Here is a 144,179-nt window from a genome sequence, read left to right as displayed (position 1 = left end):
CCAAAGGGGCACAACACCATTTCAATATTATGGCCAATTTATGCATTTATGTGATAATAGTTCAGTCGAGGATAAAGCCAAGCTAGCATAATTTTACCTTCACAACATGGCACTTCCTAACATGAATTTATGGGATCCAAATGATGCATTGGGAGACCTATAGCTCATGGCTATGGTTTCTTGGTTCAACCATGAAGAAAAGAGGGTAGTGGAAATTCAGAAAATCATGGCAAAGGAGCTAAGTGAGCCCTTGATGATAAGGGCAAAACCAACAGAACCATTGGATCTCATCTATGCCCACCAACACCTTGCAGTCAATCCTCAAGTTTCCCCTAGCTATGTTGATAGGTGAGCACAGGCTGTTGCTCACTTTGAAGATATGAAGAGATTGTTTGGTGATGACTGCCTTCATGCCTGCATGAGAAGGTGGAATACATTATCACATAGCCTAAAGATCAAGGAGTATCACTCCCTAATCAGAATGAGGGAATCCATGAGGAGAGTGCCCCTATATAAACAATCAATGCAACACTTGGAAGCCAACTGGATTGGTCTTAAATTCCGTCCTCCACTGCTGCTAGGACTGTTGGAAGGAGTTAAGGAGGAGGAAGAACAAAAAAATGGGAGGAAGTGAACAGGAAAGCAAGTTTCCATGACAGTGAGAAAGACATCACATCAAAGGCTTGGGATATTAGGGAATCTGTTAGAGCTATTAAAGATGAAGAGCTAGATTAGTTGCTCATAGGATGAGCAACCCATTCAACAGGGGGGTGATGATGAGCCCTAAAAATGGGTAACTATATGGGCTCATTCTACCCATTATTTTTATTTAATCCACCATTATCAATAGTTTTGTGCATGTTTTTGAATATATTTATTTCAATAGAGTGAATTGGGATAGTCACTTTGCCATGTATTCTAATGAGTGTTTATTGCAGATTTTTTGGACAATTTTGGACAAGGACCATAAATTTATGAGCAAAATGGCAGCAAAACTCGAGGAAACATCGATGAGGACTTGTAGAAGGGGTGTATCCTTCATTAATGACCCCTTCCTCGAATTCTCCATAAACAACTGAGAGTAAAAAGGCCCACATTGATAATTCCAAGGGGCAGCCGAGCAAGTCAAGTAGGGTTGTTGTTATCTTCAGTTCTAGACACCCGCGTTCCTTAAGTTTAGAAGGACTGTTGTGAGTCCCCACTTGTATAAATAAGAAGGCTTCAAGCCTCAGTAGGTTAGCCAGTTCTTATTATATTTTCACACGTTTGTGCAGCATTGTATTCAACTCATTTTCGAGCTCTTTTTGAAGACAATTTTGTGATGTAACTGCTATTTTTTGATAAATGAAGATGAACCAAGTTTTGAACCAGCACTGATCTTTTCTAAAGGGCTAAAGCTCCTGGGTTAGGGCTAAACCCAAGTTTCCTAGCACCTCCTTCATATGTTTATATGCTTTTTCTATCATTCATGAGATAATTTATGTTGTTTAGGTTCATTTTGCTTCATTAGATTAGCTTGCTTTTGATGGTTAGAATAGTTGTTTTTGCTTCAAATTGATTACGTAGTTTGCTGCACTAATAGAAAAAGATCCAAAAGGTCAAAAAAAGGTCTTGATCTCCATTCTCCCTCCTTGGGACATGATTTGAGGTCAAAGCACTATTGCTGCCACCAAAAGCACAGATTTTTCTCTTCCAATGCAATTGCTAGTATGATATTTCGAGTTGGAGAAGTTGACATTAGTTCAGATTCACTTGCTTAGATCATTTCCTATTTATTTACCATGGTTTTCTTGCATGCTTTCATTTTCGTAAGATATTGTTCAACATTTTTCTGGTTTTAGGTCAAAAATTAGGTTATGTTAGACAAAACTGTGTTTTTTTGTTCTTGTTATAGTCGGTTTTGATAAGTGAATGTGCAGATATATTGTAGGAAATCTCATCTCACTATCCCTCCATCAAACAGCCAGTACCAACTCACTTCTCAAAAATTTCCCCACTCATTCACCAAATTTCACCAATCTGCCCTAATTTCTGTGGTTTTTCACAAAGTTTCTTCCTTACCCTTTGAACAAATCCAACCATCTCTTTCATTCCCGATCTTCCTTGACAAGTTCTAGACACCTCAAAACCTTCATCCAGCCTTCATTTCCATTTTCCCATCATTTTTTCCACCTTCAAAACTCCAAAAAACATTATTTGGCCTCCTCCTGTAGATCCTCCTGTCCTCTAGATCCCCTGCAGCCTCTTGTAGAAATTCCTATAAGTGATTTTTTGAAGTCTGATCGCAATGGAAGTCTTCAGAAGGGTACTAGGGGCTTCTTAGGACCCCTCCACACCTTCTTCATCTTCTGCAAAAGGCAAATCCATCTTCCTTTTCCACCAAACCTCTGCAGCGACAACCAGTCAAATCACAAGCATAATAATTCCACATAGAAATGCTCAAAAGTAAAAAATATGATTTCTTCTCATTTCTCTTTAGGAGTAGCTTGAATAAATGTAATTTACCTTTCCGATAGTTAATGGCACCCATTTCAGTGGTTTCCATCTCTTTTCTTGCAAAAGTAGGGTTGGTGGGTAAACTAGGGTTTACATTGCATTTCAATTTTCCTTCTCTTTCTGGAGGTAGAATAGCCCCTATAGAGTTAGATTTCTTCCATCATAGTAAAAGCTTCTTTTGAGAACTTATAGAAGTTGGCTTGATCTCCTAGCGAACTTGCGCCAGCTGATCAAGTGACAGCCTGCAGTAAGAGCTAGTACTTGTGCATACAACACCGTCACTTCCAAGTTTGTTACGAACTACCGGGTTGATAAAATTAAAGAGGGAAGCCCCAGGAGTTGGAGCATTATTGTTGCAATACTAGAGCTCACCACTTGGGATAAGCTATAACATATCGATTCACTAGGAAGTTGACTTATATCACACTTACTATAGTAGAGGAAGAGTATATCACAAACTTTCTTGCAAGTTGTCAAGTAGTATGACTTCAGAAGCTTCTTGCATGACTCTTTAATTGAGTCACTCCATTTGAGACATGCTTAAAATAAGATCAGTGGAGCTCTTGTACATATATAGAGGTCATCATATCGTAGACATTTTCACCAAACCTATGTCAAGAGTGAAGTTAGTATACTTTAGAGATAAACTTGACGTGATGTAGAATGTTTCCCTCATGTAGAGGGAAGGTTGTTTTATTTGAAGAATTAGAGAGTACCATCTCCTAAATCCATAAAGGAATTTGGTTAGGTCATAAATGACATTAATAAGGGAGATGGAGACATTCATGTTAGAAGCTAGAAGGACATAACTAGGTCATAAAGGACATTGGCTAGAAAGGTGAATGATCCATGTTGATATCGGTGACCAGCCAATTCCACTTGGACCCCCACCACTATTTCTTTCAGTTTTTCACTTTCCTTATTTGTAGCACAATTTACTATTTTTGGTAGTTTTTTGGGTCCTAAACTTCCAGATCCATTTTGAGGCCCTAAACGATGTTTTTTGGGAACAATTGGAGCAACATGTGTCCCTGGGTTGATGTTTCTCATCAACAAGTTGCAGTCCTTGAATAGATCTTTCTAACGAGGTATTGTGCATGTCAAACGGAGATCATATGCCAAAGTTACGACCTTGAGAAGTTGATGTACCAATTTACCCAAAACAGGGCCCATAGTTTGGCACTTCATCTCCTAAGGTTAGCGTTTTGGATGTTTACAATTTTCCATTATTTCTCAACAATAAATAGACCTTCGGGCCTCATTGTAACGTAGTTCAGATGCATGTAGGTGCTACATCTCTCCTCAAAGATAAGCTACCATAACCCGAGCTAGTATATTTCCATTTCTGTTTGTAAGCATATTTCAATATTTTACATTAATGAAATGAAGTATTATTTCTACTGCATATCTGTATTTATGGTTGTCTCTGTAATTTGTTGCATTCCTATTTAAATCTAGATCAGTGGTATTAGAGCAGTCTGCTCTTTTCTTGTTTTCCTTTGCATGTCCCCAACGAGGTCCAAATATAAAGAGTTAGGTCTTGAACTGGTTGAACCTTTGCAAGACTAGCATCACAAATCCTGACAACCTCCCATGGAAGCTGAAAAGAAAGATGAGGGGACAGGAGATCCTATCAAAGATAAGCTACCATCACCTGAGCTAGTTTATTCCATTTCTGTTTGTAAGCATATTTCAGTATTTTACATTAATGAAATGAAGTATTATTTCTACTGCATATCTGTATTTATGGTCATCTCTATAATTTGTTGCATTCTTGTTTAAATCTAGATTAGTGGTATTAGAGAAGTCTGCTCTTTTTCTATTTTCTTTTGCATGTCCCCAACGAGGTAGGGATGTAAGTAGTTACGACTTGAACTGGTCGAACCTTTGCAAGACCAGCCTCAAAAATCCTCACGTCCTCCCATGGTAGATGAAAAGAAACATGAGGGGGCAAGAGATCCTATCAAAGATAAGCTACCATTGCCCAAGCTAGTTTATTTCCATTTCTATTTGTAAACATATATCATTATTTTACATTAATGAAATGAAGTATTATTTCTATTGCATATCTATATTTATGGTTCTCTCTGTAATTTGTTGCATTCCTGTTTAAATCTGGATCAATGGTATCAGAGCAGTTGGCTCTTTTTCTATTTTCCTTGGCATGTCCCCAATGAGGTCAAGATATAAGGAGTTAGGGCTTGAACTGGTTGAACCTTTGCAAGACCAACCTTGCAAATCTTGATGACCTCCCATGGCGGATGAAAAGGAAGGCGAGGGGCAGGAGATCCTATCAAAATCTTGCTTGAAGAGGCCCTTGAGCGACAAAGGAATGCGATGATGGAAAACTTTGCCCAAATCCTTCAATGGCTACCCAGCGCCAACACATCTACTTCCAGCAACTACTTTAGAGGCACCAAAACCTTTAAGGTACAGGTTAACTTTGACATTTCCATATTTGAGGGTTAGATACATGTAAACACTGTAGATAAATGGTTAAATATGCAAGAAGGGTATTTTTATTTTCATGATTTTTCCGGCTGGGAAAAGATTACTTTCACTCTTCTCAAAGCCGCCCCCCCACATCAAGGACTCGTGGGAAACCTACTGTGAGCAGAAGGATGGAAGCACGGCCTCATGCTTTTCAGTCGCTCCCACTTGGAATTCATTATGGAATGCCATCAAGGAGCAGTACTGCCATGTGAAGGTCTATGAGGATAAATACATAAAGTGGACCAAGCTGCGGTAGGGAAGGGACCAAGGTGTGCCAAAGTTTACCAATATTTTTCATACCCTTTGCACAAAGTTGGGTATCAAGGATTATGAGTTACATTTGGTACTCAAATATGATGGTTGCCTACACAGGTACATCCAGGATGAGATGGAGTTACTGGACATCTCCTCGCTCAGCATGGCGTATCGACGTGCTGTTAAGATCAAGCAGAAGTTTAAACAAAAGAAGCATGAATTTGTATTTGCAAATCCGAAGCAAGGGAATGGTGCCCACAAACTCCTAAACAAAGGACAAAGCCAAGGTAGGGTGGTCGAGGGCAACCTACCGAAGCCGCAAGTAAAGAACAACAATGCGAAGCTGAAAAAGGACATGGGAAAGTGCTGTAAGTTCCATGAGAGCTTCACTCACAACACAAGTGAGTGTCGGGCCAAGCAGTCACTAGTGGTGGAGCTAAAGTCCTCGGAATCAGATGCTTGTTCAGACTCTGAGTTAGAAACCGATAATGAAAATGACAAAGGGAAGGAGATTATTGATGCGGAGCACAATGCCACTGTTGCCACCACAAAGATCGAGAAGGAGGAACCCAAAGATCCAGACGAGGAGGAGCACCTATTCCACTCCTAGATGTGGGTAAAGGGCTCCTTGCTATAGTTCATTGTCGACGACAGGAGCCAAAAGAACCTCATTTTGCCAGAGGTTATGAAGCGGTTGGGCTTACCAACCACAACACATCTACAACTGTACACCATCAGGTGGCCTCACCAACGATGGGATCTTTGCATGAGCCATCAGTGTCACCTTCCATACAACATCAAGCCCTTCGCGGATGAGGTATTATGTGACATTTCTCTCATTGATTTTTTTGATGTATTATTAAGCCAACCATACTTTTGGAAGTGACATGCTATATATGAGTCAAGGCCTCGTGCTATTATTGTTACTTTCGGAAATAAGTTGTACAGGATATCGAAGGTAGCACTACGTACTGCCATATCTTTGTTTACTGCAAAACAATGCACTAAACTCATTTCCAAAACCAGGAAATTTGTTTTCCTAATGATATACCCTCAAGGAAAGAAGAAGATGGTGGCCACGACCTCCAAAAAAGGCCCCTATGCATCACAAAAATAGATGGACAGGGTTGTGGAGGAGTATGAGGACATCTTCACCTCCACCACAGGGGTTCCTCATCACTATCAGGTCAAGCACTCCATCGATTTGACCCCAGGTGCTCTGCTGCCCAATGGACCAATCTATCAGCCCTCCATTTTGAAGAGTGATGAAATCAAGTGGTAGATTCAGTAGCTGCTACAGAAAGGTCACATCCGATCGATTTCATCACCTTGTAGGAGCTCGATCATGTTGGTAGAAAGGAAGGATGGGACTTGGAGACTCTGTATTGACTATCGGGTGCTGAACAAGATGACTATCTAGAATAAGTACTCGATCCCATGGATTGATGACCTTCTGGACCAACTTAAGGGGGTAAAATATTTCAGCAAGATCGATTTGAAGTTAGGATATCACCAAGTACAAATCAAACCCTCTAATGTGTGGAAGACTACCTTCAAAGCCAGGGAGGGCCTTTTCGAATGGTTGGTTATGCCTTTCAGGTTGACGAATGCTCTTGAAACCTTCATGAGGCTAATGGTTGAAATCCTACGGCCATTCACCATCTCATTTGTAGTCGTATACTTGGATGAAATTTTGATCTTCAGCTGGATTTGGGAAGAGCACCTCCACCACATCCGACAGGTTGTCTAAACATTGCAGCAACGCAAGTTATGTGCCAATTTCGATAAGTGTACTTTTGGCATGACCCAAGTTCAGTATTTGGGATACGTTATTGATGAACAGGGGGTGCATGTGGATCCAGCCAAGATCTAAGTAATTCGAGATTGGCTATCTCCAACCACTTTGATAGAGCTCCACAACTTTTTGTGTCTTTCCAACTTCTACCACAGGTTCGTGTTGGGATTTTCTCATATCACTTGGCCATTGAGTCAAGTCACCAAGGGAGGAGCAAAAGTAAAATTATTTTGCTCTGAATCTCAAAAGAAGGCATTCACAGAGTTGAAACATCACCTCTACTCAACACCATTTCTCGCATTACCAGACTTGCAATAGGCATTTGAGATCAAGATATATGCCTCTGACTATGCTATTGGGGCAGTCCTTACTTAACACGGGCATCTAGTAGCATATTGCAGTGAGACACTTTCAGAAATAGTCTGGAAGTATCCCACTTATGAAAAAGAGACGCATTCCATTATGCAGGCCTGTCGACAATGGAAGCATTACATTTCAGGGAAGGAAACAGTCATCCACACAGACCACCAGCCCTTGCAGTTCATACAAATGTAAGGGAAGTTGCAAAATGATCGTGATCAGAAGTGGTCCACATACCTGAAATAGTCTCATTTGAATATAAAGTATAAGAAGGGAAACACCAATAATGTTTCAGATTGCCTCAATCGACAACCGATCATGGCGTTAACCACCGTGCTAGACTCTTGTGGGCACAAGACTTCTGATTGACAACTTCACTACAAAAGTGACCCAAAATTCGGCCACACATACTAGACACTCTTGGAGGGTTAGCATGTTCCATATTTTCACCTCCAGGATTCTTTGTTATGCCACCTAGGTCACTTTGTATTCCTTCAAGTGAGTGTGCCAAGATTTTTTGTGAAGCACACTACAGTCAGGTTGCTAAGCATTTTGGGGTGGAGAAAATGGTGGCAGTATTGTAGAAGTATTTCTATTGGCCAAATCTTTGACAAGATGTCAGGAAGTACATCAAATCCTGCACTACATGCGCCATTGCCAAACCGACCATCAAGAAGCAAGGACTCTATACTCTGTTGCCTACCCCTTTTCGACCTTGGGAATCCATCTTCATGGATTACATGTCGGGGCTTCCTTCTACTAAGCAGGGAAATGACTGTGTTTCTGTGGTCGTTGACAGGTTCTCAAAGATGGCCATTATGGCGGCCTGCAAGAAGAATATCACATCAGAAACCACTGCTAAACTCTTCTTTGAATGACTATGGGTGTGGAGTACTAAAAAGGTATGTTTTTGATGATCATTTCAGTGACTTTTCAGTAGAACTTGTAAACCTTTTTACATCATGAACTTGGAAAATGATAAAGAATTATAACAAAACATGTGAGATTAATATGCAAGACTAAAACACTGACAATTGGCATTTCCTCATGCAGGAAGGGGTGAAAACGAGGAGTTGCTGTTCTGAAGGAAAGGACAAGGACGAGACAACTGCTGTCCCTTTGACGGGAGACTGTATGCAAACAAGGCTAAGAATATCAAAGAAAATCGACCTTGAAAAGGAGGTGAAGGCACCAGCTCGACGCAGGAGGGAAAAGAGATGATTAAGGATTAACGGTTCGGTGAATCCCTCAGGATCCTTGATCCTGAGGGATCGCTGCTTTATCTATTTTTATACTTAGACAACTATGCCATCACCCTTATAAAAGGGACAACATTGTTAGCTCGGAGAGAGTTAGACAGGAATTATGCTTTTATGTAATTTCTATTAGGATCACAACTTTGATCATAAAGTCTCGATAAGAATTAGTTTACTGTAACTTTACCTCATACATTAATACAAACTTGGTGATTACTTCATCTCTGAGTCTGAATTGACCTAAAGCGGTGTACCCCTGGAGGCTAAGGGCCCGACCCTTGAGGACACTTGCTCCTGTATTATTACGATTTGATTTCTGTGTGGTTTGCTTATCGTCATTATTTGGTAATCTGATATGCTTTATAAGTTTACTCACATGCTCTGTTAAGTTTAATTCATTAAGATTTCTACAGACAAAACTATTGTATTGACTCTGCATCATATTATTGTTCCTTTCAGAGTTGATTGAATATTACTAGTCTTAACAAAATACTGTTCCTATCCCATTACAGAGCTTTTGTGTTGTGCATCTGTTCATTCACGTTACAGAATTTATCTTGGGAGTTATGTTCTTTACGATTGTTGAATTGATGAACGATGTTGTTCTATTTTGAAATGCAGTCATATTCCCTCTAACTAAGATTGATATTTGGATCAATCTTCAAGCACTATTCCATAACTTATCAGTCATCAGTGTTGTTCCATTGGTGTGTGCTGTTCGATCTGCCTTAAGAGTGAAAGATTGCTGTTTGATTATGATTAATGCATTTGATTCGGTAGATTAAGTTTGCTACTGCTCACGAGACTTAGTTGCTGATTCTATTTCATAGTTGTTGTTCCATTTAAGAATTGTTGTTCCATTACAGATTTGCTATTCATTTTCTTATTTGCTGTTCCATTTTCTAGTGTTTTTTACTTTGGTGTGGGAGATGATCTAAGGCTGTAGTGGGCCTTGGCATTCACTGTCTGGCTCCCAGATCCACGGTCTATTCTCTAATTTCCTTTCCATCAGTTTCCAAAGGGATGGGTTATTGCTACCGAACCCTTGACTGATAAGTTGCCTAGTCTTCTAAGTGTGTGATTTACTCTTTTGGAGTAGCTTAGTTGTAGACAAGCATCCATTTACTGTTGTATTTTTGAACACTGTACTACTAGCATTACTCTGGCAAATGATAGCCTCACACTAAGACACTCTTTGAAATAAAAAAATGCTCCCGGATTGACATATTAATGTGAGGTAATTAGAGGTGAAAGAGACCCTTTTTGTAGCTCTACATTTTGGCGTCGTTGCTGGGGAAAGAGTGTAGCCATTTGCCCTTTTTTTTTCAGAGTAGTGTACGAACCTGCTAGGGAAGAGTTGTATTTTAAAAACGGAAGGTAAGAACCTACGTACGGAGCATGTAAAATCCCTACCCCTCTATCTGCTTTCCTAATAGATTTATCGTTGCTTTGTTTGAATAGAATTTATTAGTTCATTTGAGTGCATGACTAAGCAAAAAAAACTAGAAAAAAATTAGCAAACCTCCACCCAAGCCAGAAAAAGCTAAGGCGCCAGTGACCCTTGGCCAAATGACCTTCATAGACGAAATCTACAAGAAAGCAGAATCTCAGCCATCAGTAAGACCCGGGAAAATCCTTTCTAAACAGCCTACTAGTTCCCTTCAGGCCACAGAATCACCATCTATAGCCTTTGTTGTGGTGCATAGTCAAACTTAAGAGCAGGAATTTCAAGAAATTGAAAATTCTACTCCAGAACTATTGCAGGAAGGGAATTTTAGCAATCTTTGTGAAGGAGAAGGAGAAATAGGTGAAATCGAGGAACCATTATCTCATATTGTAACGAATCAGCCATTAAACAACCCAGACAAGGGGAGTGCTGCAAAAATCATTGTTGAAGGTTCCCAATCTCCTCAGACATCAGGCATTCTCATTATCCCAGATAGAGGAAGTGCTATTAAAACTATTCATGTCAAAGCCATTCCCTCTCAACCTAGGAGTACCCTCCTAGATATCCTAGAAGGTTATTGGCATATATTCAACCCTATGGCTTAAAATCAGCCAAACACTCAAACCTCTACATTACAATACCCTATAGTGGATTCTGCAGCAAATGCGCCTATGAAAGAAATCCCTCTTCAGCATATCCCTACATTTCACGGTCTCACATCAAAAGATCTGGATGCATTTTTATTTGAATTTGATGTGTTGTGCAGGGGATATGATTACAACACCGACCCCAGAAACTGAAACTATTTTCCTCTACATTAAAAAGGGCTGCTTTAAAATGGTTTATGGGATTAGGTGGCGGGGTTATAAATAACTGGGATCAAATGAAAGAATCTTTCCTAAAAAAATATCAGGATTATTGCAGGTCTAAAGAACTAAAGGACGAAATATTCCAGATGACAACTAGACCGAATGAAACATTAGAGGAGTATGTGGAACGTTTCCAGTACAATCTACAAAGATCTCCTTATGCATCACTACCTTTACCTGATAATGTGTTAAAAACTGCATTGATAAGGGGCATGAAGGAACAATGGATCGAAACATTAAACATCATGGGAAAAGGGGATATTTATCAAGAGAATTTTGCTGACATTATTGATTTGTGTATCAGGAGCTCGAGAGGCAGCACAAGAGTAAAACCGACAGAACATGATCAGTTTGTAAGAGATAATAAAATTTCAACAGGAGGAGTAACACGGGTAGAAATTTGAAATTTATTGGAAAATTTTAAAACTGATATACTGGGGACACTAACTACACAACTTGATATTATGCAGGCTAAACAGAAGAAAATGGAGGTAGAACAGGATTTGGCGATCTTCTGCCCTTGATGCAGGAAAAAGCATAGTCACAAAGAGTGTCCACTGGATACAGTCCAAACATGCGCCATCTGTACAAACGATCACCTTACGAAGAGCTACCCCTCACTTTCTGGATTGAAGGCGGTAAATAAAGAAGCGGAAGAAGAACCAGAATCAGTGTATTTGACCAACCAGCGCCGTCAGTGGCAGCCAAGACAATCTGGTATGTTTTCAGACCCAACTTCTTCTTTTCAGCCTCAACAATATAATATGTGGCAAAGTAAATCCCAACCTCCGTTTCCAAATTGGTCACCACAGTCGTTTCCTTCTTCAAACGCATGGCTGAATTAGGCAAGCCAATCTAGTTGGCCAAATTTCCCTTATACTCCACCATATTGGGAAGGTAACCCATATTCTCCACAATGGACTCCCCCTACTTCACAAAGTTCAGCCTGGCAGACAAACTGGCAGAGACCGATGCATCAGCCAGTAGGAACTATTCCACTCCCTCAACCTACACTGCCAGCCTTAGAACATAATCCAAGTCTAATCTGAGACCGCAACTCCCAGCCCAACCCAACCCCAATCCAAATAACAGACTGGTCCAATCTCTCCAAATTATAGAAACACCAGAAATAGGAGCTGATCTAAGGGAGTGCAATGATCTTCAGTTAAGATCTGGGTGTATTATTGAAACCGAGGGAGATAGGGCAATTCAGATTGAAGATTAGTTACCGAGAGAACATCTGTCAGAACAAGAGGATGTGAATAAACAACAAACTCATAATCAAGCAACCACATCCTCTCCTCCGTTCCCAGAACGATTAGTCATACCTCGACCTATACAATATCCTGAATTTGACATTCTGGGAGAATTACAAAACCTGTACATAAAAATTCCATTCCTCCAATCCATTCAAGACATTCCCATATACACAAAAACTATCAAAGAATTGTGCACAAAGAAACCGAGGAATATAACAAATAATCCAAGAGTCCAAGTAGTCAGCACTTTATCTGACTTATTATCAGGGAAAGAAACACCCATTAAATATGAATACCCAGGAAATCCAATTATAACTATTCAAATTTATGGTCAGACCCTGTCTAATGCCTTAGTTGATCTAGGAGCTGAAATTAATATCTTAACAACCACTACTTGCGAATGCTGGGCATTACATCGGTAGAACCCACCTCTACCTTGCTAGAATTAGCCGACTGATCTGTGGTTAGGCCGGAGGGTACTCTACATGATTTCATGGTCTCTGTTGATTCGTGGGAATATCCAACCGATTTCCTGATAATAAACCCCAAAACCCAACTTGATGGACACCCGTTGATTTTAGGTAGACCTTGGCTTGCTACTGCCGATGCTTACATTGGCTGCTGGCAAGGAAATATGACCATAACGAAAGGACCAAATATCAAAAATTTAGTTCTATATCCTCCAGCGCAGCCAAGTGTCACAATAATCAAAACTAATAAGCACCCTGTATCATACCTTACTGATAACATTAGATCTCCTTTAACTATACAAGAGGCACTTGATTTTAAAGACCAAACAGAAGATGATGCCACTAATAATTTTATTAGTCAAACTAGGTCCTGCACATAGGTTCACATGATAGAAACAACATTTGATAATGAATTAGAAGAAGATCCTCTGAAAGATACACATGATCAAACAATACCTGTTACTTCTGTTGCAAATAGTAAAATTGTGGAAATTGAACCGAGAAAAACCTTAAATATTAATGCCAACCTCACACCTGAACAAGACATGAAGGTCATCCGGTTGCTAACAAAATATAAGGAAGCATTTGCATGGGATTACCCTGATATGAAAGGAATTGACCGCCAATTATGTACACACCACATTTATATAGAAAAGGATGCCAGAGCTGTTCGTCAAACTCAAAGGAGACTTAATCATCATCTAAAAATTGTGGTAAAAGCTGAACTTCAAAAGATTTTAGATGTCAATTTTATTTATCCTATCTCTAATAGTAAATGGGTCTCTCCACTTGTGGTGGTACCAAAAAAGAATGGGAAATGGAGAATCTGTGTGGATTACAGGGAGTTAAATAAAGCAACACAAAAAGACCACTTCCCTCTCCCATTCTTAGACCAAGTATTAGATACTTTAGTAGGAAAGAAATTCTTTTCTTTCCTGGATGGCTTTAGTGGAGACAATCAGATTCAGATTGCCTTTGAAGACCAAGAGAAAACTACTTTTACTTGTCCCTGGAGAACATTTGCCTATCGAGTTCTACCTTTTGGCTTATGCAATGCTCCTGCCACATTCCAACGGGTTATCCTTAGTATTTTTGCAGATTTAATAAATGATCGACTTGAAGTATACATGGACAAATTTACACCATATGGAGATGATTTTGATCTAGCATCGGACATCCTAGACAAAGTCCTACAACGCTGCATTGCCACCAGGCTCTACTTAAGCCACGAAAAATGTTATATGATGATGACCGAAGGACTTATCCTAGGACACTATGTTTCAGCAGCTGGCATTCAGGTAGACCCGGCCAAAATCCATTTACTTTTGCTTATTCCCACCCCTACTACTCAAACAGAGGTACGCAGTTTTCTTGGATTTTCTGGTTATTATAGGCGATTTATAGAACATTACTCGCACATTGCTGCACCTCTATATGCACTGACTGGTAACGTTGATTTTCTTTGGACAGAAAATGTGAACGTGCTTTCAAGGATCTGAAGAAGCTCATATCCACAGCCCCAGTCCTTCGAGGACCAAATTTGGATTTGCTATTCCAGAAACACAATAAAGCAGAAATAATTTATCTTTAATGACAGGTGATCCTCTCTCTCTTGAGCTAACCTTCAAGAGCCATCATTGTCTATTATCCAATGACAACATTGCCTTCACTATTTCAATCAAATTTATTAATAACCAGGTCTACTAGAGACTATCCCATATAGGGCTTCATCAAATTTGACTCATGTTCTTGAACATATCCACATTGACCATGTTAGATTTCATATCTCAAATATTTTCCATAAATCGAGGTTTCTCTCAAAACGTAACCTCATGATATCCATCAAACCCTAATACATAGGTTGCCTAAGGTAATTTTCAAACCCTTTAATTCTTTTAGGTCTCCACTATCATCTCTTGCATCCATTAATGGTGTCAGCAAAGGGGTGATATCCATGACTTTTATTCAATCTAGCTCTGAACCCATGCTAATTTTTCTTAGGGATATATTTTTCTTTGCTTTGATAATTGCATTTGTTCATTAACACATTAAGTTCACCCCATAACATCATAACGTTATTTATATTTACATCATTATTCAACATCATATGCAACTATATAGAAAGGAAAATATAATCATCATCAATACATCAGATCATAAAGGAATAATAGAAGAAAATAATTCACACATAGAGACATCGGGATGGGTCGGAGACCAAGGAAAAACACACTATGGAAAAATCCATTTCAAGTTATTCTTCTTCTTAGATTGTCGTGAAATGATTTAATAAAAGAGAGTACAATGATCCATATCTTAACCAATGCAGCTAACCAGCAAAAAAAACTACAACATCCAAAAATGAAACCAACAATGCTTATACTCAAAAATTAGATTCTGAAGTCTGTAATGAACTGTCATTGTCTGTAGTCAATTGTCGAAGCTTGCAGTTACTGAGAGAATATTTAGAAAACCAAGATTCCATCATTTAAGTCTTGGTTACATGGAGGAGTCATGCAAGTGACTATAGAAGCCCAATCAGACCCTTAAACCTAACATGCCAGCAACTAGGGTCAGATGTGAGATGAGGGAAGAGAGTGACTGTGATGCTAAAACCCTAACTCCCAGTCACATGGATGGTTGTCTGTGTGACTAGAATGCTCTAGACACACACATGAGCTTCTGTGAAAGTGACTCTAGTCATCTTTGTCATATATTGTGCCTATCACTCTGGCCTAAAACTCTAAAATGGAAATGCAAGCCTTGAACACTGCAATTTCACCTCAGAGAAAACCTATTCCTCCATGGATGAGCCTCATGCCTATGCAAGCCAAAAACCAAGATAGAAGAGTGTCTCATGGTGGTGTGAAAATGAGGTAGATGTCAATTTTATTTATAGGCTTCCAAGGGTGTCTACCTTTCTTTAGGGTTGACCTTGTCAAATGTGCACATGTGGGATTTTCATCATAAGTACACTTTCACTTATCTATTTTGAGAAATCATTAGCTCAATTAGGGTCCTCTCGAAAAGAGGAATTCAATGCAATCATTATCTCCATTAGGTGATATATTAAAAGTGTAATTCGATATTTTTTCTTATTTTAACATCAGTGGCAAGCTCCTTCACATTCACATGTCTTCTTGGCACTGGTATAAATGTTGGAAAAAAATTGATGCTTTTGTTTGCACTAGTATATTGCTTGTATTTATAATTTTTGAAGTCCGTTGTGTGACAGATTTGATAAGTCATACAAAAGGTTATATTATTAGTCTGCATGGCAACATATGCTGCAAAATATGATTATATTATGTATTCGGGATTTCAGACTGATGGCCTTAAATCCAAAGTAAGGTAGGAAACTAAACAATTTCCTCGAAGAAGCAACTTGTCAAGTTCTTTTTACTCAACGATAGATTAGAAAGGCTAAGATTTTGTTTGGCACACAGGTTAGACTAGATGGGAACTTGATGATCAAAGGTACAAAATATGATAATTTCAACTAGATGAGATATGAGGATGACATTTGATCAAACTTTAGCTTATGAGAATATAAACGGTGTTATTTATGACCATGATATTACTTTCTACCGAGACATGGATGTTGATGGTACAAACAATTCCTTTGTTCAGGTCAAGATGGCCAAGCAAACGGTGAAGAATGGACAAACTCCAAGGTTTTTTTTGGAAAGCAGAGAGACACATAGCCCAAATAGAGAAGGATTCCCAAATTAACCTGAGGCTTTATAATCCATCATAGCTTCAAGTGATCAATCCATCAAGAAGACAAGAATTATCAATCTAGTGGGATATAAAGTTGTCCATGGGCACTATTTCAAGCTTGCACAATCACAATGATCCTCCTTAACTCTGAGACACCTTCACTAGCAATAAAGTTTGGATTTTTATGTCTTCAAATTTTGACTATTTTATGTTGTTGAAACTCACACTAAATAATAAAATAGATTTAGCACACATGTCAGTTAACTAAAATCCACTTCAAAAGATTACTATACCCATTTTATGTCGTCTTAGAATTTACTAGCTCGTTGCTTTGTCTGATGATTAGAAATCATGTTTTCTTGGTTCGTGGCCTTGCCATATGCTACTCACTCTTCTATCTCTATTATGTCAGGGGTTATCATGGCTCTCTTTGATCTCGCTAATCTGGTCTATCATGGATTGGTTCAAATGTTCAATAACTCAATTTCTCCTTTGCTGCTACTATCATATTTTTATGCTAATCACCTCGTGAATTGAGTTTGATGTTCTGCATGATTTCTAATGCCCTCATATTCTCCTTCAGATGCCCAATTAACCTGGGTAACATTGTATTGTTTTCCACTAGTTTTCCTGTCTTCCCTCTCTATTCTGAGATGTCATATTTCACCCACCGCACTTCTCTGTATGTAGCTGAGCAATTGGGGTAGTTGTTGCTCATTCTAGAGTACTTTGGAGACACTAAGATAGTCTTGAGGTTCATAATATTTGATGACGTTTTATTTTTCCCCTGCAGAATAAGAAATGAAAATACTCCAAATATTTCTTGGAGGTGTTAAAATCATAACCTTAGTTTTGCAAAGGTTGACCACCATTTTCTTAAGATCTCAAAAAATGGTCAAAGCAATCAACTACCTCTAAAATCAGTCACGGGAGGGACATAGAGGGAGGAATTTGTCCAAGAACATGAATAGTAGAATCAAGATGTGGTGTGGGATGTAGTCATAAATTACATGAGTTTTCTTCCTAAGAAATTTCTCTAGCTCATCAATGTAGATCCCAAACAATGTGGGAGACAAGGGGAACCCTGTTTGACCAAAATGATGCTCTTGGTGAAGTCAAAAAATCCATTTTGTGCACATTGTTGACCTACATGTCTCAGAAGGCCTTGGTAATGTGACAGTGAGGAACTCAACTTCGTCTTGAACTATCTCATTGAATAAAATTTTAGGGCACAATCACTTTGTCAGAAAATGTTTCATTAAAGCCCTAGCCATATGTGATCTTACTCATTAAATTAATAGATACATCATTAAAATTGAAATGAGTGAACCTTCTCCTTTTAAATTGAAATTTTTCCTTTTAACATTTCCGCGTAAACTACTGAAACACTAAGGACTTGGTTCTCACCGTAGACATTTTACCCTAAACAACTTTTTTAGAACATCACCTTGATGCATATAACTAGTATTGCCATAAACACCCATTGACCAACATGCCTGAAACAATGTGGTGGATAATTCCCATGAAGATGATTTCTTTGGTTCTACACTAAATCTCCATACACCTCACTATCACTCGAAGTTGAAATATGTTTGGCCTAGATACACAGTTTCAAATGGACAATATTTTTTGTTGGGATTGTTATGAGAATTCTGAACCCACTTTTTCCTTTAATCTTACAAGAATATACTTGTAATGTGATGGAAAGAATATTTTTCCTCACATAGACTTATGAGTTATGATAATGGAAAATAGTTCCTCAAGATTTTTTCTTGACCTGTCATTGTCACAATATTCAGAGGCAAAATCCTTTTGAGAAATATTTAGTCACGACTTGAATTTTTTGTTCATTGCAAGACATCTGAGATATTTTTTTAGTATCCCTATTTTTTGACCATAATCTTGCACTCATTTACACTTTTTTTAACCTAAGTTGAGAACAACTACTTAGATTGATGCTATGTGGAGATGTTAACATGAATGATCATGTGTATAGGTGAGAAATTCCTAGCACTGGTCTTTGTGTATAATGGTGTATCATTTGTTCTTTTAGTAACACTCTACAAAACCTAGAGTTTTGCAATTGATTCTTTCTTTACTTTATGAGGCTTGAAAAGTATGATCATTTTTGTATAATTTAGGATCTTAGTTTAGTAGTTTTCACTAAAATTTTTGTATATTTAAGGATTTGAGTTAGTTGTTTGCATGTCTTATCACTCTATTTTGTAATTATGATTATGATAATATTTTGGCATATTTTTCTAAAAAATGCAAGTGGAGATGAATTAAAGAAAGTTAAATTTGTTGTTCAGTATGCAGTTTTTGCAGCTTATCATTTAGCTCTTGAGGCTTTATTTGTAGAAGATGAATTTGATGCCCTTCCTAGCACTCCCTTTAGCTGTGGAGTAAATGTTACCATGCCAAACAGACAAGTGAAATTGGAGACATCTATTTGTAGAATAATAGATCCCATGGCTCTTATTCCAGGAAAAATGCACATAAGAGAACTCCAAATACAGAATAGAGCTAATAAAATTATGACCAATTCTCTTCTAACAAGTGATTCTTTGAATGAAATTAAGGGGGATTCTAAACCCACTATAAGTGCTACTGGCACTTCTGAGACAACCAAATCTTTCAGCATGTCTACTACAAGGGATATATCTATTGCTAGTGAAGGTGTGCATCAGAAAGATGTGTATTCAACTTGTGAGAGATTTTCACCACCATATTTTTCTTTTGGTCATTCAATATCTGGGTTATTTGTTTCTTTTAAAAAAACATTAGGGGAATCTCTTCCACTTATAGGTACAGGTCCTTATGTAGTAATCACTTCTTATTTTAGTAATAAGGATAAAGAATTTAAATATTTGACTCTAGTTGATATATCAATAATTAATGTTTCATTTAGATATAAGCATTGTGAAATGGCATTAGAGAAAACTCCTAGTACAATTCACTTAAAGAATGAAGTAATAACTGATAATAAGGTTGATTCTATTTTATCACAGTCTCAATCCACATTTGAACACAAGCAAGAAGGTATTCATTATGAAGAACAAGGATTCTCTAAAGTAGGAGTCATGCCTTCCTGTTATGATTATCCAAGTATTTTGGTTTCATTATCCCGCTGATGTATTTTGAAGGGGACAATAGTGAGACAAACCAGATCTCTCATATGAAGTAATATGGAGGCTTTGACATGTCCCTTGGAATGTTCTTAAAACATAAATTATTTAACTAGGTAATGTTGTTGATTTACGAGTTTGTTTTTAGTTACTATAAAATTCATTTATGAGTAGCTTATGTGGTTGTATTTATGCACCCAAATGAATTTCAAACCATGTATGCATGTGTCTTTTGGTGTTTTATTGTGAGATAGGGAATGGTGAGTGATTTCTATGAACCTTGAATACACTCAATATATCCTAGTAACAACAACAACAAATGCAGCCTAAGAGTTGAGAAAAAGTCAAAACAGATCATGAAACTTAACTCAATTTCACTCAATCATAATTTAAGCTATTATCCTCATAGTCACTAGGTTCAATGAATTTCAAGGTTGAAATTTGAAATTCACCAAAATTCAAGCTAGGATGAACACTTTCATTGCAATTTAAATAATTTCAAGGAAAATTTAAGGCTGACTTCAAATTCAAATAAATTCTTCGTTAAATATTCCATTATTCATCTAAGCTCATTGGAATACAATTTGAATTTTTTTCTCTTGAACTTTGAGAAGAAAAGTACAAACCATAATTATGTCTTCCAGCTGCATAGCAATACACTGCCCTCTATATACCTTTCCTCCCACCCAGCATTGTATATCATTCCTTCTACACTCTAGTCTCCATACCACTAATCATTTTGGAATACAATCTTGACTCCTTCTAGACCAATAACTATTACATAATGAACATGTTTCATTTTATTATATATATTTTTTATTTTCAAATTTTATAATCTGTTTAACTTAATGGTGAGTTTATGGTTGATTTCACAAAATGTACAAATGGGGAATTAACTACATATGGAGGCAACACCAATGAAGCATCTAGATTTTAGCAAGATATGGATGATCCTCATCCACCAGATCTAGTTCGGAGTGAATCCTATAGAGTTTTTGCAACTCTTCGTACAATATTTGAGCAAGGAAAAGTATCAGGCTTTACCTTCAGAGAAGAAATTGTTCAAGATGACAAGCACTGTTTGGGAAAAATATATCACTTTGAAGACAAAATTCTAGCTAGATAAATATTGAGATACTTAAGTATTCTCTATCCAACATTAAAACCACCATTTTATGTTACTTATTCCTCCAGAAGCTAGGAACTAGAGGTACTATAACACAAACAATGTGGATTGTTGAAACCATGTGTAATGTGAATTTTGGACTAATTTGTCAAATTAAATATTGGGGGTAAATTCCTGTAGGAGCATGATGATCTTCAAGCGACCCTATTGACATATTATATAGGACCACAAGGAGGTCTGAATGTGCTTCCTATAATTCCATGGGAATAATCCCATCAATAGGTATGGGTATATACTACATGTTCTTCCAAAGTTGCAAATGGGGACTTATATTTCTTTGAATGTTTTGATGATGCACTCTTACCTCGCAATGCCTTTCAACAAAATATTAGCACAAAAACTATACAATCAGGTGAAGGAACTTCTCTATAGTAGTATAGAAACCGTTCAGTCATTTTTCAACTACATTCTAGGGTAGGTGGTAGCACTGCTGCAAATGGAGCTACAAGGCCATGTGTCAGAGCACATTAAGGTCAATATACCGATCCACATAGTATTTTTGATCAGGTCAAGATATGTTCCTATTTGAAGCATTGTAACATAACGCACATAATGTGTACTTACATGGGCTTATTTTTGAAATGGTTGTTTCCGCTAACTCAACCATGTGGTCCCTCTCACAGTTGTCACCATGAAGGATTGCGATTATTTGAAACTAATATGAATTTTAAAATCATCTTAATTGTACCTTCATTAATCTTATCAACCTGGGATTCGTCTCTTATTTCAAGGCTACCAGCACAATATATGCAATAATAGATTCTTAGATTATGAAAGAGTGTAAAATGATTGCTACATAAAACTTACATTAAACATTATCCTAATTCAATCATTGCAGAGAAAATGATGATACCAAATAATTACTCCTATAATTACAATCTTATCAAAGAATACTATGTTAATTCATAAATTGTTCTATCTATCCTTCAATAAACCAGCCGAATAAGGAATACTTTTAAATCACATGTATGATTAAAAGTCTTACTTCTTAAAGATAACCTACAAAATTCACAAACTCAAACCATACATTCATGTAACAAAATCCAATAAAAAATTTCAAGAGATGCATAACATAATTACAAGATATAGAATTCAATCGATTATCTACCACGAAGGAAAAGTCATGTGAATAGAAACATAAATAGAGCAAATGTGGAAAAGTAACTAACTAATAATAATACATAACACAGAGTAGAACCTCTAGTGACTGAGCCCACGGTCTCTAGAAGTACTATCTTAGGTAAATTCGATACTGAAGACTAATGTAAGACCTTGTGTAAATTCATTAACTTCAAAGAGATTTACACAATGACTTTGAGAAAGCTCAAATTCAGATTGTTGTATGCAATATAAAGTGATAAAGTAATAATAATAAAAAAAATGTTTTATATTTTCAGTTGTTGTCTTATATATCACATTAAAAACTGAATATGGAGTTATCCTGAGAATTGACATATTCTGAAGATTGCTCTTTTAACCATAAGATCCTCGAATAGTAATGATAAGTTTCCTTTGACTTCATTCTTGAATCACACTTAGGAGGCAAGCTATAATTTTCCACAAATAAGGGATTGGTTGATCCAAAATATTGCTCCAATATCTCAAGGGAATAACAATCATTCAATTGGACTGATCTGCATAACAATTTACTCAAATTATAACCTTCTCGATATATACAAAAAGTCAAACTAACTATACCATCTTCAAGTCACTTTCATTATCATTTTTCTCTTAAATCATTGCAAATTAATGGAAAATGGCTTAAAAACATAACTTTTATTTAAGGAAATAGCGAGAAGAATTATACCATTTTCATGGCCCAACATTCCCCACAACTTACATTATTGCATGTCCCCATGCAAAAATATGATTAACATGTACTAAGGTCAATGAATAAGATGGGTAATAATGTTCACCATACATCTGAAATCCATTTATGTTTTGAAGAACATTGAAAGCTTCATTTTCTCCTCTTTTAGAAAGTTCATATTCAACATTGTAACCATCTGGAGGATACAAGATAACAGGGCATTTGTATTGACACCCAACACAAGCAGGTCCTTTAGATAGAACCATATGACTATAATGTCGCATTTAATTGGCCGCTGCCTAAAAATTTCTATAATGAAAAGGCTCTCTATTTTTGACCTAATTAAAAGATTCTTTCCATCAGTGTTGTGTTGCCCATAGGGCCTCCTCTTTAATGTCTTTGAAATACTCCATACCTTCTATAAGAACATCTTTATGCATGGGGGCTAAAGAAGAGACAACCCTAGGTCATTCCATGAACCTTTTATGCTTTATAAAAGTTCACATTGGACTGTTATGTTCTCCTTTGACCCAAAGGTCTAAACCCTTATGTTTTCTCTAGAATATGCTATAGGCCTTATACCATTTGATTTGATTCCTAGAAAAGGATATGAAATCTTGGAATTGTACATCCCTAATAAAAGGACTAGGGTTATCATTCCTTTGTTCTTCCAGAAGAAAGCTATGCATGTAAACGTTAGATAAGAAATACATGACATTATCCTTCTGCTCTGAAAAACACTTAAGAAAACTAGAAATAGTAGTGAACTCAAAAGGTTGGCCAAACTGTATAGCTTGTACTTTCAACAATAAATATCGTTTAAGTAAAAATACATAATAGTTTTTAGGTGGAGTTTCCTTGGTTTGTTCCAAAGCTTTTTTGAGTTTCCCTCATAGTTTCCCTATTTTCTTTTTCTCCATTCTAAGTTCACAATGGGTTTCATATTTAGTAATGACCAGTGCTTTGTACTTCCGTTTCGATTCTTGGTGTTCTGCTCGAGGTATTACTTGCTCTCCATATTGTGTCAAAAATTGTTTATGCCTTTCTAATTCTTGTTTAATACTTGGATAGTGATATCCTTAATCAAGTGAGAATAGGGAAGCACTACTTCAGTTTGTGTAACCCTGTTAATAGTCCTCAATGAGTCTATGTGGCTTGTTGCTTCCAATGTAACCACATAAAGGTTGATATCTATTTGAACTCCCACAGAATTAGTGGGAATATCCTAAGATGAAATTTATGCATGGTTGATAGGAATTCCTTCATTCTGAGTTTCTGTTAATGAGAGTTCCCTCAATCTCCGTTTCTGCATGATTCAAGAAACTCTCACTTTGGACTCCAACTATCAAAATTTGTATTTTATTCCTACAACATCCTCTAGAATTTCTTAGCCATTTTTTGAGTTGTTCCTGTTAAGGCCTAAATCTACCTCAGGCTGAGAAAGGCAGGTTTAGGGTAACATCAAACCATGTTTAACCTAGTAGCTAGCCCTACCAAGTCGGGAGAGGGCTCTCTCCTTGTCAATCTCAGGAAAATATGGCTAATAAAGCTTGAGATGATTGATATAAAGACTAATTTTAAGCTAGGTATATGCTTAGAGGAGTTCAATTGAATTTTATATTGGTTTGTTGGCTCAAATGTGAGAGGCAGATTTGGGTACGGGGAATGGACTCAGTCTTATAGAGATTTTTATGGGGCGAGGTAGTAAAATGGTTTTGTACTTTAAATTGACTGAGATGGAGAGTCTTAAGATTGTTGAGGAGTTGGAGAGGGCACGAAAGTCTCAAGGATCCTCTTCAAAAAGTTGAAAACATGAAAAACTAAACAAACCCTAGGTAGAGCACTGCAACATCAATGATTTCTACCTTTATCCTTGATTAATTTAGTTCAGCTGAAAAGAGAGAGATGATGGCATACATAAACACATGTAAACTTGAATTATAGAAGGAAGAAAACAATACCAAACGTACAATAATGCTCAAAGCATTCACAAGAGTCCAACTTTACAAATGACTGAAAAAGTACTAGATATATGCAACAGACAACTCATGCTAGGCTTTAGGGGTTGAATTCATGAGTTTGGGAGTTGTTTCAACAAGATCTAAACTAAGAACTGAAAATTAGGCAGTGGAACAACTTGCTTCTAAAACCTACGGAATTAATTCATTCAGTTCAAAACCACCTAAACATGATGTATCTACCTCCATGAGTGAATTTTCAACATTTTTACATCAAATTCCATAAAGTTACATCAATTTATATCATGAGTTTGACCATGTGAGAGAAAAAAGTTAAGCTAACAAAAAAACTAGGTGAAAAACAGAGTTTTTTTTGGCAAAAATAGCAATTTTCCATCCTGTGTGCCGCGACATTTTCTTTGTCTGTAACACCTTTTTGCAGCTGATTTTGGAAGCCTTATCATGCACCAAATTTATTGCAAGTGGGCTTGTTGGAAATTTCTATCTGTCTAATTTCCCGAACAAGTGAAATTTCTAAATTTTGTGTCCATTTGGCCCTCCAAAAGTGAGTTCTCCCAACATTTCTTCCTTTGTGGCCAAAAAGTGGCAGAAAGGGCATTTTTGAGGTGTTTTTGACCCTTTTGGAAGCTCAAGACCTGACAGAAATTTCTAGTAATTTTTGGTTATTCATAATTTTTCATGAGGAATGCAAAAATGTAGAGTTTTCTTCCAGAGGAGGTCCCTAGCAAAAGCGAGTGCTGGGTGGTGCTACGCACCAGGGAGAAAAACTTGTTTTTTCCTTCAAAATTTCAAAATTGTCAAAAAGTGTGCCAAATTTGTTGAAATTTGGGATAAGTGACCTTCATCAAGTACTATGTTGGGCCAGGGAAGCCTCAGCCAAGATCTTGAGCTTATCTTGCTCTTTCTTCCTCCTCAAAGTTTTCCTCAACTTGGCCTTCAAGGTCCTTATCCTTGCTCTACAAATCTTGTTTCTTGCCAGATAGTGATAGTCCATGTGCCTCAACATATTTTTCTCCTTATTTTATTTCTCAAGTAGCTTCTCCAAGTTCATGTTTTCCCTCTCCAGCCAAGATTCCTGATTAGCTTCAATCTCTTGCTCAAGCAGTGTCAACTTGAATTTCATCCTCTTTGTTGCTTGCCTATTTTCTCTTATGTTTTGCAGCTCCATCATAGTTTTCTAGTCCTCCAACTTCTTGTTCCTTTTCTCAAGGTAGTTTTTGATCCACTTAGCTCTTTCAAGGTAAAGAGTTAAATCATGAATGTCAGCTTCTTGTTCCTTGATGACCTCCTTGAGTTTTGAGCTTTGGGAGCCCAAATCAGAGTCCTCATACTGAATCAAAATGAACTCCCTCTCTTGACCTTCAGAAGACCCCTCATCATGCACTGGTTATTTACCTTTATCCTACATTTGCTTTGTTGCTGAAGGAAACGAGACCCCTTCCACCCCGGGTGGAGATAGTACTTGTTTGGATGCTGCAAATAATATCCTTGTGCCCTTTCGGTAAGTGACGAATACTGGCACACTGGTGGTTTTAGTCTCATGCACTTATTGTTGATGTGAAGGCCCTCTTGCCTCTTGAAAAACTGATGGGGTCACTTGAGGGCTTTTGAAAACCTCATGTGAAATAAAATCATCCCATGAAACATTCAACAAACTTAGCTAGTGCAAGACCACAATCTTGATCAGTGCAAAGTGATAAATATTGTTATACTACTGATGAGGAGGTTTCCTTTGCACCAATGTGATCATTTTCTCAATATTCCAGCATATGAAATAGGGGATGTTCATCATCATCATTCTAGTGAAATGCATCATTAATCTGACATGATAAGTGTACAAGCGAGAAAATCTGCCTTCACAACTGAAGTATTTGATTATGAGCTTCATGAGTGGAGCATATGTGTCCTATAGGTATCTGAAAGGGAAGACCCTACTGATTTTCTTCTGATAGCCAACCTTGATATAAGGGTCATAATTTTATTTGTCCACCAGTTGTCCCTTGTTCCACTGTTCACCCACATTCGAAATACTTGTTGCTTTCGCTCTAGTTTCAGGTGTCAAAGTGAATGTAACACCTGCCAAATTGACCTGGCCATTTTGAAGATGGAGGAAAAATAATCTAGCCAGCTCATGATGGTATTTGACTCTTTCCACCATCTCACAAAACTGGTAGGAAGACTGATGTTTGAAACAAGCTACTGCAAGAGGACAAGCCAATAGCTCTGTAAGTGTAGTGGGATCCTCTTGAATGTGTTTTCCTCCCTTGTGTGGTTTCCTTGGTGCATGAATTTCTTGGGAGGAATCACTTACTCTTTCCTCATCCCTTTCATAAGGTGAATTTGTTTCCATGTTTGCCACTGTGTGGTGTTTCAATGATGAGTATGAAGATATTTTAAATGAAGAATAGTTTTTTGTTGTTAAATGAATGAGATTGATGATGGGGATAATGAATGAGGGATTGTGATGCCAGTTGTAGGGTTTTTTGGGAGTGGCAGGGTTTTGGGAATGCCAATTAGGGTTTAGGAATAGTGGGAATTTGTTGTTAGGGTTTATGATTTTAGGAATAGGTGGGTAGGAGGAATGTGAATGAGAGAGGGGTAAGGGATATGAAATGAGGGGAGTGTAGTGGAGGAATGTGAGAATGATTGCAGGGAGAAAACAACAACAATGACAATTTTTGAAAACCTTAGATAGCTTTTTCAATGAAACTATGGAGAAGTTAGGGTTTTATCTTTCACCAATTTAGATAGTATGAAAGAGGAGAAAATCTCTTGCAAAGGCACTTTAGGATGTTTCACTTACTTGTTGAATGAAGTTTGCAAGGTTTGGAGGCTAGATGAGGTCAATTGGACAAAATTTGGGCTTGAAAGGTAGGTTAGCCGCGTCCACTAACAGGTGCACGGCACCCCACTAGTGCATCGCGCCCGTTCACTTTCCAGTGTTAAATCTACACTCCCTGCACCATGTTGGGACTCACAATTGACCTATTTTTGACCTTATCTTTTGCCGTATTATTACCCTTTTGCAGTCATAAGTTGAAAGCTTTTATTTTATAATGACATATTAACCCCAAGGTATGAAGTAACCTTTCGCATATCTATGTTTAATTGTTTATTTCATATTCGTGAATATCTTTATACTTATCCTTGGAAACGCTGACTAAATTGTCAAATAATCGTCTTAAGCTTGCAGGAGTTATAATGTATAGTTGCTGTAACACCAAAAACAACAACTACGCAGTTGCTGCAACACCAGAAACAACAACTACGCAGTTGCTGCAACACCAGAAGCAGCAACTCCGTAGTTGCTACAGTCAGCAACAACAATTACCTAAAGCAAGCTATTTTGTAACAGCCACGAACAACAGATGGCAGCTATCTAAAGAATCTTGACGTGGCATAATCAAGCAGAAGTCTAAAGAAAGAAGAACATAGTTAGCATGAACAAGCATGGGGAAATGGCGAATGAATATGAAGATCTCGAGAAGACGGTCAAAGTCAGTTACCCGCTGTGTAACAACTAAAGCTCAAGAAAAGAATGTATTATCATACTGTTGTAACAGCACTCTGAATTGCTTATTTTTTACAAGATGGGTTAACTGAATAGGCTGTAATACTCTATTGTAATAGATGTCTCCTCTATAAAGAGGAGACATCTACATGAAACAAGAGTTAGTCGGTGTCTACGGTCAGTTTGTAATCGAGATTCTGAGGACATCAACAAGTCTGAACTCTATTGTATTTAATCTTCTTGGCAGATGAATATAATACTGTTTTGAGCACCTAATCCCGTCTTCATTTTCCTGGGGAATCTTGTGAGAGGGACTGGGCCCACCTTCCTCACAAGATTCACCCATTTACTTTCTTGTCAAGTGTGTAAGTGTGCAATAATTTATTTCTGGTACTCTGTTTGGATTTGATAGCATTACCTTTGGTATTCCTTGTTTTGCTAGTACTCTGTTTCATTAATCACTTGAGTTTGTTTCTCACCGGTGAATGAGAGTGCAGTGTGCGTTAGTAAATCTGATTACAGGGGCAGGTGCTGAACGTCCCCATCTGGAGGATAGGGTCCTGATCCTCTACCAACAGAGCATCCATTATTTTGCTTTCCAGATTCATAGTTTTAATTTATTGCTTTCATCTTAACAAGTACTGTAATGACATAGCGTAAGAATTACATATACTATAGCTTTTCGATGCTTTTAGACTTTAAGTACATACAGTACGCAGTAGCCTTTGAAATAAAAAGACTTTCCCTCGTTGACAATTAATGTGGTACTTGAATGTTTAATTCATAAACAATTCAACTAGCCAACATTTTGGCGCCGTTGCCGGGGAAGGCAACTAAAGAATTCTAAAAGCATTAATGGTTTCTTTGTGAAAATAACAGGTGTATGAGAGGATGCAAGAAACCTAATTTTACAGGCGGCAAAGGAGGAAGGAAGACTTACATCGACAAAATCATCTCTAAGGCCGAAGCGTCACAGAGGACGAGTTCCCGGAGACCCCAGATCCAATACTCCTCACAAACAGACCAACAGACGGAGGAAGTGATAGGACCTGAGAGGAAGCTGGAAGCACCAGAGTACACCGAGGAACCGGTAGAGGAACCTGAAGAAACAAAAGACACAGAAGACAAAGCGAGTGATTCAGGGAAAATACCGATGGAAGATAACAGAACAGAAGGGAGAGGGGAAAACTCGCTCTCTACCCTGGAATTCCCTATTGGGGAACTTCCGAGAGGAACAACCCCCATGAAGAATATTCCACTCTCGGCATTACCCAATTTCCATGGGTTGTCCTCCGAAGATCCGGACGAATTCCTCTTCGAATTCGACATACTGTGTAGAAGCTATGATTACATAAGTCCTAATCAGAAGCTGAAATTGTTTCCAGCAACACTAAAAGGGAATGCACTGAGGTGGTTTATGAGCTTGGGAGCTCAGGCAATCACCACCTGGGACCAAATGAAAGAGGGATTTCTGGCTAAGTATCAAGACTACTGCCGGACAAGAGAAAGAAAGGAAGAATTGTTTAAAATGGTCCAGAAAGAGGACGAGAATTTGGAAGATTTCGTGGAAAGATTACAGTATAATCTGCAGCGGTCTGATCATCCTAATATGAGCAAAGACATTTTGAAGACCATACTGCTGAAAGGGGTAAGAGATGATTGCCTGGACATGCTGAACATGCTTGGGAAAGGGGACATTTCTAAAGAACCCTTTGATGAAATTATTAACCTCTGTATGCGGTGTTCAAGGGGAGCGGCAGGCAGATCGAAAAGCAGAGATAATGTGTATTCAAGGGTTCAGAGGTCAGCCAGTGGAGGAGCAACAAGAGCTGAGATAGGTAACTTATTAGAAGAATTTAAAACTGAAATGCTAAGTTCTTTTGCTTCACAGATTGATGCTCTGCAGGTCAAGAAGAAAAAGGCAGAAGTAGAAGTTGCTCTGGCAATTTTCTGTTCAAAATGCAGAGAAAAACATCCACTTAGAGAATGCCCACTGGATAGGATGCCTATATGCACAATCTGCGAAAAGGATCATGAAACACAGCAATGCCCCTCTCTGCCTGGAATCAAAGCAGCACTGCAGACAACTGAAGAAGAAGCTGAAGCGGTGTACCTAATGACTCAGAGGAGGCAATGGCCGCAGAGACAAGGTACGAGCTCTAATACAACATTCAATCGTTGGAATAATAATTCTCCTTTTTACCCACCCGTGAATCAAATGCAATACCCACCCTTCAACACAATGAACTTTCCACTTTTGCAGCAACCAAATATCCCTTTTCCTGACCCTACTATGTGGAATCCTTGGGCCCCCCAGCAACCATACTTTAATCAATGGAACCCAAACTGGGCAGCCCAACAGATACCCTTTCCTCAACAACAACAATCTCTTTCCTTACCATCTAATAATCCTCCGAATAATCAGGCAATGAGACCACAGTTGCCTGTACAACCTAACCCCAATCCGAATAATAATAAGGCCTTGCAAGTTATTGACATTCAAAATCAGTCTATTTCTCCCTTGCAATGTAATGATATCCATCTTCGCTCAGGGAGAATAGTTGAACCTATTATAGATGATATCACGGACTCTGACAAAGAAGAGACTAGAAAAGAGAAACCAGCTAACCATAGTACTGAAACAGTAGAAACAACACCTAACAATAACAACCAAACGATAGATCCACCATTCCCTGAAAGACTGGCTCTCACTAAAACACCTGAACAACCTACCTTCAATCTTTTAGGAGAGTTACAGAACTTGTATGTCAAAATCCCATTATTGCAAGCACTAAGGGATGTTCCTATATACGCTAGAACTATTAGAGACATCTGTGTAAAGAAACCTGGAAGGAGGGCTAAGGACCCCCTCACAGTTCATGTGATGGGGGAATTAACCGCCTTAATGACTGAAAAAGATTACCTTGTCAAGTATGGTGACCCTGGTCACCCTACAGTAACAGTCCAGGTCGGAAAAACCTTTATCTCTGAAGTCTTAGTAGACTTAGGAGCTGCAATAAATATCATGACTCTCGAAACATCTCAATTGCTCCAGCTGAAAAATTTTATTAGGGAAACTCCTACTATCTTAGAATTAGCTGACCATTCTACTATCAAACCTGAAGGGGTCATTGAAGACCTTATAATCTCTGTAGAAGCCTGGAACTACCCGGTTGACTTTGTGGTTTTACAAACCAAAACAAAGTTGGGGGGTCATCCGTTGATTCTAGGGAGACCTTGGTTGGCTACAGCAGATGCTTTTATCAGCTGTAGATCTGGATCAATGACCATCTCCAATGGACAAGAAACTAAACAGCTGACCCTCTATCCCCATGCCACTCCCATGATTAACAATGACAATTCTATATGGGTAGACTATGAGGATGAGGAAACCCAACCGATATTAACTATTGGGCAAGCTTTGACCTTTAAAGATTCCACCGAAGATGAACTAATTAGCAGTTTTATTTCTGAACCCTCTTCGGTTAATCCAGAAACATCTAATCACTTCGCTGCAATCCTAGAACCTGAATCCCAGCAGAATATGAATGATGAAAACTTATGCCAGACAGCATTAGGCAACTCTTCCAAGAGCACAACAGTTGAAATTGAGCCTGGTAAAACGCTGAATATAAATCCTGATTTGACTGATGATGAAAGGCAGAAATTAATAAAGTTACTCCAAGCAAACAAAGAGGCATTCGCATGGGACTACACAGACATGAAAGGAATCTCCCCTGAATTATGTACTCATCGTATATACATTAAGGAGGGATCCAGACCAGTCTGTCAACCCCAACGAAGAATGAACCCTAACCTCAGAGAAATTGTAAAGGAGGAACTCCAAAAACTTTTAAATGCAGGATTCATATATCCAATATCTGACAGCGAGTGGGTTTCTCCACTCGTAATTATACCAAAGAAGAATGGGAAATGGCGAGTATGTGTAGACTATAGAGCATTAAATAAAGCAACCCAAAAAGATCATTTCCCTTTACCTTTTATTGATCAAGTATTGGATAACTTAGCAGGTAAGAAATTCTTCTCATTCTTGGATGGGTTTAGTGGATACAACCAAATCAGGATTGCACCCCAGAATCAGGACAAAACCACATTTACCAGCCCATGGGGAACCTTTGCCTATAGAGTACTGCCATTTGGGTTGTGTAATGCTCCAGCGACATTTCAGAGAGCGGTGATAGGAATCTTTTCTGATATGTTAAACGATTCATTAGAAATATTCATGGACGACTTCACTCCTTATGGAGTGACCTTTGAAGATGCCCTGCAAAACCTTGAAAAAGTACTCAAGAGGTGTATTGAAGCACACCTCGCTTTAAGCACTGAAAAGTGCCACATGATGATGAACCAGGGCATTGTATTAGGTCATTTCATTTCATTTTTAGGAATCCAAGTCGACCCAGCTAAGATTTAGGTGATTCAGAACCTTCCTATCCCCAAAACACAAACAGAGGTGAGAAGTTTTTTAGGACATGCCGGATATTACAGAAGATTTATTAAGGATTTTTCTAAAATAGCTTCTCCTTTGTTTGTGTTATTAATGAAAAATGCTGAATTCAAGTGGACTGATGACTGTGAGACTGCATTCAATAAACTTAAGCATCAGTTGTCCACAGCTCCTATTTTGAGAGGACCCGACTGGACATTACCCTTTCACATTTCCTCTGATGCCTCAGACATGGCAATTGGAGCTGTCCTGGGTCAGGAAGAAAACAATCTCCCCTATGCTATCTATTTCATTAGCAAAAACATGACACTAGCTGAGTAAAATTATACAGTAACTGAGAAAGAATTTTTAGCAGTTATTTATGCTATTAATAAATTTCGGCATTATATTACTGGCTATACTACCTTTGTGCATACAGACCACTCGGCCATCAAGTATTTAATGAATAAATCAATTACTAATGCTCGAGTCACCAGGTGGTTATTACTATTACAGGAATTTGATATCACAATCGTAGATAGGCCAGGAAAAGAAAATGTAGTTGCTGATTTTCTTTCTCGTTTAAAAACCAATGAAAATGTTCCAGTAGATGATTCTTTTCCTGATGAGTATCTATTTGCAGTATCTGCTCACTCACCTTGGTATGCAGACATTGCCAATTACCTAGTTGCAGGAAAATTACCATCACACCTATCACATAGGGAAAGAAGGAAGATCATTCAGCAAAGTGCTAGGTACAGCTGGATAAGCGGGTGTCTGTTCCATACAGAAATAGATCAAGAAATCAGGAGATGCGTTGGGGAAGATGAGATTTATGACATATTGAAAGCTTGTCATGATGGTCCTTGTGGAGGACATTTTGCAGATAAAAGAACAGCTCACAAGGTACTTAGAATGGGTTATTACTGGCCATCACTTTTTAAAGATGCAAAAAAATATGTGAAGGCTTGTGATAGCTGCCAAAGAATGGGCCAACCCAACCATAGGGATGAAATGCCACTCAACCCTCAGGTAACTCTCGAACCCTTTGAGAAATGGGCATTAGATTTTGTAGGTCCCATTAATCCTCCATCCAATCAAAGAGTTTACATTTTAGTATGCACAGATTACATGACTAAATGGGTAGAGTCCAAAGCACTCATTAAAGCTAATGAAGAAGCAGTACTAACATTCCTATTTGAAGAAATCTTTGTTAGATTTGGACTACCCAGAGAATTAGTCACTAATGGAGGACCTCCTTTTAATTCTCACGGTTTCAAAGATACGCTTCAGAAATATCATATCAAGCATAAGATGACCACACCGTACCACCCCCAAGCAAATGGGCAGGTGGAAAGCACAAATAAGGTCATAGAAGCTATCTTAACAAAAACAATAAAGGAGAATAGAAGGGACTGGTTTCAGCGTTTGCCCGAGGCTCTTTGGGCCTACAGAACCACTTGGAGGAACACAACAGGATTTTCACCCTATGAATTGGTTTTTGGAAAGAATGCTATTTTTCCTGTAGAATTTGAAATTAAAACCTTAAGAACTGCCTTAGCTGTTAACCTTGATTTAACTGATGCACAGACAGCCAGGTTGCAGCAGTTGCAGGAACTGAACGAGAAAATACTGGATGCCGTTCACCAAACAACTATGATACAGCAACAAAGGAGCAGATGGCATGACAGAACCATTAAGCAAAAGCAGTTCCAGAAAGGTAACTGGGCTCTTCTTTATGACTCACGTTTCGAGAACTTTCAAGGGAAGCTGAGAACAAGATGGCTGGGACCGTACGAAGTGGATACTGTTTTCCCAAATGGAACAGTTAGACTATTAACAATCGATGGAAGCAGAACACCACTGTTAGTGAATGGCTACCGACTTCGGTTGTATCAGCGGCCGGTTTCCAAAGAGGACTTTAAAGCCACTTGCATGGCAATAAAACAGTATTCTTTTCCAGGGGAACTTGCTGTCCCTCAGAGCACTTGAATTTCTATTATTTATGTAATTTTTAGGATTAGACATTTTTTTTTAGGAACTAATAAATCCTGCCAAGGATTGCAATATTATATTTTGAGATTTTGCAGATGTAGCATGGGAAGTAGCTGAGAGCAAAGGCTTCAAAAGGAATTACTGGGTGGACTCCGAATTCCTGTTGCTGCAACATCATTTCCTGTTGCTGCAACACCATTTCCTGTTGCTGCAACACCATTTCCTGTTGCTGCAACACCATTTCCTGTTGATGCAACATCATTTCCTGTTGCTGCAACACCATTTCCTGTTGCTGCAACACCATTTCCTGTTGCTGCAACACCATTTCCTGTTGATGCAACACCATTTCCTGTTGCTGCAACACCATTTCCTGTTGCTGCAACACCATTTCCCGTGGCTGCAACACCATGTCGCTGCGGCATTATCCCCGTTGCTGCAACACCACTTCCCGTTGTCTCAACATTATTCCTGTTGCTGTAACACTAGTTCCATTATTCCAGCACATTCCCCGTCTTTACAAACGTTTCCCCCTAATCCCGGTTGCCTCAACGGTAATTCTCTGTTGCTGCAACACCAATCTCGGTGCCACGACAGTGCTTCCTGATCCGAAATATCCTTTCCACACGAAATATACCACCTTTCGTGATGATTACAGTACCTCACCGTCACTTCCCGTCATTATCATTATAAATCACCCATATTCCCGTGCTTTCAGATCCGCGGTAATGATTATAATTTGACAGCAGACGAGAAAAGACTTTTTGACGCAGCGATCCAAAAAGGTAAAGGACGAAGGTACGCACGTTTATGAATAAGCATTAAATAATAGATAAGCGGAAAAAGGCTGATAGGTCCACCAAATGATTGCATTTCCCAATCATATCATTCACACGTAGGAAGGGGGGGGGTTACCAAAGCAATTTCCATAATGGAAAACCACGCCAACCACTACCACCCTTAATTCTCTCGGTTGTATGTAAAAACTACAACATGTTACCATTTGTGATGTATACTCTGAGTTGAAATCGGTAGCTCGGCCCCGAATTCTGAAGATTTACCGAGACAACAGCCATGGGAGGAACCCTTATCACTCATGAACCAGGCACGACAGCAGTTCTGGAGCTCTTTCCGGAAATTTACCAAATTTTCCTGCAAACTGGATGGATAGAATATTTCAGGAGACTTCCGGACTTTGACGAATAGCAAGTCCTGGAATTCACATGCAATTTGACAGAAGGACTCTCTGTCGTCCAAGCAATTCAAGTTCCGGTTATGGAAGAATTCATCGCCGAAGTCACCAGAATCCCAACCACTGGTACAAGGTGGTTCAGCAGGAAGCACTTGATTCTGAACGTGCAGCAAGACTTTCTCCGTCCGGGCGAGGAAGTAGAAACCAAGGGCAGAGGTGTAGCATTGCGGTCGTTACCTCAACCATGGCCAAGAGTCGCTGAATTCGTCAAGCAGTATCTGACATGTGAAGGTTGTTACCAGGTAATCTACCAGCACGACTTCGTTCTGTTAAATCACTTAAGAAATGGTCAATTATTGAACATGCCATATTATTTGCTGGGTTGTCTTAAAAATATGGCACGATATGCCATGAAAGCGAAGAATCCAACCCTCTCCCTAAAACACCATCGCCTAATCCAACTTCTGATTAACAGAGCTCTTCCTCTGAACATCCCTCCACCCCCCATTAATCCCCATCCGGAGGAAAGAATTCCACAGCCTGTGCAGGGTAGTCCTCATCAAGAAGAGGAAACTCCTCGTCAAGTTGAGGACACACCTCAGCGAGACCAGGAGCCTCCTCAACAAACGGACGACACCCCTGAGCAAACCCCTTCGGAAAACCCTCAGCAGACAGAGCATATTCCCGAACAACCCCAGCAAACACCTCTGCATGTTACAGAAAATGAACAAGCAGCAGCGGAATTAACTGTGTCTCCCAAAAGAACCAATTCTCCCGCCCCCATACTCAGTATCTCTACTGATAATTCCGACGATAATATCCCAATTACGCAGCTTAAAAGAAAAATGCAGCAGGCAAAGAAAACCCCAGTAAAAAGAAGAAGAACGAGGGTTTCAACCAAAGCACCCACCACCCCGACTACTGTTCCGACCTCAAGAGCCAGCAGGAAGAGAAAAACACCTCAATTCCCTGCCTTTTTACCAAAAAGAAAATCGGCAGTAGTTGGATCCCCTGATTCCTCCAGCCCACCATCCATTGCTTTAAAACCCCGCACTCTAGCCACTTCTCAAAACCCTTCTCCCTCACCCACAGAGGCTGAGATGCAGAGCGTTCATAGCTTCGTGGCATCATATCTTAAGACAGCTGATACATAAGAACCAGCTGTCGACACCCAGAATGATAGTGAGCAAGTGTCTGCAACACAAGAACCAGCCACTACCCCAGGTGACACACAAGAACCACCTGTGGGAAATATTGATCAAATTGACGTAGCAGAACCTCTGCCTCCACTGGAATCTACTGTCTCACAGGATCAACCTACTATACCCGCCCTGCAAGAAGAAATTGAGTTTCTGAAAGTTCAGATTCAGGATTACCAGGAAGAGATAATAAGAATCAGGGAAGCATATCAAGAAGAATTCAGCCTGCATGTTTTAGCAAGAGCAACGTCGGCAGCAGAGAAAAGCAAAGATATCGAATATCTGTGTACAAGTTGTGGTGAGATATATGCTCAGGCAGGATATAGGTTAGTGCAAGAACCAATAAAGGAAGCCCCCAAGGCTGAAAATGAAACAAAGGAGTCTGCTGATGCTGAAATAAAAATTTCACAATCAGAAAGACCTGTTGTTACACAAGAACCAACAGGATCTGTAGAAAAAGCAGAGTCAGAAAGCCCTGTTGTTACACAAGAACCAACAGGAACTTTAAAGGATGTGCAGACAGAAGAACCTGTTTCAGAGGAAGTGCAGATAGAGAAGCCTGTTGTTACACAAGCACCAACAGGATCCTTAGAAGAAATGCAGTTGGTGAGACCTGTTGTTACACAAGAACCAACAGGATCCTTAGAAGAAATGCAGTCGGTGAGACCTGTTGATACACAAGAACCAACAGGTCATCCAAAGAACATGCAAGACCAAGTCCAGGAACTTACTGACACACAAGAACCAGTAAGTTCACCTGAAGCTGCAAAAGATCAAGAACTTACTGACACACAAGAACCAGTAAGTTCCTCAGAGGCTGCACAGGAACAAACAAAGGAGCTTCCCGACGCTATGCAGGAAGAAAAGGAAGAAGAAAACAAGGACTCACCCCGGCCTACCCAGACTATCATGGAAGAAAAGGAAAAAGATACAGATTCATCCCGGACCACCAAAATCAATCTGGAGAACAATGAATTAGCCCAACAGGAGGAAGAAGCTCTGGTCAAAGATGAAGAGAGAGATGCTGGATCATCTCAGCCCACTCTGGTTGATGCCTGTATGCAAACAGAGCTTCCCACTGTTAGTGATGCATGTGTAGAAACAGAAAGTTTTCAGGAATTGAAACGCATATGGTGGAGAGAATATCACCAGTCTCAAGGCAAAGCATTTGAACAACAGAAAGGGACCTGGTTTGACCATGCTTATAGGAACTGGGAAGCACTGGAACAGTGCAGGGCCCAGTATAAAGAAATTAAGGAACTGAAACACAGGATGTCCCTGATGTTTGAGTTATGCCAAAGGATGCTCGCCACAAGGAAACCCTCCTTCAACTATGCCACATTCTTAAGGGAAAGGCTTGCATTTATTCAGCTGAAGGCCATCAAAGAGGGGAGGCCTCATCAAGTGGTCACAGCAGATCAGTTTATGAAGACTTTTGCAGAGGCACCCAAGAGCGACCAAAATCTGCTATGTGAATTGTACCTCCATAATGAAGCTGTGTCTGAAGAAAGAAACATGAATATGACACCTGTAGTAGGTGACATACAATTGAGAGCGTTCATCTCCTTTTTGGCGAATCAGCTTACCTGGCAAAATGCCTATGTCTCAGGCCTCCAAAACGAACAGAATTGCCTTTTGTGGATTCGGTCTGAACCACAGAACGCTGCCACTTTCATTTTACAACACTTAAAAATGATAGACAATGATGATATGAAGGATCATGTTATGAGACTGCGAACAGAGGTCCTAACAGACTGTCAGCAGTATGTAAAGACCAAAGCATCATTGGCTGTGAAAGCAAATAAGCTATTTTGGGATAACTGCCCCGCAGAAAGGAAAGAATATCACCCGTATAACCCATCAAATCTGCAAGTAGCATTATCAAGGGTATCTCAGTATGCTGAATGCATGCAACATTGTGCTGAGAACTGGATAGGTTACAAATTCAAGTTCCCTCTTTTATGGTTGCCGGGTGATCAGTATAAGGGTCAGTTTGGGCTTTCTAACAGAGAAGAGGCAGCAATATGGAAACATATACGAGCTGTTTGTGGTTTCAGAGACAAGTTTGATGTTACTCCCTACAGCTATTGTCTTAGTAATCTGCATTGTTCGTCCTAGTTCTCCGACTCAAACTCAGAGTAGACATTGCATGGGGACATGCAATCTCTTCAGTTGGGGGGGATGTTGGGACTCACAATTGACCTATTTTTGACCTTATCTTTTACCGTATTATTACCCTTTTGCAGTCATAAGTTGAAAGCTTTTATTTTATAATGACATATTAACCCCAAGGTATGAAGTAACCTTCCGCATATCTATTTTTAATTGTTTATTTCATATTCGTGAATATCTTTATACTTATCCTTGGAAACGCTGACTAAATTGTCAAATAATCGTCTTAAGCTTGCAGGAGTTATAATGTATAGTTGCTGTAACACCAAAAACAGCAACTACGCAGTTGCTGCAACACCAGAAACAGCAACTACGCAGTTGCTGCAACACCAGAAGCAGCAACTCCGTAGTTGCTACAGTCAGCAACAACAATTACCTAAAGCAAGCTATTTTGTAACAGCCACGAACAACAGATGGCAGCTATCTAAAGAATCTTGACGTGGCATAATCAAGCGGAAGTCTAAAGAAAGAAGAACAGAGTCAGCATGAACAAGCATGGGGAAATGGCGAAGGAATATGAAGATCCCGAGAAGACGGTCGAAGTCAGTTACCCGCTGTGTAACAGCTAAAGCTCAAGAAAAGAATGTATTATCATACTGTTGTAACAGCACTCTGAATTGCTTATTTTTGACAAGATGGGTTAACTGAATAGGCTGTAATACTCTATTGTAATAGATGTCTCCTCTATAAAGAGGAGACATCTACATGAAACAAGAGTTAGTCGGTGTCTACGGTCGGTTTGTAATCGAGATTCTGAGAACATCAGCAAGTCTGAACTCTATTGTATTTAGTCTTCTTGGCAGATTAATATAATATTGTTTTGAGCACTTAATCCCGTCTTCGTTTTCCTGGGGAATCTTGTGAGAGGGACTGGGCCCACCTTCCTCACAAGATTCACCCATTTACTTTCTTGTCAAGTGTGTAAGTGTGCATTAATTTCTTTCTAGTACTCTGTTTGGATTTGATAGCATTACCTCTGGTATTCCTTGTTTTGCTAGTACTCTGTTTCATTAATCACTTGAGTTTGTTTCTCACCGGTGAATGAGAGTGCAGTGTGCGTTAGTAAATCTGATTACAGGGGCAGGTGCTAAACGTCCCCATCTGGAGGATAGGGTCCTAATCCTCTGCCAACAGAGCATCCATTATTTTGCTTTCCAGATTCATAGTTTTAATTAATTGCTTTCATCTTAACAAGTATTGTAATGACATAGCGTAAGAATTACATATACTACAGCTTTTCGATGCTTTTAGACTTTAAGTACATACAGTACGCAGTAGCCTTTGAAATAAAAAGACTTTCCCTGGTTGACAATTAATGTGGTACTTGAATGTTTAATTCATAAACAATTCAACTAGCCAACACACCACGCCGACCAAGTGCACTGCGCCTCAATGCAGGTGTGCTGCACCAAGTAGACTGAGAAAATTTTGCTGCAAATTGCCTTCCTTCTTCTCCAAACGCAATTTTTGCTTGTTCACTCTCCCTTTGGCACACAAATTATGTCTTTAGACAATGGGAAAATTTATATACAAGTGACTTTAATTTTTCAGTTACAAAAACCCCACTTTCTAATGTTTTGCCTTTCACTTTATCATTTAAAACTTTGTTTTGCAGTTGGACTTGCTGTTTGACTTTGAAGGACTAATGCTTTGAATTTCTTGTCCTTTTTGTAGGTTCTGGAGTGTAGGGGCTTGGAAAGGTGACCAAGGTTGCATTTCCGGACTTATTACATATAGAAAAAATAAAATTACATGAAATCTATATACATAGAAGAAAAATTATGTTTTTCCTCGAAACAGGGTTTTGAGGAAAAACCAATCAATGAGCGTGTGATTATTGAAATTTTTGATGTTGGGACTTTATTTCACCTCCTCATGTGCCTGATAACCATTATTGAGCTTTTAGAAGACTTTAATGACAAACCCTAGACCTAATGAGACCTAAAAACCCTAAAAATGGCTTTTGCAAATATAATGGCATAAAATGATTGTAAATGATATGAAGTTGTAAAAAATAGGCCAGCTGGTAAAGACTAAGAGGGAAAATTGATAATATGACACTGGCATCAGATGATCCATGATCCTAATGGAATGCAGCTGATCGAATGAGACACCTAAAATGCAATGCAACAAGAGAATTTTGATCAATGATGGAAGGATGAAGATATTGACACTAACATTGGCTCCAATGGGGATGGTAGCTCCTTGGAGGTGCCAAGAACTACAGGTCTCTAGAAAGTAGACAATGCCTTCTTCCATTGGGATATGGAGTTGATAACCTCAACAAACCAAAACCAATATCTTGATTCAAGACTGACTCAATTTTAGGACTGAAATCTGACTCAATTTCAAGACTGAATTTCGACTAGAAACTGACTGAAACAATCCACACTAAAACTGAAATTAGACCTTCAGTTTTATAGACTTCACCTCAGGCACCAAACTAAATGAATGACGACAGTACACACTTGCAATGAAGGAAATAAAATGGTATGTACAGTGACATATGACAACATAAAACATTTCAAATATAGTACCGTTTCAGTAGCTGACCATTGACCGGCCCACCTAGACAATCTTCTCGATTCATTTCTTTCAACAGGAAAGAATTTTGACCCCAATATGCAACAATTCTGAATGGTCCATTCCACAGATTCTCGAACTTTCCATGCTTGCCTTTGTCTTCGTTTCTAGCATCCCATTTCAGCACTATGTCTTCAATCTGAAGCTTGTTTGTCTTTGCCTTCTGATTAGATATTTTCTTGATTCTCTCTTGTAACCTGAAGGCATTCCGAAAAACATCCTCTCTCGTCTGCTGTAAATGGATCATTTGGTTGATTCTTCACTATAAATTATCTTCCTTGCTGCCAACTTCCTGCAGAAGTTTAACAACAGGGATTGCGAAAGATGTAGGGAACACCGTGTCAGCACCATACACTATCTCGAAAGGAGACATGCCTACTGATTTCTTCTGACTTACTCTATCCGCCCATAGTGCATTGACCAATTTCTTATGCCAGCTCTTCTTGTTTGTTTCCAACAGCTTTTTGATAATGTTGACCAATGACTTATTTGAAGATTTTTCTAATCCATTACCTTGTGGATAGTATGCAGTTGAGTGCCCCAAGGTAATTTGATATTTATTACAAAAATCAATCATATTTTTAGATTTGAAAGTTGTTGCATTATCTGTAATCAACTTGTTAGGACAGCCAAACTGTGACAAAATATTATTTTCAAGAAACTGAATTATTACCAAATCAGTGGCCTGCTGAGTGGGAATCGCCTCAATCCATTTTGTGAAATAATCTGTTGCTGTGAGGATCCACTTGTGCTGAGCTGAAGAAGTAGGATGAATCTCACCAATGAAATCCAAACCCCACTGTTGAAACGGAGCACTTACTTCAACCGGCTTGAGTGGTAAAGGCTGTAATTTTCTCCTACCTTGAAAAATCTAGCATTCATGGCAGCTTGTACTAGTTCTATACACATCAGCAAAGAGGGTAGGCCAATAATATCCCGCTCTCAAAATCTTCTTGGCTGTTGCCTTCCAAAATAGGTGACCTCCACTATCTCCCTTGTGAAAATCATCCATGACCTGTTTTTCTTCCTCCTCAACTAAACAATTCAACAAGACACCACCGAGATCTTTCCAATAGAGTTCATTATTCATAATACAAAACTTGGCATCCTTTAATTTCATCGTCGTACTTTTATTTCTAGCCATCCCCGGTGGCAGTGAAAGATGTTGGAGCACATATACGATATCAGAATACCAAGGGTAAAGAAGAAACATTTCATATACCTGAACAAGCGAAGTTTCTTCATCTTCTTCGGACATAGCAACAATCAGATTTATGTCCAAGGCATGCAATTTAGACTCCACCATTAGTTTTACCAACCCCTGACCCTTGATGATCTTTTTTGGTTTGATCTCCACATGATATTCTAGCAAAGCTGCGATCCATTTTCCTCATCTCTCTTTCGGATCTATTTGCACTAAGACATCTTTAACGGTTGCGTTAGGGACATAAGCAAGGATATGAGAATATGGAATATATACCCAAAAATCCTTCAATGCGTTTACCAAGGAAAGAGCTTTCTTTTCAATAATATTATACTTCAAGGCTGCATCTCTTATTGTTCTGCTGGAAAAAGAAATTGGCTTCTCAAGCTAGTCTCTTTTCTGCATTAAGACCACTGCCATAGTATGATCTGAAGCAAATGAAAACAAAATGAAGTCTTGGGAATAATATAGCCTGATCAAAATTAGAGCTGAAGAAAGAGCCAAATTTACCAAATTGAAAGACTTGATGGCTTCCTTGGTCCACTTCACTACACTATCTTTCTTTAACATGTTTGTGATTTCCCTCAAATGTTCAGCTAGATTTGGCACAAAACAACATAAGAAGTTCATCTTACCATTGAATACTTGGATCTCCATTTTACTTCGTGGAAAATCAATCTTCTGAATGGCTTCCACTCAAGCTGGATCGATGCGGATACCCTCCTTCGATATGATGTGACTGAGAAGCTTCCCTTCATCCATGGCAAACAAGCTCTTATTTGGATTAAGTGATATGCCATACCTTTTACACCGCTAAAAAACAATTTTCAAATGATAAAGGCGCTCTTCATCTGAATTGGAAAATACTATCAAATCATCAAGATAAACTACTAAAAATACATCTTTCTCATTTGCAAATTCAATATCCATTGCCCATTGAAAATTTGCACCATCATTCTTTAATCCGAATGGCATATTGGCATAATGGAAAGTTCCCCACAGAGTGGTGAATGCTGTTTTGTCCCTGTCATCCTCATGGACTAGAATTTGATTATAGCCAGAATACCCATCGAGTAGCGACATACAAGATGCTCCAACTACTCTTTGAAGTATGTGGTCCATTTTTGGCAATGGATAGTTATCTTCCAAAGACACCTTATTCAGATTTTTGAAATCAATACATAATCTAATCTCACCTGTTTTCTTTTGCATAGGCACCAAATTTGAAATGCAATCTGAAAATATTATGGGAACAATTATACCAGCTTTGTACAATTGATTCACTTCCTTCTCTATTGATGGCAGCAACTTTGGATTTATCCTTCTTAGATTTTGTCGAAATGGCTTTTGGTTTGGCTTGATTAGAAGATGTGTTGAATTATAATCTTATCATATGCCTTCAAATCTGAATAGTCCCATGAAAATACATCAGTAAATGAAGACAATAAACTAATTTATTTTGCCTTTACCTATGGAGGCAACGCCTTTGATAACTTCACCGTTTTTGTATTTTCTCCTGTTCCAATGTTCACATCCTCAACTCCATTTTCGGTTGGCATGAAGCTTGGTTTCCAGGCTACATCTTCTTGATCAAACAACGCCTCTAAAGGTATTAGACCTTTAGGAATGACATTGTCCTTCAGTTGCAAAAATTCCATCTGATTTACCTCTACATCTACTTCACCATCATCTTGCTCTCCATCGATAGAAGTGTCTTTGTACTTTCCTTCATTTTACATAAATTCTTCAATTTCTTTGTCATCTTGAAAAACCTGCCAATATCTTTGATTATCAGGGATAGTTGAGCGATGTTTCACCTGAATTTCAAACTTATTGTTTTAATTCATTGGGATTTTTAAATCACTTTTAGTTGTTGCAAGGGAATCTGCAATAACATTCTATACACGAGGGACACATGTCAAAGTGTAATCTTGAAACAATCTCAAAATATCTAATACCACATTACGGTAAGCCCGCATTTGAGGATTCTTAGCTTGATATTCACCCTTCACTTGCTTGATTACTAATTCGGAGTCACCATGTACTGAAATTCTTTTAGCATGTAACTTCTTGAGGACTTTCAAACCAATAATTAAAGTCTCATATTCAGCTTCATTATTTGAACAATCAAAAGAAAATTTATATGAACAAAATCTTACATTACTCAGAACTTTGTTTGGTAGAAATGCAGGGCTGTGTATCCAAATACCAATTCCAGCACCTTCCTTACCAACTGTGCCATCAAAATCCATACTCCACAAACTGGCCTCATCTTCCTAGTGCTGAAATTCTGTTTTCTCTTCTACCTTTACTTGTTGTCCATCAATTTTTTGATGCTGTAGGAAATATAATTGTTCAGTGGTACTATGAAGCCTTTTTATTTCTTGATCAAGTACAACTTTGAAATTTTCAGTGATCTCTGGAATATATTCTACTTCAACTAATTGACTATCATTAAAACTATCAGAATATAGAACAAAAGATTCTAAATCAGTATGTACATAATTGATTGGATGATTTAGAGGTTTTTCCTTGCTTGTGATCATGTACTTCATCTTTTTCTCCTGGTGTAATTTCCTCAATTGACCAAACACGGGAATAGTAGCATAGGAGAAATCAAGCTGCAATGTCCCTTTGAGTTTTGCTTCCCAAGATCTAGATAGAAGCATGCCAAATCTAGGAGAAATATCGGCCACAACCACACCCATCAGAACATTCTTCACAGGAATCTAATCTAAAGTGACAACCAAATCTTTAATAAGACCAATATAGCTGGCCCTACCAGAATCAAAGGAATAAAGATCATGGTACTTGCGAGTGATATCTAAACCCAATTTCTCCATAATTTCCTTTGGCATCAGATTATGAGAGGCTCCTGAATCAAACATGGCATTGTGCAATACATAATCATGTAATCTAAGGCTGATGTAAAAAGGAGATACATCACTATGCTCAGATTGACCTTCTAATGCCAGACAAAAGATAAGCTTGGGCTGGTCATCCTCCACATTTATTATATTAGATAATAGATCTAAATTCAAAATCTTTGACACATGACCTTTATAACTGTTATTCTGCATTAATTTAGTCAAAGGTATTGACACATATAACTTAGCAATCTCATTCTCTAAGCTAAAGGCTATGGTTTTGTCTACCTCTTTGACTGGAGCATCCTTCTTTTCAATTTTCTCCTTTGATCCATTTGGCTGATTTTACCTTTCATTTGTTGAATGTGTTTTTCTGGCGGTAGGATCAACTACCTCCTCTACCTCTTTCTGCATAATTGGAGAATCATTCTTCAGTGGTGTCACTTCCTCCCTCTTCTGAATTGGACTGATGGGTACCTATCTGCTCCTGAGTGAATATTGTTGTTGCTAGGTTGTCAAGGCATTCATTTATCCCCTCTGATATTCATCAGATTCTTCTTCAAGAATTGTTTCATTTGCTAAAATGAAATCTTCATCTTTTTGTACAGTTTGGCTTTCTAAATACTCTTCATCCTTGGTGATATAAATTGGAAAATCATCAGGTGTAAAGAAATGATTCTCCTCACCTATTATGTTCTCATCATCATCTAATTTTGGACCATGTACAAAATTTTGTTGTAAGGGTGTCTTAACTTGCTGTTGTGTTGCTTGGTCTTGTGCTCTTGGTTCTCATTGTTTGATTCTAAACTGCGGTTGTTACTGACGATGGAAGTTTGGATTTTCGATTTGTGTTTCAAGATTATCTGCAATCGTGAGTCTATAAAACATCTTCTCAATCTTGTGAAGAAAATGATATAAGGAAGAAGCTTCCTCCTTTATGGTCACCTTCTTCTCAGCCTTTGCTCTAGCTCTCTTGGCAAATAAATTTGCCTCAACGCTCACTGCAATTTTCTGCATGTCCTCCAATGTGGTCGAATCTCTTTCTCTCAATTGATATGCCATGTCAGGATTGAAGCCATCAGGGAATTTAATCAAAGCTAGCCGCATAGGTGGCTTTATATCAGAGGGAATTGCATTATAAACAATATTTAATCTAACATAATAATCTTGGACACTCTCACCAACATTCCTCTTTATATTTTCATATTTGGAAAAAATTTGAAGAGGATTTCTCTTTACCTACCAGCGATCCAAGAATTGTCTCTAAAAAACAGCCAATGTAGTGATAGTTGCAGCCAGCAAAGCTCTGAACCACTTCCACACTTCACCTCCAAATGTTTTCACAAATAGTCTCATAGTCACATTTTCTTCATCTATGTCATGAAGGTCAAAGAAATCAGTCATCTTATCCACATGCTGTTGCACTATGATTCCTTGGGTACCATCAAATAATGAAATTTTTCTTTGATAATCAACAGGTATAACATCCAAGTTTTGAGGAAAAACAAGAGGTGCATATTAGGTAGCCATTGCTCTAGGTGGATTTGAAACTGGCCTTGGGGATGTAGGAGGAGTTGGAACAATGATAGTTGACGATGTAATTGATGTATGAGGTGTAGAAGGAGGGGATGAAATATGAGATGTTTAAGGTGTTGAAAGAGTTGATGGGGGAGAAGAGATGGGAGGTCTCTGATCAGATACAGTGGGTTGCACGAGAATGGTGGGAATGAAAGGAGTTTTAGTAGGAATTTCTGAACTAGATGCAATAATAAATGAACCAAGAGTTCCAGATGTAGATTCTAAGAACTCAGGAATGTTTGTAGCCACAATGGAAGTTTGAATATTCAAGATATAATCATCAATTGATAAATTAGCCTTTTCAGTTTCAAGATCTTTGACAAACTCCGGATTTAGGATAGTAGAACCAACAACACTTTTAGATTTAGTCTCAAACAATGATAGATAAAAATTTTCATCAAACACAAGATCTTCAAGATATTAAAAAACAACTGGACATGAATGCGATATGAACATGGGAATCACATAACTTTCTTTTCGGAGAATTCTTGGGATAAGATTTGGGTTTCCATACATAGGAGGAGGATCAGGATCAGGATTGGCCCTGGTGTATCATCTGGAAGCCAGTGTGTTGAATTATTCCCAAAAATAAAATGGACATCATCAATTTGTTCAGCCTATCAAATTCTAAACTCATTATCGAAAGTCTAGAATTGCTTTAAGATACTGGGGTAATTGTTTAGATTAGATGTTTAGTTTATAAACTAAACTGGAGATTGACTGAAGCAACATTCATATACTTTTGCACTTGCAAAGAAAGAGAATTTTGAAGGCTACCTGGCTAACTTCAGGCTCCGTCTATAGTCTACAAATCAAAACAATGATAATAAACTTTTCTTCCCCAATATGGTCACCAATATTTTATGGCCTAAATCTACCTCAGGCTGAGAAAGGCAAGTATAGGGTAACATCAAACCACACTTAACTTGGTAGCTAGCCCTACTAGGTCAAGAGAGGGCTCTCTCCTTGTCAATCTCAAGAAAAGATGGCTAATAAAGCTTGAGATGACTGATATAAAGACTAATTTTACACTAGATATATGCTGAGAGGAGTTTGATTGAATTTATATTGGTTTGTTGGCTTAAATGTGAGAGGTAGATTTGGGTCTGGGGAATGGACTCAGTCTTGCAGAGATTTCTGTGGGGTGAGGTAGGAAAATGGTTTAGTACTTTAAATTGAGTGAGATGGAGAGTCTTAAGTCTAGTGAGGAGTTGGAGAGGGCATGAAAGTCTCAGGGATACTCTTCAAACAGTTGAAAACATGAAAAACTAAACAAATCCTAGGTAGAGCACTGCAACATCAATGATTTCTATCTTTATCCTTGATTCATTTAGTTCAGCTGAAAATAGAGAGATGATGGCATACATAAACACATGTAAACTTGAACTATAGAAGGAGAAAAACAATACCAAATCAATTTGCCACAAGAATCCCACAAAATGTTGCAAACCCTGGTCTATTCCTTTGCCAAACTACAGAGATGAGTGTACAATAATGCTCAAAGCATTCACAAGAGTCCAACCTTTACAAGTGACTGAAAAAGTACTAGATATAGGCAAAAAACAACTCATGCTAGGCTTTAGGGGTCAAATTCATGAGTTCAGGAGCTGTTTCAACAAGATCTAAACTAAGAACTGAAAAGTAGGCAGTGGAACAGCTTGTCTCTAAAACCTAGGAAACTACTTCATTCAGTTCAAAACCACCTAAACATGAAGTATCTACCTCCATGAGTGAATTTTAAAAAATTTTACATCAAAGTCCATCAAGTTACATCAATTTACATCATGAATTTTACCATGAGAGAGAAAGAAATCATCTGAGAAAAAACTAGGCAAAAAATAGAGTTTTTTTGGCAAAAATAACAGTTTTCCATCTTGTGTGCCGCGCCATTTTCCCTGTGCGTAGTGCCTTTTTGCAGCTGATTTTGGAAGCCTTCCCGTGAACCAAATTTGATCCAAGTGGGCTTGTTGGAAATGTCTGTTTTTATACTTTCCAAAGTGAGTGAAATTTCTAAATTTGGTGTCCATTTTCCCCTCCAGAAGTGAGTTCTCCAAACACTGCTTCCTGTGTGGCCAAAAGGGGAAGAAAGGGCATTTTTAAGGTGTTTTTGACCCTTTTGGAAGCTCAAAAGTTGACAAAAATTTCTAGTAATTTTTGGGTATTCATAACTTTTCATGAGGAATCCAAAAATGTAGATTTTTACTTCAGAGGAGGTCCCTAGCAAAAGAGAGCACCGGTGGCGCTACGCACTGGGTAGAAAAACCTATTTTTTCCTTCAAAATTTCAAAATTGTCAAAAAGTATGCCAAATTTCTTGAAATTTGGGATAAGTGACCTGCATCAAGTACTATGTTGTACCAAGGAAGCCTCAGCCATGATCTTGAGCTTATCTTTCTCTTTCTTCCTCGTCAAATTTTTATTCAACTTGGCCTTCAAGGTCCTTATCCTCACTTTGCAAATCTTGTTTCTTGCCAAATATTGATAGGCCATGTGCCTCAACATCTTTTTCTCCTTATTTGCTTTCTCAAGCAGCCTCTCCAAGTGCATGTTTGTCCTCTCTAGCCAAGATTCCCGATCAGCTTCAATCTCTTGCTCAAGCAGTGTCAACTTGAATTTCCTCCTCTTTGCTTCTTGCCTATTTTCTCTTATGTTTTGCAGCTCCATAATAGTTTGCTAGTCCTCCAATTTCTTGTTCCTTTGCTCAAGGTTTCTTATGATCCACTTAGCTCTTTCAAGGTTAAGAGCTAAATCATGAATGCCAACTTCTTGTTCCTTGATGACCTCCTTGAGTTTTGAGCTTTGGGAGCCCAAATCAGAGTCCTCATACTGAATCAAAATGAACTCCCTCTCTTGATGTTCAGAAGGCCCCTCATCATGCACTATTTGTTTCACTTTATCCTGCACTTGCTTTGCTGTTGAAGGAAGCAAGACCCCTTCCACCCTGGCTGGAGATAGTACTTGTTTGGCTACTGAAAATAATCTCCTTGTGCCCTTTTGGTAAGTGACAATTACAAGCACATTGGTGGTTTTAGTCTCATGCACTTCTTGTTGATGTGAAGGCCCTCCTGCCTCCTGGAAAAATGATGGGGTCACTTAAGGGCTTGTGAAAATGCCATGCGAAATGAAATCATCCCATGAAACCTTCAGCAAACTCAGCTGATGCAAAACCACAATCTTGATCAATGCAAAGTGATAAATACTATTATACTACTGATGAGGAGGTTTCCTTTGCACCAATGTGGTCATTTTCTTAATATTCCGGCATATGAAATAGGGGATTTTTATCATCCCCACTCTAGTGGAATGCATCAATTATCTGACATGATAAGTGTACAAGCGAGAAAATCTGCCTTCACAGCTGAATTATTTGATTATGAGCTTCATGAGTGGAGCATATGCATCCTGTAGGTATCTAAAAGGGAAAACCCTACTGATTTGATTTTGATAGATAGCCTTGATATAAGGCTCATAATGTTCTTTGTCCACTAGTTGTCCCTTGTTCCACTGTACACCCACATATGGAATACCTATTGCTTCAACTATAGTTTCAAGTGTCAAAGTGAATGTAACACCTACCAAATTTACCTAGCCATTGTGAAGATGGAGGAAAAATAATCTAGCAAGCTCATGATGGTATTTGACTCTTTCCACCATCTCACAAAACTAGTAGCAACACTAATATTTGAAACAAGCTACTGCAAGAGGACAAGCCAATAGCTCTGTAAGTGTATTGGGCTCCCTTGTGTCATTTTCTTTGTGCATGAATTTCTTGGGAGGAATCACTCACTGTTTCCTCATCCCTTTCATAAGGTGAATCTATTTCCATGTTTGCCACTCTATGGTGTTTCAATGATGAGTATGAAGATATTTTAAATGAAGAATAGTTTTTTTCTCTTAAATGAATGGGATTGATGATGTAGATAGTGAATGAGGGATTGTGATACTGGTTGTAGGTTTTTTATGGGAGAGGCAGTGTTTTGGGAATTCCAATTAGGGTTTAGGAAAAGCGGGAATTGTTTTTTAGGGTTTAGGATTTTGGGGATAGGGGGTAGGATGAATGTGGATGAGAGAGGGGTAAGGGATATGAAATGAGGGGAGCGTAGTGTAGGAATGTGAAAATGATTGTAAGGAGCAAACAACTGCAATGACAATTTTTGAAAACCCTAGAGAGCTTTTTCAATGAAACTGTGCAGCAGTTAGGGTTTTATCTTTCAACAATTTACACACTATGAAAAAGGAGAAAATCTCTTGCAAGGGAACTTTAGGATGTTTCACTAACTTTTTGAATGAAGTTTGCAAGGTTTGGAGGCTAGATGAGGTTGATTGGACAAAATTCGGGCTTGAAAGGTAGGTGCACCGTACCGCACTGGTGTGTCACACCCATTCACTTGACAATGTAAAATCTACGCTCTATGTGCAGCGCTAATTAGGTGTGCTATGCCAGGTAGACTGAGAAAATTTTTCTGCAAATTGCCTTCCTTCTTCTCCAAACACGATTTTTTCTTGTTCATTCTCTATTTGGCACATAAATGATGTCTTTACATAATGGGAAACTTTATATACAAGTGACTTTAATTTTTCATTTACAAAAAACCCACTTTCTAATGTTTTTCCTTTCACTTTATCATTTAAAACTTTGTTTTGCAATTGGACTTGCTTTTTGACTTTGATGGACTAATGCTTTGAATTTCTTGTCTTTTTTGTAGGTGCTGGAGTGTAGGAGCTTGGAAAGCTGACCAAGGATACATTTCTAGACTTATTACATATAGAAAAAATAAAATTACATGAAATTTATATACATAGAAGAAAAACTATGTTTTTCCTCAAAACAAGGTTTTGAGGAAAAATCAATCACTGAGCATGTGATTATTGAAATTTTTGATTCTGAGACTTTATTTGACCTCCTCATGTGCCCGTTGACCATTATTGAGATTTTACAAGACTTTAATGACAAAACCTAGACCTAATGAGACATAAAAACCCTAAAAATGGCTTTTGCAAATATAATGGCAAAAAATGGTTGTAAATGATCTGAATTTGTAAAAAATAGGCTAGCAGGTAAAGACCATGAGGGAAAATTGATAATATGCTATTACCATCAGATGATCCATGATCCTAATGGAATGCAACTGATCGAATGAGACACCTAAAATGCAATGCAACAAGAGAATTTTGATCACTGATGGAGGGATGAAGATGCCGACACTAACAGTTCCATCCTTTTTATTGGTTTTTTATTTTCTTTCTTTAATAACTTGATTCTCTGCCTATTCTTTTCTTTCAACCATTCAATATCTTCTAAAATATGTGTTGTAGATAAAGATGGAGAAATAGTGAAATTTTTGTTAACAGAAGGTACTTCAAATGCTTCATAATTTTCATCAATCAAAACTGTAGCAATTGAGTTATCTTTAGAATTCTAATTATGAGGGGTCAATGGAATGGTCCCTTACCTAGAAATGTTCGGTTATTTCATATTTTTAGTTGATTTTTCTAAATGTTACTTATGAATGCTTGGTGAGGATGGCAACATCTTAGTATTATCAGAATTAGTGGTAGAGGCCTTAATATCAGCAGCTAGATCAGATGGGTTCTCAAAATGGTCATCATTCCCTTCATAAGAAAAGAGGGTTCCCATATTTTCCAAGACCTGGGATATTTCCTCCTCAAAAATTCTAGGTGAATTAACCTGTTCCTCCATAGGGGATTCTTGAGACAAATCATTCTCCAATTCATGCTCAATAGACCCTATAGGCTTCTTTGCCCTAGCTAGTCTTTTAGACCTTATATGCTTAGCTGTCAAGGAAACTAGGATAGAGGCTACCCTCTTCTCAACTCTAGTCAAATTCTACAAAACTGGAGTTTGACTATCACTTTCCTCTCTTGCTTGACTATTTACTAGTTCAGGGAGAGCATTTTCATGTCTGTATGAATGTTTTCCATGGCAGCCTATTTATTTTCTTCCTCACACATTTCTTCCACAGATGGTAGGTCATTAGATGCCAAAAAATTGTCCCAGCTTAATTGTGATAATTCCTATACCCTACTGACTATAAATTTGATTAAATAGTGGTGATGGACTATAGCACTTGGGTCTTGACCTATATTCAATCAATCAACAAGTTCATGTAAAATGAAATTCAGATTAAAAGGCATATTTAAGACTATCTTTTGTTTTAAGGCTGCAAATAGTTTGAGATGGCGTAGTATTACCACATCATTGTAGCCGTCACATGTAATGTACATGTGGATTAAATCTTCAAGCTCCTACCATGGTTCTCCAAATGAAGCGGGGTGGAATCCTTTTCCAATGTAGACCAATTCTTCACGAGGGTATGTAAACCATTCTAGGGAACTTTGGAGTTCAATATGCTCGTCTATCCATTTCTCTCCTTTCATAGAGAGACTTGTAACTTCCGCCATGATCATTTCATTGACTAGTATATTCTTATCTTTAACCATTGTGACTTCATTACGTAAATTCTATAAAAGTTCTAGAGCCACAACATTATCAAATCCCTACAATCGGGTGAAATATTCAAACCAACCCACCCTCTGTAAGGTTCTTTGGGCTTGCTCAGTGACCCATAGTGTAACAGGCTCATTTCAGATGGATTTACCCCATTTTTTCTTGTTTGGAAGATATTTCTACAAATAAACTATATGCAAAGTTGTTTCAATATAGAATTCTTATAATAGAATGAAAAATATGGAAGAGTAACATTATCCAGTGTGTTTTTATGTGACGGAACATGCCATATTTGTTAATTTTTCTTAGTAACGTCATGCACTTGCTATGCCTTACCCCCTCCCAGTAGGAAAGGCTGACCACGACTGGAAAAGTTATGGAAATTAAATGTTCACACAAAAGAACTACATGAAAAAAGGACATTGGTGAGGGGAAAAAAATGTCACCATAAGTTCATTGGTAATGGTCAAAAGAGCCATCATCACCAAAAATTGAATGTCACCAAAAGTATAGGTGTTGTGGTGACACTCAAAGTCCGTCACCAATAATGATTTATACTGATGGATAAATACCATCGCCATTTCATATGAAAAATGATAGTGGACCATAGCCTCTGCCACCAAGAACTAAACGTCACCAAAGGTACCATCACCAAAAGTATCATCACCAAAATTATAGGTGTTATGGTGACATTCAAGGTCCATCATGAATATTGATTATAATGGCGGATAGTCACTGTCACCATATCATATGAACAACAACAATTTATTGTGATGGATCTTTCATGCCATCACTATATATGGTGATGTTCATTGACAATCACCAAAATCCACATTTCTAAAAGTATAGGTGTTGTGGTGACATTCAAGGTCCGTCACGAATAATTACTATAATGACAGATAGTGACCGTCACCATTTCATATCAATAACAATGATTTATGGTTACGGTCCTTTCATGGTCATCTCTATTGAAGTGTACATATGGTGGTGTTCGTTGACCATCACCATTTCATATCTTGGTGATGGTAAAAAACTGTGACCATAAGCTCATTCGTGATGGACAAAAGAGCCTCCATCACCAAAAACTAATCATTTCCATTCCATATGGATATTAGGGCATGATGGAATCAAATTTCCAACCTCCTTCTTGTAAAGCAGTTGCTATTCCATTGAGATAGCACCCTTTAAAGAATTAGACTTTTAAAAAGTTGACCTTCAAACTTCATAAATTGTAAATTCTACAACTTTCAATAAATTAAAGTCTCGGTAATCTTTTACTAAACAAGCAAAGAAGCATCAAAGTTGCAAGTCCCTACCTAATGGTTATGGATGTTATGAAATGTGGGTGGAGGGAAAAATAGCTACGTATAAGATAATCAATATGTTCAGTTGAATACTAAATTAGAAGTGAAACTTTGAAGACATTTATAACCTATAAATGACCTATAACTAGAAAATGCACCAAATATTTCAAAGGAGATGTCATAAGTGGATAACATATGGAAGAAGAGCATTGATGAAGACAGATACAATATGTTATAGGTTGACTGAAGGAAAAATTCCAATGTTGTTATTGTCAGATGTTTAGATATCTGAATGATATCTAAATTTCTGTGCAAATGTAACACGGATCTCTGGAAACCATGAACGAAATAAGACACACACACACACATGTATGTGTGTGTGTGTGTCGCCTTCACATAAACCAACATGCAATTTGGAATTTCACAAGTCCACACTCAAAACATGAAAACAACCAACAAATAAAAAAAAATTACTTGAACAGAAATCAATAGCTTCACCTAAATTCTTGAGTTGCTTCTATTTATTTGAATTTGACTTGTGACACTATTTATCTAACAAGGAATCAAAATCATCACTAGTACTAAATTCGTCGAACACTAAATTTGGAGATGCCATTGACATATGTGTTTTTGTTGCCATGCCTGAAAACCATGGATATCCATGTCAATAGTAGAATAAGATGTGTGCCTATTGGTCAAGGACACATTCCTTATTAACCATTGTTAATGAACATAAACCAAAGGGACAACACAATATCAATTTACACAAAATCGCCTACTAAAATATAATCATAACTTAGCCAATAATTCTAAAATATGTTCTTAACTAATAAACTTTGTATTTGGAAATTTTGTCTCTTTAGATTTAAAAAAGACTACATTCTACAACATTTATATCTATTTATCCAGGCAATTATATCATAGCATATATCACACAGTAGAAATCTACAATACCTAAAGTAAACAGACAAATTTTCTCAAAAAAATCGATTTGAAAAGATCTTTGAAAACTCTATGTTTGTCATCAAAGATTTAATTAGTTTAACAACAAGCTAGTTCAAGTCTGAAAATCAAAATCATTCATAGAAAATGAATGAGACAATGGCCAAAGTCGTTGTTGATACAAATAAATCTAGAGTCACTATTTCCATTGCAGATAAGTGAAATTTGGGCAGTGGTCTAACTATTAAAACTTATTTGTAGGGAAGACTCATCAATACCATCATTTATTTTCCACGACCTATTGTGTCTCTAGATCCAGATCAGATAGCCTTCTACCTTTCAAGTACTGATTTCTGGCTCACCCTTTAAAACACAATTCTCCCACTCCATTTGATTTTTTTTTTCAAAATAATTGGCAGGACCTTCCCACCCTCTCTTAACAGAAAGAAATGTTTTTAGCAAGTTTTTTTGTACCATAGTGACAAACCCATTGTCCCTAGATAATATAAACCCTTAGCCAAACTTGAAAATATGAACCATAAGAATTGTCTAGGCGGGCCGTGGCATTGTGCTTAAGATAAAATATATATTCTCTACAAATATATACAAGGAATTTATGTTAATTACATCATAATTTCATCATAGGTGAGCCCAAATGGCTTGAAACACCTCAAAATACCTAGGTTATTACAATATAGGTATAATACGATTGATTATATTCCAAGGGTCAAAAATGCAGGGTTACATCCATGATATTATTTTCCAAGTATCTATGACAATGAGAAAATTCACAAGTATGAACTCATTAATTCAAGGGAAAAATACCTGGTTGGTTGTGGTCCAAATACTTCAAAAAGTTCATATAACTAATTTTCTAGCCTATAATAAACCTGCCAAGACTTATCCTATAAAAGAAAAAATATCTTTAAAACAAATTGAGATGAATTCTAATTTTTTCTTAGAAACAAAATTGTAACATTTTCTAAACATTATAAATCAAAGGCCATTGTTAAGAACACATACAACATTAAACTCATCTAATCTATAAAAATAGAAAGTCACTGGATGAAATAGGAAAAGATAAAAACATAAAAAATAAAAAATCTTCAAATACATAATTAGTTGATACAAATGAAAATGAATATAATGGATCTATCAATGTCATCAAGAATACAAAGTGAAAAATAGAAACATAATTGGTTTTCCAAAAATAACAAAATCCTAACTCGTTGGACAATAGAAATGTTCTTCTCATCATTACCCATGCCTTTCAAATCTAAATTTAGGATAGGATTGAAAACTTTTCAACCTATAGGTAATACTTAATTATGATTAAAAGTTCACTATGCCTACACTATTCAACCACAAGATCAATATTATTATGCTTAAAGCTTTACTAAGCCTCCACTATTAAAATATTTGATTAAGATTATTATTATTAAAGTTTCAATAAGCTTCCACTATGCAACCATGACAGTATGGGTGGAAGAATTTCTTTAATTCAGTTAATAGTAAAGTTCATAACATTAGTTTTAGTCAAATAAATGTCAAAAGTGTATCAAATAAATATGTGAGGATAACTTATGCATATAAGGCATGCCAACTTAGTTTGGGGAACTAGAATCACTAAAATAAAGGCCATGTTTTGTGTAGATTAACTCCAAATACTTTGATGTTTCTTTTGGGTACTTGTAATGACATACAACTATTTGACATATGAGACTAAAAAGTATAATACTTATTTGTTTTAAATACTTGAACAACCAATATTAGACCATAGAATACAATGATAACATTATCGCTTTCAAAATACTTGAACAGGTTGAATTGGCAACTTTAGCTGGAATAGATGGGATAGTAGGAACCAAAATTATGCCTTGTCTTCACATGTGATGCTATTCATTTCTCATCTGAAACAAGAATTCATATAAATTTTCAACAATCAACATTCAAAATTGTTCCCTGTTAAGTGACAAGTAATTCATATCCTCATATGTCTGCCTAAGTCTAAATACACTGCTAATTTTGAAGCATGTACTTATCATTTCATTAGCAACTAGAAACAGTAAATGGTCAAACATGCTTCAACTTTAACCCAAGGATATATAAGAACACTACAAAACATGTACTGTTTATTGACATCCATGTTCTAATTTCATTGAATGCAGGCATTCAAATTTCCAAATTTTGATAATTATACTTCCTTGCATGGACTAAGAAACAAACAAGAGTGTTTTGGTTCAATAATAAAATTTGATCTTATTTTTGTTCTTCAACTATAGAAACAATAAATTTAGGTTATGCATAAGTATACGCAATTCTATTAAAAAATGCGAGTATTTTTATAGTGCAATGAAAATATTTCAATCTATTGAGGAGGAACAGTTATCAAAGATCAAAATTTCTTCAAATTTAAATAAAAAACTACACGAAATGCTTTAAAAGGACATTTATACAATCTCGGTATACATTAGTTGCATGGGTCCTGAAGGGATTGTCTACTAGAAATCTTTGAGAGAAGTTTAAAATCAAGGTATATCCACTTCAAGGATTGAACTTTTACCATGACACTACCTGCAAAATGAGATACATACTTCCTCCAAATTGATACCAATTACAATCCCCATAGTTCCTTCATTAATAAAATCACAATCTTAGCTTTTTGGTCTATGTTTGGGTTCCAAATGCTCTCAATGCCCAAAACATGACCAATGCTTTAAAAATCAGAATCAGATTCTGGGTCAATCTATACTTAGATCAGAATCAGTTGATGACTGTGCTTATAAACCATTTCACTAAAAAAATCATTGAAATATGAAAATTTTAATCAATAAATAAACACACACACACATAAATCATTCAATGTAAATTCAAATCATTAGAGAACAAATATGTGAAGTTTGTTCATGTATATACCAGTTAATGGTGAATATAATAAAATGGGACTAAGAAAAATGCATATCTAGAACCAAATACACGAGCAGTGAGGCTCTAGATCGCCCATATAGTCCAAGAAAGAAACATGCCACTAATTTATATGCCCTATAAGGGTGAATACGGAAAAATCGCACCAAGTTCAATACAAATATGAAAAAATATACATAAACAATGATGCTCTAAGTTTCCTCTAGAGTCCAAAAAACAACATGCTACAAGTTACTACATAGCAATGTTTTAGGGTTTTAGGGGCCTTAGGGGTTTCAGGTTTTTTTTTTAAATTGCTTCATACTCTAGATTTTGTTCTAGCCACACCCAAACTAGTTTGGTGTAGAACCAGAACTAGTCAATCTGACAATATTGGTTTCCAAATTGGTCGTTTAAGTATGGGAAAGGTCGTCAAACTAGTCCAAGGGCTAGTATTGATACCATATTACTTGATATCAAAATGTTTGTTTATGGTTTACAAAATTGGAAACCAAATCAACAACAAAACATAATGTTTTTTGTCCCAAATGTCTATATACTAATCAGATACACACAAATCGGTCTACTAACCAAGACTTACTTGTGTAAGGTATTATACCACAATACTAGTAATTTTTAGATGAAATAGAAAAACCATAAGTTAACTGAAAGTTTGTGAGCTTTCCAATGGTTCCACAGTGTACCTTAAAGAGGACTCCCATGATGGATGCAAAGGGGAAGGCGACGGAAGCACTAAAAAAGACAAGCAAGAATGTTGGACAAAGTTTCTTAATGATACAAAAAAAGGGGACCTAACAAATCAAGAGCTGAGAAAATTCAAGGAGCGAACACCTCTGTAAATAAATCTTCGACAGATACCATAGTGTATAAGCTGGAATGCTAAGTAATCTCTTTTCCTGGTAAGATAAACAAGCAAGAGGAATGGTTTTCCTATGTAGGAAGATATGTATGAGTTAGCTAGTTTTGTTTGCATCTAAAACACCTCCGTGCTCAAAAACTCTTTAGCAATAATAAGTTAAGAAATGTATTCGGGTTATGGGATTCAATCGGCAGCAGAGTGCCCCTTCATTAGGAGAATGAGGAAATCCTAAGTTCATGGATATGCTAGGAGAATCCATGGTCATCTTCCTAGAGAACATCAGAGATAGTTTCTATGGATTGAGGCCACTATTTTGATGTAAAGAGGAAACATGATGTGCTTTGCATCTTTATGAATAGATCAATTTGTTAATTGAAGTGAACCCAGAGATGTAGCCCGTATGAGTGAAATTTGTTATCAATTGGCTAAGTATTAGCTATGTCATTTAAGTTATTTTAAATTTTAGTCTTTAAATGTTGATTTTAAAAATGAACCTTTAACACTAATCTCAAACAAATGATTAAGTGGTTAACAAGTCCCAACATGTTTAAAGTCCTCCATGTAAAATTCCCATCATGTTCAAAGTTGATACCCTAGTTGTTTGGATCATGGTTGAGTAAGTGAAATCTAAAGTTTGAAACCAAAAAAGAAGGAACTCAATTTATCAAGTTAACAAACTGAAATCAAAGTAAGATTTAAAAGTGGGAAAAGGGCCTTTAGGTTATCCATACTCGAAATCACAGGGCGTAAAGAAAATTATTGTTGCTCAGTTTGGAACAAGCAAAAGCACTAGGCTAGAAAAATATTGTTTTTGTATCATACTTGTTGAAGATAGAATTGGCCTTCACCTTCTTTTATTTTCTCCAAGGCTCATTGGATGAATAAAACACTGGGTAATTTCATCTCCTGCTATTTTATTTTGTTGACCTTTAGATTTCAAATTATTCCGAAGAGTATTCACTGATGGATTAGAAATGGTAGTTGTAAAACAATGATATATTTACGTAGTCAGTACAAGTATTATCTCCAAGAAAAACTTATAGATATCCTCCTTACCTAAGGCAAGTTCAATATTGTTTTCCATGACTATTAATTTGGAAAATGTTGGTCATTATTTTATATTATTAATCAACATTAAAGGAGGAAAATTCAAGCAACAAATAGAAGGAACAAATTGTTGGAGTTATTCCTATGTAGTGGGAAAATAATTGTTAACATGAAATTAGTTGCACATAAATACTATTGCAGGAGGGTCTTATATTGGTAGTTTCAACATTACAGGTCATCAAGAAACATCATTTCAACTAGTAAAATGGTATTGTGTATAACTACTTCAACCTCGAAAAGGTTTCAGAACTGCCACCTTGGCCATGCTCTAATAGGGTGAATGCTACAATAGTATATTGTTACTAAGATTTTAAGGGCTCTATCAGTGTCATAGAGGGGTAATGTAGATATTTCATGATTATTTACAACATTGTTTGAATTAAAAATAGAGAATGTTTGGCAACAAACTTTATGCCAATGCTCCACTCTTAATTCTAGTATGATAATAGGAGGTTATGAAAACATGGAAGTTGTAAATTTATGCATTGTTGATTTTTTAAAAAACATATGACCAAAGTTCCTTTGATCAATGTCTCGTTGTCTTATATACGGTGTTTGATGGAAGTGGAGGAAAAAATTCTACCCATTTTTTTAATGACAATCTATCTAGGTTCATTGTAGAGAATCTTGATTTTCCTTTAGCATTGGAAAAAGAAATCAGAATTTTTTTTACAGAGACAAAAAAAACATTTTCTAAGGCTTGTTTACTTGACATTTTTCTCTCATCAAGTACAATAACTCTAACTATAGTGGTTTTTGGAAGAAATCTACTCGTTGTAAATGATGGAGACTGTCAAGTTGTGTTTCCTAAGTGTGGATGGGTTGTATAAATGTCAAGGGATCACAGGTCTTGTTGCAAAAGAGATAGAACACATATCCAAGGTTTAGGAGTACATGTGGAATATGTTTATTTGAATTGTCAGTTAAATGTCACAAGGGTTTTGGGTGATTGGAATACAAGGTATCAAAAATATTACTATTGGTGGTAGGCATTTGAATGTAGGGACCACCTTCTTTCATGTGGGAAAGAAAAGTTTAAAATTTCAAGTTGAAGCTGAAGTAATGGGAAAAGACACATTACATTCGCCCTCCAAAGAAAGAGAAGACCTTCAACTCAAGTTGAGCACCCTTCAAACCAAACAAGATAGTCAAGAAGTCACAAGATGAATGCAACAAGAAGAAAAAGAGATCACAAAATTTATTAAAGGAAAGGAGGAAGGAAGAGGAGCATTAGCGGTTAAAATCAAAAACATTATTGCTAGATGTAGAGAAATCTCTTTGCGAAAATTGAAACAACAAGGAACCATTGCTAAGGCATGCAAGGGTTTAAATTTACACATTCACGAATGGGTGCAACGATCTAAGGCTAATCTCTATTGGTGGAATGACCCCTTTCTATTTTTGAGTTCCCTGTTTCTATACCACTCATAACACTTCCTTTATCTCCCCTCAACCTATTCTAACTAAACAAGACGAGCTGCCATACTTGAAGTGTGTTTGGAGGATATCGAGAGTTGGTACTAATAAACGTAGTTACAGTAAAAGGCTTCTCCATTCTCATAGCTTTTGTTACCTGCATTTTTCAATTTCTACACTTATAGTTTGTTGATACATGTTTTCCTACAACTGTTGGTCAAATTGAGCTCCAAAGGAAGGATCTATCTTGTTTTCTTAAAATACATGGGGAATAGGTGATTTTGTATGCTTTTGAGGGGCTTAAATATGTATATGACATTAACAATATGTATATGTCAATTTATGAATAATTTTTGTATCACATCACTGATTTTGAGGGACATATGCATTGAGTGAAGCGTGGACATGTTGAGCTTTCATTATTTGCAGAAAAGTCAATAGTGCCCAACTCTCCACCATTTGTTATGGTTCTAAAGAAATGTTGGCTAACTTGTGAGCTCTAATAGCATCTGGTTCTATTCTAGTAGCATTGAGACAAATAATACAATGGTAATACTGTGTAACATATTTTAAAAAGGTTCAGTATAACTAGAAGTTATCAAATATTTACTATTCTATTGGTTCCATTAGTTAAATCTCCATAAGGAAGTTGTTGTAATCTATAGTAATGGAAATGACAGGGTTGTACTTTCCATAATTTACACATATCATATTTAATAAGATGACATTTAAATAAGCTCTTAGATGGATGGAGAAGTCAAGCTCATAGTTACTCTTACTCGGATTATTATGTAGTATATGTAATACTAAACATTGAATCACTCTAAGAACCATTTAGTGACAACCTAGAATAATGGTTCCTATGTAAATGTCAGTAGCAAATCCTATTATTCCTAAAGTGTAACGTTTCAACTCCAAAAGAGTTATATTTTGATAATTCTAAAAATACAGGCGAGAGACAAATAGTCCCAAAGGTTTGAAGGAGTGAAGAAATTTGAGTAGGGATAATGTTCGATCTATGAAGGATTCAAGACTAGTGAAGAAAAGAGATGAAAAGGGAGAAAATAGAGAAAAAGAGGCAAATTTAGAAGCAGAGTAGTGATTAATGGAAAAAAATAGAAATGAAAGGAAATCTAAGTGTGTTAAAGCTAAGGCAAGGAGATATGAATTCTTGCTATGGTTTGACCTTTCAGTGGATTATGCAGTGGTACTATCCAAATTTGGTGTAATAGGTAAGTTCCTTGACAGGAAATTCAATCATTTATTTCTCAGAGAATGGCTTTCTTCCATGTGGGAATATAGATTACGATACTTGTGAATGTTTCATATATTGTTGAAAGGGTGGATTTTATTCCAGTCCATATTAAGGCAAGATGTTGAAGTTATAATGCAGGGAATCAGTATCTCGGTTTTGATCTGAGGCATGTAGCGTTTCTTATTACTAATGTGTGGTTTCTTATACCTACACTTCCCCCAATTTTGGGCAAAGAGAGACATTGGAGCTATAAGAAATTTAGCTGGAAAATCTCTCCTGGTGCATGAAGGATAATGTAGAAACAAGGATTGTAGAGTGGCTAGAGTGTTGATTGAAGTAGACATTTCTAAAAAGCTTATAATAGAAATCACCTTAAAATGAGGCAAGTTCTATTTTGTCTAGCCCCTGAATTACTGGAGAGTTCCCTTCAGGTAAAACTCAAGCATGGTCATGGAAGAATTTATCTACCATTATATAACTCATGATCTATTACACTGGGATCAAAGATGTCCACAACGTAGTTATAATGATGCTTTCTCGTAAACTTGCAAAAATCCACAACAGTGGAAGTTATACTAGGATTTGATTTAGGGCTCTAGGGTGTCTCTATTCTTGATTATCTGGAAACTGATTCAACTACATTCATTGACTTCACTCCTAGTGATATAGGATCTGAACACAAAGGTCTAGAACTCAGAGTATGAAAAGTGAAATCTATAGCTTCTACCATGTTCACAATAATCTGATCTCCAATAATATAATTACTAAAAAATCACTAATCTCTTGAAACCAAATTGGAAATGCTAATCTGATTCAAGATTACCTTATTCCTGAACTAGTTGGCAGAATCTGCACTTTTAGGCCATCACTACAAGGTTGCAGAAATCCCAACAGCCTTGACCGAAATCCAAGCACCCACTTCTCACCGAGGCTTGGGAGTTGCAAACATTTCATTCCTCGATGCAATCTGACTTCTCATTTGAATATTTGAAAATTTATAACATTAGTCAAACATAAGTCTAATATGGGAGATTAAAACTTACAAAATTGAATATGTGATTACATTCTCATCTACAAGAATGATGAAGAGAAAATTAAATAACTCTTCCATGATAGGGCCAATGCCCACCAACAAAGATCATAGAGATCAAAAGTAAAACTACAAAGCTAATAATTTAAAGGCTAGCTATGTATAATTTAGTGATACCCACCATATTGATGCTTTTGTTCCTTTATAAAAGAGTGAAAACGAAGCTTCCAACCGGCTGGGAGATGTAACAAAATAGGATCGTTGAATAAAGAAACGACGCCAAACCATGTAATTGAAATTTGAATCCTTCAAGAAATATGTGTCCTCGCCTACCTTGCCTGTTAGGGAGCATACCTCCACTAACTCTATTAGACTTCCTCTACTCTAGTTGCGCTGGTACTATCTCCTAAGCTCACTGACCCATGGCTTGGCCAACTGACTTACCTATACAATTAACCTATTCACCTAAGGCTGGGATCACCAACCCCGAAAGAAAATCTATTTGACTGGCTGGTTGTTCTTGATATAAACACTTTCATTCAAGGTAAGCAACCATAAGTGTAAAGCTAGGACCCATTGCACTTACCCACCCTTTTGACAAAGACCTTGAAACCCAGGAAGGTGCCTTCATCAACAGAATCAATTGGGTTGGGTTTAGTACCACCCACTACACTTGTTGGGTTGGGAAAGGATCTAATCCTCATGGATTGAGCTGCTTATGAGATTCAGGGGGATTGTGGAACTCAAAAATCAAATGCTACACTCGAGGAAAGGATAAAAAAAATGGGAATAACTACACATCCTAGATCCAGGTGAGTGGTTAGGTTGTTGCTATAGCTATAAAGAGTTGAAATAGAAGTGAAAATATCAAAGGAATGCACCATAGGTCTATTCTATTATCCTTTCGAGGGAAATCAAAAGAGCAAGCCCATACTAAGTTGAGCTTAATGAAAGATCACTACCATGCAATATATTCTGAATGCGCTATATAAATGCTTTTGTTGCATTGAAGAACATAAAAATAAAAAATTCAAGAGGGGGATCAGAAAGACAATTCACAATCCATAATCAAATCAATTTTATGGATACCGGGAAATCATTATTGAATCCATGAATCAAAACCCCATAAACTGAAATTTCTCCATACATGAATGGATCTTGTTTTAGTTTTATTCACTAAATTCATATTTTGATTTAGTTCATGCATCTTTTGTTTGTCTTCCAAGAGATGAAGGCTTTCTAGGGAATTTACTTCAATCAATGATAAACATCGGGACCTCACCGATACTTATAATGGCATGATTTAATAAAACAAGGAAATTGAGGTCTAAACGAGGGGGGAAGGCTTGAGATTTGATGATTGTCAGTAATCCCAGCCAAACTTCATCTATGGTTGCCCCCTACAGAAAAAAGAAACCCAAAACAAACACAAAAATAAAAATCAATAGAACAGAGGCCCACATCCAGATTCCAATCTACAATATGCACAAAAACTAATCACTTTCTGCCATAGCTCTAACCCTTGCGGCCCTATGGACGATGGACACCAATGATTGCGATATTGGAAAATGTTTCCTTTGGAAATTTTAGTGATGGCATCTCATAACTGTATTTCAATCATTTAATTACTCACATCAATATTTTAATTACTCACATCTAAACTCTATTAGCGATAAAATCCATAACATTGTTTCCTTCATGAAATTGGCTAATTCATTGTGCCTCAAGATGTTGTATGAAAAGAGATATGAAAAATTGGGCCTGAAAGCAGGTTCTTCTAGCAGGGAAAGGATCAGAAGTGCAATAGCGGTAGGGGGTTAATGCATAAAATTCATATCTAAGAGATGAACGAGACTGGATGGGTACTGAAGTTCAATAGCGACGGGGCGTTAATGCATACAATTTTGAGAGACAGGATGAATGAAACTTTATGGGCTGCGGAAACCTGAATTGACATGCCATTTCTCACATGGGAAATATACTGAGATTAGTTTAATAGGGGTTTTCTTCTATTGTGGCCTAGAAAGATTGTACTAGAAAGTGCAATGGAAATCTCTATTCAGAGTTCACTTCGCCACCTCAGTGAAATCCATTGAAGTAACAATGATCAACTCATATCAACTGAGTTCTAATCAAGCCCAAAAATCTCACCTCATATCGATGCAGTCCCGATCTAGCCCAAACATGTCGATTATCTTAGAATGATAGGACGATTAGATACACGTACAAAACCTTCCAATAAGCACTTGAATTTTCCTACCAACACCTACAAACGGATTGTGATGGAAGACTAACTACCTATCAACACTTGCAAATAGTCACATTGTGATGGAGTAAAAATTGGAGCGCTAGAATTTCAAAACCAAAATTAATATTTGAACGATATTGCCAAAACCAAAATGAAGATTTGAACACAGCTCGATACCGCCATCGATTGATTTATGCTATGTTGTTAGAGATAAAATAACTATTAATTATTTCCCAGATTTTGATCCAAACAACATGACTGTATCCAAAGTGCCGGTTTAGGTTCGTCTGTACAACCTTCCCCTTCACTTCTGAGCGAACAAGTCTTGGAAGGAATTGGGAACAGCATAGGGAAATATATCAAAACAGATCTGGAGAGGATCGATGAAAGGGTATACACTTTTGCACGCATTTGTGTGGAAGTAGATCTAGGCAAAGGGTTGCCAGACAACATAAGACTGATCTACAAACAACAAAACTGGCTGCAAGCACTAGATTATGAAAATACTGCTTTCAGATGCAGGCTCTGTAGGCAGACAGGACACCGGCAAAACACATGCCCAGAAGCAAAAAAAGCAAACAACAAAATGAAGCAGAAAGGGAAGCAGAGGAAAGGATGGCAGTTTCATTCCCCCGACTCAGATGATGAAGAATCAAAAGCAGAAGAGGACGACATCCCTGCAGAGAATGCAGAGGCAACCCAAGGAATGGAGACTCAGAAGGAAGATACAACAGAAAACAAGATCACAAAGACCCACCAAAATCAGGCAGAGAAGTCAAGCGAGGACCAAAGCATGGGAGGAATCAAACGGCATCACCACTCAGATACTTCAGACTCAGACAAGGAAATAACCCCACATAAAGCAGAAACACAGTTAGTCATAGCTTCGATCGAGTCCACTCAAGGAGAATGGCGCAAGGTCGAAAAGAAAAAGGGGAGGAAAACTTGAAGCGTGAGTTTATACTCACTCCCGAAATCTAGTTTTTTTGCCCCCTGCTTTCCTCTCTCCTCTCTTCTATCTTTCTTACTATTCTTTATGCACGTTAGTCTTCTAACATTTGCGTGGGGTGCGCTTGCACTCGAGCCCATATGGTCAGCTCATGGAATGCTTAAATGCATCTGCTTGTGTAACTTTTCATTTTTAATAAAAGGTTACCGTTTTTTTCCTTTGGAGAAAAAATAACTATTAATTAAAATAAATAAGAAATAGAAAAAAGGTTACATTGAGAATAAATGGTATTTATTCTTAAATTAATGTCTTAAAATCCTCATGGATGTAGTCTAATAAGAAATCCAGGGAGCTAACTATGGTGTTTATGAGTTATTTAGAATAATAGGTTATCAAAAGTATTTAATTTAATATTGAATTCTCTATACTTATTAATGAAATGAGGATTTGTGGTGCACCATTCAACAAAGAGTTCACGTGGAACACTTTTTCAACTAGCATGCAAGATTAGGAGTTATTTTACATCACATAATATTGCTACATAAGACCACATGTCATCAATAAAAATAAAGTAAGACACATGATAGTAATATTGTCTTCCTCCTCATGTTGAGTGTCTTCAACTATGCCTTTGACCTTTTCTACTTCAACATCTCTATTCAATATTTGTCTTGAACATTTATTATTTCACCCACCAATTGTTAAAGTGGGAAATTTTAACAAAATAATTATATATCCTTCTGAGGTAGAAAAATTCAATAAGAGTTCTTAGTTTCAAAACTTCAAAATTATAAAGATACGGTATTGACACAAATCATTCAAATAAACTCTCTTAAAGGTAACATTTAAATCTAATTTATTCTTATAATTAAATGCGACAAGCTCTACCATAATCAATTTCTTATGAACAATATGTTCCCACACCATATAAATGTGATACAAAAAATATTATTTACTTAATCCATAGGACCACTAATGAAATTATGAGACCGAAGCCATCAAAGAAGTCACCATTGAAGGAATTTTTTGGATGTGATTTGGGTTTTTATCACATATGCATTTAATATTCATAAACAAATCTTCCAAAAAAAAACCAAACATATTGATGTAATCCATGGGACCATTCATGAAATTATGAGGCCAAATCCATTAAAAGATTTAACATTGAGAAAATTTATTACATGAAATTAAGGCTTGGGAATTTATCGCTTAAGCATGTATTCATGTTGTTTTCACTTCCAAAACATGGCATCAAAACTATCACCAAGCATAATATATCATATTCCATGAAAGAGATTAAAATGTACACTTTTTTGTAAGTTGTGAATTTATTATCTGATGTGGAATTCTTCATAATGCTGGCATTATGATACAAGTGTTGTACTTGATGGAAACCCACATGTAGCAGAAGAACTCACTTGTATATGGTAACTAGATGAATCTACGTAACTAGATGAATCTATAGGATAGATATCAGATGTGACAAAATGCTTGGCAGTTCAAAGGAATCATTTCAGAAGTAATATGGAAAATTACAATGTAATAGATCCATTCAGAAGTAACAGGACATTGTACAAAAGAACAGGAAGATCAAACTTAGGTTTATTAATCACAATCAAGAATGTAAATGAAAAGGTTGATGCAAAGCAGTTTAAGAAGTATGCACAGGTCCACTTATTCAAAATAGGGTATACAAGATGGTCCATAAAACAAAAAGAGTGTGTACATATACACATGCTCTCTTAGGAGGAAAAGCACGTACATGTTGGAAAACCAAGGTTTTGGTCCAAGGTATTGGTCCAAGATTTTTTTTCCAAGGTATTTGGTTTGAGGTATTGACCCTAAGTATTTGCTCCAAGGTATTGGTCCTAAGTGGTTTTTATCCGAGGTATTGACAAAGGATCTAGGTATATAAGGAGGAGAAGATCAAAGGCCTAAGAATGAAGTATTGAATATCTTATGAAGTGTTAGATCAAATATGCAGGTTATGGGTTTCTGATGTGTTTCTTGATCTAAATTAAGGATGCACCTATGCAGTTGATGAGGGATGAGATCTAATGATGGATCGAGATCTTAAATGAATTATTATTATATGGTTTCATCATGGATAGTCTAGATCTAAATGTTAACATGTGATTTACACCAAAAATGTTCTGATATGGGTGTGACTGAAGTCTAAAATAGTTGTGATGTTTTAAGTTAGAATTTACATATCTATATGTTGTTTCGCTTTGGTAAAGGCACGTATACATGCTGGTTCATCTCTTCCAAGTAGCGTATGCAAAATAAAATCTTATTTTTTAGATCTGACTCCTCTATCTCATCAAATTTTGTTGTTTTACTGTTATCTGTAAATGAAGTCTTCTTAGATCTGAATGTAAAACTGAATGCATAAGGAGGCTGGTATTTGATTGATTGGTTATATAAGTGAGAAGAAGTAATCTTTGTCGCTGCATGTGTAGGGCTCTGCAAGTTGACAGTAGATATTAAATATATTGCTAGTTGGTACAAACTTGATTCAAAAGTTTATATTTGCAGTATTTTTGAAGGTATACACAGGTTTGATTAATGGAAGTAGTGTATACACGTACTTTGTGTTCAGCTAAGTAGTGTATACATTCTGATGCATGGTTTTTGAGGTTACAGCTGGTTCTGAATGATGATGCGGGTTCTTGGGTTTAGCACAACGTTTTGGTGTTAGTGGTATGATTGTTCTGATTAACTGAATGTTGGTTGATGGAGTTTAAAAGTTTTTCATGGGTCCAACATGAAAATTAGATGAAACGTGGCCTTGAGATTGTGGTGTTGTGATCCAGGAGTATCTAGTCTGAAAATTCATGAAATACGATCCGTAGAGGAAGAAAGAAGGTCGTAGCCTTCTGTAGGTTGGCGCCTACGTACTAGTAAACAAATTGGCTTGTACAAGAGCTAGGGGGGTTGCAACTCCCTTCTAGTAGAAGCTGGAAAATGAGAGAAGGTTGTACCCTTCTGTAGGTGGGTGCCTATGTACTGGTATGAGTCTGAAGCAGTACAAGGTTGTAAACATATTTTCTTATTATTAAAAGAAGACAGAGACGACAACGACAGGTGTCTTCACCCAAATTGGGTTTCCACCATAAATATTGGTGTTCATGTGTGTTTCTTATGTGTGATGCTTTATTATACTTTTACTGTACTGTCTAATAAGTTACTAATGTACTGGTTTAAGATTAACAAAATGATAAATTGTTTAAATCACAAGTTCTCTGGATATACGATGGTTTATCAAATCACAGTTGATTGTACATGCTAGTTCACTTCATTGAAGTAGCGTATATAAATCTGTTTGATAAATAAAATTATTGATGTGATAATACTGATTCACCCCCCTCTTAGTATTATTTCGAATAATTGGTATTAGAGTAGGTCCTTCAGAAGAAGATTGATCGCTTGAAGGAAGATCCATCAAGATGAATAATAATGAAAGCACGAGATCCATAAGACTACTGATATTTGATGGGAGAAACTTTTTTTATTGGAAAATAAGAACTATAGCCTATCTAAAATCTCTTGGAACAAATGTTTGGGAAATTCTGGAAGGAGGATATAAATTTCCAACAACAATTCCTATAGACACAGAAGGTAAAAAGCAATATGAAACTAAAGCGAAAGCTGTCAATACTTTATTGGGAAGTTTGTCATGATCAGAGTTTGTTAAATTCATGCAGATCAAATTAGCCAAAGAGATATGGGACAAAATCATTCAAAGCTACAAAGGATACTCTCAGGTAAAACGTGCTAAGCTTCAACTCTCAGAATTCAGTATGAAACTGTTAATATGCATAGTGATGAGAGTGTAGCTAGTTACTTCTTATGTATAGATGAGGTTGTTAATTGTATGAATAGTCTGGGTGAAGCTATAAAGGAATTTACCTTAGTTGAGAAAATTTTGAGATCCTTGTCTGCTAAATTTGAATCAAAAGTGTCTGCCATATAAGAAAAACATAATCTGTAGAATATCACTATGACATAGCTTCATGGAATCCTAACTACTTTTGAAATGAGAAAAGGAGGTCCATCAGATATAAGAGAATCTGCATTTAAAGTCTCAGCAAAAGGAAAAGAAAAGAAAGAACACAATGAATCATGACACATTTCAGAAGAAGAAGATGAGGTAAATTTTGTCAAGAAGATTCAAGGGGTCTCGGAAGGTTCAGGCATAAGATACCTTTCAAATTATTTTCTTGTGGTAGAATCATTCATTATGCTTCCGGATGTCCTCATAAAGATAAATATGAAAAAGGAAAGGAATATGCAAAAGGGAATAGGAAACAAGTTGTGAATAGAAGGAGTTACTATACTCATGAAGATAGCGATGGTTTATCTAATAGCGATGAAGATGAAAATGGTCAAGATTACAGACTTCTCATGGCTTATGATAGCGATTATTTTTGGGATAGTTTAGAAAAGGATAGTGATGGTTATCTAAAAGTGATGATTATAGACTCCTCATGGCTTATGATAATGATGATTTTTGGGATGCTTTAGAAGAGGAAAAATTTCATGAAGAAATCTCTAAACTCAAAATATATTTAGAAGAAAAGAATATGATCATAGATACCTTGACATACCAAATTTTTGAAAAAGAAAAACACAATGAAAAACTAGAATTTGAAATTGTGGGTCTAAGAAAAGATCTTGAGAAAACAAAATCTTTCAATATTAGATTTGCTAAAGGATCATAAAATTTAAATGAAATTATCAAAGTTCGCCATTCCCCTATGATAAGGACAATTCTTCAATATATTGAAGAAGCATCTCAATCATAGAAGCCGTCAACCTCCATGAAAAGATATCTTGATGCAGCAAAGACCAGTGAACAGGATGACAATCGTCAGCAAAGGCATAAAGTTGATCACTAGGTAAATCATACTCAATTTTCTCTAAGGATAAATATCAATAGAAGCCACAACCAACCTCAGGAAAATAATACTCAATTTGCTCCAAAGATGAATTTTAATAGAAACTACAATCAACAGGTAAATAGATTTGATAGTCACAGAAAGTTCTTTAATGGGCAACGTTTTTCATGTCAGAATTTTGGGCACAAAGATACTCAATGCATTGCTTACAAAACCATCATGAATAGAGAAGCACTAAATCAAAGGAATGTAACAGGGATCAAGAGAATTTCATATAATAACTTTTCTCCTCTTAAAAATGAAATAGAATGCTCTATTTGTGACAAATTTGATCATAAAGAATCTGAATGCAGGAGAAAATTTCGGCAAACACCTCAAAAAGAGCGAACACCATTAAATCCCAAGATATGGAGAAGGGAAGAATCTCAAACAGAAATATGTGATATAGCCTTATCTGTAGAAGGACAAGAAAATCAGTGGTACATCGAAAGTGGATGCTCCAAACATATGACAGGTGACAAAGAGAAACTTCACCCATATAATTCCTTAGAAAACGAAAAGAATGTATCATTTGGAAATGAAACTCCAGATCTCATAAAAGGTAAAGGTTCTTTTTTCTTGAAAAAAAATGTTAAAGGTAGAAATGTTATGTATGTAGATGGTTTGAAGCATAACCTGTTGAGTGTCAATCAAATGTGTGATCATGCAAACAAAGTGGTGTTTCGATTAAATGGATGTGTTGTTCATGAGCTTGATACAGGAGAGACAGTGATCAAAGGTACAAAAACTCAAAAAAACTTATACATACTCAAAGGAGGACAACAATAGTGCTATCTAAGCAAAAATCATGAAAATTAGTTGTGGCATAGAAGATTGGGACATCTAAGCTTTTCTCAAATAAGAAAAGCATGCAGACTCAAGGTTGTTCATGATCTTCCAAATTTCAGCATCCCAGAAAATACAATATGAAAACCATGTCAATTCAGTAATAAAACTAGAGTTCACTTCATGGAAAAAGAAGGGTGAGCTAGTAAGCCTCTTGAACATATCCATATTGATTTATGTGGACCAACAAGGAAAAAGTCACCTCGTGGAGAATAATACTTTATTTTGTTCATTGATGATTTTTCCAGAATGCGTTGGATAGATCTTCTAAACCATAAAGATGAAGCATTTGAAAAGTTCCAAGCCTTCAAAGCTTTGGTTGAAAATGAATTATATTGAGAAATCAAATGCCTCGGATCGGATCAAGGAGGAGAATTTATATCGGATTAATTCTTTGACTTTGGTGAGCAACATGGAATAAAAAGGCAATTCTCCACCACAATAACTCCTCGGCAAAATGGTGTGGTAGGAAGGATGAACGTAACAGTTCAATAAATGACTCGAGCTATGCTAGATGAATCTGGAACTCCTGCAACCTTCTAGGGTGAAGTAGCATTTGCTGCCATGACTATTCTCAACAAAGAAAATGTTGGGGTAAATAGCACTCAAACTCCACATGAGCTTTGGTATGGTAAGACTCCTACTGTAAAATACTTTAAAGCTTTTGGAAGCAAATGTTTTATCAAAATGATTGATGAAAAACTTGGTAAGTTTGAATCCAGAGTAGATCAAGGGATTCTTCTTTGTTATTCTTCCAGAAGTAAAGGATATGAATGTTATAATAAAAGACTTAGGAAAATTGTTGAAATCATTGATGTTTTAGTTGATAGAGCATGCATAAATCCAAAACAGATAAAATCAACAGAAGGTTATGACAATGAGGAAGATGGGGATTACTTTCCCAGATCAAATCAAAATTATATTGAATAAGAAAGTAATGAAGCACCAGAAGAAGATATAATGGTAGAAGAAAAGACACAGTCTAGGTATGTTCAGAAACATCATCCAGAAACTCAAATTATAGGAGAAAGGGAGGCTGGTGTACAGACAAGAGGAACTATTACAGGGACCTCAAACTATCTAACATTAATATCCTCCACCGAACCTCAAAATGTTAATGAATCACACAAAGATGAATGATGGGTCAAGGCCATGGATGAATAACTTGAGAAAATTGAAAAAAATGACACTTGGGAGTTAGTTCCTAGACCTCATGATAAAAATATTATAGGAACTAAATGGATATTCAAGAACAAGCTGAACGAAAATGGAGAAGTCATTAGAAACAAGGCCAGACTTGTTTGTAAAGGGTATGCTCAAGAAGCTATAGATTTTGAAGAAAATTTTGCACCTATTGCGAGACTTGAAGCCATAAGAATGTTTCTTGCTCTTTATAGTTTCAGAAATTCAAAGTATACCAAATGGATGTAAGATCATCCTTCCTTAATGAAGATTTAGAAGAAGAAGTTTATATTGAACAGCTACAAGGACTTATTCTTAGAAATTATGCAAAACTTGTATGCAGAGTCAAAAAGTCTCTCTATGGTCTAAAACAGGCTCCAAGGCCTTGGTATTACTGCCTTGACAAATATCTACACCAAGAAGGTTTTACAAAAGGTTCTGGAGATAGAAATTAATATACAAAGATTGAAAATGATAAATTTCTAATTATTATTGTTTATTTTGATGATATGATTTTTTGTAGCAATGAAGAATCCATGAGTCAGAATTTTGCTTCAGTAATGCAGTAAGAATTTGAATGTCCTTGCTTGGTGAACTTACCTATTTTCTTGGTCTACAAGTTCAAAAAAATAAAGATGGTATTTTTCTTCCACAAACCAAATATCTTAAGAAGATCTTGAAAAAGTACGAAATGGAAGATTCTAAACCTGTATGTACTCCAATGGTAACAGGATGCAGTCTCAGCTCAAATGATGGGTCAGTAGAAGTACATGAACCAACTTATAGATCCATGATTGGCAGTCTGCTTTATCTAATAGGTACCCGACTTGAAATCATGCATGTGGTAGGAATAGTTGGAAGATTCCAAGCAAATCCAAAGGAATCACACCATCAGGCAGTCAAAATAATTTTCAAATATCTTCAAGGAACTCAGGACATTGGACTATGGTATCCTAGACATGCAGATCTTACTCTTCATGCATATACAGATGTAGATTGGGTAGGAAGTGTTGATGATAGAAAAATCATTTGTGGTGGTGCATTTTATATGGGTTCCAGGTTAGTGTCTTGGTTCAACAAGAAACAAAGTTCAATTTCTTTATCTACATCTAAAGCAAAATATGTGGCTGTTGCATCTTGCTGCACACAACTACTTTGGATGATGCAAAATTTGCAAGAAATTCAGATCACATGTACTCCACCCCTCTCCATTCTATGTGATAATACAAGTTCCATAAGTATTTCAAAGAATCCAGTAATGCACCCCAAGACCAATCACATACCCATCAAGTACCATTTTCTACGAGAAAAAGTGCTTGAACAAAAGGTCAAATTGGATTTTGTCCCCTCCAAAGAGTAGGTTGTTGATGTATTCACTAAACCACTACCCAAAGAAACATTTGAATATATCAGACAAAAGTTGGGAGTAGTTGTTGCATCATCCTACTGTTAAATCTATTTTTTCAGAGAAAGGTTATTATACGTGGGTTTCATGAAGTATAGTCATGTATACACGCGGGTTTTTGTGGCTGAAGAAGAATATATGTTTTTCTAATAGGACAAAATAGTGGGTCAGACTCTGATATGGCTGCTCCTTCTAATGCTGATGATTACAATCTAACGATATGTTTTGTTCATTAATTTTTATCTGACTAACAAATATGCCTTGATTAATGACTTATTAACAATGCACAGGTAGCACAGGTTCAGAGGGAGCATAGCCTTCAAACCCATTCTGCATTGTTGGAACTATGATTTCTGAGTCCAACTATGGCTTCAGATATTTATACCATTTGTGGCTTAAGTCATGTAAACGTCTAGGGTGTGATGTGAATTCTATACATTTGAACGAGCCCTATTGAAAAAATGATATAATTTGTATCCCCACTTTGCATGGGATGGATGATGTAATATTTATTGTATTTCTGTCATGTATAAACGATTGGTATATCCCCACTTTATTGGGAGATTGATGTATGAATGAGGAATTGGTGATAGGAAGGTCAAACTCACATATTTGAGTTATAGAGTCATGTTATTCTTTTGGAAAATATTTTTGTAGACTCTGCATGTGCTCAGGGGGAGCATGGATGGTTAGTGCATCATAGCATGTACAATGATATCAAAATATGCACAAAGATGGAGTTTAATTAGATAATTCATCATGTGCCTAGGGGGAGCATGATCATATTTAGTTTCTTAGGTATGAAGAGTATCCTCGTTTTCCCTTTGCCCTTGATCTAAAAGCGGGAGAGAATTTTTGTGTTGCTTGTTATCTCTAACATCTTCTACAGCTTGCAAAAATCAACACCATCATGTTTGCCATCGAGTCCAAAGGGGGAGATTATTTGCATTATGATACATGTGTTGTACTTGATGGCAACCCACTTGTAGCAGAACAAACCACTTGTATATGGTAACTAGATGAATCTACAGGACATATATCAGATGTGATAGAATGCATGGTAGTTCAAAGGAATCATTTCAGAAGTAATATAGCAAATTATAGTGTAACAAGTCTATTCAGAATTAATAGGACATTGGTACTGAAGAACAGGAAGATGGAACTAAGGTCTATTGATCATAATGAGGAATGTAAAGGAAAATGTTGATGTAAAGTAGTTTAAGAAGTATACGCAGGTCCACTTTGTCAAAACAACATATACACGCTGGTCCACAGAATAAAAAGAGTGTATATGTATACACGCACTCTCTCAGGAGGAGAAGTGCGTACATGTTGGAAAACCAAGGTTTTGGTCCAGGGTATTGGCCGAAGGCTTTTAGTCCAAGGTATTTGGTCCAAGGTACTGACCCTAAGTATTTGATCCAAGGTATTGGTCCTAAGTGCTTTTGGTCCGAGGTATTGACAAAGGATCTAAGTATATAAGGAGGAGAAGATGAAAGGACTAAGAAGCAAGTATTGAATATCTTATGAAGTGTTAGATCAAATATGCAGATTATGGGTTTATGATGCTTTGCTTGTTCTGAATTAAGGATGAACCTATGTGGTTGATGAGGGATGAGATATAATGATGGATCGAGATCTGAAATGAATTATTATTATATGGTTTGACCATGGGTAGTCTAGATCTAAATGCTAACAAGTGATTTACACTAAAAATGTTCTGATTTGCGTATGACTAAAGTCTGAAATAGTTGTGATGTTTTAAGTTAGCATTTGTGGATCTATACACTAGTTTGCTTTGGTAAAAGTGCATATACATGCTAGTTCGGATCTTCCAAGTAGCAATGCAAAAGAAAAGCTTCTTTTTTAGATCTGACTGATCTATCTAATCAAATTCTGTTGTTTTACTATTTTTTTTCAATGAAGTCTTCTTAGATCTGAATGTAAAACTGAATCCATAAGGAGGCTAGTATTTGTTTGATTGATTTTATAAGTGAGAAGAAGTAATCTCTGTCACTAACTATGTAAAGCTATGTAAATTGACAGTAGATATTCAGTATATTGCTAGTTGGTACAGACTTGATTCAAAGTTTATGTTTGCAGTAGTTTTGAAGGCATATGCAAGTTTGATTAACGGAAGTAGCGTATACAGACAACTTTGTTTTAGCCCAGTAGAGTATATGCTCTTCTGCATAGTTTTCGAGGTTACAGCTGGTTTTGAATGATGATGCAGATTTCTACGTTCATCACAGTATTCTGGTGTTATTGATTTGATTGTTTAGATTAACTAAATGTTGGTTGATGCAGTTTAAAAGTTTTTTATGGGTATAGCATGAAAATTTGATGAAAATTGTCCTTCAGATTGTGGTGTTGTGGTCCGGGACTATCCAGTCTAAAAATTCATGAAATGTGGTCCCTCAAGGAGGAAAGAAGGTTGTAGCCTTCTGTAGGTCGGGGCCTACATACTAGTAAACAAATTGGCTTGTAAAAGAGCTAGGGGGTTGCGGATCCCTTCCAATATATGCCGAAAAATGAGAGAAGGTTGTAGCCTTCTGCAGGTGGGTTCATGCGTACTGGTATCAGTATGCACCATTACAAGATTGTAAAAAAAAATCTTATTATTAAAAGAAGAGAGATACGACATCAGTAGGTGGTTTTCACCCACATTGCTTTTCCACCTTAAATCTTAGTGTTCATGTGTGTTGCTTATGTGTGATGCTTTATTCTGATTTTACTCCACTGTCTAATATGTTAATGATGTACTGGTTTAAGATCAACACATGATAAATTGTCTAAATCAAATGTTCTCTGGATACACGCTGGTTTCTGTAATCACAGTTGCATATACACGCTACTTCAGTTCACTGAATTAGCGTATATATATATATATATATATATATGTTTGAGAAATAAAATGATTGATCTGATATTACTGATTCACCCTGCTCTCAGTATTATTTCCAACACATAAATTTCACTTTTGATTCATCCCTTTTAATTCAAACAAATGTCGACCATTATTCAACTTTCCTTATCATTTGGGCTCTCAAATCCATGTCACTTCCATGAGCTTTTTCCACTACCTTTACATAATTAAAACTTGAAACAAATTTCAATCTATGAAATTGAAAACCTGTTTGGACCTCTTGAACTTGCAATTGAAAACCTCCGCAATGATAATTCTTAGCTTGGAAACCTCGACAATGATAATTCTTTCCTTGGTGCAAAAAATGGTGATTCACTTCTTCCACTTTCAAAATTGAACTTCTATGGGCATTATTTTCTATGGGCACACAATGTCAACATCCAACACAATCACCATGTTGCACAACACTTTCACAATATGGTTTGGAGATTGCATATATCCATGTGCTCCATGACATACTCCAACAACCTAACCCCTTTGTTCACTACTCTTTATCTTGATAAATAAACTTACACATGGATCTGAATGGATAGGCACATTGTCTTGAACTAATGAAAATGTCAATAGTCTTATTCAATCAACACACAAATTTAACCTATCAAAAAGAATGATAACTCTCCTATGAACTATGACGCAACCTTCTTAATTTTTTTATGCCATAATATTTATATATAAAATCCACATTCTCGTGTCCTTCATCCATGCAATCTCTATGTGCGTATAACCATGAATAATAGAGTATTTTGGCACTTCATGTTTCAATAGCATAGTAATGGGTGGAGGAGAACCAATGGTCAGTATGTCTACTTGAATGAATATCCACATCGCCTCGGAGAAATATGTATTCTAGTAAATCGTCTCACTAGATAAACAACTCTTCTTTCTATGCATAGCACAATTTACAATGTCTACTAGGAACTACAACAAGTCTACATTGTAGCCAATCATTGTGGATGAAAACAAAATACCTTCTTATCTAATCTAAAACTTGAACCTAATCCTCAAACCCTTGGTTCTATTAATGCGATGGTCAATTTCTCTCCTACATGCATGGTGAAACTACACATGAGTTACATACTTCAACAATCTCCATGTTTGTCATGGTTTTTGATCTTTAAACTTTTATTTTCTCATCCATGATAATTGGATTCAATGGAGGCCCTTTCGAATTTAGGACTTGGTTATTTTCCTCTAGTGTATTGTTTTATTTTTTTGCATCATTGTGAATTGTAATCTTGGTGTTGAAATCTTCTCAGAAAACGTCAAATGTTTTATCCATCATGCTCAATTTATGAAAACCAAATTTACATTGACTACCTTTCTCCACCACCACCTCGGTAGTGAATATTTTATTCATCCAATAGAACTCATACAAGTTAAATATTTTGTTTCATGAGTTATCAAGTACCTGGGCTCATAAATGTAACCTTTTAACTCTTCTTCCTAATATTCTTTGGACAAATTTTCCTTCTGCCATGGATAGCTTTCCCAATGCTTTCCATCTATTTTTTTTTCTTATAAGTGACTATGAGAGTACTTAATATCCCTCAAATATTTTTTTTGGATTCTTCTTGTGCATTGAGGTGTTTGAATCAGTAGAGTATGCTTACCAGTAGTGTTTGGTGCCTTTAGCAAACCCTCATTTATTACATTATGGTGTTGAAACATTTCCTTTGTGTTTCATGGTTTTAGGTTTACACTGAAAATCATAAGTTGGGGGTCATTTGAAGTAGGAGGGGCTTTCAAATTGGGGTTAGGGTTTCCCAAATATCATTATATTTATTAAATTCTATCATCAAATGGGTAAGAACAAGTTCAATTTTAAACGTTTAAGAAAACAAGGTTTTTTGGTGAAAAGGAGTAAGCCACTCTTGTGTTTGACTATTTTGACCCTAAAGCATGGGAAAAGGTGGGAGAGCACCACCTAACATCTAAGTTGGGTGTATTAAGCGCACCGTGCCATGATGGCACATGGCTTTGTAATGATGGCTTAAGAGGACTCTTTTCCTATAATAGGATGGCATTGCTCTCATTTGTACATGGTTGGAAATGGAATAAAACTCTCATTTTCTCACTATCATTATGAAATTTTTGCTTTCTCTTAATCATTTCCAATTTAGAAATATAAAGGATTTTGGGCATGCACATTACATTGAAGGAAGGAGCTAGTGCACCATCAGAAAATGCAAGATATGGAGTGTTCCTATGTTGTTTCATTTTGAAAATCTTTACGCTAAAGTTTGATTATTGAGGTTGAATATTTTCATAATTTAATTCTCTACTTCGCATTTGAGCTTAGAAATTTTAATTTTTTTAGTTGCATTACTAACACTAGATCTAATACTAGTCTAGCCTCTCTTTGATTTCTATACAATCTGGCCTTCTAGAGTGATGTTTTCCAAGAATTCGCCATGGAATGTGTAGAAACTTCGTAAATACAAGTCAAAAGGGCTTTTGCTTGAGGGTCAAGATAAGACTCCATGCCCAGTGGAGGCATTTAGGGCCTTTTATTTTATTTTCCAATTGTCTCTTTGAGTTTTTCCTCTAACTTTTGTTTACTTGCATCCTAGGACTTATGTATCTTTACGTTTAGAACTAAGTTTCCTTTTTCCTATTTCAATGACCTAATTTCTTCATCTTTTATTACAAACAGATTTTGTTATGTAGGTCAACCATAAGAGATGGCATAATATCTAGATTGATTTGTTGTTTGTATGATATTATCTATATGTCAACCATTTAAAAGGAGCTGATTCCTAATTTCCTTACCTTCTATTTCTTTGATATAAGGATTTATTGCATTTGGTCAATTTTTTGAACTTAGATCCAGTCATGCTAATAGTTTTTCTCAACGCTTATCATTTGAATTTAGCATAAATGATGTTTTAATTTATTTTCCTTGCACATAGCTTTTTATCTAACCCTAAGAATAAATAAACTCAAGCACTTCAATTTTCAAACATCTAGTGAGTTTTCATTCTTGGAAATTAATGGCCAACATTGCCACTTGCTCTCTAATCTGAGTTTTTATGCTAACCTTTCACCATTGACAAGTGGAAAATCAATTTGTAAGGGGACAACGATCTAACCTTTCAAATGTATCCATACATCGCGGAGTTCTTGAAGGTTGTAATTTTATCTTCATATGAAGACGACATGTTTTTTGCTCCAAATTGCAACGAAAGCCTCCAAATACAAATCAAGAGAATAATATCACCATTAACACTTGAAAAAGAGCGAACTGAAATATGATATAATAAATACACATGAAAAATATAGTGGAATCGATAAGGCAAAGAAGAATTGAATATCATAGAAGGCTAAAAAATTTATACCAAATCATAAAGATTATAACTAGAGAAAGAGAAAACAGAGACCCAAACCTCACAAGAGAGAATAGTGGTGAGAAAAAAAATTTTAATAGGTCCATGTAGATTTTAGTGTAGCCACCAAATTAGATTTTTATATGTAGTAAAATCTTATAAATAAATTTCTATGTTCGCTTAGTTTTTCATTAAGTTTATTTTTATTTGAGCAAAAGGAGGTCATCTCACATAGAGGTTATATATAATGATGTTGAAGATAATTAATAATATTAGTCTAATTAGGGAATCAATAAAAAATATATGGCACCTCTCTAATATATGTAAGTATGTTCACATAAGGAGGGAAAATGGAATATGAGTTTTACACATAAGGGAAATATCTATCAATCTTTAAACAGGGGAAAAATATACTTAAATCTGTAAATAATGTTATCAATAAACTTAAATAGTTATAGGTAGCCCATTATTTTTTAGGAAGTTCACTTAGAGATTAGAACTATCCTATTAGAAGCTAGCCATAGCTTAGAAGGACTTCACATGTGTTGTTAAGAGAGACATGGGATAAATTTTGACTAAAGGAAATAAGGGGTATAATAAGATCAATGTATAGCACCTACTTAAGTGACGAAGAATATACCCAAACCATCAAGATGACACACTTTGATGAGAAAAATTATGAAACACCATAGAACAACTCACGTTGAAACTTATATCCAAAGCATTAAGAGTTAGAATAGAGTGTTTAACTGAAAACAATAAAAGTAGTACACATTGGACATAATATCATATACACATGGATCATACATATATAGCTAAATGTGGTAGCTAAGGGAAGCTCTTCCTACATCTAGTGTCCTAGATTGCTAAGGCAAGTTGTGACCACACCAACAATAATTAGTTACATATACATTCATATAACTTAGATGGAAAATGATCAATGTGATAGGAATCATAGCGGTTGAGATGATAATCTATTAATTTTAGTTAACAATGGTATGTTGTATGCTTAGCAAAATTACTTGAATGTTCCTTAAGCATCCCAATAGAAATTTCAATTTAGATTTCTAGTAGCAATCACATTAACCATAAATCACATTGATAGTAAAAGTAGATAGAACATAAAACAATATACAGCAGACAAGCCAAGACAAGTGGACACTAGATTTGCTGGATTCCAAGGAAAAACCCCAATGTTGAGAAAACTCTTTGATCAATTATTCTCATTATTATATGAAAATTTCAACAGAGAGAGAGAGAGTACAAAATTCAAATTGAATTTCGCAATTCAAAGTCAAAACGGTGTTGTCAATTTATGTAGTCAAACTTCAACCATAACCAAAAATTTATTGTTGGTCAAATCACCAACCAATCATCCTCAGTAAAAAAATTGACCTAATCAAGAGGTCAAATTCAACCTAAAATAGCTCGGTCAAATTGAACTCAACCATGAAAGTGAGCACTCATCAAACTATCCATATTCCCTTAATTTTTGTGCCCACAAATGCAATCAAAAGAGACCTCCAAAAATCATAGTCAAATTTGGTCAATCACTCCTTGGTCAATGTTGGTCAAACTTGGTCTACTGCCTGAAATTTTGGTCTTGCAATTCAGCCCAGAAAACTCATCTTTCTTCCACACGTGTGAGAGAGACAAGTTTCCCAATAGTTGTATGAACTAATGAGAGAATGAGAGAGAAGAATGTGTGAGTGATGATAATGCCAAATGAGGTGTGAGCTCACTTGTATTTATACAATTCACTCTGGTTGAAGGGACACATCCATTGGACTTCTTGAGCCTACATGTTGATGTAACCAACCTAAACATTTCGTACATGGGTTCAAAAATTACACTTCTGCTTGTATAAATGAGATGATCTTTCTATCAATTTTGGTCCTATTGAAAAGAGGAATTTAATGCAATCATAATCACCATCAAATTGTCTATCCCATAGTGTAATTTATCCATAGTTGGAAATTTTAACACAATAAAAAATTTAAAATATCCTCTAAAAGCCCAAATAGAAAATGGAGTGACAGATCCCATGGCAATAAAACATGTGATCTATGGTGCGAAATTGTTAAAGTATCTCTAAATAAATATGTCTCATTGAGGTCGAGGTCTAGAAGAGATATGATGCCTCACTAATTTTGTAGTTCAAGAAGTTTGAATCTTGGTTTGTCAATTTGGCCCTAAGTAGGCAAGGCAACATGGAAGGCGGTGACCCCCTTGGAAGAATTTTGTAGGGGAAGGAAACATAAGGCCCTATATAAAGATATAAATCAAAGGACCTACCTCATAAAAGTTTCGAAACATATATTTAAAGAATGTAGATAATGATCCATCCAAATGTTGATGCAAACAATAGAACATCCCTTCAATCTCATAATAAATGGGGGCATCTATAGGTGAGGTGATCCTTTAATTCTATCTCTTGTATATGGAAAAGCTAGCAAATGTTATTAATAAGATCAAGGAAGGTCATTATATTAGTTTCAACTCGACAATAATGTAAACCCACTTTGAATGCACCAAGAGGGATATGAAGGGCCACATCCGATGCTTTTATGCATATGTGGTTAAACCAAAAAGGTCCCCTTTCATTTGCATGAAGTGTTCATGGTACAAATCCATGTTAGATTCGCGGCCCTTAAAATATGCATTCTAAGTACATTGAATGTATTGCCTATAAAAAACATCTCTAACAGCCTAACACAAACATAGAATGATGTCATTTAAATTGAAGGTGTAAATCACTTGAATTGTGTTACAACTTTAATCGCTCCCCCACAAAAATGTGTCATGCTTCCTTGTGATGATGCTTCAATCCTATTGGAGAAAAACCTCCCAATGTCAAAGGAATTTCAACATGACGTAACTTTAATAGTTCCCCACATTCATCCCCTCACTCACCACTCATGGATAATTTAGGGCTATTTCAAGCATTGATGTGCTTAATAACATTTTATTTTTTGTTATGTATATTATTCTACATTGACACAATTGTGTTTAGTGGTTAGGGAATTAAGGTTAGGGGATTTAGGTGTTAGTGGTTAAGGGGTTGGTATTTAAGGTGTTTAGGCGGTGAAGGGTTAGAGGTTAAGGTTCACAGGTTAAGAGGATAAGAATTTATGGCTTAGGAGCTGGTTCATGGATTATAAGTTAGTGGTTAGTGTCTTAAGATTTAATGAGTCAAGTTATTTATGGGTTATGAGTTGTGAATATTATAGGGGTTAAGGGATTATGTCTTGGGGGTTAAGGGTTATGGAGTTTAGAGGTTATGGGTTAAGGGTTTATGGTTTGTGATAATTGGACTCCTAATCCTCTTATCACCACTATTGGGGGTTCCAATATCAATTTCTCTTGCTACCTTCCATCTAGGTCCCCTAGACCCTATTAAATTAATTCCTAAGCCCCCTTCTCATTCTCTAATACTAGGATTATAAATGTTAGTAAACCATGCCTTTACCTCTAATTTCTACCATCCATGCTGTCCTTGTGTCCCCTTGCCCCATTCAATACACCATAACATACCCCCTCATGACATTTTTGGTCATGTCGTTCCACTTTTCCTAATGTTATGAACCCGCAAATTTGGTCCCAATGCCCCTACAACTACACCATAGGGCCCCCTTGGTTAAGCCATTAAAGGACATCCCATATTAATGTGTTTGAGTGAGCAAGATGGAGAATCTTCACTTGTTAGTGTCTAGAAAGTAGATAAAAAATTAAAAATGCAACTTACTCTCTTTCCAATTCTTCAACAACCTAATGAGGTAAAATTACTAATCAATTACATATCTTAAGCTACATTTCACACTTCATGTGCCTATTTAGACACCGTGTGTGTGATAGGGAGTGAGTGTGTAAGAATTCACCAAAAACTTTGTTTAGATTGCATATCTGAGCCTTTCTAGTAAGTTATTGAGCATAATAAAATTCAGAATAAATGATGGTTTTCCCATTTGTAAATTCATAGTAGCATCCTTATCTCTATTACATGGCCATCTAAATGTTGTGTGCTTTCTTTGGTTGGTGATTTTTTTGTGTAAATTGTATAGTAGAATGGGATTTGTGGGTTACAGACATAGACCCATCTTCTTTTCGAAATCATGCAACTCATATTTAAATGCCATTGTCACATTCCCAAACTTCTTTTGTTTCATCACAACACTAAAATTCATTTGTTGGCTTATTTGTTGGATTGATGCCAAAGAAGATATGGATGTGCATTGTGTTGGTGTCAGTGAGTAATTACAGTGCTATTGTTCGAAGTTCCTTGACAAGAAAAATCATGCATATCCATGTGAGATTGTAACAACCACCATTTTTCCCATTTAAATGATCCTCATTTATGTTTCATATCATTGTAGCAGTGACAAGGACGTTGCCTGGTTTGCAACAAGTAGAATTGCTCACTGATGATACATTGACAAAGATTTTTTACCTCAAAGATGTCCTTCTGGGGGTGTAGCTTGTTATAGAAATAGTATTCTAGCAGGAAAGTATCACAAGGATCCTTGATGAGAAGGTTCTTCAATATATGGAAGATTCTTGGAAAGAGTATATTGCATTGGAAGTTTATGGATGCGGTTTGGAATATTATGGAAGCAAACATCAAATAAGTTTACTATTTTAGTTGCAGCATGAAGGAATAATTAAAGTATTTTATCATATTGAGAAAGGATCCTCATCATAGACATTTTATTCAAAGAAAGAGGCAGTTCATGAAAGACGTTGACTAGATGACAAAATGAAGCAAAGAGGTATGCACATCTTTAGATAGGAGCTCTTCTTTGGAAAGTAGAAATCATGTATACAAAGATATGGTAGGAAGAGTTGGATACATAAATATATTTGGAATAATGTGCATGATGTCTTGGTTAAATACTAGATGAAATAAGGACTCTTCATATAGGTACTCGATGTATAGAAGCATGACAATTGTGCATAAAACTTGGTGATATTGATCAACATCTGATATTGTATCTTGAAAAATGAAAATCAGCCATGATAACTTCAAATGGAGATGCAAATACCTTGATGGATACGGTGTTGAATCTTGCTAATTGATTCATTTAAGGAACATGATGCTTGATGTTCAAAAGTTGAACAACGTGGAAAAGGGAACTCTGAGTATTATGGGAAAATAAACGAAGTAAAGGGATGTTGCTATAAGAGGAAGCAAGTAGTTGTATTTGATATCATGACTAAAGGTTTTTATGATTTGGTAACTCTAATATTGATGGTTTTTATGAGATGTGATTTGGTTACATGTTGTAGGAATGCATGCTCGAAAGATAACAATTGAGATAATATATCTGCAATTGTTTGGATTAACTCAAAAAAAGGCAAACTCAAGCGTTGGAAAATCAGAGACCTTGGATGCTTGAGATAATTCATAACCATATTCTAGAGAATCAAATGACTGAAATAATGTTATGATTGGATGGGTTTGTGGATTAGTTTAAATTGGATAAAAATTCTCTTACTCCTACCCATACAAATTCATGAGATGAAACATATTCCATGACATATCTTCAAACAAATATGTTCAAAGCCATGTATGATGTAATTGTCTAGCATAACAAAATTGCCATTTCCAAGCACCAAAAAAAGAAAACTTGTCGATTTATTAATTGACGTAGCTTGAACAACTTAAATAATTAGTTGTCTCTGTTAATGAAATGATGTTTTTCTTTATTTACAAGTGAATTACTAACCATGCTAGACAATTATAAGGCATGATAGGCATTCCAGGATGTGTCAGGTGCCAAGGTGTGGAGTGAATGCATGCTACGGAGTGTGACGACCAAGTTCCAGGGAAGCACAAGGGAGAACTCATTTAAAATGCATGGAAATGAAGTGTGAGTGAGTTCTAGAAGCACTATGGAGGGAGTGAAAAGTTATGCTAGTGAGTGCTAAGGCATCATAAGGGAGAACTAGGTAAAAATGCTTGGAAATGAATGAATATGAGTATGTACCAAACACAAAGTGTGTTAGGAGAATTTAAGAATAGGACTTCCAAGAGGCAAGCCTAAGGTTGTGATAATGGGTGTACAAAGAAGTTTCATGCAACGGGAGAATTTGGGTTGGGCATGAAATTATTTTATCAATGACTTGGTTGCGCTCCTAGGTTATAGAAAAAGTATGGCTATCTATTAGGGCATAACAACTCGGGAGTGATAAGGTGTTCTAGGGAATGTTAAGAAGTACTAACACATGCTAGACAATTCCAAGGCATTTTAGGCATGCAAAGAAATGCCAAGTTCTAAGGCATTCCAAAAAGTTCTAGGAGCCAAGATGTGGGGCCAACACATGCTAGGGAGTGTTAGGGACAAGTTTCATGGAAACACAAGGGAGCACTAGTTTGAATGCATGGAAATGAATGAATAAATGTGTGACAGAGGGTGTTAGTGAGTACGAGGTGTTTTAAGTGTCGGGGAGTGCTAAGATCAGGTAGGGAGTGCCAAATCATGCTAAGAAATGTAGGGGATGATAAAAGATGCTACATAGTGCCAAGGGATTGTTAGGCATGCCAGGTTTTATGTTATTTCAAGATGTAAACTTTATTTCTTAGTTGTTTTACGGCCATGGTTGGATGTGAGCCTTGTATTCGTAACTTGTTAAGTTGTAGAAGTTGATATTCAACATGAGTAGCCTATGATGAGTTATAGGAAGTTCTTAGGTGACCAAGGAATACTCTAGTTGTGGTAATTGTAACTTGGTCAAGTTTTTGTTATAGCCTACAAGTTGTTGTTATAGTAGAGGTAGGATTTTGTTGGGTTCCCATGTTGCAAAAAAATTAAGGGTAGTTGTGAGGCATGAGAGCTAAGGAGTGCTATGCATGCCAAGAAATGAAAATGTGTGCTAACACATGATAGACAATGTGAATGAATGCCAAGGAGTGTTGGGGAGTGTTAGGGCTAGGCACAACATTATTTTTTCAATGACATGGTGTGTTTCCCAAGTCACAAAAAGGAAAAGGAAATCTATAAGGGCATGACAAATAGGGAGTGCCAACATGTGCCAGGAAATGTCAAGAAGTACTAACACATGCTAGGCAGTTGCAACGCATGTTAGGGATGTCGTTGGGGATTTCATTTTGAGTTTTTTTGGGAATAAAAGACAAGAACATGTGGTGGGGATGACCGACTGAGTTGCAAGCTGAAAGTAGAGGGGGGAAAGAGTAGCTAGGAGTGATCTGGCAGTTGTGAAAGGGTGGAGGGTGAGAACAATAGCAGCCAAGCAAGTAGAGAGCAAAGGAAATTGAAGGTAGAGTCAACTGAGAAGGAAATAAGTGGAAGTGGCAGTATAGGTGAGAATCAAAGGATAAAGCATATAAGTAAGGATGGGAAATGGTTGGTGGTTACTAGATTTTGATGAACCAAGTGAGATGGGAATTAATGCAACATTCATGAGTCGCAGAAAGTGGGTACACCCTTTCTCTATTGTTCTTTGATATGTGGGTTGGCTCATTGTTATTGTTGATGATCAAGCTAAGGGCCTTTTGTACTTATTTATGTTTTTCTTTATATGAAGCATAATGAAACAGACAGTTTGGACCTTTGATGTATTGACGAGTTCTATACTAGTTCTTTAAAATTTTAAAATATATGTCTATATGTTGTATGATTTCCTAAGGTAATGTGAGTAGAATAGTATGGTTGAATTATAGTAGGTTCTTGAGTGTTATGAGTTAAGATTGGTTGCAGGTTGCAATTTCCTTCATGCCTCATTCTACCCCCTCACACTTCAGTCATGACACGCCTCGGGTGAGACTCCTTACCCTCTCCATGTAAGGTGAGAATGTCGACGTTGTTCTAGACTATAATGAAGCCTTGTTGGCCCCTTCTTCCTAAATGCATCGCCTCTTCTCTATTCCCATTTTCATTCCAACACATGCCAAGTCATGCAAAGTGATAATGCATGCCAATATGTGCTAGGTGTTAGGGTGTGGTGCAAACACATGCTAGGAAGTGTTAGGGTGTGCTAGGAAACATGAGGGAACACTAGTTTCAGTTGCATGGAAATGAATGAATAAGAGTGTGTGATAGGTATTGTTAGCGAGTTCCAAGTGTGCTAAGGAGGGAGTGACAAGGTATGCTAGGAAGTGACAAGGCATGCTACAGTGCTACGGAAGCAGAAAAAGATGTACCAAGTTCCAAGGTGTTCCAATGTGTGCTAACGAGTGTTAGTGAGTGCTAGGGAAACACAAGGGAGCACTAGGTCAAAATGAATGGAAACGAATGAATAAGAGTTTGTGACAGGGAGTACAGTGAGTTCCAAGTGTGTTAAGGAGTGACATGGTATGATAGACAATTTTAACGCATGCTACAGTGTGAGGGTAGCATCCAACCAAGATGTGATAGGCACCACAGTGTATTAGTGCTGGGAAGTGCTATAAAGTTCCATGGAAACATAAGGGACCACTAGGTAAAAATAATGGATGGAAATGAATGAATAAGATTTTGTTACAAGAAGTATTAATGAGTTCTAAGTGTGCTGATGGAGTGACAAGATATCTTTGCAATGCTAAGGCATGCTAAAGGCAAGGGTAGCGATATGAAAAGATGTGCCAAGTGATAGGGTGTGCCAATGCATGTGAGGGAGTGTTAAGGAGTTCCACAAAAACACAAGGGAGCATTAGTTCAAAATACATGGAAATGAATGAATAATATTATTTGACAGGGAGTGTCAATGAGTTCTAGGTGTGTTAAGGAGTGAGTGACAGCCAAGGAATGCTATAGTGCAAGGGAGACATGCCAATATGTGGCAGGTGTTAGGGAGTGTCATCGAATCACAAGGGAGAACTAGCTCAAAATGTATGGAAATGAACGAATAAGAGTGTTTGATAGGGAGTGTCAATGAGTTTCAGGTGTGTTAAGGAGGGAGATGCAAGGTTATATGCTAGGGAGTGCCAAGGTATGCTAGATTACTAGGGAATGTCAGGGAGTGCCAAGGTAAGCTAGATTACTAGGGAATGTCAGGGAGTGCTAGGGATTTCCAAAGCATACCAAGGAATGTAGAGGGTGCTAACACATTCCACATAGTGCCAAGGGATTTTTATATGTGCCAGGTGCTATGGCATGTCAAGATCTAAATTATATTTCTCATATTTTTTATGTCCACATTTGGATGTGAGCCTTGACATGGTAACTGGTAACTTATTAATTTGGATAGGTTGAGATTACACATGAGTAGCCTAAGATGAGTTATATATAGTTCTTAGGTGAGCAAGGCATAGTCTAGTTGGGGTAACTGTAACTTGGTCAAGTTGTTGTAGTTGAGGCAATATTTGGTTGGGTTCCCAAGTCCCAAAAAAAGAAAGGGTAGTTGTAAGGGCATTATAGCTAAGGACTGCCAGGGCATGCGAAGGAATGAAAATGTATGCCAACACATGTTGAACATTTCCAAGGCATGTTGAAGAATGTTAGGGGCTATTAGGGCATCACAAGGGGGAACTAGGTCAAAATACATTGAAATGAACAAGTAAGTGTGTCTCCCAAAGTGTGTCAATTAATTCTAGGTCTCTTAAGGACAAAGTGTGTTAGGTAAAGGTCAAAATAGGAATTTTAGGAGTCAAGCCTATGGTTAAAATTATAAGGTGTTGGTCAAACCAGTTTCAAATGGAGGGAGACTTTGGGTTGGGCACAACATTTTTTTTCCAATGACTTGGTTGGGTTCCCAAGTCACAAAAATATTAAAGCGATCTATGATGGCATGACAATTAGGGAGTGCCTATGTGTGGTATGGAATTTCAGGAAGTACTAAAACATGCTAGACAATTCCAAAGCATATTAGGCATGCTAATACAAGCAAAATGCTAAGGAATTCCAAGATGTTCATGTGTCCAGTGCCAGGGTGTGGTGTGAATGCATGCTAGGGAGTGTTAGGGCGAAGTGCCAAGGAAAAAAAACAGAACACTAGTTTCAAATGCATGGAAATGAAGTGCCAATTAGTTCTTGGTGTTCTAAGGAGGGAGTGACAACGTATGTTATGGAGTTCCAAGGCATGCTAGAGTGCTAGGGAAGCATACCAAGATGTGCCAAGAGCCAAGGTGTGGGAATGCATGCTAAGGAGTAGTAGGGAGTTCCAGGGAAAAATAGGGGATAAATAGGCCAAAATGCATGAAAATGAATGAATAAGAGTGTGTGACATGGAGTATCAATGAGTTCCAAGTGTGCTAATGAGAGAGTTACATGGTATGCTAGGCTATGCTAAGTCATGCTAGATTACTAGGGTGGCATGCAGTTAAGATGTGCCAAGTGCCAGGGTGTGTTAGCATGTGGTAGGAAGTCTTAGGGAGTGCGAGGGAAACACAAGGGAGAACCAAGTCAAAGTAATGCATGCAAATGAACAAATAAGAGTTTGTGACAGGAAGTGTCAGTGAGATACGGGTATGCTGAGGGAATAACAAGGTATGGTAGGTAGTGCTAAGGCATGATAGAGGCCAGGGTAACATGCCAAGATGTGTCAGGTTCTAGGGTGTGCAAATGCATGCCACAAAGTGTTATGGCATGCCAAGGAAACAAAAGGGATCACTGGTTTCAAATACATGGAAATGAATGAATAAGATTGTGTGACAATGAGTGTTAGTGATTTCTAGGTGTGGTAAGGAGGGAGTGACAAGATATGTTAGGTAGTGCCAAAGAATGCTAGAGTGACAGGGAAACATGCCAATATGTCCTAGGTGCTAGGGAGTGCCAATGTGTTCCAAAAAATGTTAGGGAGCGCCACAAAAACACTAGGGAGAACTAGTTCAAAATTCATGGAAATGAAGAGATAAGACTGTGTGATAGGGAGTGTCAATGAGTTCCAAGTGTTCTAAGGAGGGAGTGACAAGGTTATATGCTAGGTATTGCTAAGGCATGCTAGAGTGCCAGGGCATCTTAGGGAGTGATAGGGTTTTCTAGGGAGTACAAAGCATGCCAAGAAATGCAAGGGATGCTAACACATGCCACATAGGGATAAGGGATTGTTAGATGTGCCAGGTGTTATAGCATGTCAAGATGTAAACTATGTTGCTTAGTTGTTTTATGGGCATTGTTGGATGTGAGCCTTGACATGGTAAGTTGTTAAGTGGGACGAGTTGATATTGGAAATGAGTAACCTAAAATTTGTTATAGACATTTTTTAGGTGAACAAGGCATAACCTAGTTGTAGTAACTATAACTTGGTTAAGTTGTTGTAATCGAGGTAGGAATTTGGTTGGGTTCACAAGTCTTAAAAAAAGTAAGGGTAGTTGTGAGGGCATGATAGATAAAGAGTGTCAGGTCATGCCAGGGAATGAAAAGGTGTGATAACACATGCGAGACCGAGTCAATGGATGTTGAGGAGTGTTAGGGAGTGTCAAGGAAACACAAGGGAGAACTAGGTTAAAATTCTTGGAAATGAATGAATAAGAGTGTGTGCCAAGGAGTGTGAGTGAATAACAAGTATCCCAAGATGAAGTGTTCTAGGAGAAGTTCAGAATAGGACTTGGGGGAGGCAATAGTATGGTTTTCATATGGTGTGGACAAAGAAATTAAAAAAAAAAGATACTTTGGGTTGGGCACAATATTGTTTTGCTAAGGAATTGTTTGGGTTCCCAAGTGGGAAAAAAAGTAAGGATATCTATGAGGGCATGACAACTAGGGAGTGCCAAGGTGTTCTAGGGAATGTAAGGTTCCCAAGTCATTGAAAAATGTAATAATAGCTATGAGGGCATGAGTCTTAAGGCTTTTTAGGAAATGCTAGGGCATGTTAACATGTGCCAGATAGTACAAAGGCATTTCAAACAAGCTAAGATGTGCCAAGTGTGAAGGCCTTCCAAGATGTGCAAGGGTATGACAATGCATGTCAAGGAATGTTAAGGAAAAAAATTGGAGGAAAAAGTTAAAATACAAGGAAATGAACACATAATAGGGTTAATAAGTCATAAATTTACCTTTTCCATGAGGTGCATGCTAGGCACACTGTTTCTGGGAAAACTAGTGTCTTTCCAATCTGCTTGCCCTCTAGGATTGGTAGCTATCCTAGCAAACAAACAATCAAAGCAATTTGGTATTTCCTCTATGTATGATAGATAAGAGAGAAGAAAAGGAACCAATGTGTATCTTCTGCTTGAATCGTTGCTTGATTTCTCTCCCCTTTGATAGAGCTTGCAACTCCTCTCCTACTTATCCCACTTAGAGAATACTTGTAGAGACAAAGTAAAAAAAACCATCAAAACATCTTGATCTATTGTATCATAAGCAATGCAGAATCAAAAATACATTGAACATACAATGGCATTCACAAATACACGATTGTATGGAGGAAAACTCAAAGAACTTTACTAAAATAGAAAGGAGAATTACAACCTAGTTGTCTCATCTAGCATCATCCTCCTAGCATCAAAGCCATCTTCACCTCATGAAAAGCAAGATCATCCGGCAATACATTGCTCTTTCTCATATACAAACTATCAGCACTTCCTTACAAATTACAAAATCCAGCCTCTAGATCTCTCAGGTGAGGGATCCATTTATAGATGTCTGCAAGGGTGTGAGTCATCTTTGAGTTTTTGATTAATGTCATTCCAGTTGTTGTTCTTGGTTCCACTAAGAGATTTCTTGGATCTCTTACTCATCCCTAGGCAAATTCAAAGAGGCAAGTGTCATAGGAGAAGTTTCTAGAAGATTCCACGAACATCCACTTAGTAAACTATCTCATACATTTGTCCATTCTCACTCATCACACCCCACAAAAGGTCTCTTCAGTATGCATCACACCTGGCTAGTGTAGGAGTCAGTATGCATCGCACCCTGACAGTGGAGCAGTCAATATGGTCCAGTTTTGGCCAGTTCTGAGTGGTTTTTCAGGTGGAACTTTTGGGGAATGATGTATTCATTTGACCATGATCCTTTAGGGTATGGAACAACACCTTTAGGGGTTAAAGAGCCCTATTTTATTGACATATAAGATTGGGGTTGCAGCGCCCAAATATGTCTATAACACACACCAACACTAGGTTCCAATTAGAGCCAAGTGCCAAGTGAGTGCATTCTAAGTGTCGAATATTCCTTTGTTGGTTCTCATATAATTTCAAATAATTGATCTCAAATATATTTAATATTAAGCCATGCCAAAGTATACCAAGTTATCTCAAAACATGCCAAACTCGTTTAGACTTTCTAGGTGCTAATGTGTGTCAGGGAGTGTGATGCATGCTATGAAGTGGCATAGCATGTCGAAGAGTCCTAAGGTGTGCTAGAGAGAGCCATTGCATACTAAGGAGTGTTAGGAAGTACTAGGACAACACAATGGAGCACTAGGTCAAAATTTATGGAAGTGAATGAAAATGAGGGTGTGTCAGGGAGTGTTAATGAGTGTTATTTATCTCGCCAAGGTGGGAATGACAAGGTATGCTAAGCATGGATAAGGCATGCCAAGGAACATGAGGGCATGTCAATAAGTGCTAGAGTGTGCTAGGTAGTTCTGGGAATGATAACATGTTCCAAATAGTGCCAAGGCATGCCAAGAGATGTCAAGTGCTAAGACATGCTAGGATGTGAAACAAAAGGAGTTTCAAGGAAAGAAAAGGAAAAGCCAAGATAAAATGAAAGGAAATGAGCACATAATAGGGTTAATAGGTTAGGACTTTATCTTTTTCAAAAGGGGCATGTTAGGCACACTAATAATATATTTCAATACATGCTAAGTGCCAATGTGTGCTAAGTGCTAACGTATGTCAATACAATATTATACCAAGGTGTTCCAGGGCATGCTAGGGACTACATGTCATGCCAACATATGCTAGGGGAGTTATATTCTATGCTAGGGAATGCCAACATGTGCTTGGGTGTCCTACTCATGCAAGATGTTCTAGGTACAAAGATGTTCCAAGACATATGAGATGCCAAGGAATGTTAGCGTGTTCCAGAGCATGTTAAAGTATGCCATGAGTGTTGAGGAGTGCCATGTCTCTCTCATTAATAGAATTGATAGAGATTTATTATGTATTAAATAATATAGTTCCTACAAACACTAGTGGAACTTTATGTAAAGTGAATTTTCTAGATAATAAACCTAAAATAGATGAATCATGTGTTGACTCATAGGAAAACTATATTCTTATGACTTGAGGGGAAATGATACACATTAATTACTTCTTAACAAATTGACTAACTCTAACCACTATGGCCTTGGAAACATAATGAAAAGGAATCCGCAACAATGGTCTTAAACCATTATCTTTTGACAAAATATATAGTAACAAGTACATAGCGCCATCAGAAACTCATTGGAATGATCAATGATGACAAACATTTTTTGACCGTCACCAAAAGTAACAAAAAAGAGCAATGGTGAGGGTCAATTAAATATCATCACTGGAAGTGTCACCAAACAGAGAATTAGTGATGGGCCTTTAACTATCCTCACCAAAAGTATCACCAAAGAGAGAATTAGCAAAGGGCATTTAACGACCCTCACCAAAAGTGTCACTGAAAATGTCTTTGGTGACAAACCTTTATGGACCATCACTATATGCACTTATAACGATGTTTTTTTAACGACTGTCACCATATACAACATTGGTGATGAACCTTAAGGGCTTGTCATAGGCATGACCCTCACCAATAACCTTTTTTCTTGTAGTGCACTACGAGAAAAAAGACATTGGTGAGGGTAGAATATTGTGACCATAAGCTCATTGCTGATGGTCAAAAGAACCTCTATCACCAAAAGATGAATGTCACTGAAGGTGGTGTCACCACAAGTATAGGTGGTGTGGTTACGTTCAAGGTTTGTCACCAATAATTATTTATAATGATGGATAGTGATCTTCACCATTTCATACGAGCAATGGTGATGGGCCTTAGCCTTTGTCATAAAAAATTTAACATCACCAAAGGTGGCATCATCAAAAGTACAGGGGTTGTGGTGATATTCAAAGTCCATCATGAATAATGATTATAATGAAGGATAATGACCCTCACCATTTCATATTTTAGTGAGGGTCAAAAAATGTAACCATAAGCTCGTTGGTGATGGTCAAAAGAGTATTTCTCGCCAATAATTGAATGTCACAAAAAATCACATTTACAAAAGTATAGGTGTTGTGGTGACATTCATAGTATGTCACAAATAATGGTTATAATGATAGATAGTGACCGTCACCATTTCATATGACCAATAGTTATTTATGGTGATGGACCATTCATGGACATCATTATTGCTGCACACAGATATATATATATATATATCTATATATATATATATATATATATATATATATATATATATATATATATATATATATATATATATATATATATAGATATATATATATATATATACATATACATACATACATACATACATACATACATACATACATACATCTATATATATATATATATATATATATATATATATATATATATATATATATATGGTCATTTTTGTTGACTGTCATCATTTCATATTTTGGTGAGGTTCGAAAAATGTTACCATAATCTCATTGGTGGTGACCAAAAGAGCCCAGTCACTAAAAACTGATCATGTCATTCCTTATGAATATCAGGGCATGATGGAATCGAATCACCAACCTCCTTCTTGTAATGCAGGTGCTCTTCGATTGAGCTATCACCCTTTAAAAAATTAGACTTTAAGAAATTGGATCTTGAAACTTCATAAGCTGTAAATTCTACAACTTCCTATAAATTATAAAACTTTTTAAAGTCCTAAAAAACCTTTTATTAAACAAGAAAAATAACATTGAAGTTGCAAATCCTTACCTAACAGTTATAGAAGTTATGAAATGTGAGTGGAGGGAAAAATAGTTATGTATAAGATACTCAATATGATAAGTGGAATACTCAATTAGAAGTGAAACTTTGAAGACATTTATAGGCTATAAATAACTTATAATTATCAAACCTAAAATTTGCAATTACACCAAAAATTGATTTCTCACCTTGTGAATCATGTAAATATGTTGTGACAACATAAAAAATTTCCTCTAAAACACTAATTTTCATGCCAAAAAGTAAAAAACAATGAGTATATATGATGCAATTATGAATAATGAGCTACACACTTGAATCCTACTAGCTATGGGTTCTAGAAAACTAATTGGGAGTGCTTCTCATTATTAATTAATTCAGATGTTAAAATACAACGATCAATAATGACCGTGAAATTAAACCACTAAACAAATGTTAAAATTGTAAGCCCAAAGTTTGGCTAATATCTATGACACCAACAAAATATCCAAGGGGCATTCAAACACTTCCAAATCCACACTAAGCATAAGTATCCAAAAATGAAATTGCATGGATACAAGGAAAGCACTCTCTACCTCTCAATGATAACTATGTCCTCCCACAAGTACTTCAATTGGAAAAGGGGTGTGAGGACAAGAACCTCAAAGAAAAAAGAAGTACACAATACAAAAATACACTTCATCCCCCCTCTACCTTTATGGAATAGATCTAGGGGAATAAAAAAAGATCCATAGAGAATAGGAATAACAATTTCCCCTAAATGTGAAAATATACACCAAAGGAATACAATATTTGTGTATTTCAAGCCCAAGCATGAAAAGTGACACCTTTTATGTAATTACGTTACTTTGTCTCCATGTAGGTAAAACAAGGTTAAATTATCTTGAGAAAACTTTGCAAAGTTTTCCATTGACATGCTTTTATTATTTTCTAACAAGAGGATATGCTATAACTCAGAAATTTCATGCTTCTCAAAACATTTTAGTTTCTCTAATAATTCCACTAAAAACATGTAAGGGGCCTATCCATAATTCTAGAGGTAAAGTTTTTCTTGAGTTGTTTGTTGGCAAAAAAAAGAGTTCATGTTCAACCCAAGTTGCATACTAACCAAAAACAAGTTATGCATCTATTAATGAGAGAAATCAACTCTTTTGACAACTAAACCATTCATAATCTCTTAGAATGATGAGTGATTCATTTCATGATGTATTTTGTTTATTGTGTAAGGTCAATGATTACACCATCTTGTTTTCTATATTGGTTTCTTGTTAACGAAATGTCTCAACCTCATCATCGAATACAAGAGGATGTACGATGTTCAACAATTTGTATAATCTCCGCAAACTATAAGATTTTTTCTCTTACAATAACCATAGTTCGAATAAAAACAAAAAAATCAGTAGACTGGATTGACTATTTAGTGGAAGCTTATGGCTGGGCTATGCATTTCACATGTTCCTGTCACTTTATAGGGGCTATAAGGTCCATGGTAGAATGAGATGTGACATCACTAGAATGTAGCTGAATAAAATTAGTTAAAATGCAAACTAGTAGCTATGTGAAAGTAATAAATTCTTATATGAATTTATATATAAAAATAAATAAATAAATAAAATAGATCTTGATTTTGGCACCAAGTGGAAATAAATCTTATCTTTTTGTTTCTTGGTTGAATAGGAAGCTCCCTTCTCATACTAATTAAAATGTACAACTCTAAACCAGGTCATATAATTAAAAGAAATTCTAGTAGGTTGTATCAAGAGACAATACCTCCTTACACTTATTCCTTGTAGGTACATGTATTCGTGTGTTTCCATTTTTGTTAGGTAGGATAACTATTGTTGGCTAAACGTCAAGAAGTTTGCTCCATTGGAATTATTGTATGACCCATTTTGTCCTTTCTTTGATCCATTTGTGGATCTTTTACTTGTAAATCTCTCACAATGTCTGTGTAACCACTTCTTCAGCCATATGCAGGGCATTCTTTCCATTGCTTCTATCAATCCCTATCAAATGACTGTCTCTAGAAAGAATCTCATTGACCACCTCAACGTGAGGCTTAGTTGCAATAGAAATAAAAGGTGTGGAACTTGATAAGTCCAAACTTGTGCTCAGATCAAGGTTGTGTTTCAAAAGCTCCTTCACAACACCTATTCACAATTTATTAGAAAACTTCTTATGAATGTATTACGCTACATATACATATATCAAAATTCATAATGTGTGATACCATAAAGCAATTCAATGTCAATAGATCAAAAAATGAATTCCACTATTTAGTAGTCTATAATTTACATTCATCAACACATAAAATGGCATAAATATTTCTCACATCGCATGTCGGATAAAAAATTAGGCACATAAGAAGTTGTGAAGGTTGTTGCAACATATATAGGTGGGTTTTTCATGTATCAAAAGGTGATAGAACTTGGAAGGTGATGATTGGAGTAGATTTTTCATGGAGTGTCAAGGAGGTGCAAGAACATGATAAGGAGGAACTTACACAAATCTACCAAATAGGCTATATTGGGTTAGGATATTACTGTTTTGGGACATCTAAAGTTGAAGGTAGATTTTATGGAGGTGGTTTCTAAGCACCTGGGTGTAGGTCACATATTATGGGCATCTTTGACTTTTGGTGTGTGTCAGTGATGTTTGTGAATTATGTTTGATGAGCACTAGCTAGAATGTGTTCCATGAAGACAAAAGGCCCATAAGTTTGATATGGCTTAACCATTTGGCATTGTAAGGTGTGTTATACCCTAGATTTGAGGAGGCAATTAAAACCATCTTAGTGTGATGCATTGTACCATGGACTTAGGTCCACTTGCATGGGTTGAGGTGTAAAGGTACCCCATGAGTTGATGAAAATGATTGCAATGTTCACCTGTATAAATCATTTATAAGATACGATTAATTAAGTTTTTTTGGAGAATGGAAGATAATAAAGGAGAGGCATTGAGGAAAATCATGTCAATACAACAAGTGGTTGTAATCTTGATTGGTCAATATGGATGAAAAGACATAGTTGTATAAGAGTGGAACACTGGAGAAATTTAGAATTGCACAACTTTCATGTTGTTTAACTTAAAGGTTGGGGGCAATGAGCGTTCTTATTGAGTCATATAACAAATTTATAGTATGGTAAATACAGTAAATGTGTAAAGCTTGGACATTTCCTTCTTGTTTATGAATATCTTGGCAATGGAACTCTCCATTATATGTTACACTTTGCAGATGATAATGGTAATATTGATGTGAAATTTTGTGTGAGGGTTATACTAGGCACTATCTAGGATATAATTTTCCTCACTATATCTTCTAAGAGAAGAATGAAAAAAAGGTCACAAGGGTTACCCTATACAAAAATAAAAAGGTGTGCCAAGAACTATTAAATTGTACATCGAGTGTAACACTCAATTATGGAGCTGTCAGGCTTAGCATTACTCTTAAATTCAAGGTATTTTTGGCCCAGATCTAAAGTTTTAGGAAATCATTTCAAAGACTATTAGAGGTTGCAACATATAAGATTATTCTGTATCAATAGAGGAAGTGTAGAGGATGGGTCTATGCCTCCAAACAAGTGAGTTTTATTCACTACAACATTCATGTCGAGTAAGCCAAACAACCTGATTTTCCTCATGGTTCCAAAAATCATAACATTATACAGAAGGGTGCTATATCTGATGATATTTCAACATCTGATGGGATGGGGGGACACAAAAAGGGCACATGTATCTGAGAGTTTAGACTTATAAAAATAATCCCCACCAAAGGAGACATGAAGAGAATTGGCAATGATTCTTGCTGAATCAAATTTTGAAGAATGGACAAAAGTGAAAAAAAAATGGCAAGAAAGAGAAATTAAGTGATTATTTCACACTTAATTTCACATATTTAATTTTGTATGTTATTTTTAAAGTCTTTTATTTTTATCTCATAGTGGAGAGGTGTATCTTTGTATTTCTTTTAACATATCAAAAATCTAATTTTGTTCTTTCTCTCATGATGAATAAAATTATGGGTATCTTTTCTTAAGAAATAAACGAAGAAAAATGGAACCCACTAGAGTAAGGATGAACCTAATTACTACCTTTCATGTGTTCATGTTTGACCCTTCATTGAATCCTTCCATGAAATAACAAGTAATGGATTGAATGAAAATATTTGAGGGTCTGCCACATATTCATATGTTATACTTCCTGTTGTCATATACAACAACCATATATATGGATGGTGTAGGACTCCTGTGGAGATTGCTATCCACAAAAACGTCTCTATGGGAAAGGGTGTTTTATTAGAGGTTGCTCCATCGAAATAGCAACCAATAGGGACCGTAAGTTGCACACAGATGAAGAATACATAATATTGTTGTCTATGAGTGTTGATATGAATGCCTGGGACATAATTATACATGTAACCAAACTTTTTGCTCAAAATATCAAGGTATAGAAAGGCAAAATGTGATTAATATTATATTTACATGTGTGATAGTATTTAGTGTGAGGAAAACCTAACCCACAAATTTGTTGACATTTTGTTGGAGCTAACCTATAATTTTTCTTAATAATGATGAACAAGTCAATAAGTAATGGATATTCGGTAAAAGTTATAAACTGATAGGAACATGACTGACTTGTGAAAGTATAAAAATTAGTATGGTTTTAAGGGACCTATCCCTTTCAAAAATATTTGTATGCAAAGTGGATCCCTCGAAAGTGTCTATGTCTCAATGTTAGTGACATCTCAGCACATTTACCAATTTTGAGAGCTTTCTTAGACTAGAAACAACATATGTAGAGCATCTAGGTAAGTGGTCCTCGTAATTTGTGAGAAAGAGTGAGTATATCACAGAGTATTTTCTTATTTCACTACTTGTAGAATATCTACATTTTTTTAAAAGTAATTTATACTTATCAGTCTGTCTTTTAAATTAAATTATACTCATTTTCATAATTTTAAGGGGTTTCATGGATCTAGAAATAGATAATGAATAGATGGAATGGGAGCTTACTAATGGCGACATTGTCATCAAGGTTCTAAATCATCTTGTCAATTCCCTTTTGGTTGAATGAGGAGTGCAGGATTCTAGAAATAGCTTTGACAGCCAAAATGTTGGCCTTCTAAGCATCATTTTACTCGAATCTTCTCCTCCTTCTCCTTTACTATGATAAATGGCCTCTCAAACTCATTAAATGTGAATGTCATCCATGAAAATAGTAATATAATGCGACACAAATATTAAAGATGAAACATACAAGCGTGGCTGCAAAAAGACAATGGATCTTGAATTAGAAAAATCGCATGTGTGTACTCTCTGTGTGGAAGACTAAATGTTTTCGAAAATTCATCGAAGTTACAAATAGATCATACCTTGGCATGATCAATAAACTGAAGATCTGATGGTGGAGTTCAATGGGTCTACTACTCGTAGAGACCTTATCGAAAACTCTCTGCAATCTCATTTTTGCTCTTACCTTTTGAAAACTAAAAAAATCCTTCTTTTCGTCGAATTTAAATGAATTAACAATTAGCCTTTTCAAAAATGTTGAAATTTTCCCTCGCCAAAAAATGATACAGTTTTAGTTGTATTAATTGAGCAACTAACTACTCTTACATATTTTTTTGGTTTATATTCGTACACATTTATCACATAGTGGTATTTATTATAATAACAATAATTATCTAATTTTAAAGTTGGTATTTATATGCAATGATTTTGTTTTTAATGTTTAGTGGATAGAATTTGAGATCTCTCAAAGGAAACAAGTGTTTTTAACTTGGTTTCACTGAAACATTTATGTATTCTTACATATTAGGTGGGTGCAAGCAAAAGAGAGCATATAGTAAGTGGACTTAATAGTTAAAAACAAGTGTTAGTTTCTTAAAATTCATAGGACAAATTTCGAAGGGGTAGGGTATGTATTCTTCTCTAGGTTAAATAAATTCAAATTATTGTGGGAATTGGGTTGTAAGATGCTTTGTTTTAATCTTGAGAAAATGTAGTCCTCTCCTAGTCACTCACATATTTTATGTTGGCATAAGGAAAATATCAGCCACCTCAAAGAGCTCAAATTAAAAATGCAAAAAGCTAGCACTATCACAATAAAAAGGACATCATGATGCAGTTTTCCATCTGTCCCTATCTTCATGCTTGAAGATATTTCAATTTCCTAGATTAAATCTCAAACTATTATGAGATATTTTGTAAATATTTTTTGTATAAATATTTCACCTTTTGAAGTATTTAGGGTGGATTCAAATACAGTTATGTAGAAATTTTCATATCAAGTTAAAATGTTATTGTATCAATACTGGATTGGCTTGGTGGATCAAGGAATAAAGTAAAGACATTTCACAGGATTCTTGTGTAAAGCGACAATCAAATAAGTATTTTCCCTCTTGTGTATTATTGTTTTTTATTTATGTTTATTAATAATCATATTTGTTTCTATGAAATTTCAATGGTAAACTAGGAATGATATTTCAGAACTTTCTCTAGTGCATTCTATCTTGACTGTTTACATTCTTAATTTTTCTGCTAAACTATCTAAGTTAGGAAATTCTTAAATGATCCCTTACTTCTGTAGTTTCCCCCTCGGTCTATAGTAAATTATTCTTAGTTTCACTTTGCTCATGATCACTTCCTGCTCTTCATCTTGATCCCCATCTAAGGATTCTTCATTGCCCTTTGACCCTGGTTAGGACTATCTCATCCATTGAACCCGAAGATTTGCATTTTGCTTTGCTAGCCTGCACTGTGAACACTCCCTTTAATGATCTAGTCCAGTTAAGCCATCCTTTGATTTAATCCATAACCCAATGGCTTGAAGTCCATGCTCCGTCAATTTGTTCCTAGAATTCCACCACCCAACCAAATTCAAAACCTTGTGAACACTAAGAACTAGAATAAAATCCCACCCAAAATAAAGTTAATTTATAAAGAGAGAACCCTCTCTGGACTTAGGTTGGCTAGAACGTGAGTCTAAAAGATTAGGTTTGTAGTTACCTCAGATTATTCCTTATTTTAATAACTTCTACGGAATACTTTTGAGTGATAACAGATATCAATTGTTAATTTTGTGTTATCATTTGAGAAGCTAATATTAGGGTTCACAGAAGAAACTTTCATTCTTCATTAATTTCTAGACATTAAGTTCAAGACAATAATTCTTTTAGAAGTGGGTCATGTTTACAGTCAAAAGTCTCATAAGGATGAGATGAAAATTTTGGTGCATCCATTGATGTGTCTTGAGCAGTTGAAATTCAAGTCCCTCTTGGATTGGAGGTTTAATGATATATTTTTTCATATACTCATTTTCATTTATTTTTTGAGATAAATGAAGTAATCTCCCACTATTGAAGGAGGGCACAAAGATGTAGTCCACATTAGATGAACTTCGTTATCAAACATTGTGTGCATTGTCTTTATGGTCTCCTTTATGTTTCTTTTTAGTTAATTGTTTGTATATATGGCTTCTACATTCTCTTTCATGTAATTATGAGAAAATAATGAAGAAAAGATCATGGATCATGTCAGTATCATAGCAGTATTATTGTTGACGTGAATTTCAAGTGTGACTGATAACTAGGGATAAGCTAAAAAAGGGTGAAGGAAAACTTTAGTATTTTGATCCAATGATTGAACATACAACACAATCAAGGAAAATGGCAGATGATGATGGCTATACTGAGAAAGGGAAATCCTTCCGTAAATATTTCTACAACATGGAAAATAAGGTAGACAAATTGTTTGTAGATTATGAGAAGAAATTGATAAACAAGGAAAATAAGAAGAAAGATAAAGAAAAGGATCATGATTTGGTAAATATTGGAAATTAAGGAGAATATCCAAGAATTCCATATCCATGTTCTTCTCATCATTCTAATATTCATCATAGAAATTATTCAAAAAATATATATATATTTTTTTATCTTAGATGTAAAATCTGATTTACCCAAGTTTAACAGAGAATCAAATGAAAAAAGCTAAAAAATCGATCATACATATTGAAGTGTATTGACAGATAGAACAGATCAAAGAGCATGAGGCAAAGATCCAGTTCGCATCTCTTCAACTCGGAGCTACAACTTTGATATGGTGGGAGAGAAAAATAAAAAAAGGTAGCAAGCGTGTAGATAAAATCTTTTCTTCTTCATATGAATTTGTTTATGCATTAAAAGGAAAATTTTATCCATTGTGATCTTGGCATAAAACCATGATAGAAAGGAAACATTTGAGATAAGGAAAGGGTCAAAATGTTTAAAATTTCACAGAGGATTTTAGGAAACAAGCATTGACATTAGGAGTTCCTTGAGATTCACCTAATAATTTGATGAAATATATTGGCACTTTACATAGTTATCTCTCACATTAATTGCTATTGTTTGATCCTACTACTCTTAATTCATTTAGCGTGAGAGTTATTCAACATGAAAGTAAGGGAAATTATGAACAAAGAAACCATGCAAAAGAATACAAGGACAATAAAGAAAAAGGAAGAAAATCCCTCTTCCACCTATTGTGAGAAAGAAGGGCATGATGAGGAGCATTGCTAGAAAGTGCATCCATAATTGAAGCCAAAGAAGTATGGTCGAAACAGGAAGCAGAGGATGGTTGCTATAGTGAAATAAGATCTTGGATCCAATTCAAGTGATGAGATAAATATCATAGATATTGAAATTCTAGGTGATGGACCAATTGACCTAGGTTCTGATTCAGGAGATGATACAAAGATTATAGTAGGTGTTGTACCTCAAATGGGAAGAGCACCAAAGAGTGCATGGCTCTAATAACTTGATAACATCAACTAGATCATTAAAGTAAATAATGTTGAACTGAGTAGACTAATACAAGAAGAAGAAGAGGAGAAGAATGGACTACATCTTCATTTAGAGGCCATAGAAGAGGGCTTGGAAAATTTGAAATGCAATGAATACTTAGTAAATCCATCCTCACTAATGTTAGAATCAACAACTTAGGTAAACAGTGTTAGCGATCCTTTAGTTTCATGTTCTCATTCTGATGATGAGATTTATACATTTTAAAAGAACACAACTTAGATTATTCTAAATGTAATGAAGAATATGGGATATGGGAAGATCCTATGAGTTGATGGCCAGGGTATTGTGAATCCCGTCCAAGTGGTGGAACTACTTCAATATGTAGGACTAGGTTATGTGAGAAAGGAAGATATAAGAAAGTCTTTAAGCGATAAATATGATATAGTGTTCAATGGTATGAGAACATCATAGTATTCCAGTGATAGTGATAATTCCAAAGGAAGATCTAAGGAAATATATACTCACCAGATTTTTACCAGAGAGAGCCATTCAAGGAAGGTTATGTCACTGGGTAAGGAGACACAACAGAAGTTCAAGAATATATGGAGGAAAAAAAAACCATTGCAACAATTGAATTAAGAGTGGAAATCAGAAATGCACATGTTGGAAGCTCCATCTAGAGCTACACCTAAAGAAGAGTGTGAGCTTGTGAAAGCACCTACGAAGGAACTCGCCAATGAATCAATACAATAATAAATCTATTTATAAGAAGAGATCCCATTGTCTTGGTTAGGTAAGAGATGGGTAGACATTTTATGTATTTGAGTATTGCCACCATTGTAAATCACATGTTGCAAAAATGTTTGTTAAAGTGATGAATGTCCATTATCGCTTGTATATGCAACATAGTGATATTTTCCCCTCTATTTGGATAACAAAGGATAATGGTTCTATTATAAAACTTGACCATGACTGTGTTATAAACTCTTGGTAAGAATGGTCTTTTTGGAAACTTGTTAGTTGAACATGTATTGGTAGCTTCATATTTGCATATAGATATAGTTGTTAGCTCCATTATTCTAAGTTCCAAATTACAAAGGTGAAGGAAAGTGAAAGTGTCCTATCAAACGAATTTGTTATGTAGATCAATATTGTAGTACTATTTATAATTTTAAAGGAAGAAATTTCTTTGCATGGGGAGGAAAGATTCAGGTGACTTTGTAGCGCCTACAAAATCAAACTCCTTAGATCTCAACAAAATAGTACTGGATCGAAGAACGCATCACAAGTTTTCTAGCAATGTAGATGAGGCCTCTATCCAGGTTCATATGTGAAATTTATGCCCAAATTAAGTTCTGGTAAAACCTAGATTTATGAAGAATTTAGAAGAGATCACCAATTTTGCGATCTAGCAAAATCTGTAATGGAATTTGGCATACCTTGGCCAAATTTGGTGAAGGGGGTCAGATGGAGTTAAAGTTAGCAAAACTACAAAATTTGGTAGCACCCCATAGAACTTAACAACAGTCAGGTGGCCCAACCTTATGGGGCCATATGGCCAATTAATGCAAGCCAGGTGGCACCTTGCGGGATGAAAATTGGGCCTAGCCAACCAATGAATCAAATTTTTCGTAGTAACGGTTGGTTAAATATTATTTTAATTATATAACAGTGACTAGTAAAAACATATACATAACGACAGTTTTAAATGTTATATATAACATATAATGGTTATATGTAAATAGTTAGTGGTTATAATTGATACAATGGTCATATCGATGGCATACCGATTCGGTGCTAACAGTCAATTTAGCGGGCCCACTAAAAATTAAATAATGGTTTTCATATGATTTGATATGATGTATAAGAAACATTAGTGAGGGGCTTAATTTCATGTGATGTTTATGTTGAATATTACCAATATATATATATATATATATATATATATATATATATATATATATATATATATATATATATATATATATATATATATATATATATATATATATATATATATTCAACAGTTTTAAATCAAATCATTTTTTTGTTATATAAAAATATGGTCACATAGGGTTTGGAAGCTGTGACCACCCCAACCGAAAACTTAACATAGTGTGGGTTAGCTGTCAGGTGAACAACATCTTCTTTGGTTAGTCTACGCATGACTACCATACAAACTGATTCAATTTCATTCAACTGAAGTGAAGGCCAAGCGAAGAATTGAAATAGAGGGTCATGGAACGTTGATAGAGGCTCAAACCTTGAACCAGAAACCTACCACGGGCACAAATTTCAAGACAAGGTATAATCTGGGGGAATATTCCTTGAAATATTCCAAGAATATTTTTTTTAGAATCTGCTAAGGAATCTTGAGTATTTCATTATTGTTGAGGGATGACAATCAGAGAATATAATTAAGGTTATATTTATTTTACTCATAATTTCACAAGGATCTCAATGGTGCAGTTTGTTTTTTCATTTAGGTAGTGAATCTCAAGTATTATGGTAGAAATCCATATTCTTCATTAATTTCTAGGCACAAAGTATGAGACAACAATGCACCTTTCATAAGTGATTCATGTTTACATCAATAGGTCTCAAGAGAATGAGACAAAATATTGGTGCTGTGATTACTATGTCCTAATTAATGTAACTTCAAGTGACTCCAACGATTGGAGGTATTATGATGTATTTTTCCATGTACTCATTTTCATTTTTTCTGAAATGAATGAAGCATCCTCCTCACTATTGAAAAAGGCACTAAAGACATAGTACACATTGGACGAACATCATTATAAAACATTGTGTGCATTATATTTATGGTGTCCTTTATCTTTCTTTTTCTTTAAGTTCTTGGATATATAGTTTTTAGATGCTATTTCATGAAATTTTGAAAACATCAATGAATAAAAAATCTCGGGTTAATTTATCAGGGAGGTCACATGTATACTTATAACTAGGATGACTATCATAAATGATTGCATAATATTAAGTCTAAACATTCTACGAGAAACCATGATGCTAAGGCCTGAAGATGTGTTAGACATAGTCTGGTCATTGACGACAACCAATTTCATTGATGTCAAAGGAAATGTCAAATGAAGGAGGTTTTTGAGTATATTCTATAATGATATTTTGATGTCTTGAGATATCACATCAATGATGACAAAGTAGCTTGGAGATTATTGAGTTTTTATTATTATTTAAATTATGATTTTTAAATTAATCTATAGATTGTATGAATGGATAGTCCTCTTTGAGACCCCTCCAGTATTATCATACTTGATAAATATTCTATACGATGAGTAGTTAAGTTAGTTTGAAGGTGATAGTGGGAAATAAGGAAAAAAACACAAAATTTGTTAAAGAACATGAAATTTGTTAATATTCGTAGGTACTCATATTAGATCCATATCTTTATGAGTAATCAATGCTAGATGGAAGATGGAATTACACTACATAAAAATATTAAACTCTTTTCATCTCATGAAATATATAGCCATTATAATTTCATGAACAGTCGACCAAGCATTAACTTGCACAAGGTTTAATGGAGGTCACATCCCCCCATGTCATCTGACATTTGCCATGTCGGACCAATGAAAATGTGTCATATGGCGAGTGTAGGTGGACCCTGTATCTAGATGCATAGTGGACCTGTTATGAAACCAGCTCAAGAAAATATAGAAAAGATAGATCAACGCCTTAGAATTCAGCCTCTTCAAGGGCGCAACCTCCTTTACATTACATAAATGAACAATTCTTCCATGATTCAAATGACAAAACCTCCTTTATATATATAGGAGTCTAAGGAGTCACAATATAATCCAGCCGACCTAACAATAATAATATAAAGCCACAAAAATAACAATAGAGGGATTCCATGGGGCACAGAGATAACAACATGGGGTAATAGGGGCACAACAATATAAATAAGGGGTATAACTACTATAGTAATGGGGTAATCACTAGTATTATAGGGACCCAATAGGACCCCATCAATGAAGTAGCACTCTCACGTGGAAACAAAAATAGTGGTACTAGATTCACCAAGTGGTAGTATAGTGGCACATGCTTTCCCAATAATAGATCGAGAGTGACGACATGGGCATGCACATCAAATTATAATGTCTCGTCATGACAAGGTGCCATGTGGTATGTTGCATTGGTGATTTTGGTTGGCTAATAGGGCTAGTTTTGGATGACATGTGGTAAAGCTTAGAGAGTGCCACATGAAGTTGGTTAACATAAGTTTGAGTGTGGACCCCTGATATTGGGTTACATAGTGTCATCGCATGAAGTTTTAGAAGTCAACCTATAAACACTCAAATAATGTTATATAGCTCCAATGTGATCATGGGGGGAACCCAAACAAATATATATGTCTCTCTCTCTCTCTCTCTCTCTCTCTCTCTCTCTCTCTCTCTCTCTCTCTCTCTCTCTCTCTCTATATATATATATATATATATATATATCTATATATATGTATGTATATATATATGTATGTATGTATGTATGTATGCATGTATCTGTGTGTGTGTGTGTTGTGTGGTGCCAATTATGTGAAAGAAATGTATCATTTAATTATGAGATACATAGCTTTATGAACAAGCCTGAAGGAAATTTGTTATTGGTTTAATGTATGGTTAAATTTTAAGGAACATTGGTTATTGGAACATTGTATGCTTAAGCATTAATAAATCTATCTGAGACATATATCTAGTGGATTCTAGTTAAGCTAAAATGCGTACTTATTCGTCTATCTATAGCTCCCGATTCATGTTTTATTGATTTGTTTCTTTGTTAATTCCAAGGAATCTACTTAAGACATATATTTGGTGGTGCTCGATTCCTCCCAAAGGAATATTGGTTCATATGTAACTAATCTCAGTGGTATAGTGATTTGGTTCATTATTCAACCTAAAGCCATATTGTTTGTTCTGTACCTAATATTAATGGAATATTAGTTTGGTTCATGTTTCAAACTAAAGGTGTATTGGTTGGTCTGTAGCTAAGCTCGATGATGTGTTGATTTGGTCCATGGTTCAACCTGAAGGCATGATGGTATTGTCATGAGATTGAGAACGATTTGAAATGTATAAATCATATCTGCATGTCTTGTCTTGGTGGTTAAGCTCAGAGGAGTGTTTCTCCTACCACCAGTTTGCATCTAGTTTGCCACATATATACATATGGAAAAAGCACATATTTTTTCTCAGTGGTTAAGACCAAAAGCATGTTGGTATTATCATGACATTGATCCTCGTTTACAACCTATGGAATATTTTTTTGATCGGTGTTAATCCCAAAGGCATACTGGTCTTGTCATGACCTCGAGTTTGGTTTACAACATATATAAATATATAGCACATACACATAATGTGGCTGAGTGGTTAAGCTTGAATGCATATTGCTTTTTTCATAAGCTATGTATTGGTTCTAACACACACACACACACACACACACACATATGGTTCTTGGCTCTCATTCTATGCTTAAGCTTGAAGGCGCACCTTTTGATTTGATCATAGTTTCACCCATAGGGTGGTGTGACTCTATGAGGTGCTTCATGATAAATACATGTTTGTTGACCACAATAAACAAATCACACCATAAATTAGCTGGTATTGAGCCCTGTTCTAAAATAGGAGGTCACATGTTCAATTTTGGTCGAGTTTATTGAAAATTTTATTTTTCCCTCAAGAGTTTGTTCTATTGAACTATATGATAGACCGAAGAAGTGGATATTATGAAACGTGTGGTAGAAAGGTTTTTATAGACATATTTGGGCACTACAACCCCAATCACATATGTCCATAAACCAAGGGCTTCTAAGTCCCTAAAAATGTTGTTACATGCCCTGAAGGAGCAAGGTCAACTGATTACATCATCTCCCAGAAGTTCTCCATAAAAAACCACTCAGAACTGGTGAAAGCAAGACCATACAAACTTCCTAGTGCTAAGGGTGCGATGCATCTCACCTGCCACATGCAAAAAGTGTGATGCATACTGAAAAACCCTTCTGTAGCGTTTGATGAGCGAAAGCAGACAAATGGCACAAGCAGTTTGCTAGGTGGAAACCCTGAGAATGTTCTAGAAGCTGCTCATTTGACACTTGCCTCCCTAAATTCACACAAGGATGAGTAAGAGATCATGAAATCTCCAAATGGAACCCAGAACTATCAGAGAGATGACAGTAATCAAAATCCTAGAAGCTGACTCACCCCCCTGCAAATATCTATATATGGATCCCTAATCCCATAGATCCAGAGGTTGGAATTTGGTAATCCGCAAAGAAGTGCTATTGGTTTCTCTTTGAAGACATTATTGGGTGATCTTCCTTTGTATGAGGTGAAGAGGGCTTTCAAGTAGGGAGGATGGCGATGGGTCAGACCAAGTGGTTGTAATCCTCTCTTCTACTACTTTTATCAATAAAGCTATTTGAGTTTTCCTCCATATTCTTGTGTATCTTTGAATATTCTGTTGATATATGCATTTGTATGGTCAATATATATCTGATCCTATATTTTTTATAGTGATAGATCTCTATGCTTTGATGGTATTATGCTGTTGTGATTCTACAGGTGCTCTTTGAAGCAGGACAAGTAAGGAAGCAGTGGCGAGATTCTGTCGAAGGGGAAAGAAAACAAGCAAGGAGCCAGACGAAAGGCTGAGGTTGGTACTCTTTGCTTCTTTCTCATCTATCTCTCGTAAAGGAAAGCACAAGTGACTTTAGTCTATTTGTTTCTAAGATAGCTACCTGTCTTAGTGGGACTAGCAGTTCTGAATAGACACTAGTTTTCCCGGTAACAAAATGGCGACTCCACTGGGGAAGGATTAGTTTGATTGCTTGTCTCTATTTGTTTGATTCATAAACCACAGACGGAGCTTGAAGTTAAGCCAGCTAGCCATTGAACTGCATTTTCTATGCAAGTGCAAAGTTGATCAACGTTGCTTCATTCAATCTCCGAGTTTGTTTATGAACTGCAAAATTGACTTGCAAACATCCTAAGTGCCCTAGAGGTAGCTCCAGTAACCTCATTAGATCAGACCCTATACTTTGTATTTATTGACTATCATTATCTCGGTCTAAATCCCTTAACTAAGCTGCAAACTGTGACCAAAAACCAAGTTAAAGTCTTGTCCCTAGACCATCGCACCTTCTCTTCTTGGCAATCTAGATGCATCTCTCCTCTCATGTGTAGTAGGTGAGATGCATCCTTGTTTCCCTGTGTTATAGGTGCGATGATTAGATAAGATTATTTCTGCCTCCAGATTTTGGTTTTTTCTTCATTTTCTTTAGCTTTATTCAAGAGTTTTGTTGTCTGTGATCAATAGACCATTGTTGAAACACCCTTCCTTTACATCATCCAGCCTCCATTGTACAAAGATTTGTGAATGTTTTATATCTATTTTTCACCATTCACAGTTCTCATTTACAAAATGGTCGCTTAATCAAACTATTGTCTTTTGATTTGAAAGTGTCGCAAGTGTCGTTTTCAGTCAAGGAAAAGAATCCTTCTCTTTTTTATAGTCAATTACATTGTTACTCTTGTATTTGATCTGAATTAATAGTATTTCAAGTGTCAAAAGCAGTTTTCAATTCAAAATTGCAAAGTGTTGTCTTGTCTCCTTTTCATTTTTTGAAAAAAAAATCGTTAGTACTGTCGCTTTGAAAGAAGAAATAATTTAGATTTGTATTGAGCATTCTTTTTTATCATTCACATTAAGAAAGCAGAAAACAAATACATGCATGTGCATTTGCATTTAGACTACTTGTTGATTTTGATTTAGGATAGTGCATCTAGTGTGTGCTCTCTGCTCTATGTTGAAAGGATTTTGTTTCTCTTTCCTTAGTAGCTAGGATTTTCATTGCAAAAAGAAGAGTAAACGACTGTTTATCATCTTAGCTTGCATATTTAGGAGTTGTATATCTACATCACGTGGTCAACCTTAAAGGAAAACTTCTTAAGAAAGATCAACTGTAAAATAAATTCAATGAAAATAAAAACACTTCGGAACCTAACGCACAACATTTAGAAGTCTAGGCTAGAGACGTATTCCGGCGTCGTAAAGCCTGGTAACTGTCACTTTCATCATAGGTTGGGTGATTCCTCCTCTTTGAGACGACAAGTGCCAATATGGACTTATGCTCCCACGTACCATCGAGTATATATTGGGAGACCATAATAGGCTATATCCTTTATCCTTAGGAAGTCGTGTCTACCACCCTATCGATCGCAATTCACTGAACACATCATTCGGGAAGATTGACTGCCATACCGTAAAAAGTATTCTACAGTTTTGTGATTGGTTTGGTAATCCCTCTATCTAGATTTCCTAAGTAGTCTCTTTCATTCCTATTTATACTCCTTAAAGTAAAAGGTCCATCTGAGCACTTTTCACTTCAGGCTCAATTAAAAATTGAAGCCGACTAGAGTGATATTTAGCTTTTTATCGACCCTTAAAAATTGAAAAAGCAAGTTGTGTCAAAGCGTCTAAAATTTATTTTAATCGAAATAACATCACTATTCCCTCATTGATCTTAGGTTGAGAAAATGGATTCCACCAACCAAGGATTTCCCGTTGGGGGGAATCCTAGTCCTTTCTCCTCTTGGGGAGATGTTGGTGCACCTCATATGGCCACATTGTCCCTTCTAGGACTTAAAATTGGCCTGCTGGTATGGCTTATCTCAACCTCTGTTTCTCAAAGCACTGTGATTCCTGAGCAATCAAACTAGCAACTAGATGATGCGAGAGTTACCCCCCAACCTTCTACTTCGTTTGTTTCTCCCTCTCCTTCTTCCTCTTCACTTGGTGAAGATAGTAAAACTAAAAACCAAGTAACTAAGAAGAAGAAGAAAGGGAAGGAGAAGAAGAAGAAGGAGCCAATGGTAAAAAGGAGCAATAGTGCATCATCTAGTGAAAATCCACACACTACACCATCCAGACCTAAATCTCCATGTGTCATCTGCAAAGGGGACCACTATCATCGAGATTTTCCTTACATATCACGGATCTTAAGGGACTGGTCTCCCCTCTTGAAAAATCTGGTGTCGTCAACCTCTGATGATCATGTTGAGAGTACACCGTCAACTACTGAAGACAAAGTCACCAGACAGAAAGGAAAGTCTAAATTTACTTGCAGACTGTGTGAAGGATATCATGCCCTCCAGCGTTGTCCCTTCCTGGAAGAAGCTAAAAGAGTCTTGGATAACCATCCTGCGTCACCGCAGCAACTCCCTCCTGGATACAAGAAACTCTTGCCGAGTCCATTTCTAGTTGAAAATCTTACTGACACACCTTTGTTGTTGGTCGAAGCACCTATAATTCTAGATAAACCCTCTGATTCCACATCAGACCGAAGTCAACAGGTCGAGATGGTAGTCGACCCCATCTTGTCTTCAGAGGATTTACCTTCAGATGATACAGTCACCAAAGAGAATGAGAATGACACCATTCAAATTATTTTCATAAATACAGACTCCGATGAACATGGGGGAAATTTACCCATTCCTTTACCACACGAATGAAGTTCATTAGAGATGTATCCGGTCGTTTATTCGGTCCCACCTCCAAGAAACCTAGTTTTCTACTTCGATTGGAATCTACAAGGTAGATCCCGTTTACCATCTAATGTACCATTCTGAATCATAGTGCAAACTTACAAAATGGTCATGGTTGGTACCATCATAGATGAAGGGGCTTCTATGAGTATCCTTTCCTCAACTTCTTGGAAAGTGCTTGGTTTGTCATCACTTTTGCCTGAGATGCGAAATCTGACAGGCTTCGAAAAGGAACCAATCGACCGTTAGGGATCCTTTTGAGTTTGCCTATAACTTTGAGAAGGAAAACCATTTATCTGAACATAATGGTAGTCCAAGGACCTTTAGATTACAATCTACTCCTTGGGTGTGACTACATTTATAGCATGGGAGCTATTGTTTCCTCACTCTTTCGAGTGATGTGTTTTCAACATGAAGGGAGAGTAGTCCAACTCATAGACCAGCTTTCATTCCCAGGTTCACACATAGATAATAGTCAAATGCCATCCCTAACAGGTATTTTTGTGCAAGGAATGTCTCATCAATCTCTAGTTTGTCCACTTGATGAATTCGAGTGATTCGGTGGTTGTGACTGAAACCCAGGGGGCATGCACCTTGGTCTGCTTCGGGAAAAAAACTTCAGGTATAGAGTAGGATTCTGTGGAGGATATATGACTAGTCAGACACACCCGTCCGTTTAGGAAAATGGGATTGTACTAGAATAGGATACCTCTTTCGAAAGGTATTCCTTTCCCAACAGGGCAAGTGTTTTGTCTACAAACCGATGGGTAACCTGGGTATGCCTTTCCCGACAGAGCAAGAGTTTTGTCTACAAACTGAAGGGTAACCTGGGAATCTCTACTTTGCTATACCTGAGGGCATGCAAACCTTTTTGCGTGAAAGTGAAAAGCAACCATTTATTTTCTTAGTTTGTAGGTTCTTAACCCTTTAAACTCGTAGGATTGGTCATTCCTAGCTTACATTATAAAAGGAGTCTGAGCATAATTTCGAATGGTGCAAGCTCCCTAAAATATGAACCTATCGATGAGACATCCTTATTATACGACTGGCACAAGAAGTTTTACGCGAAGTTCAAGCTCGTTAAAAATTAAACCTAGCAATGAGCATATGTTCCACCAGGGTTTAAGCTCATTAAAAAATGAACCCACCTCCGGTAAATAACCATTGTGAACGCATTATCATCAACTTTTGAGCCTTGGTCGTGTTGTTACTATCACCTCCACTCTGTTTTAGCCGATCATACGCATCGATTTGATTGTTTACCCCTTTTGAGGAATAGTTACGATGAGTGATTCTATTAGCCATCTTCTTAACACTGCTGTGATTGGAAAGTTCCAACCCTCACCTGGAACCAACTACTATCTGAAATATCACTCATTCCTCAAAAACAAGTCTCCTTTAAGATCTTTTCATCTAACTCGTAAAATATGAAAAGATTGCCGAGCAATTAGCCTCTCGAGCTCATTAAAGTGATAGGAAGTGCCATCTGTCCTCTAGATTTTAATCTTTTTGGACCTGAGGGATTATTACACAAAAATATCTAGTGTTTTTCTTGTTTGGCTCATTAAAACTATCGAAAAGTCATCCCTTTCGCATTTTTTATACTTTTCCGGACTTATGGAATTATACTACGAAAAAGAATATTGGAGTTTCCTTTCCATCTCTTTTCAAACTCTCTAAAATTGAAAAGGACCGAGTTATCCTTGTCATTAAACTCGTTAAAAAAATAGCGACAAACGTGTCCATTCAGACAAGAGCGAGTTTCACTATCACTAGGCTCGTTAAAACATAGCGATGGGTTTGCTCAAAGGGAAAATTATAGAACAAGCATATGTTATCCTCCTCAAGCTTGACAAAAATAAAGAGGCACTGGTCAGAAATGACTGGGGAAAATTGGGAAGAAAACTTGAAGAAACTTTATTGGTAGCAAGTTGCTCTTGGACATGACACTTTCACTCCATCACCATGATTGAGTTAGGTTGGGTTAGTCCGTTCACCGATCATATCACCATAGGTCCACCGTACCATCCACTTTTGGGGTTAACACTACCAATCCATTTCATTGTCACTGATATGTTCAAGGGAATTCACTCAGAGAAATCACCTACCCAGCTTATGTCTCATCCACTGCAATACCTTCACGCTTCATTCTTTCATGACCGCCACCATGAACCTTGTATCATCAGATTGTTTTCACCTCTACAAAATCATTTGCTCCATTCCGTGTCGTAGATGTGGGATCCATCAGTGCCCTCCTACAACGAGTCACTTCTTGTCGACATCTTCTCATTATCCAGGAAGCCGACCTGGGAACAACCCTTTCACTACTTTGGAGCTTGCATGCCTCAATGGCAAGTTTCTCACTTCCGGCGACAGGTCTACATTAATGGCCTTCAACCGAAATATTTTGCGTGGTGTTCGACATCGACTCATGTATTCACACCACGTGAATTGTACTACAATACCTTAAGGGTCATCATCATCATCGGTGATTCCTCTCGCGCCTATTAACAGCTTACATTATCAGCTAGTAATAAGTCGATGTCCTTCCATGTTCGACATCAGAACATCTTTTCACATGGATCGACATGTACTTTCAAGTGAAGATTGAATGATTTTTGAAGACCCCAAATCTAGTTTTGTCCATCAGGGCTACAATATATTCCAGAATATAAAGACATCAAATGCAAATCATTTCTACACAGATAATCATCCAAACTAAGGCATGATGGCTCTACCAGAATCATCAGTCTGCAAACAGATGGTTGTTTGTCCTATGTACATGAAAATGAATCTATCAAGTTGAGCATGGGAATGCCCGCCTCAGCTAGATCATGAAAATATTATGAATATAATGTATTGTATTGTATCTTATTATAGGTCACCTTCCAGTTCGAAAAAACTCGGATCCTCATTATAAAGCATTTCACCCGACATCAAAATATTTACGACCTCATGCTTTAGGGGGCAACTATTATAGACATATTTGGGCACTGAAACCCCAATCACATATGTCCATGAACCAAGGGCTTCAAAGTCCCTAAAATTTTTGTTTCATACCCTAAAGGAGCAAGGTCAGTTGATTACATCATCTCCCAGAAGTTCTCCATGAAAAACCGCTAAGAACTGGTCAAAGCAGGACCATACAGACTGCCCAGTGCTAAGGGTGCGATGCATCTCACCTGCCACATGCAAAAAAATTGATGCATACTGAAAATCCCTTCTGTAGGGTGCAATGAGTGAGAGCAGACAAATGGCACAAGCATTTTTCCAGGTGGAAACCCTGAGAATCTTCTAGAAGCTGCTCATTTGACACTTGCCTCCCTGAATTCGCCCAAGGATGAGTAAGAGATCATGAAATCTCCAAGTGGAACCAAGAACTATGAAAGAGATGACACTAATCAAAATCCCAGAAGCTGACTCACCCGCTGCAAATATCTATATATGGATCCCTCATCCCAGAGATCTGGAGGTTGGAATTTGGTAATTTGCAAAGAAGTGTTGTTGGTTTCTCTTTGAAGACATTGTTGCGTGATCTTGCTTTGTATGAGGTGAAGATGTTAGAAAATTATATATTATGGAGCAATGGAAAACATAAAATATTGCAGAAATATAAACATAGAAAACGAAAAAAACAAGAGAGACACAGATATACATGGTTCACCCAGTTTGGGCTATGTCCACCCCAAACAGCCAGTCCTTCCTTTCTATTATCCAGCAAAATGAAGAGACACAACCTATAGCAAATCCGTTGTAATATCCTCTGGTTTCTCTCCCAGTCTCACCTCTTTGTTTCTCGCTCACACAGAATACACATCTATTTCACAGCCTCAAATACAATACCCTCATTCAAAGAGAGGGGTTGCCTTCTAGGGAAAAAAACCGTAAACTAAACATAAGTTCTACCATCAGATCATCCGCCTAATGAACGACCCAGGTTGACTGGAAATTACTATACTTTTACAAGGCAAATTTACATTTGTTTTTAGCTTTGGGGGCAGCGGGGGCTCACCGCTGGCCCCCGAACCCCCGTAGGGGGGACAAGTCCCCACCGCACCCCCCCGCGTGGAGGGGTGTACAAACTTCCTAGGGTATACATCCAGCTGAAACAAAGACCTCTGAACAATCATGCTCCGCACACAACAGAAGAGGGCTTTCAAGCTGGGAGGATGGCCCTGGGTCAGACCAAGTGGTTGTAATGCTCTCTTCTACTACTTTTATCAATAAAGATATTTGATTTTTCCTCCATATTCTTGTGTATCTCTGAATATTGTGTTGATATATGCATTTGTATGGTCAATATATATTTGATCCTATATTGTTTACAGTGATAGATCTCTATGCTTTTATGGTATGATGATGTTGTGATTCTACATGTGCTCTTTGAAGCGGGGAAAGTAATGAAGCAGTGGAGAGATTCTGTTTAAGGGTAAAGGAAACAAGCAAGGAGCCAAGCGAAAGACTGAGGTTGGTACTCTCTGTTTCTTTCTCATCTATCTCTCATAAAGGAAAGCACAAGTGACTTTAGTTTGTTTGTTTCTAAGGTAGCTACCCGTCTTAATGGAACTAGTAGTTTTGAATAGACACTAGTTTTCCTGGTAACAAAGGTACATTTTGTAGATAACAAACCAGAAAGGTGGTTTTCTAGAACAATTAGTTATATAATTTATTATGTATCAATTTGAGGGGCAATTTTTTTTTTGAGAAAGGTGGAATGTTTTGAATTTTTTTGTTATATATATGGGGTATATGAAAAATCATAAATACATGTTTTTTAGGACAATAAGTTGAATGTATTTCATTTTTGTCAAAAATGTTTTGCGCCATATAAGTAGGTTTAGTGTTGATACAAGAAATGGAGAATGATATATGAAGAACTAGTTGAAGTTGTGTTGATGTCAGTTTATTTGGAAGAGGTGTTTTTTGTGTTCAACCTATGGTTCTAGTTTGAAGGATTACGAAATATGGTCCAATAAGAATTTGTGAAGGATTTGGGTGTCTCCGTCGAGTTTGGTGCCTAAATTAGGTTGCAGCCTATAGTAGGTTGGTTCCTGCAAATCTATTTTGGGGATTGGTCATGTCTAAAAATATATTTTTCTAATTGGTACCTCCAATAGATTGGTTCCTGCAAATATATTTTGGGAGTTTGTGCCTACAGTAGGTGGGTACCTACAAATATATTTTGTTGTTTGTGCCTCTAGGAAGTTGGTTCTTGCAAACAGATGTAATAAAAAAATGAATAAGATATAAATATTTATGGTTTTATTCCACAAGGGTTTCCATCTACATATAGAGTTTTCATGTGTTGATGTGGTCATGAAATTCTCTATCATGTTTTCAATTATAATCAAATTGTAAAAATTGTTAATTTGACTTAATTGACTAGTGTACTAATTCATCCCTCCCCCTCGGAGTTTGATTATTATTCTAACAAATGGAATTAAAATAGGTTCCTTTAGGAATAGTTAAGCACTATAAGGTTGATCTCATGGAACATGGACAATCTCATATATTCAATAAATCCCCCTTTGTTTCATGGGAAAAACTATGGTGTCTTGAAAATAGGAATGGAAAACTACATAATATATTTGGGTATCGATGTATGTGTGAATCTTGAAAATGGTTTCCATGTCCTTTCTACTCCTATGACTAATGCATCTAGTAAAACACTCTATGCACAATACAACAAAAAAGGTCATTAGTGAGGGTCATGCCTGTTATGGACCTTTAAGGTCTGTCCCCAATGTCGCATACGGTGATGGTTCATAAAAAAGTGTTGTTGTAAGTGCATATAGTGATGGTCCTCTAATGTTTGTCACCAAACACCTTTTTAGTGAAACTTTTGATGAGGGTTGTTAAAGGCCCGTCTCTAATTATCCCTTTGGTGAAACTTCTAGTGACAATCTTTTATTGACCCTCACCAATGCTCTTTATGGTTACTTTTGGTGACAGTCAAAAAGTGTTCGTCATCATTGATCATTGCAATGAGCTTTTGATGACACGATATGCATAATGCTATATGTTTTGTCAAAATATAATGATTCTAGGCTATTGTTGTGGAGTATTTTTCATTATGTGTCCAAGGCCATAGTGGTTAGAGCCAACCAATTTGTTAAGAAGTAATTAATGTGTATCATTTCCCTCAATTAATAAGAATACAATTTTCCTATGAGTCAACGCATGATTCATCTCTATTATGTTTATTATCTAACAAATTCCTTTTAAATAAAGTCTCACTGGCATGTGTAGGAACTATATTATTTAGTTTATAGTCAATCTCTGTGAATTATATTAATGAGAAAGACCTAAAACTCAACAACACTATTGGCACATCTTAACATGTTTTGGCACACACTAACATTCCTTGGCACCTTGCATGTCTTTGAAAACATTTGTACCTAGAACATCTTTCCATGACTAGGACACCCAATCACATGTTGGTAGACCCTAGCATAACATAGCACTCTCCTAAGATGTGTTGGCATGCCTTGTAGTCCCTAGCATGCCCTGGAACACTTTGGCATGCATTAACATACATTAGCATTTGGCACACATTGGCACTTGGCATGTATTGGAACCTATTATTAGTGTGCCTAGCATGCCCCCTTATAAAAAGATAAATTCATGACTTATTAACTCTCTTATGTGTTCATTTCCTTGAATTTTAGCTTGGTTCTTCCTTATGTTTCCCTCAGACTCCTTGACACATATTGGCATGCCCTGACACCTTGCACATCCTAGCATGCCTTAGAATTTGTCATGTCTTGGCATGCCTTGGCACATGTTAACACACACTCAAACTCCCTAGCACACTTTAATACTCGTTGACATGCCCTGATATTCCCTATCATGCCTTACTAGTGGTTAGCATATCTTGTCACTCCCTCCTTGGCATGCTATCTAGCACCCATTAACACTCCCTCGTGTTCACTAAGAATTTTCTCTAAAAGTTATTAGAAGAAAGAAAATGACCGAGGTAACCACAAACGAAGTTTTGGGCATAGGCTCTAGCCAACCTATACTCAGAGAGGGCCCTCTCTATATGATGTAGCTTTTTTTGCTGGGATTTCAGGCTAGTTATGAATTTTCGAGGGGTTTTTTATTTGTATTAAAGATTGGGTGGTGGGATCCTTAAAGTAGATGGATAGAATGATGTCTTCAGACCATTTGGATATGGACTCAATAGAAGGGCAGCATAAATGATCAACTCACTAAAGGGAATGTTCAAAGGGAAAGCTAGCGGAGTAGATTGCAGGTCTTTGGAACATGGGGGTGAAATGGTTTGAAATAGGGTGAGAGAGCAATTAAGAATTCTCAGACCGGGGTTTAAATGAGTAACAGAGGGTAATAAAAAATAAAGGGAAATTAAGATTCCTTTGCTATAGATTATAAAGAAACAACCTAAACTAAGGAGAAATTAAGAATTCCTTAACTTAGATATCGTTAGAAAACATTTATATACCTAAATGTTAAAATAGAGTGTAATTAAATAAGTTTTGAGATAATACTCCAGTTATAGCATTTAGATTTAGATATACATTGAAGATTGTGGAAGAAATTTAAGAAAGATAACAACAATGTGAGAAAATACTTGTCTACATGAATCCTTTGAAATATCTTGTCTTTATTCATCAATCTAGCTTGATGGCTCAGTCAACGATCTAATAGATTTACAGTCTTTTGATCAAGAATTCTATAGAAATATCTAAGAATCCACACTACATACTTCGAATTGTGAAGTATTTATACAAAATTTTTATTACAAAATATCCCAAACTAAATTCAGTTTTAATCTACGAAATAAAAATATCTTTTGGGAAGAAGATCAGGACACCTATTGAATTGATTTCATGTTGTACCATTTATTGTGGTACTGCTCGCTTTTATGGTTTGGTTTTAGCCCTCTACATTGCCTTTCTTTTTTACTATTTATGCTGGAAGCTTCATTTACATTTGGCTTTCCTCTGATATTCTTTGACACTGATACTCTTTCAACTTGATGACTTGTCTTTATCCTTTACTGTGTTTTTAGTTTTACTATACATTTTAACCTTTTACTACATATTTCAATAGCACATTATTTAGTTTTTTATGTGTATCAACACATGGTAATGGATGTTGGTCAACTTTCTGTATGTTTTATCCATTTGTCTTCTAACTGCATACTCTGTTTGGTTCCTCTATTTTGACAGTCAATGCTTTTGTGTGAATGTTTTCTTCTTTGTTCTGTGTGTAACTGTTTTATTCTTCTGAATGAAGGTTTTTGAATAGGTTTCCTATTGAGTCTTCGAGAAAACATGCTTTGTGACTAGTATCAAAACTGTTTATACAAGCTCTGGTCTTCTCCTAATAACCTGAAAAATACAATAATCTATTAATAAAACACAGGTCGGTAGGAAAGGCAATTGATGGCTTTCTTGCACAGTGATGTCTGGGGAAGGAGTCATGGCAATGTTTTGGAAGCAATTGGAGGTCGAATTGTCTTGTAGTGGTTTAGGGTGGCACCAAAGGGTTTGATAGGTTTTACTGTGAAATTGGAAAAATGAATGAAAACGAGGGTTTTCAAGGTTTAAGATGCAACTTTTTAAGTTTGGTATCGAAATTCATATTTAGGAATATTAAGTGGTTTATCAGGTCAATCAGGGAGGAAGTATTGAAGGACATCGCACTGCTTATGAGGGTCGAGCGGTGTTGAGGAGGGGTCACCCAATCTACCTCCGCATCTGACACGAAGGCTTTTAGGTTGGGGGAAAACCACTTTATTAGGCAGGTAATCAATTGCCATTAGGCACGACCAATATTGTTGTGGACACTTGGATGAGGGGGATGGTGACTGGACGAAAATCGGGTGAGGGAAGCGCGCGGGTGATAAAGGTGTCGTTTTTTAGGGGGCCAAAATCTTTAATCCTTGGTGGATTTTGATTATTTAATAGGTTAATTATGGATTAAAATGATCAGGCGGGGATTAATGAAGGCTTAACTTAACTTTGGGTAAAGTTCAGGCATCGGGTGTGCCTGATATGGCTGTGCATCATCGGATTTGGGCACAGATGATCCAACGAGCCTCGGGTGGTGAAAAATCATGAATGGGATGCATAAAAAGTTTAGGGGGCCTAAGGCTAATCACAGGTGATTTGTGATTAAGTCAAGGTTAATGAGGGGATTTGTTTGTTTTGTCGAGATAAGGGGTAAATAGTATAGTTTTAATTAAAACTAAGGGTAGGGGTATTTAGTTATGGGATTTAATTAATATACGGGAAAAGATATTATGGGATTAATATAATAAAGTTAATAATTAATATGAAATGTGATGGGTCAAGTGGATATTCCCTTCAATAAAAAGGTAATGTTTGTGCATACGCTTTGTACTTAGGATAAAATGTTTTTTGTGGGCTTTTTGGGTGAAATAGGATTTACATGGGGGTTCTCACTTGTCCAAGGAAAATGAATTTTATCCTTAGGAAAGGGAGTTTTATTGGGGTAATTGTTATAGACATTTTTGTGCCTCGCGTCAAGGAGCATGGAATGTCAATAATTACAGGGATCCTCAGTCCCTAAACATGTTGTTCTTACCCCTAAAAGAACAAGGTCATCAAACAACAGCATTTCCAATCAGTTCTCCAACTGAAAACACTTCAAAACAGGCTTATTTTGGATCATGTCAGCTGCTCTATTGAGCTTCTGCGCTAGAATGCAACTGTCCCTCTTTGTACCTGCGCTGGAAGTAAAAAGTAATGAAGGCTACCTGCGCTGGGCGAGATTGGCCAAGTGGCACAGTCATCCTGCAAGGTGTCAACTGCCCACGAAGCTCCCAAACTGACACTTGGTTCATAAGATTCGCCCTGTGATGAGTAAGAGGTACTTGATCACCATGTGTAACCAAGGATCTCCAAGTGGACTCAAGAACTGAAGATTAACTGAAGAGGGAGAGGACACAAGGCAGCTTCATGTCAGTCTCAAGCTGACTCATCCTCTCTTCTTCTCTCCTATATATAGAGCTCTTCTATGAGATCTAAGGAGGCTGGAATTTTGTGTTAAGCAAGGAGGTGCTGTTGGATTACAGTTAGAGCTATTGGGTGATTGTTTTACTAGAGGTGAAGAGGAGAGTTCTTGCTGCTGGGGAGGTGCTGCTGGATTGGAGCCATCATTGGTTGTAGCCTTCTCAGAACCCTGTTACTTCTATCAATAAAGTTTTGCATGTTCTCCTATATACTTGTATTGCATTGATGTATTGTATTTACATGTATATTTGATTCACCCTAATCCATGCTTCAGTTATGAGTACATGTATCTTGTAGTTCCCTCTCTTGTTTTGTGCAGGATCTGTGTGTAGCTGGACCGGCAAAGAGAGCAAGGAGTTGGGAACAAGAGACAAGGAGAGAGGACAAGGATCGACTAAGCGAAAGACACCAGGTTGGTTGGCCTTCTTTTCACTCTCTCTGTACTTTCATAAAGGAAATCATCAAAGCTTTACTTTCAGTTGTTGCTAAAAACTGTCACCTTTAGAGTAGGGATAGGGTCATCCGCATCGGATACTTTTCCCCACAACAAACTGTCGACTCCACTGGGGAAAAATTGGGAGCCTTAAAAGCCTTGGTCGTGTTTTCATCCATCACCTCCATTTCATTTGGCCGATCGTTCACCCCCATATGTGTGTTTACCTATTTTGAGGAACGGCTGCGAAGAGTGATTTCACCTAGCCATCCTTGTGACACTACCGTGATTGGAAAATTCCAATTTGTACCTGGAATCAGTTGCTATCCCTGTTTATCACTCGTTCCTCAAAAGACGAGTCTTCTTTGAGCTCTTTTCACTGACTCGTAAAATATGAAAAGTTTGCCGAGTTTTTGGCCTTCTAGCTCGTTAAACGACCGAAAGCTATCCCTCCTCTAGATTTTAATCTTTTTGGACCTGAGGGATTATTGCACAAAAAGATCGAGCGCTTGTCTTGTTCGGCTCGTAAAAGTACCGAACAACCATCCCTTCTGTATTGTTTTATACTTTTTCGGACTTAAGGGATTAGATGACGAAAAAGGAATTATGGAGTTGACTTTCTGTACCTTTTCAGACTCTCTAAAAATGAAAAGGACCGAGTTTTCATTGTCGTTAGACTCGTTAAAATGATTAAATAGCGACAAACTTGTCTTTAGACGAGAACGAGTTTCCCTATCGCTAGGCTCGTTAAATCGTAGCGATGGGCTTGCCCGAAGGGCAGGTTATAGAACAAGCATATGTTATCCTCCTCAAGCTTGACAAAAATAAAGAGGTACTGGTCAGAAATGACTGGGGAAAAATTGGGAGAACATTCAAAGTTTAAAGGTAGCAAGTCACTCTTGAACATGACACTTTTCCTCCGTACCACATCGGGTTGGGTTGTTTCATTCACCGGTCTCATCACCATGGTCCTCGCCATACCATCCACATTTGGGGTAATGCTACCGATCCATCGCATCAGTGTCGTTATATGTTCAAGAGGGGTCATTCTGAAAGTGTCAACCGTGTCCCATCCACTACCATACATTATCCTTCATCCATTCATGATCGCCACCCTGAATCATATTTCACAGTTTGTTTTCGCCTCCACTAAAATCATTAGCTCCGTTCCGTGTCATTGATGTGGGATTCATTAAGGCCCTCCCTTGACGGATCGCTTCTTGTCGACTTCAGCTCATTATCCAAGAAGTTGATCTAGGAACACCCCCATCAGTACTTTGAAGCTTGCATGCCTCAATGGCAAGTTTCTCACTTCCGGCGACAGGTATACATCAATGACCTTCGACCAGAAGATTTTGCGTGGCGTTCGACGCCAAGTCCTTTATTCACGCCACGTGAATTGTACTGCAGTACCTTGAGGGTCATCGTCATTATTGGTGATTCCTCTCGCGCTTGTTAACGGTTTTCATTATTGACCGGTAATCAAGCGATGTCTTTCCATGTTCGACTTCAGCGTAATTCTCACATGGATCGACTTGTACTTAGAGTGAAGATCAAACGAGTTTGAAGACCCTGGATCTAGTTTCATCCATCCGGGCTGCGATATATATTCAGGAAATATAAAAGCATTTTCCATGTACATCATTGCAGCAGATGATCATCCTATTCAAAGGATGATAATTTCAGCAGAAAATTATCAGTCTACCTTCAGACGATCGTCTGTCATATGTACCAAAATGTGTTTATAAAAGCTGAGCATGGGAATGCCCGCCTCAGCTAGATCATGAAAATTGAATGAAAATTAATGTATTGTATTGTATTGTATTACAGGGCACTCTCCTCAGCACTGGAACGAACTTCGGACCCTCTAGCTAAAGCATTTCACCCAATAAACGACCTCATACTTTAGGGGGCAACTATTATAGACATTTTTGTGCCTCGCGTCAAGGAGCATGGAATGTCAATAATTACAGGGATCCTCAGTCCCTAAACATGTTGTTCTTACCCCTAAAAGAACAAGGTCATCAAACAACATCATTTCCAATCAGTTCTCCACCTGAAAACACTTCAAAACAGGCTTATTTTGGATCATGTCAGCTGCTCCACTGAGCTTCTGCGCTGGAATGCAACTGTCCCTCTTTGTACCTGCGCTGGAAGTCAAAAGTAATGAAGGCTACCTGCGCTGGGCGAGATTGGCCAAGTGGCACAGTCATCCTGCAAGGTGTCAACCGCCCAGGAAGCTCCCAAACTGACACTTGGTTCATAAGATTCGCCCTGTGATTTGTAAGAGGTACTTGATCACCATGTGTAACCAAGGATCTCCAAGTGGACTCAAGAACTGAAGATTAACTGAAGAGGGAGAGGACACAAGGCAGCTTCATGTCAGTCTCAAGCTGACTCATCCTCTCTTCTTCTCTCCTATATATAGAGCTCTTCTATGAGATCAAAGGAGGCTGGAATTTTGTGTTAAGCAAGGAGGTGCTGTTGGATTACAGTTAGAGCTATTGGGTGATTGTTTTACTAGAGGTGAAGAGGAGAGTTCTTGCTGCTGGGGAGGTGCTGCTGGATTGGAGCCATCATTGGTTGTAACCTTCTCAGAACCCTGTTACTTCTATCAATAAAGTTTTGCATGTTCTCCTATATACTTGTATTGCATTGATGTATTGTATTTACATGTATATTTGATTCACCCTAATCCATGCTTCAGTTATGAGTACATGTATCTTGTAGTTCCCTCTCTTGTTTTGTGCAGGATCTGTGTGTAGCTGGACCGGCAAAGAGAGCAAGGAGCTGGGAACAAGAGACAAGGAGAGAGGACAAGGATCGACTAAGTGAAAGACACCAGGTTGGTTGGCCTTCTTTTCACTCTCTCTGTACTTTCATAAAGGAAATCATCAAAGCTTTACTTTCAGTTGTTGCTAAAGACTGTCACCTTTAGAGTAGGGATAGGGTCATCCGCATCGGATACTTTTCCCCACAACAGTAATTAAGGGGGAATCAATTTTATGAAGGGGATTCTAGCACTTGATGTCCATAATTCATAAATTCGAGGGTTCAGTCCCACCAAAAGTCAGAGAACTGCTCGAAGCCTCTTTGACCTGAAGGATTAAAAGTACTAGAACATACTTGTGGATAGGAAATTAGTAAGTAAAGGGGAATAGTTAATGATGGGAAGTTAATCACATTAACTTGAAAACCTTTGTTTTTCCCTTCATAACTGATCATACTTGTTGAAATATGTGTCTAAACATGATGCATATGTTTCGATTCAATCAACTTTGAACTTCCGCAACCTTTCTTCTACTTACCCATTTCTTACCCTAACTATTTTCTTCATTTATTTGGGTGGATTTTGGTTAGCAAACCCTTATGCTATATTTTATTTTATAAAAAAGCTATCTATTTCTAACCTTATATCATCCAAGAGCTTAGATTAAGCTTATGAGCTCCTTTTATTTTCTCTACCTATCTATGATCTGCCAAGATTAAACTGTTTGGTCAGATTTTATTCTCTAACTATAAACATAAAATTTAAAGCATGAAATAATCAAGATTAAACAGTTTGATTACTATGGATTGTGGCATGAATAACAAGCTGCACACAATCATTATTATGCATAAAAGTAAATAGTATGGCATTTAGACTTGCACACTTTTATGGCCTTTTTTTGTTTTTGGGGGTTCATATATTTTCATTTTTTGAACTTCTCTTATTCTTTTTGTCCTTATATTTTTCTTTGACATACCCTATTTACATTTTTTTATTTTTTAATATGGAAAAAATTTACAGAAAGCAAAGGTATGTACAATATTACAAGACAAAACTTTATTCATTCAAAATTATGACTCCTATTGGTATAGGAACCTAACAATGGCTCCACTTGGGGATGGCATTTCCTTGTGAAATGTGAAGAAATATAAAGATTAGTAGCCTTTGAATTGTTACTGATGTTACTTGCAAAGTATCCCTCTATGAATCTGGATTATTGATACTTATGATAGTGGATATCTTAAAGCTTAGGGCCTTCTCTTCGGGCTTGAAATTCAATGATCACAATCCAACCAAAAATAGTCTTTTGAAATAGGATATGTACAAATGGGAAATGAGAATTAGTAACTTGGTTCAAAATGATGTTTTAGCATTCGACCATTCACTGACCCACCTTCTGCATCTGTACCATCAATTTCCCTCAAGAAGAAAGCATTATTTCCTCTCTAAGCATAAATGACATAGGTACCTTTCCATAGGAAATGAAATTTCCCATGTTTGCCTTTGTCTTCCCTCCTTCAATCCCACTTTAACACTTTGTCACCAATGTATAAATCTACAACCTTGGTTCTCTTATGAAAAATCTTTTTAATATTTTCTTTCACAACTTGAGACCTAACACAGGCCTCTTCCCTGGTTTGTTGTAGATGAATAGTTTGGTTGATTCTTCTTTGGATACTATTTGGTTCAACCTGCAATTCTTGAAGTATCTTCATTACTGGTACTCCCAAAGAAGATTGAAAGACAACTTTCATTCCATAAACTAGTCGATAGGGAGAAGTACCAATTGATTTCTTAGTAGTCAATCTATGTGGCCATAAGGCATTGACTAGCTTTTTATTCCAAGTTTTGTTACTGTCCTCTAGTAACTTCTTGATGATGTTTATTAGGATATTGTTTGAGGATTCTGATATTCCATTACCTTGAGGGTAATGTGTTGTAGAATGGCCAAGGGTGATATGGTATTTATTACAGAAATCTATCATTCTTTTGGCTTTAAATGCTGCTACATTATCAGTAATGAGCCTAGTTGGACATCCAAATCTTGATAGAATATTGGTTTCAAGGAAGGTTATGACAACAGTATATGTGGCTTACATTGAAGGTATGGCCTCTATCCATTTTTTGAAGTATTCTCTAGCTGTGAGGATCCATTTGTGTTGGGCAGAGGAAGGTGGGTGAATTCCACCAATGAATTCTAAACCCCATTGTTGAAAAGGTATTTCTGCAGAGATTTGTTTGAGGGGTAAAGGTAAGAGATTTTTCTTCCCCTCAAATATTTCGCATTTGTAACAGGAGGTCACATATTTTTTGACATCGAAAAACAAGGTAGGCCAGTAGAAACCAACTCTAAGGATTTTATCTACAGCGGTCTTCCAGTAAATGTGTCCTCCACATTCACCTACATCAAACTCTTACAAAACTTTGTCGGATTCTTATTTTAGTAAAAAATTGAGAAACATATCTTCATGATCTTTCCAAAACAAAGCATTGTGTAATATACAAAATTTTACGGATTTCATATTCAAAAACGTGCTTTTAGTCCCAGATAATTTAGGAGGAGCTTGTAAATTCAGTAAAACATAAATAATATCAACATACCAAGGTGATTCAAGAAAGGCCCAATTGATTAGTGGAGTCTCCATCTCTTCTTCATTATCTATTGTTGCAATAAATTTTATATCCAAGGTGTGACAGTTTGATTCAGCCATGAACTTGGCTAAACTTTGGCCCTTGATTAACCTAGTAGGTTTGATTTCTATATCATACTCTAAAATAGCAACAGTCCACTTTCCCCTCTTTCCATTAGGACCATCCTCAGTAGGATGTCCTTAACTACTGAATTAGCAACACAGGCTACTATATGAGAATATAAGATATATACCCTAAAATCCTTAATAGCTTTGACTAAAGACAAGGCCTGTTTTTCCATTATGTTATATTTCAAGGGGGCATATCTCATGGCTTTGTTGAAGAAAGAAATGGATTGTTCATATCCCTGGTCATTTTTCTGCAATAGAACAAAAGCTATTGTGTGCTTAGAAGCAAAGGAAAAAAAGATGAAATCTTTTTCAAATTTAGGACTGATTAATACAGTTGTTTTAGTTAAGGCTAGTTTGATGTCTTTAAAGGATTTTTGAGCCTCAACAATCCATTTTATGGTGTAGTCCTTTCAACATGTTTTTAGTGATCTAATTAACTATGCTAGATTAGATATAAATCTTCTCATAAAATTATTTTTTCCTAAGAAATCTTGTAATTATCTAATGTTTCTGGGGTGTCTTATTTGCAAGATGGCTTCTATTCTCACAGGGTCTATTCTTATACCATATTTTGAAATTATTTGACCTAACAACTTTCCTTCTTCTAACCTAAACAAGGACTTTTTAGGGTTCAATGAGATTCCAAACTTCCTAAATTTAATAAAAAATTGCCTTAGATGATCCAAATGTTGATTGTCAGATTTTGAAAATAGAGTAATATCATTTAGATATGTCACAAGGAAATCATGAATTTATTTTGCAAAGGGTATATCCATAGCCCTCTGGTAAGTGGCTCTTGCATTTATTATCCCAAAAGAAATTTTCAAATACATAAATGTGCCCCAAGGAGTAGTAAAAGTAGCTTTGGGTTGGTCATCTAGATGAACCAAGATTTGATTGTAACGAGAAAACCCATCCGACAATGAGATTTTGGTTGATACAACTACTCTTTGTAAAAGGTAGTCCATTTTGGGGAGAGGGTAATTGTATTTTAGTTACACTTTGTTGAGGTTTCTAAGATCCGCACAAAGTCTCATCTTTCCATTTTTATTTCTAGTTGGCACCAAGTTTGAGATCCAATCAGAAAATCTGATTGGTGCAATTATTTTGCAATCATACATTCTCTTAATTTCCTTTTCAATTGTAAGTAATAGGAGAAGATTAATCCCTCTATGTTTTTGTTTGAAAGGCTTTTGATTTTATTTAATAGTAATTATGGGTTGGATGATGTTGGTGTCATAGGATTTAAGGTCCTCATAACTCCAAGCAAAACCATCCCAAAATTCTTTCAACAACTCAATGTATTTCACTTTTGTGGTTGGAGGTCATGATTTTGAATGTTTGATTAATTTAGGATTTTCATCAATGCCTATATTACATTCCTCTATATCAAACCTCAAAGGTTCCTTTTTAGGTTTCCTAGGCACACCATTTGAATCAAATAAATCTTCCAGAGGGGTTAATCCCTTTGGTAAGAAGTTATCCTTGAGATTAATTACTTCGGTTTCTTCACTGATCATTTCATCAATCTCCATTTTCTCTAAGTTATCTACATCTGATTTGGTAAATTTAGTTGGGTTAAATCTATCTAGTTCATCACCTTCTATCGCATTTATTTCTATCTTATGCTTAGTGTCAAGATCTATTGATGTATCAGTATCTATATTGTTATTTACAAACTCTTCTTCTGAAATTAAAAAGTTATTCATCTGTTTATCATTAGAAAATATTTTCCAATTCTTCAATTTGTCTAGAATTGTAGGTCTGTGCCTAACTTCAGCAGTGTACTGATGGTTAGGTTGGAAGGGTAATTTGAAGGTGCTGGCAAACATTGCTAAACTATGGGCCTGCATGTTATGTTTTCTAGGGATTACTACAATCTTTGACTCTAAGAAAGTGTTAAGTATTTCTACGATAGTTTCCCAATAACAACTTAATCTAAGGTCCTTAGTCATATATACAACATCAATGTGTTTTACTCTCCCATGAAAAAAACTCTTTTATCTCTTAGACTCCTAACTAACTTAAGACCTAAAATTAATGCTTCATACTTAGCTATATTATTAGTACATTTAAAATTCAATCTATATGCATGGCCTTCTGAGTAATTATTTTCCAAATTATATATCCACACTCCTAATCCTGCTCCTAACCTATTGACTGATCCATTAAATTATAAATGCCATAATATCTCATGATCATAATTTACACTATCTCGTGCAACAAACTATTCATCATTTACAACAATTTGACCTTCTTGTTCATTGAACAATTTTGTAGTCTGGTTGGTTTCATTTTGTGTAGAAACTATAATTTCTTTTGGTTATACATTAGTACTCTCTAAAAGTTTTTCTTGTGTTTGATCAATGCTATAAAGATAAAATGTTGGGTTGTGTTATATTCTTTCCACGTAGTTAATAGGGGGTATGAAGGGCACCCATAACCCCACTTTATGGGGTCCGGGGCAGTGCCCCAGAAAATTTTGGTTTTGGACCATATGTTAGGTTGGGCGGACCCACATATGGTTTTGTGCATGATTTTCGCACATGTTTTTTGGACGCGATGGTTTTCGGTCCATGGTATTGGATGTTTCGGCATGTATAAATATGTATTGTAACATTGAAAGGAACATAATGAAAAATCAAGCTGGTAGTCCCGATTTTGGGATCCAGGGAAAAATCTCTATGCATATGTGTTTTATGGGTTATGCTCTCGAATTGTTTATTTTCTTTGTTTAAGAATTCGTATGCAGGTAATTTCTGTACAGGGTTAAAACCTACATTTGGTATCAAAGTTGTTTTGGCTTCAAGCGGATGCCTTTGTTGCTGAGGGGTTTCGCTCGGGCCTGTGGTAGACACTGTTCAGTGGGAGATCTGCCAGATCGATTTTGGTGGTGAAAGAAGATGGCAAGCAGTGGAAAGATATAGATTGAGAAGTTCAATGGTCAGAATTTTGAGTTGTGGAAACTCAAGATGGAGGATCTGTTGGTGGATAAAGATCAGTGGATCGCAGTAGATCCGAGTACTAAACCATCGGGAGTGACCGATGAAGAATGGAAGAAGTTGGATCAGAAGGCAAAGAGTACAATACGATTGTGTGTCTCGGATTTAGTATTGCTGAATGTATCAGGGGAAGCTACGACAAAGGCTTTGTGGGTCAAGTTAGGGACTTTGTACCAATCTAAGTCTCTAGTGAATAAATTGTTCCTGTGGAAAAGGCTATATAACCTGAAAATGAAAGATGGAGACTCGGTGACAGAGCATCTGAATGCGTTTAATACTGTGGTAAGTCAGTTATTATCTGTTGATGTTAAAATTTCAGATGAAGATAAGTGCATCAGTCTGTTGTGTTCTCTACCAGATACGTGGGATAATCTGGTTAATGCAATAGGTAGCAATGCAACTACTTTGCAGTTTGATGAAATAGTCTTAGCCTTGCTGATGGAGGAGATGAGACAGAAAAATATGGACAACCAGAATGGTGATGCCTTATCTGTACGAGGATGGTCCCAGAATAGAAACAAAAATAAGTCATCGAGTGGGAGATCTAAATCTCCAGGAAAACCTACAAAGGTGGTGTGCTGGAAATGCGGAAAGGAAGGGCACTTCAGAAGGGATTATAAATCTAAAGCTCCTGATAAAGGAAAGGGATCTGACGATGCTCCTTCTGCAGAGGCGAAAACCACCTCAGATGAAGGTGGGGATGTGTACTTGGCTTCTTCAAGTACACATGTAGATCATGAGGCATTGTTGATTGACTCAGGTGCATCCTTTCACTTCAATCGCCGTAGAGAGTGGTTCTGCGAGTATGAGAAATACGATGGTGGTGATGTCTTCTTAGGAGATGATAGGAAGGCTAGAATCATTGGTCGTGGAAAAGTAAAGTTGAAGTTGCAAGGTGGAAGGGTTAGAACACTTCTGGGTGTTCTACATATTCCTGCATTGGCCAGAAATCTGATTTCTGTAAGCAAGTTGGATGATGCAGGTGTAAAGATGGTGTTCGAGAAAGATACCTGGAAGATGGTTCGAGGAGCACTGATATTAATGCGGGGAGTTCGGATTGGAACTCTGTACAAGCTGCAAGGTAGCATTGTTGTTGATGGGTGCAATAGTTCTATGGTTCCTGAAAATGGAGTAGAGAATCTAGTGGTCTCTGGAGAGAAGACCATGTTGTGGCATCAAAGGCTTGGACATATTGGAGAGAAGGGCCTTCAAATACTTCATGGTAAAGGTATGGTAGAAGGTATGAATAATAGCTCTCTGGATTTTGATTTCTGTGAAAATTGTGTATATGGGAAGCAGAATCGGGTGAGTTTCCCCTCTAGTGGTAAGAGGACGAAACAGATATTAGAGCTTGTGCACAGTGATGTGTTTGGACCTATGAAGGTTCCATCACTGGGTAAGTCTGTGTACTATGTATCATTCATATATGACTTCTCAAGGAATACATGGATATATTTTCTTAAGAAGAAATCTAAAGTCTTTGACAGGTTTAAAGAATTTAAGGCTCTGGTGGAAAATCAGACAGGGAAGAAGATAAAGGTGCTGAGGACAGATAATGGTGGAGAATTTTGTAGCAAGGAATTTGAAGAATTTTGTAAGAAGTGTGGTATAGCACGGTAGAAGACTACTCCATATACACCTCAGCAAAATGGAGTCGCAGAAAGAATGAACAAGACGTTGATGGAAAGGGAAAGAAGCATGCTCAGTGGTGCCAGGTTAGGACAGGAATTCTGGGCAGAGGCGGTGGATACTGCATGTTACCTGATCAACAGATCACCTTCATCAGCGTTGGAGGATAAGACTCCACAAGAAGTATGGACTGGTAAGAAGCCCTCTCTTTCACATCTAAGGGTATTTGGATGTGATGCATATGTACATGTTCCAAAGGAGAAACGAACCAAATTGGATAGTAAATCTGAAAAGTGCATCTTTATTGGGTATAAGGATGGTTTAAAGGGTTATAAGCTTTGGAACCCAGTCACACAGAAGGTTGTGTACAGCCGAGATGTGTTGTTCAGAGAGGTAAAAGATGTTATTCAACATGAAGTCCAACCAAAGGATCCTGAGAAGATAGAGTTTGAGCCAAAGAAGGAAGAATCAGACTCTGCAGCAGAGGAGGAATCAGAAGATGAAGAGCTACAAACTCTGGCTGTGAGAAGATCAGTTCGAGAAAGAAGGCAACCAGAAAGGTATAGTCCATCTACTTTCATTTCAAATTTTGCTTTGTCTGTTACTGATAATGATCCCAGAACTGTGAAGGAATCAGTGGATTCAGAGGACGGAAAACTCTAGAAAGAGGCCATGGTCGATGAAATGGCATCTTTGCACAAAAATGAGGCTTGGGATCTGGTGGAGTTGCCAGCTGGAAGGAAACCCATTGGCAGCAAATGGGTGTTCAAGAAGAAGACAAATGCAGAAGGAAAGGTGGAGAAATACAAAGCTCAGTTGGTAGCAAAATGTTATTCCTAGGTGCCGGGAATTGATTTTGGTGATATTTTTTCTCCTGTTTCCAAGGTAACTTCTATTAGATTACTTTTATTTGTTGCTGCTACTTTTGATTTTGAGGTAGAACAGATGGGTGTGAAGACAACATTTCTTCACGGGGATTTGGAAGAGAAAATCTACATGAAGCAACCTGAAGGCTTTGCGGTGAAGGGTAAGAAAGAACTGGTATGCAAGTTAAAGAAGTATCTGTATGGGTTAAAACAGTCACCAAGGATGTGGTATCAGAAATTTGATACATTTATACGGGGACTTGGCTTCACCAGAAGTAAAGCAGATCATTGTGTGTATTTTAAATTAATTGGTGACCGTATTATTTATCTGGTCTTGTATGTGGATGAAATGTTGTTGGTTGGAAATGACAAAGAAATTATCCATGATTTGAAGACCCAATTGTCCTCCAAATTCGACATGAAAGATCTTGGTGCCGCAAACTATATTTTGGGCATGGAAATTAAAAGCGATCGGTCAAAGAGGAAGCTTTGGTTAAACCAGAGGAAGTATGTCGAGACAATACTCCAGAGGTTTAATATGCAGGATAGTAAACCGGTGAAGGTTATTTGTTGAACAGTGTCCAAAGACACAAGAAGAGGAAGAGGACATGTCCCGTGTTCCATATGCAAGTGCAGTGGGTAGCCTGATGTATGCAATGGTCTGTAATAGACCAAACATTGCACATGCAGTGGGAGTATTGAGCAGGTTTATGTCAAAACCTGGGAAGGAGCACTGGACAACAGTGAAGCGGGTTTTTAGGTATTTGCGTGGCACTAGTGATTATGGTTTGTGCTACCAAGGAAGACCGGGATTGGACAGAGTGTTGGATATTCATGGCTTTGTTGATGTAGACTGGGCTGGAGATCTGGATCAGAGAAGATCTACAAGTGGGTATGTGTTTAACCTATTTGGAGGTGCAGTCAGTTGGATGAGTAAGAAACAATCTGTAGTGGCACTATCAACTACAAAGGCAGAATACATGGCAGCCACTCATGCAAGCAAGGAAGCAGTTTGATTGCTGAGATTGTGTTCAAGTATGGGGTTAGTATAGGGAGCTATAAGAATAGATTGTGACAGCCAAAGCGCAATTTTCTTGGCAAAGAACCCTGCTTATCATTCAAAGACAAAGCACATTGATGTTCAATATCACTTTGTGAGGGATATGATAGAAGACAGAAAGGTGTTGCTAGTAAAGGTGGACACTTTGAAGAATACTGCAGATGCATTGACAAAATCTGTGAGCTCTGAGAAGTTCTCTTCGTGTAGAGAAGAAATGGGAATCTCAGGGCTGAAAAAATGACTAAGCTCTCCTGTGGCCCCCTGTGGAAAGAAAACAACAAGTGGGAGATTGTTGGGTTGTGTTATATTATTTCCACGTAGTTAATAGGGGGTATGAAGGGCACCCGTAACCCCACTTTATGGGGTCTGGGGTAGTGCCCTGAAAAATTTTGGTTTTGGACCATATGTTAGGTTGGGTGGACTCACCTATGGTTTTGTGCATGATTTTCGCACATGTTTTTTGGACGCGATGGTTTTCGGTCCATGGTATTGGATGTTTTGGCATGTATAAATATGTATTGTAACATTGAAAGGAACAAAATGAAAAATCAAGCTGGTAGTCCCAGCTTTGGGATCTAGGGAAAAATCTCTATGCATATGTGTTTTATGGGTTATGCTCTCGAATTGTTTATTTTCTTTGTTTAAGAATTCGTATGCAGGTAATTTATGTACAGGGTTAAAACCTACATAAAAGAATCGATGTATGAGTGTATGGAGTAGATGGAAAATTTTTGAGGATGATCCTAGCTACTTACCATATATTTCATTAAGGTTTCTCTGTATAATTTCTTAGGTTGTCCAAAAACAGAGATTGTTACATATGACATATCTAGTTGTAGAGATCCTTGAAGTTTGGCTCCCCATGATCTGGATAAAAACATGCCATACTTTAGTGGGATGTTAGCAACTACAATATACATAAGGATGCTTTTGGCATGATATTGGGCTAAAGTGACACATAGGTCTTTAATCAATCCTAGACACTTTACCCGACTAGAGTCAAATGAGAATAAGTCTTTGTAAAGCCTTGTAATTTCTAGGTTTAATTTCTCCATTACTAATTCAGGCATTAAATTATGGGACGCCCCAGAATCCAACATTGCATTGTTTAGAATTTTTTCATGGATACTAAGGCTAATGTAAGAAGGTGGAACCCCTCCTTCTAATGGTTTTCCATTAACATCTGGACCAAATATGAGTTCTAGTTGGTCATTAAACAAGTTAACTGAATCCTCATTTTCACCAATGTTTAAGGTCCAGTTTATCTATGATTTATAAGTTTCATTCTTGATTAGTTTAGTTAAAGGAACTAAAATATTTAGCTTTGCTATCTCTGTTCCTAAATTGAATGGAAAGAGACTTTTTCTGTTTGAAGGTTTTGAGTTTTTGTAGCAGAGATTTGAGTAGGTTTGTCTTCTTTTTCTTTATTGGGGATCTCCTTATGTGTATTTTCAAATTTGATGTTTTGAGATTTTTCCACTGGTTCCTTATGTGGAATTGAAGTGGATGGTTGATCAGAAGAAGGTTGATCAGAGGTTATATCTACAACTGTGGGCCTAAAAGGATTTGGGTTCTGCCTAGGGAGAATTTGGAAGATTTTTGAAACAGGGGCTTATTTTATTTTCTTGGGTTGATTTTGTGTTGTTCTCTTAGTTTGGTCAAGGACATAAACATTATTTTTTCTTCTTAGGTTATACTGTTTATGACCTTTGGAGATGGCAGAGTCATATCCCTATTTGTAATCAAATGATTCCCCAAACTATACTTGTAATTGCTCAGCATATACAGTTTCTGCTCATGTTGGGTTACAAAAATAGTGTCCTCATAATTTATTCCCATTAGGTTAATGTCTGTATCTTGCTCTGGATCTTCTGGATGGGATGTATCTGCAAAATTTTCTTGAAAGGAGGCCTTACGTTCTGATCTAGTTTGTTTTTCCAAATGTTCTGGTTGTTTTTGAAATTTGGGTTTCTAATTGGAGGTTCTTTTTGGTTATCCCATTAGGGTTTCGTTTCCATATTCCCTATCTTATCCATTAGTATTTCCATACTCTTGGCTAAATTATCTATTTTAATGTCAGATGGTGAAGTTTCATCCTTTGCAATTCCTCTCCATTCATTTCTAACTCTAGCCCTTTTAGCTAACAAATTAGCTTCTACACTAACAGCTACACTTTGCATTTCTTCTAATGTTGGGGGGTTTCTTTCCCTAAGTTTATATGCCATATTTGTGTCAAAACCATCAAGGAAATTTATTAATGCTAAGTCAGGTGGGGGTATAAGGTTAACTGGGATTGCATTATATATATTGTTGAATCTAGTGTAGTAATCTTGAACAGTTTCATTAGGTCCTCTTCTAATATTCTGATATTCTGAAAGGATTTGTAAGAGATTCTTTTTCTTTTCCCACCTATCAATAAACAACCTTTGGAAATTTTCTAGGTCTACTATGTGGTTGCGAGGAAAGGCTTTAAACCACTTATTGACATCACCAGTCAAAGTTTGGGAAAAGAGTCTCATCTGGACATCGGCTTCATCTATTTCATGTAGTTCAAAAAAGTGATACATCTTTTTTACATGCTACTAGGAAGTGTACTAACCACTAGCATTGAACGTGATAAACGTACTTTGATAATCTACATGCATAGAATGAAGTTGGGTTGGTAAAACAAGAGGAAAATATCTATTTTCCATTGGTGTAAGTTGGGAGGGGCTATGATGTGGGGTTGAGGTACTGGGAAATAATTCAGTAGTGGATGAATAACTAGGAATAGTAGGTGATGAATGAGTAATGATAGGTTGGTGAGGGAGTGTAGGTATACATGGTGGTGAAGAATTGAATTTAGTAGGTATTAATGTTGAAGTTGAAGGGAATAATGGTGAGATCAAAGTAGTGTCTAATTGTTAAGAAAACTCAGGGGTAGTGGTAGTATTAATGGATGATTGTGGAGATTCCAAAATGTAGTCATCAATAAATTGTTGGCTGTTGGACTTCAACGTCTGCACTAAAATCAGGATCTAGAACAGTTTCATCGATTTCATTTTCAGATTTTGTTCTAAATAGTGAAAGATCAAATAGCACACCAAAGGGAAGTTATTCTAAAAATAACCACTCATCAAGACATGAAGTAGCTTTAACTAATTGTATTTGACTATTTGAAATTTCTTCTCTTTTAGATTTTCTTGAAATCAGGTTGGGATTATCAACTAATGGGGCAGGGTTTGGATCTGGATTAGCCCTAATGAGTCTTCCTAATAGCCAAAATTTCGATTTTTTAATTGTTTTTCTGATATTTTTTTAAAATAACTTCTAACAAACGACATTAAGAGGCTCAAAATATAGAATTAGAATTTCCTTAAATATTTATTAGGACTGAGGAGTTGTTGGTTCCCCATTGGAGTCACCACTATTTTATCACTCAGAATTTTCACTAGAGGTTATTAGAAGAAAGAAAATAACCGAGGTAATGACAAACCAATTTTTGGGCATAGGTTCTAGCCAACCTATACTTAGAGAGGGCTCTCTCTATATGATTTATCTTTGTTAGCTGGTATTTCAGGTTAGCTATGAATGTTCAAGGGATTTTTGATTTGTATTGAAGATTGGGTGGTTGGATCCTTAAAGAAGATGGATAGAATGATGTCTTTAGACCATTGGGCTATGGAGTCAACAGAAGGGTAGCAAATCTAGATCAAATCACTAAAGGGAATGTTCAAAGGGCAAGCTAGCAGAGTAGAGTGCAGGTGTTTGGAACAACGAGGTTAAATGGTTTGAACTAGGGTGAGAGAGAAATAATAATTCTCAGACCAGGATTTAAACAAGAAAAAATGGGTAATCAGAAACAAAGGGAAATTAAGAATCTATAGCAAGAGCCCTTTGCTATAAATTATAAAGAAACAACCTAAACTAAGGAGCAATTAAGAATTCCTTAACTTAGATATCATCAGAAAAAATTTATATGCCTAATCATTAAAACAGAGTGTAATTAAACAAATTATGAGATAATACTCTAGTTATAGCATTTAGATTTAGATATACATTGAAGATTGTGGAAAAACTTTAAGAAAGATAACAAAAACGTGAGAAAATACTTGTTTGTACTTCGATCAACACATGAATCCTTTGAAATATCTTGTCTTTATTCATCAATCCAGCTTGTTGGATCAGTCAATGATACAATAGAGTTATAGTCTTTTTATCATTAGAAGTCTATAGAAATTTCTAAGAATCCACACTACATACTTCGAATTGTGAAGTATTTATACAAACGTTTTGTTACAAAATATCCCAAACTTGCTTGATATTTAATGTAGGAAATAAAAATATCTTTTGGCAAGAAGATAGAGACAAATTTCGAACTTCTTTCATGTTGTCCCATTTATTGTGGTACTTCTAGCTTTTATGGTTTGCTTTTAGCACTTTATGCTACTTTGTTGTTTTACTATTTATGCTGGAAGATTAATTTACATTTGGCTTTCCTATGATATTATTTGACACTGATACTCTTTCACCATGATGACTTGTCTTTATCCTTTACTATGTTTTTAGTTTTACTGTACATTTGAACCTTTTATTGTATATTTCAAGAGTAAATTATTTAGTTTTTTATGTGTATCAACATATGGTAATGGATATTGGTCAACCTTCTGTATGTTTTATTCATTTGTCTTCTAACTGTATACTCTATCCGCTTCCTTTGTTTTGAAAGTCAATGCTTTTGCGTGAATGTTTCCTTCCTTGTTCTATGTGTAATTGTTTCCTTATTCTTAATGAAGGTTTTTTAATAGGCTTCTTGTCGAGTCTTGGAGTAAACAAGCTTTGTGACTAATATCAAAATTGTTTATCGAAGCTCTGGTCTTCCGCTAATTATCTACAAAATACAACAATCTTTTAATAAAACATAGGTCGGGGGGAAAGGCAATTGATGGCTTTTTTGCACAGGGATGTTTGGGGAAGGATTCAGGCAATGTTTTGAAATCAATCGGAGGTTGAATTGTGTTGCATAGGTTTAGGGTGGTGCCGAAGGATTTGGTAGGTTTTACTGTGAAATAGGAAAAAGGAATGAAGACAAGGGTTTTCAAGGTTTAACATAAAACTTTTTAAATTTGGCGCAGAAATTCATATTTAAGAATAGTAAGTGGTTTATCGGGTCAAGCAGGGA

This window comes from Pinus tabuliformis, chromosome 6 (genome assembly GCF_031772625.1).
Source record: "Pinus tabuliformis cultivar Carrire ecotype Pingquan chromosome 6, CPIR1, whole genome shotgun sequence".
Lineage (NCBI taxonomy): Eukaryota > Viridiplantae > Streptophyta > Pinopsida > Pinales > Pinaceae > Pinus > Pinus tabuliformis.
Note: the sequence above shows the minus strand (reverse complement) of the source record.